We start from the raw sequence: 127,776 nt of genomic DNA on the forward strand, positions 1-127,776 counted from the left end.
CTCCATAACCCTGCTGTGGACATTGATCCCTTTAGTGCTTCACTTCTAAATCCCTGGAGGAAGTTGTTCATGCAGCCAGGCAGATGCAGGAAAATGGTGATGTTTATGCCCCTTGTTGAAAAATACCATTTCCCACAGGAGGGGAATAAAGTCACAAGTGCAGGAAGTAACATTTCTCCTTGGAAAAGGAGGGAAGATAAGTTGGAAGAAGGTGCAAGGTGGACCCTACTGCCTGTAAACTCTTTTTATATGTAAGAGTGAATAAACCCCCTGTTTGCTGATGATGTTACTGTTCTTGTCTGTCCTTGTTTAGTTATGGGAAACTTCCTACCCTGAAACAGTCTGGAAAGGTGATCCAGGATGGACAAAGCAAACCCACCTCTGTTTGACCTCCACATCCATCAGCCTGTTGATAGTTCACCTCTCACTTTAACTGCCTAAATTTTTCAAGTGCTGTAATTTAAATGTTATTTCTTCTCAGAGCTCTTTGTGTCAGGGTACCACACCAAGCTGACACCTGACACTGGGATTTAGGTATAGAACCAGTCAGCCAGTGGGCTGTTTCTCTTTACCTTTGTTATTTCCCTAGTTTTGTCATCCCCCTTTATTTTGGCCCTAGTTTCCCAGACTGTTTTAATGCCAGGAACAAAAAACTATCAGATGGATTCACAGTGAACTGTTTCCACTTCCCCTTCTTGACAGCCCAATTCAGCCTGGAAATGTTTCTTGAGTTGGTGTACTAAAAATCAGGAGCCTGGTACAGTTAAAACCTTTTATTTTGCTTCTCTATTACATTGTCTGTCTAGACAGGATCTATTTATACTTGACTGTACAACTAATTTAGACAAATAAGTTCATTTTGGTAGAAGTCAAGCCATAAATGGCACAGCCATTGCCTTCCCTGAGCTTTAAACCTGAGCCATCTCACTGTACCTATTCAGGTTTCTGCAAATGAGGAATTTCCAAGCAAGGACAGATGGGACAAAGGTAGGAGTGGGTTGGAAGTCACACAGCACCTCCACTGTCTGCAAGATCACAGAGAAAATCTGATCTGAGTGTAATTAATCTGTGGAGGCTCTCAGAAACCCCTCTCTTTTCTCTTCTTCAGACTCCCACCACTGTTATTAGGCTTCATTCTCTGATCAGTTCTCTCTTCAGGGGAAGATGAAAACCTGTAATGAGTCACACCTACTTGTACTGTCCTCTATCATGAGCTGAAGTAATTTTCCCATCTGTGTGATGAATCAGCAAAAGCCTGGGTTGCACAGGTCTTAATAAATTGCTAATATTCTTTGACCTGATAAAGGGCAGTGATTACTTAGGGGACAGCGGCTCAAGCTGTTTTCTTATATCTTGCAACAGCAGCACCACTAATCCCTTTGGGCCAGCTCCCCAAAAATGTAGATCGGGCCTAAAGGACTGGGAAGACCAAATACTCGACTATTTCACTGTGGCACAGGATGATTTTGCTAAATTTTATGATGGGAACAGGAATTAGGGAGGAGGGTGTGCCAGCACATGTCACATCACCGCCTGTAAGAGGGACTTGCTGGGGCTACTCACAGTGCAGAGTTGAATTGATACAGTTCACTTGGACCTGAGCTGTTTTCATTTAATTGCCCAGGAAATGTTTGCCCTGGGTCTCTTCTCACTCCAACCACTCTGTGATTCCATGAACCATGGCAGGTGCAATCTGGAGGGAGCTGCAAAACCCCTGTTCTCCATGTTGCTATAAAACTCTGTCTAATAAATGTGGGCACACAGAGGAGGTTTCTTTGCTAAATTGTTCAGGGCCATGGGATAAAACTGCTGAGAGCAGGGCTGATAACTCACAGGTAGGAATAGACTGAAAGGAACTCCTGCTCAGCATTCCCTACCATAAATCCTGCACATATTAACAAGTTGTTTTTTAAAATTTATGTATTTTTCCTCTCCTGGTTGTTTTAATTTCAAAGTGTCCCCATCCCTCCCTGCTCATCGGAACCAGCTGAGCAGTGTCTGTGACAATGTGCACTTGTCAATGAAGTGATGGAAAAATATACTGATTTTAGTTTTTGTTGCCAGCTCTGTCAAAGGTGCTCAGGGCTCACTACAGTGTGCTGGTAAGCCAGGAAGAGGTTTTGTTCCTGCAGCTTCTCTTTACCTCTTTTTCAGTGTCCCATGGCTGGTGTCCCACTCTAATGGGTGGAAATGTTCACAAGGATGTCCCAGTCTATTGTTGTCCACTGTCCTGGACACTGTTTTTGGAGTTCTGTAGACAGAGTTTAGAAGCTCAGGGTTCAGGAGGACATTCCCAGAGAGAGGAGAGCTCCAAAACCCTAACCACTGCTTAAAAAAATGTTCCAGTGCCTTTGTTCTTGGATATGAAGGAAAGGGAATGTGGCAACTGCTCTTGGCTCCACTCAATGCTATCAGTCTCTAAATGTGATATGAACACACCCAAGGGGCATCATGGGCAGAAAGAACTAGTCTGAATCCCAGGATTATTTAGCCTTGAGATAGCTTTGTGAAGGTCCTCAATCACATCTCTAGCTTGCTTGAGAGGCTGAATTTAAATTCTTGTAGGTTTTCTGAGGGGAAAAAGAAATAATAAAGGCCCCTGTGACCTCTTAATTGACTAAAAAGGCAAAGGTAAAATTTAGCCACATACCTTTGGGAGCCAGGGGCTTTGTTCTTGGTTTCTGTAGTGTTGTAAGGTGTGCTGGTTTAAATGTAAACTGGCAGGAGAAACAAACTCAACACAAAAGAGATTGTAAGTCAGAACTACAATTTAATAACAATATTACAATAAATGCAATGGCCCAAAGAGAAAATGGTTTTAACCCACAAAACCCAGAAGTATGACCCAGCCCCTGGGGTACAAACCCCGTGTGGCTTCCCTAAGTCCAAAATAAAAGGAAGCAAGAAACCTGTTGGTGCAGATGATGTCACAGTCTGATCGAGAGTGGTGGTCACAGTCTGGTTGAGAATTATGGATCCTCCTCTGGATCCGATGAGTGGTTCCTGAGGTCTTCAAACCCCCAGATTAAGTACCCTCAGGTCCAAGTGGGAGCATCCAGTGCCTCCCCCAGGGCAGGGAGTTCCACACTGGGGGATCTGACTCTGGGAGTCAGGGGGGATTTTGGAATGGTTGCTGACCCCTGAGCAGAGCTGAGCCCTCAGGTGGGTGTGGAGGTGCCAAGGACTCCCTCCAGGGGAGTTCTCCCAGCTCTTATCTCACAGGTGTCTTTCCCAGCCAGCTCCCAGCCTGAGGGGTCAGGTGTGCCCTGGGCAGCTGCTGCAAATGGTCCATTGTTCTTGGGAAATGAATAGAGGGGGTAGAATACACAGCTTTGGTCACCCCCTCACAGTGATAAACTGGTCCTACCTGCTGAACTAGGACACAAGCATAAATGACATCTAGTGCTGGCCATGCCCATCATTAGGAGGACCCTGTCAGTGCCAGGGATGGGTGAATGGATTTTGAAGCAGGCCCTGGGGACATGAAAGAGCGTGCACAGGGCATGTCTTCTGTTAAGTTTCTCTTTTCACAAGTTCTTCATTTTGGGAAGGTATAAGGACACCAATTAAATTTCTTGCCTTGAGAAAAGCCATGAAACACTTGAACACTGAAATCAAATCCAGATAGTTTTAGTCTCCAAAGTTCACCTTTCTCAGTTTTCTGGAGGGAAAAAGAAAACGTTGCAGACAATATACCAAGTCCTGAGCCATTGATTGCAACACATAATGAAAATGCCTGAAACTGGAGGAGAATAAGAAAAAAAAGCCAAATTGCTGAATACAGAGTTCCCGTACCATCATATCTTTACTTGTCTGCTTGTGTCTCTATTGCCATATAAATTTATTCCACATAAAAGGGCATTTCCACCCCTTCATGTGGGAACTTCATGATGGGACAGGGCCAGGAAGACCCACTAAGTGAGTTGAGACTGTCAGGAAAGATATTTTTGCTTGAGATTAGCAGGAGAACTCTTTTTTTTCTTTTTCTTGTCTTATGACTGCCCTGTGAGCTTTCAAAAATTATGTAGAAATCCTTCTTCTGGAGTTGAAAAAAGCACCTGATTTTATAATTTCCAACAAATTGTAAGGAGAGCAATGAGCTTGTGAAAGCACAAAAATTACTATGTGCAAGAGGGTTTTTTTTCTTTTTCTTTTTCTTTTTTTTTGTGTGTTTTGTTAATAAACCTTTTTCTAATGCCTCTACTCATTACCTACACTGAAGCTAATTATGTAGAGCAGGAGCCTCCTAACCAGGTTTAAGGGACTCAAATTTGGGGATGAAGCTACAACCAGTCACCAGGTGAGGGTTGGTCTTTTCTCCCAGGTAAGAGGAGATAAAACAAGAAGACACAAACTCAAGTTGTGCCACTGGAGGATTAGATTGGCTATGAGGGGAAATTTCTTTACAGACAGTACTGTCAAATACTGGAACAGACTGCCCAGGGCAGTGGTGGAGTCACCACCCCTGGAAGTGTTCAAAACACAGGTAGATGTGGCACTTGGGGACATGGCTTAGTGGTGGCCTTGGCAGTGCTGAAGGAGTGGTTGGATTTGATATTTTTGGAGATCTTTTATAACCTAAATAATTCTGTAATTCTATAACATGCAAAGAAGAGGGTGTCATAGAACATTTGCCAAGGAGGTTTCCAGCTGCCCGAGAGAGAGTTACTGCAGCAAAGCAGTTGCTCCCATCTTTTATCTCCCTTTTATTTTCCCATCTTTTTTCCTTCCTGAATATTTCACTCTATTCCCACATTCAGTTTGTGTTTGTTATCCAAAAAGCTTCACCTCCCAGAGGCATTCAGGTATCCCACCTTACAAACCCAGATACTGCTGGCAGGTTCCCAAGGCTGCATTCCAAAAGTCATACCATGAATGCCAGGAGTCAGCTCTCCAAACCCCACCAGACCTCTCTAACCTGCTTTTTAGGGGTCAGGGATGTGGCTGTTGATCTCTTTGGGGTGGATGTCCTTGGGGAAGTGCATTCACAGGCCTGGGAAAGCACGAGGGAAGGAGGGTTGTGTCACTGCACCCTGTCCAGCCTGGCTGTGGCTCTTTCCAACACTTGTGTTCATGCAGAAGTTTGTAATAATTGTCTTTATAACACTGGGTTTTTTTAAATGCCATCATGAAAACAATGATCATTAATGACATTACTCAAAGTGTGTTCTCATGCAGCTTCTGCATCCCCATGCAATAGTTTGGAGACCCTCCAAGAGGACTTCCTCTGGGAGCTGGCTCTGCAACTAAGCAGCTTCCAGTGCTAGGAAACATTTCCTGATGCCCTCTGAGTTTGTTCCCTCAGGGACACCCTTACCATTTCCTTTCCTGCTGGTGTCCACCCCCTTCACAGGCTTCAGATGGGTCCCCTGGCACCCTCAGCCTGGCCATTTGGTGCCCTATTTAGGCCTTGGCACTTTGGGAAGGGTGACTCCCAAATTCATATTTCAGTCCTTAAACCAAAACCTTTTGCTAAGTGCTGGTGATGTGATGAAGGTCTTGCTGATGGATTGAATCATGTGCCCAACCACCAAACTCTGTTTCTGAGCTGTGTATTTGTCTCCTCACAGAAACATGAGAGTCCCATTGCTGTATTTTTCCCTCTGATGGAACAGGGAAGGGAGGCAGAGAGAGCCTATAGATTATCAAAAACATCATGGATCATGAAATAAACCTCCTCATATATTCCCCACATCTCTGTGCTGATGCCTTAAGCTTTTTCTATATTAGCAGATTTTAATATAGCTGTATAGTTTCTCAAACTTAAGGTAGCAGGGCACAGTTTCTAACCCCCTTTCTCACAGTTTATGCCACATTCTTGAATTCTGTTTAAAGTTCTTTCGAAGGAAGAGAGTTTGCCAAGGATATCTTGTTTGGGACACACCTGGGAGAGATATTGTAGTCAAAGCAAGACAGAAGGCCCAAAACTCTTGGAGAAGCATCAAAGGGGCAGAGCCAGGGAGGTTCTGGACAATTCTCATCTTGGATGTATCCATTAGATATGATAAACAATTAGTGTTATAAATTAGAAAGAACCCCATACTGGGTGTGCACTGATGCACTTTGTTGCACCTGAAAGTGCTTTTATTAAAGGCCTGCTCTCTATTTTATCTTCACAAATATTGTCTGGAAAGTTCTTTTTTCCTGATTTAGGCAACAGTGCCATCTGCACTGAGGCTGAATTTGTTTTTATAATGACTAAGGGATGAATCGTGAAAGGCTGGAGTTGGGGGATACCATTTAAGGAGGAAGCTTTGCATGGTCAGAACATGAAAAACCAGAGCAGTGATTACCTGTCCTGACTGAGGAGCTCAAATGCAGGTTCTGGATGGTAGTGAGGCCCTTCTTTTGATTTCCATCAGTGACAGATGAGGGGTAGAACAAACATAGAATCATAGAATATCCACAAGGATAATCAGGTCCAGTTCCTGGCCCTGCACAGGACTACCCCAGAAATCCCACCATGTGTCTGAGAGCATTGTCCAAATGCTTTTTGAACTCTGGCAGGCTTGGTGTCTGTCCACAAGTCCCCTCCACAGCTCAACACACTCTATTGCCCCAGCACAGGGAGTTCAGTGAGCTCTTCCCCTGCACTGGGACAAGCAGGCTGTTATGTTTTGCTAGGTTGTTAGGGACTTTTTGTCTTTTTACTCTGTATTGTCAAATAAAAGCAAAAGAACACTAGAATATTATAAAAGAATACAATATAGTTTAGGCTAAGAACTTTTCACTATGTAGCTTAATTCCTTCGAAAAGCTGGGGGAGGGTATAAGTATCCCTGAGACAATGTTCGTTCCTGAAGAAGAACATATTCCAAGACATAACCAAAGCAAAACAAAAAGTGTGAGAAAGACCTGTTGCCATGGGAACAACGTGTATCAAACTGATGTCAAACATTGTGCAAAATAATCTCACTGAGTTGTAAGATGCGGCGATGAAGGAGGCAGCAAAAAGGGGCTGCAAAAGGAGGCTGCCAGTGTTTTACTTACATTATTTTTCCTATTCCGCTTGTCTGTGTGGTGTGCAGATATCACACTCACACTCCCACCCACAACACTCAGCTGTCTCTCTGAACTTTCTTACCTCTAATCCAGAAATTCAGGTTGTGATGGGGGAGGAAAGAAAAGGAGAAATAAAGAAAAGAAAAAAAATAACACTGCATCTTTGTAGTACCAGGTAGTCAAGTGGGCCAGATTGTGTTCTCACCTCAGTTCTTTGTTGCACAGTTTTCAGTCATTCAATTCCGGGTTTGTGCCAGTGGAATTGAGATTGGAACCACTGGGAAGAGCCTGGTTCCATCTTCTCTGCACTCTCCCTGCAGGTATTCATGGACATTAATGAGACCTCCAGAGCCTTCTCTTCTCCAGGCTGAGCAGTCCCAGCTTCCTCAGCCTTTCCTCAGAGCAGAGATGCTCCATTCCATTCATCAGCTTTGTGGCTCTTCACTGGACTACAGCCCATGTCTTTCTTGTACTGGGTGTCCCAAAACTGGACACAGCACTCCAGGAGGGATCACTGCCTTGTCCTGCTAGGAATGCTCTGTCTAATGCAGACCAGGACACTGTTGGCCTTTTTTGTCACAAGGGCATGTTGCTGGATCATATCCAACTTGATGTCACCAATATCCCCAAATTCCTTCCTGACAAGCTGCTTCCCATCTGGGTGGCCCCAGCACAAACTGGTGCGGTGGGTGTACGAGGTTAACCCTCCCCAGGTGCAGGAGTTCAGTGAGGTGACAGAAAAAGAGACTTGTCTTCATCCTCTCATGTTGCAAAAGAAGAAACACAAGCTGGTGATGGCCTTCTGTGCTTGCAGACATGACAGGCCCTGTGAGCTGCTCAGAGGGTGGAGCTGAGGCTTGTGAATTACCAACATCAGTATTTCTATTGTTGCCAGGGGAAGCACCTGGGTCCCCGATGGGATCTTGCAAAACCAAAAAGAGAGACCGTGACTTGCAGCAGAAGAGAAAGAGCATCATCCCTGAGGGCTGGAGTGGATTTGCAAACAGGCAGCAGCTTTAGGAACCAGCAGTTCTTTTTCTGTATAAAACAAGAACGTTTTTTCCCATTTGGCCCACACCAACCTCCATGTACTTTGCACTTTTTGACCTTTGGTTTCTGTCCTAACCAGGTACAGAAATGCAAGCACATATATCCATCTCTGCACAGTCTTTCTAAGTTCCTCTGATATTCCCTTTCCAATTTTCTCAGAGCGCTTCTAGGGCTCCAGTGAGCAGTGGCCTCACTATCCCAAAAGTGTTATCCTAATCCTGCTGTATCCTCTTGTCTCACCTTTCCTGTGCTCCCAGACATGTTCCTCCTTGTTCATACATCCCCTCTGCTGCCTTGTTTCCTTTCCATCAGATCTCATCCTGTGGAGCCTGGTAAACTTGACCAACTTAAAATCATAGAAACACAGAATCACCAAGCTGGGAAAAGACCTCTGAGATCATCGAGTCCACCTGTCAGCCCAGCATCACCACCACATCCACCACCAAACCGTGTCCTCAAGTTGCATATCCATGTGTTTTTTGAAAACTTACAGGCATGGTGACTCCACCACTTCCCTGGGCACTTCCTCAGACTCATTACGGTTCATCTTGTTCCATCCATATCCTGGCATGGGATATTCCTCTTTCACAAGTTGTGCCAGAATCCATCCCACAGAGTGCTCCCTGGCTGGCAAAATATCCCAGTTCACCTCAAACATGAGGTCTCTGCAAGGGCCAGGCACTGAAATCACATCACAAAGCCATGTAAGAAAATATAAATGGGTGGTGTTGTAAATCTATGAAGATAAGGACAAAAAACCTACAGTTACTGTAAATATGAGTAGCCTCCTTATTCCAGGTGACTCTTTGGTTCCTTACATGTCTGCAGGGAACTGTGCTCCTTCCAGGTGTACAACACCTCCTTGATGACCTCAACTAACTACCAATTTGGAAGCATAAACCTGAACTACAACCCTGTATGAAATTATTCAGATTGGTCATTTATTGCCAAAGCAGGATGTTGTTCTAAACAAAACTGAATGCCTTTTTTTTAATCCTTTATCCCATGTTTCACTTGATGAAACTTTGCCAAAGACGACCATGGCACTGGATAAAATAAGTTTATTTCAGATTTCTATTCAGGAGTACACCAATTTTGTGCAATCAAAACTGTTTACAGAAGGCACATGATTTCAGTGAATTGCCTGTTTTAAACCAGAAAATTTGCGAGAAAACATGAGGAAAACTGTGACATTACATATCCTAACTTTGACACTTTCACGATGTTTTCACATATGAAGCAAAATTCCATACAAGTATCTACTTTTAAAGGTTGAAACAAGAATAGACAGAGCCATCTTTCCTTCTTTTTCTGGCTTGTGATTTGTGAAGTCAATTAACAGCTTTGAACTCTATGCAGAGTTGCACCAGTAAATCCCTGGCAGACCCAGGCAACATCCACCTCTGCTGGCAACCTGTCTCTGAAATGAAAACAAAGCTCACTGTACTATGTGGTACGTTCTTCCATCCGGATTTTAGGATTTACCTGGATTGAGGGGTTTTGTTGTTATCTTCTCTGGAGTTCTTAACCCTGGAGTGGCTGCATTTCTGCACCATTTACAGCTTGAAAAATACTTTGGGGTCATTCAAGGCACTACTTGGTGGACTTCTGTGGAAGGGCTATACAAGCACCTGATCCCAGCTGATGGCTGGGAATTCTGCAAGATCCAGGGAAATGGGGACCTCAGGGGGAGAGTTTAACCTTCTGATGAGGTGATTCAACATGCAGAAGAACAAGTAGTCCCATTCTCTTCCAGGCATCTTATGGGAGACACCAGTTTTATGAGCTGCTAATGAACATTTTCCTAAAGCTGAGCTTTATGCCTTGTTTTCATTATCCACCTGCTGAACTGCACATTAGAGGAAAAGAAGACAGAGCCCATGACACCCCCTAAATGCTCACTATAAAGTTACTGGGAAACAGGAAAGAGAAAAGAGTATCAGTGTCCCCTCTTCTTGTGTCTGCTGGAAATTCTGGAGAAGCCAGCCCTGGATATTTCAATGCCTGGAATTACAGAAAGGATGAGTGGAGCTTTCTTGTTTTGTTTGTTTATGGTTTTTTCTCTTTGGAAACAAGCTGAAATGATGAGCTATTATAAAGTAAACAATTTTCGGCGGAGAGAAAGGACTTCACCAACAAGCTTATGAAGTTTATAGTGAAGACCTTTTATTACACAAAGCACACAGTTTATATGGGGTTAGGACTACAGCTTATTGGCTAAAAGAGTTAACACACCACCACACCAGATACTTCAATTGGTTAAAGCCTATCTCTCGCAAGTCCCATGTTTATATTATTTCATCCTGGCTGTTTTCGTGTCCCTGCAGAGTCCTGTGAATTCCTACTATGTGAATTCTTGGGGAGCAGCCTCCTCCCTATCAGCCAGCAGCAGCTGAGCTCCTTGCTGCTTCTGGCTGAGAGCTCAGTTTACAGGGTTTTTCTATAGATCTGAATTGCTCACTTTTGATTTTACTGTAACAACAGTATTATTTAGAGCTGGCCCTTTGCCAGGCTGAGATTTCAAGATTCCAAACAACCTGAAGGTTAAAATCAGGAGAGAGTAAATTTTATGCTTTCACTCAAACAAAACTAGTGTTGTTGCTTGGCTTTCTGGCTTCCAAGTTAAAAAAAATAGTGTGTGGGATGGATTTTTTTAGTCTGGATTTCTCCACAGTTGCAGTGGAGTCAGTAAGAACATGTTGAAGTGAAGTCTGTCCCTTCATCCCCTGCCACTGTTCATATGTCACTGCTTTAGAAGCAGCACAGTCTGAAGGAATGAGATGGGTCTTTGTGATATGGAGTTTTAAAAATGAATTTCAAAGTGATTCCAAAAGGAATTGAGAGGATTTTTAACACTCCAATAAGATCGTGGGCTATTTTTGGTTATTAAAGCCCCAAGCCAGTTTGGTAAGAACCCATGAATTGGAATAGGTGGATAGAAATATAAGAAATAGCTGAAATTTAACCCCTTTGAACATAGTCCTCTTGTTTCATCCAGTGTTTCTCTCCAAGTTTGAACCTGGAAGCAGCAGTGGTACTAAAATATGGGCAGCTGTGCTCCCCAACAGGGGTGTGTTCTTGCCCTTCATTCTGGAATTTGATGAAGTCAGATCGCAGGGAAACTCCCTATGTGTCTGACACAGCTCTTGCCACATCTGATCAAATGAATTTTGAAGTAGGAATATTGTAAATTAATGGTGTGGATGGAGATACCCCACTTTGGGATGGGGCACTGCAAGCTCTTCCACAGACATCATCTGTGGTTGTGGTCACTTCACATGGTGCCTGCCCTTCAGCTCTTTATAACTATTTAGGTGTGGATTTACAGCAGAAGATTGAGCTGATTTTAGGCCACTGGCCACCTGCTTTTCCTGAAGTTCTTCCAGGCATTCCAGCTTGGTTTCCATGCATTCCTTTTGCCTCAGACCCAGGCAGAGTTTATTCTCCCTCTTGCTTAACAGGCCTGTGAGATTTGAGGGGCATCACAAAATATGTTCACCTTTGTACCCTACAGAGCTTCACTTCAGCAATCTGATCAAGCCTGAAGAATGGAAGAACTGGATTAGGGGTTGAAACAGAGCCTGAAAAGCACCAAGTGGCCTGACAAGCACTTCTTGCATCATGAATTCATCCTGAAAGTACAGGATTTTTTCCTAAGTAGATATTGTGGCTCCTCTCTCTAATTCTGCACTTTTCACTGGTATTCAGATGGGAAAAGTGACCATGGGTGGGAAAACTTTTGGTTACGGAACTGAGAGAGGGATGTGAGGATTTTTTGTAAATTATTGAACTCTGATAGTAAAATAAGGCAATAAAGTCATGCCTGGATTCTCAGAGTGGCAAGGAGATGACAGACTGGACAGAATAATGTTTGGAGTCTTCATTTTGATGAATGTATTCAATTAAACATTATGGATATATAAAAAGATCATCAACTGGACTAAAAATACTCCATGAACAAAGAGCCATAGAACATAATAGGGTTTGGTGTTTCCCTTTGTTTACTCCAAGAGAAATTGGAAGCTTTCCATGTGTTTGGATTAGGATTAGTGTCAGTGAAAGTAGAGAACCACTAGTCTTGACATACCAGTGGTTTCCAGCTGCGGTCCATGGACCTCTCTGCTGGGTGTGGGAAAGATCCTTGCCCATTGTTAGTCAGCTGAAATTCATAACACAGATGCCTCCAGCCCCACTAATGCAATTTTGCAGCTGCCAAGATGAAGAGGGTTGGAAATCTCAAGGTCCAGATGCTCAGCTGGTGCAGGCTGATAGTGCTCCACGTCTACGTCAGCAGACTTGGCTGGGTCTCCTCAGCTGTATCAGGAAAGATCTCATCATTGGCCTTCTTGTGCTTCTTTGTGCTCAGGGCTGTTCAATACAACATGTTTAATCAAGGAGCCACATCTGCCAGGCAGACAAGAGTCTGTTCCACAGCTATGGAGCATCTGAGGTCAACGTTACCAGAGCAATGGTCAATAAATCAAGGGATCAAGTTGCCAATCCTTCAAGTACCAATGAAGTCTGTAGCTTTGTGCACATTTCAGTGTTCATAGATCCAAAGGGTTGAAAAAGGTGGCACAAAGCCAGATGCTCTGCCTTTTTATTTTCTTTTTTGGACACATTATCTTTGGGAGAGAGAAGCTGGAGAGTGTTTGAGGATTTCTCCCTTAGGCTGCCCTGAAACACAAACTAAACAAATGAACAACCTTGTTCTGAACCAGCCAGACTCCAGTGCCTCTGGCAAATTGCACTGTTGCTTCTGCCACAGGGGCTTCCAAAATGGAGAAATGGATTTTAGTGAAATAATGTTTTGGGAGAACTTTATTTTTCCTAGAAAATTTCTTTCTGGTGAAGAAAATCCCTTCTTGGGGTTATTCTACAGAGCACATTGAAGGCAGATAGAAAATGCAGGTAATGGGTTCCATGTTGTTTGTGGAAGAAAATTATTCCTCAAAATGGGGATTTTGGGAGGATGATGGTCTGATTCATCTGCTCTGAGTCATCAGGTGCAGCCCTTTGATCCCCTTCCACTGACCAAAGGAAATTGATTTCATAATTATGAACTTAGCCTGAAGTGACCCACAGGTATTGGGGTGCACAAAATAAAAGAGGATCTCCAGCCCTTGTGCATGAGTGGTGTCATCCTCTGAAATGTGAAGCAATACAAAAGAAAAATGCCCAAAGCACAAATGTCTGAGGAGAGGCAATGTTTACTGGGTTGTAAATTGGCTGAGCAATATTCATCTCACCCACAGGACATTGGGTGAGGACACTGACACTGGATCAGTTCCTGCACCGACATCCTCCTTGGTTCAGGATGGATCAGCCCAGTACCACCTGCCATCCAAATTCCCTTCCTCATCTCCTTTGGGGTTTGTGGGGTCAAGCACTTCCAAAAATTCAGTCACCTTGGGCAAAAGCATCACTGGAAAATTTGCTACACAGGGACTGCAGGGACACTCATGCTGGGGAATGGCTTGGGAATAGTGTGATATCAAATCAGGCACCACACCGTTGTGTTTGGGGAGAAGACTGTGGGTAAACCCCAGTCCTCCAACCTGATACACCAGGGACCCACCCAAATTGCCTACTGCCCCCAGGATGATGTAGAAATGACATAGGATAACCAAAGCTTTGGGACCTAATTGAACCAAAAGGTTTGTCCAGCCCGGGCACAGCAAGGTTTGTCCTTGCCCAGGGCAGGGGGGGAGTCCCCATCCGGAGGGATTTCAAAGCCATGTGGATGTGGCATTTGGTAAGTGGTGGCTTTGGCAATGGCAACCAAAATGATTCTGTGATTCTCTGACTCTATCACAAGCTCCATGAAGGCTGCCCTACTCAGAAACCTCCTCTACTCACCAACTCAGAGTTGTCTCACAAAGGAGACGATCCCAGGCACAAAGGCTCCATCCCACCTCACAGGCAGCTCTCAGTAGACTCAGTGGAGCTCAACTTTTAGGGCAACTTCTCATCTACCGCTTGACTGCCATGGGAAATGCTATTTGATGAGAGTGGTGTCTCTGACTCATTTCTGCATTACCTGCAGGTGAAAGTGCTTTGTTCTCACAGTGCAAACTGTGACTACTCATCAATTGTGCACCTTGTCACTGTCAGCACACCATTAATTTGTGTGTCAGACAAAGCACCCACACCATAAAACCTAGATCTGAGTCAGCACTTGGTGCTGGTCCCTCTGAAAGGGAACTGTCAAATTTGCATCCAGACAGAGCAGAAAATACCATGATGCCAGTAAAACAGCTCCAGATTGCAATTCCTTTTGCATGTAGAGCTTTGGTACATCCTAAAGAAAAACTATAACTTGTGGGTGGGCAAAGTTGGTTACAGTTGATTCCGGGTTGGTTTTGGCTTAGAAAAGAACATAAAGAAGAGCATAAAGGAAGGCAGAGCAAACATCTCTGTGGAAAGGAGGGGACCGGGTTACTGGGAACAATTTTTGGGAGCAGGAAGAAGAAAGGCCCATGTCTCCCCTTTCTTGCCACAAACCTCTGTGTCACCTAACACAGAACCATCACTGTGAGAGGTTTTTCTCTGCTTTAAGGGGATATTAGGAAAAAAAGTGGGAGTGGGCAATTGTCTCTCTTGCAGTTCTGAGAAGGTCTTCACTATCACACACTCAGCCTCCAGCTTCTTATAGTGCTTTTGGCTCTTTCCTGAAGCCATACTAACTACACAACACTACCAGAAAATGACCCAAACTGTTTCCAGATCTCATCTCACAAGCCCCTAGAGAAATTTTTCAGGGAGGACTGTGCTCTAAAGACCTTGCAGAAGAAAGCAGAGAAGTCTGGGCATACAGCAAGTCAGCAGAACAACCATGATGATTTCCAACCTAATTGATGCTCCTTGCCCTTTGGAGCTCAACTCATCAAGCTGAGCTCTTGTCAGGGTGGACGACTCATGGCCAGCTGATAGGAACAGTTGCACCAACCAGATACAACAGGAATAGTCTTGGTCTTTGATTTTTATTCCAAGCTGGTGTCGGCATATAAATAATGAAATCTGCAGTCAGAGTTAATTATTGCTAATCAAGTGAGACTGTGCAATAAGTCTACCTTGCTAGATCCTTATATAAGAGCAGGTTTGCATGCCCTGGTGTTGGCCAGATGTTTTTTGCAATGCCTTAAAGAAAATAAATAGTAAAATCATCTACTCAAAGTGCATGTTTTGTCCACATCTGTTGAAAAGATTAATGAGTCCCCTTGAACTTACCTTACAGCAACTCAGAGTTGTAAATGACAAACATTTCTTTTTTTTTTTTTCCCAAATATGTCACAAACTAAAAAAAAATCCAAACTGTTGAGTTTTCAGAAGTGGTAAAACTAACAAGCATAAGAGAGGAAACCTGGCTGGAAGTGAAATTTAACCTCAAAAGGGAATTTACAACAATCAAAAGTTGTATTCTAAGGTTTTTATCTCTAATTTGATATTTTCAGCACTGTCATTTGAAAGATGCAGAACTAGGGCAGGACTATAAAACACTCCTCCAGAAAACGTGTCTGTTGCTTTGCTTTTCCAGACATGCTGCTCCCCCACTCAGCTGGGGCATCAGTCACCCACCCTTGGATTTCAGCACTTCTTTCACTTCAGCCCTTTGCCACTGAACCCTTCCCAGCAAATAAAACAGTTACTGCTGGGCTTGCTGGTGTCCCAGACCTGACCCACTCTCCAAGGGCATTGCCCTGTGCTGTTTAATTGTCCTCGAGTTCCTCTCGGCTGTGCCTCCCAGCAGACCTCAGTCAGATGAAGATGGAGCAAGAGGGAACCCTTGAGGAGGAGCAGCTGTTAGTTATTTAAATTTTCACATGACTTGTCATTTTTGGCCCATGCAATTATTGCCCATTTAGCAGTGTGGTCTCTGAGTCTTCATTCTCTCTCTTGAACTGTTCTAAATGGAAAGAGGGTTCAAGGAGCTCTTATTAAGGATTTAAATCTCTCCTTTCTTTTTTTTTTCCCCAAATAGTCCAGGGCTAATTAGGTGATCTTTAAGGTCTCTTCCAACCCAAATCTCTCTATAATTCTGTGAGTCTATGATAATAACCAAGGCAGGGAACAAGCAGGCACAGCAGTATGGACATCTCCCACTCCTCTGTTTGGACTCAGAGGGAGGAAAAGTCTCCTGAAGTAAAGTCCAAGGCAGTGGAGGAGAATCTGGTGAGAATCAACAATAACTTCAGACAGACAGACCAGAAGCTGGAGGCAGTTTGTAAATATGAGGTTAAATTAGGACCTGACTGTTATTTCATGACCAAATCAGACAGAATCTGTCTCTAATTTTGCTACATCTGCCTGACTGGGTCTTTTTTTGGGGGCTTTTTCATGCTCTTTAAGAAGGCATACCTGAGGTCATGGGGGGATGGAGCCAACAAGGGGATCCTGGCACAAGTACAGCTCCATCCTGTACTGCATCTGGTCTGGTCTGCATCTGTCAGACCAACACACCCCAGCAAGCAGGAAATAGAAAATATAAAAAGCGAGGCATGTTCCCTGTTTCCCCTTCCCCAGTGAGTAAATCCACATTTCCCTGCAGTGAGCCAACCGAGCATTTTATCAAAGCCATCAGTTCCTGGGTCTTAATTTGACAGTGGGGACTCTGTCAGGTCACAAAGTAAAGCAGAATAACCACAGGAAAGAAATCAGCACCAAAGCAGAGGTGCACTGACAGGAAGCAGAACTGCTCAGCTGTGTAGAAGCAGGTGCTTTCTGCTGGAATAGGTTGCTTGTAGCAGTTTGACAAAACACTGGACACCACACAAATCCTTGTTTTCTGTATTTCCACCCTTGTATTCAGTTTAGTTTCTTTTAACCAGATAAAAGACAGCCATGGAGCTGAGTCAGCTGGGAGCAGAGCCTAAATGCCTTTCTCAAATCCTCAGTGAGCTGCTGAGTGCTGAGATGAAGCTGAGTAATCCTGAAGAATAAGGATGTGGAATTGGGGGTACTTAGGTCCGATCCAGACTCAGCAGGTGAGTCTGGGTGAGAATCATCCATTTGCGGGGCACAAGTTAATCACCCTCAGATTGCTTCAGCATCCATGACAAGCTGTATAAACATCGTGGAGGGTGATGCATTTCCTCCTAAACTGGGTTATCATCACTCTGTCAGGAGAATTTTCCCTTGGAAGTGTCAGGCTCTCGTTTTTCACTCTAATGGAAGGTCGCAATAAGTGGCTTAGAGTGAGACATCTCGTTTTAGATTTCTTCAAGTTAAGGGAGATGAATACCCCCATGGAACTTATCCTTGGTGCCGTATCTCTAAAATGAGAATAATTTAAAATGAGAATAATGGTTCTGTGCAACTCAGGGAACCTTCAGCAGTGAGTGGTTGAAAGCACTAAGAAAACCTCATGGGAGAACATGAAAATCTTGGTAATGAAGATGTCACCCCATCTCTCATTAAGGCAGATAAATCTTTGCTCATGAGATTGGACATCATCCACAGCTTTGCAAAGCAAGATACCCAGGACTGCAGGAGCAGGAATCTTCAAGTCCTCCTCTAATTACATCCTTGATTTAGGATCACTCAGTTTGCCCTTGTAGGGACATCATCCCTCCAACCTTGAACTCATGGAGAACAACTGCAGCAGCTCATCTGCCCCTTCGGCAGTCTGCTCACTCCCTCCCATTGCTGGCAGATGTTTCTTCCCCTCAGATGGAGAGCAGTGCTTTTGGTGTATTATCCAGTGAATTTTGATCAGGAAGGGGAGTGGACAGTGCAGGTGGCAGGACCTGCTGAGGGTGAGCTGAGTTGCAGTGGGATGAGGAGGGAACAGCCCTGCTCTTGGCCAGACATGGCTTGCCTCAGCTGCCCTCAAACTCAGTGTAGGCTTAGACTGGATATTAGGAGGAAATTGTTCCCTGTGAGGGTGGGCAGGCCCTGGCACAGGTTGGACAGAGACGCTGTGGCTGCTCCATCCCTAGAAGTATCCAAGGCCAGGTTGGACAGGACTTGAAGCAACCTGGTCTAGTGGAAGGTGTCCCTGCCCATGTCAGGGGGTGGCACTGGGTGGGCTTTAATGTCCCTTCCAACCCAAACCATGCTATGATTCTATGAATCTGTGGTTCTGTACCCAAAATAGCCCACGAGGTGACTTCACTACCAGTTCCCTTGGAGGATGCAGCTGCAAGTTTTCTGACTTCAGAACAGTTGTTGTTTATGTTTTTGTCAATACAGAGAGGCAGAGATGGTGTGGATGAAGCCCAAGGGAAACCCTCTCCTAATGTCCTACCCTGAAATGATGGGAAGGTCAGAGCTAGTTCCCTGCATCTCCCAGAGTCAGCCCCCCTTTCCCATCCCTCCCCCTGCTCTGGGGACAGACACACCACCAATGCCAGGGTCAAGCTCATCCCAGGGTTCATCAAAATGCTTCTGTAGAACAAATTTTCTGCTGCAAGAAGCCAGATTGCACAAACAGGCAGATGTTTGCAAGCAAATGTCCCAAGGAGGATTGAAATCCCCAGATACATTTTTTTTAGATCACATCTCAGCTGCTGTCAGGATGCTCAGATCACTCACTGGAGACAAAATATATAGAAACAACCAGAAGGGACAATAAGAGGTGGAAATTTCCAAGCAGTGCCTTCTGTCATGATGAGAGATGAGGTTTGTTGACAGGGTGCAGCAGCACTCTGAAATCCCACCAGAGGATTGATTCCAACAGAGACAAGGAAAGTCTGCTCCTAATCTGAGAACAGGTAGATAAAATATTGTCAGCTGCACTCCTGCAGCTGATTTGGGTCAGATGGCTGGACAACCCACTTCTGCCATCCAAGGTGGCTACAAACAGTTGTGTGCCTTTTGGATAACCCTCTTTTACTTCTACTGGGCATACTTGTTCAACCACAGCCCAGCTTTTCTTTGCTCAGAGAAAGGTCTAGGATACATTTCAAAGCATTTATACTGAATCATCACTTCCATATAACCTCCCATCCAAAGAGTCAGCTGTCAATAAGTCTCTCTAATAATCCAACAGGCTGAAACATTTTTCAAGTCTCCAAGGTTGGGCTTTGCAGCATTTCATGACATCCAGGAAACCAAGGCTGGAATCAGTGGCTAAGGGCTTCTTCTAAAGACCTGTAAGATCCTTGTGAAGGCAGAGGTCCCCTCTCCCATCACCCACAGAAGTGGGATGACTTATGTAGCTCCAAAAGACAGATCAAACATAGGGATACAGATGTTCTGCAATACATTCATGACTCCCCTCCTCCTGGGAAGCTGCTCAGGTGTGTGTATACAACTCTTACACTCACAAAATTAGCATTTTGGTTGCTTGCACATACATTTGCAGTGCAGTTATGTGAATTCCCTCAGATCCTCAGTCCAGTGAGTCAAACAGAGTTGACTTTCCCACCATCTGCATGGAATATCTGCAAGAGAAGTGCAGTCATGTCACACAGATGTAAAGACATGGACCTATCACAAAAAAGGATCTTCTTTTTCAGCATGAGCCAGACAATACAACTGTGCAGTGCCCTTTCAAGCCCTCATTTGCCCTAAGTGCATTTAGGACACAGTTCCTTATTTATTGTTGGGTTTGCACTTTGGAGCTCCCTTGCTCTATATAGGGCCACCTTAGCACCTCTCATGCTGATGGATGTGAATATTGTGAATTCCTGAACCTGTCACAGTAGATTTTGATTCTTCTGTACTGTGACAATCTCAGTCTATCCCTAAAGGAAAAGGGTTACAGGAATTGAAATTGTCAATAATCCTGTCCATACTTGCTACAAATCTTTCTTACATGGTTGTGCCCCAAACTGCCCACGTTACTGTGCCAAGGGAGGTTTAGGTGGATATTGGGTAAAAGTTCTTTACCCTGGGCACTGGAACAGGCTCCCCAGGGAAGTGGTCTCAGCCCCAAGACTGCCAGGGCTTAAGAAGTGTTTGGACAATGCTCTCAGACACATGGTGATATCCTTGTGCAGGGCCAGCAGTTGGACTGTGATGACCCTTATGGGTCCCTTCCAATCCAGGATATTCCATGATTCTGAGGTCTTGCTTCTGCAGAACTTCTTCACTTCTGTCCTCTCCACAGGTTTCATAGTTCTCCAGCTTCTGTGCATTTCGGTTTTGTACTTTGTGCTCCCATCCCTCCAGAAAAATCTTTCCCATGGCTTCAGGCAGCAGAAATGGCAAAAATATTTTATTCAGCCTCTGAGGGGACCGGCAAAAATTGTGTCTGACAAAGATGGCTCCATAAACAGGGTCAGGGACCAGTTGTACCCACGGAGCTGGCCCTGGAGCGGGCTCATTTCAGCAGATGTGAGCTGCCATCCCAACTATGTGGGCCTTATGCAAAGGGCTGTGTGAGACCCTGATGAGTCACACTTGGGATATATTCATGATCTAATCTCTTGAAACCATTACCTAAACAAAACTAGTTTTCATTTCGTTTCATGTAACACAATTCATTAATGTCACCAGGCAACACATTGGCTGAGGAATCAGCTCCCTTGGACTTTGGACTGGACCCTGGACTGCAGTCCTGGGCCTGTCTGTGTACCTGTTGTCTTTCCAAACAAGCCAGGGATAGGCAGCCCAGCCAAGCAACCAAGTGCCCAGTTAGTGGGGCGAGACTGCCTGGAGCCTCACATGAAATATGCTTGGGAGGAGTTTGAAGCTCAAAGCCAAGGCTGTCAGGGAATAAAAAGGTCCTATTTTGGGTGCTCTTGCTGAACATTCCACTTGAAGGCATTTCCTCCTTGTAAGAAGGAACGTGAAATGGTCAGACACCCTTAAACTGAGGTTTTAAACTATAATCTCTAAAGTAGAAAAAGAGAAGGAGAAAGGAAGGAAGGCAGAAAGGAACGAAGGAAAAGGGGAAAAAGAAGATTTCCAAGCCTCCAGGACAACAGCAGCTCCTACTGCCACAGGTTATTATCTTCCTGGGATCATCAGGGTTTTCTTAAATGTTAAACTGTGTGTGGTTTAGATTTCACACAGCAGCTTTAGCAGCATCACACCAGAGCAGCTAAGTGACCATGAGACCTCTGCAAAGGCCTTGCCATTTCAGTTTTTATAATAAATAAAATAAGACAAGACTAATCTGAGTGCCTCCTGTACCAAAACAGGTCAGGTTTATACTTTCCCCAGTATTAGCCTTTCATAGACTGAAGAATGTGTGAGAAAACATTAAAAATTAGATGATTGGATCCATAATACGCTGTTTTCTGCCTCTGTTTAGTTTTTTAGTGGAGATGCAGCACTGGGTTGATGAAAGATTTTCCTGAATTGCTCTATGAAAACTGAAAAAAAAAGATCTTTTTCATCAATAAACTGTCTTGTAAAGTTTCAGTTACAAACTCATCCATCAACTGGGCATGGATGGTTTCCCTAATCCTCTGCCTTCCCAGTCCACACCAACAAAGGGAAGGCAATAGAACTTATCTTCTTTCCTTTGCCTCTGGATGTCTCAGGCTTGTAACACTGCAAAGCACAGCAGGGTAATACAGGCAGCACCACAGTCAGAAATTCCATGTCCTGCCAACTCTCCCCAAACAGGTAAGCTTTGGGTTTATAGTACCTTTCCATTTGCAGTTCCCTGTGAGAGTCCTGCCCCATCTCTGAGATGGATATAATTGACTTTTCTTACTTGGCGATCAATAAAACCTCTGAGTTTTGCCTCTTTTTGTACTTTCTCAGTTCTTTTCATCAACCTGTTCCCTTCTTGTGTTTATATTGGTCTTTGCTGAAACTTTTAGCCAAATCATTCCCCAACCTTTGTGCAATCACCTTTTTTACTTCTCGTGGCTGCCCAGCTGCTCCATGTTCTCATTTTCTCTCTTTCCATGTGGAGGCAAAGTAGCTTTTGACTCCCTTGCTCCTCATCCTCTGCAGGATCTGATTCCCCTGCTACTCAACATGAGATCTTGTGTCATTTGCTGGAACTCCAGATTTCCATAGAAAAGGACCAAAAAACCAGAAAATCTTGCCTTGCATGTCCATGATGTAAAAATAAACTCTGTATTAACCCTTTTCTGCTCCTTTAGGCTGCAAAGAACTAAACTTGCCCACCTAACCAGGCACAGAGAAGTTTTCCATATCTTTTTATACCTCCTCTTCAATTCAGTGTCGCTGCTTAATGTGTTCAAAATTACACCTTTTTTCCCCTCATAGAAGAAAAAGCTAAATGGTCAGATTGCATTCTGTTCCCCACTTTGAATAGGAAATTGCTCCTTAAGCAGCCTCCTCCATGCAATCAGGGCTGAAAATAAGAGGCACACTCCCTAAGGGTCTATCACATGGAGAAATGAAACTCCACACGGGAATACCTTTCCTGTCTCGCCAGGATTTGGGGAGCAGGTTGATCTCTGGCAACCACATGAGGTTACTGGGGGCTTGCAGAGGTAGAGAAGTGGCAAAACAACTTCAGGGGGCATTTTGCTCTGGAAATCCAGTGCTCATGACTCCCTGATGGATCCAGATGTGTTGGGATCACCCAGGCAGCTCCACAAGCACTGTCATGAGCTGTGCAGGTATCCAAGGTTTTGGCATTGTTTCCCATGGACGTTGCCCACTCCTCTAAACTGCTTGGCATCTTGATGAACACATATGTGTTGATGAACACTTACTCTGTAAATACCCTTATGACAGCCCATACCTGCATTCCAGAGCCTGAAGACTATTCATAAACATGGATGTTGGCTTGAAGAAAGAGACCATCACTTTCTCAGAGTTGTTTCAGGATGCTCAAGTCCTTTTTTCTTGTAACAAAACTAATCCATCGGTGTTAAAACAGTGGGACTCCAACCCAGAGCCTAGTCCGAGTCTGGTCACAGAACCAGTGAACTCATCCCCAGGATCTGGGGTGCTTCCCAACCAAGCACATCCCAAACTGCAACGGGTTTTCAGCCCTGCCTTCCATAGTTTTTTATTTTCTTGTGAAGATCAAACACTCTGAACTTCATTGATGGCATGAAAATAAAAGAAGCAGCAAAAGTTGTGCCAGAGAAGGTTTAGATTGGATATTAGGGAAGATTTCTTCATGGAAAGGGTTGTCAAGCCCTGGAACAGGCTGCCCAGGGAAGTAGAGGAGTCACTGTTGCTGGAAGTGCTAAAAAATATGTAGATGTGGCATTTGGGGACATGTGTCAGTGGTGGCCTTGGCTGTGCTGGGGAAATGGTTGGACTGAATGATCTTAGAGGGGTTTTCAAGCTTAATGATTCTGGTATTCTGTGTAGCCAGACATGCATTGCATCACGGGTTTCTCCATGGGCAGAAGGTTTGAAACTTCCAGTTATCAGGAATCAACTGCCCTTTATTTAATTGCTGAAACATCCCAGAAAGGATCCAATTTTTTCCTATGTGAACTGCCATTTTTGAACACTTTCATGCTGTATTTGTTTAGCATCAAGCTCCACTGTCATCTTCTCAATCTTCAGGTCCTGAAAAAGGGATCTTACAAAAAAACCCAACTGAAAACAAACTAGTGACAACTCAGTGTATGGGATGTGGGACTGACAATGGTGTGATGCTCTTTGCAAGTTCATTGACTTTCTTGGTCTCATTTGGTGAATCCCAGGAACTGTTTGTGAACAGGAGAGCTCAAGAAACATCCACCAAAGAGGGCAGAATGTCTCACTAAGAAGTTTAACTAACAACATACTTCTCAATACAAGAAGTAAATAAAATAACAGTGCAAGAAAACTATGCTATGGCAAATGCGTACACTATGCTGGCATGAGATGTGTGTGGGTAAAAAAATACAGGTGAAAATAAAATGGATTCTTAAAATCAAAAAGAAAAAGCTATTGCTAAGGATGTTTGCAGGTAACTCATAAACCAAGGCAGAAAATCCTGCCTTTGGGGTTTTTTTTACAGTTATTTGTGTCAGAAGCAAAGTATATTGTGGATAGTTCATTATAGAAACATAGAATCATGGAATGGTTTGGGTTGGAAAAGACCTTAAATGCAATCCATTTTCTCCCCTGCCATGGGCAGGGACACCTTCCACTATCCCAAGTTGTTCCAAGCCCTGTCCAACCTGGCCTTGGACACCTCCAGGGATGGGACAGCCACAGCTTATCTGAGCAACATATTTCAGAGCCTGCCCACTCTCACAAACAAGAATTTCTTCCTAATATCTAATCTAGACCTACCCACCCTCCTTCAGCTCTCCCAGCTGACACAGCCAAGCAAGTGGAAAGCTCTGCACACAAGTTTCTCACCCACCATGGGGTGTGTGCTGCTGCTGGGAACAGATGGATTGTGACAGCTTGTATTCACAGCCACCCCCACGTCTCCTGTAGTCTGACCCAAGGAGAGAGAGAATATTCAGGCACTAACATGCTTTCAACAGAACCCACGATGCCTTTAGAGTTGTAAATCCCCATGCTCTGGAGAGCTCCAGGAAAGGGCTATGTGTGGTGGAAACACCACCCTGTGCACACTCAGCTGCTCTGCCTTTGTCAGGCATGCAACAATCCCCATTTCTGTCCATGAAACCACCAAAACAAGAAAAGAAACCCATTACCAGCCAACTTTCACAGCATTGATTAAAACTTGCACATCATCCCTCCAGTCTCATGTGCTCTCTCCAGGAACTGGCACTGATTCACAAGGCTTGGGACACCTTTTCCTCCCCCACTTTTGTTGCTGGCACTCTGGGCAGCCTGGCCATGCTGGTCAGAGGGTTATCCCTGTTAATCCTGCCCCCCAGCTTATGGATGGATCGTGGGTCATGGGAGTCATACGTGAGTAGGGCTGGGCAGAGGACTGGCTTTGTGGGAAGGCTGTTCTCCACATCCTCACTCATTTTCTGTGTCCCCAGGACTTGGGGTGAGTTTCCAGGCTGGCCTCGGAAGGGTGGAGGGGAAATCACAACCATTCCTTTTCCCCACGGGACAGTACTGCAGGTATTAAAGTTAGTTTGGTCTTTGCCTTTAAATCCAGATGGCTTTAGGATTTAATTAGCAAGTGACTTGTGCTTTTTGATGTTTTCCTCCATCTGAAAACCAAATCTGCATCAATCTTTGACGGAATGCATGCAACATGCCATTTATAAAGTTCTAGAGTACAAACAGGGGCACAAATGGAAGTGGTGACCTGGAAAACACTTAAAATGAAAATCAAACCAACTGTGACAAAGCTGGTTTTGCACAAAGAACATCAGATGTCTTTATCAGTATTGCACTCAGATGAACAGAGTTCATTGCAGCCTCAGTTTTAGGAAAGGGTTGCAACAGGAACCTCACTTCAGGAAAAGGGAAAATGAAAAATGGCTTTCAGCAGACAGAAGTGACATGGTTTTGTAAGCAGATGCACTATTAGGGAAAAGCCAGAAACTTCAGCTCTAGGTTGAAACAACTCCTAATGATCACTCAAAGAATATCCCATGCAGAAAAATCTGGCAAGTTTTAGTAGGAAATAACTTTTTGTTTCATTTTGGAACATTTGGCAAACACAGCCAAGGCTTGTCTTTGAACACCTCCTATGAAGATTTTTCTCTGTGACCAAGGATCTCTGGTGGCCCTTTGCTTTCCAAAATATCCCTCTGCTTCTTTGCCCACCCCTTCAAAAAGAGAAGACTTTCTGTCCTTGAACTGAAGGGCATCACAGGATATGAAGTCTGATCATGAGGCCAGAAAATATCAAGGAATTACAATGAGATGTACCTGAATAAAGGTTCCTGGGAGGACCTGGAGCAGCTTCTGTGGACATAGAGGGGTATTGAAGCAGCCAAACCAAAATTATTCATGATGTTAACCAAAGTGTTTTGATACAGAGTAGTTACAAGACCGTATTATCCCGGAAACAAGCAACCTCAGAATGATGCTCAGCTCCTCCTTTCTATTTTGCATAAGCAAAGAAAACAGTGATGGCAAAGCCAGGAAAACCACAACAATTTCAGCCCATATACAAGCACTTCCCTTTGAAAAGTAAAAGCTGCCTTGAATTTTAATGCTCAGAGTTCAAAGGATCCGGGTCAAATTCAGATCACCAGGGATGATTAAGGATTTCTCTGAAAATTGGAAACACCAGTGTGTTGACATTGTTGTGTGTACTCAAGACCAGCAGATGTAAGGGGGAAGGTTACCTCTGGTGATATTTCATCCCAGGTACACAGAAAAAATGACCCCAGAAAACATCACCCTGGCCTTATTCTGGGAATTGCTATGTATTTCTTGAAAAATATCCAAGAAATTGTGTATTTGCCGCTCAGTTTGGGGCAGGACTCAGTGTGTGGACAAAGCAGTTTTGAAGTGGTTTGCTGCGTCTGCCTGTAATTGTAGCAAGGTTTGGGGCTTGATGGTTTCTTGGCTTTGTTTTTATTTTTTAACCATTAATGATGGTATTGTGTGTTTTGGGACCTGTTAACTGTAAACAGATGTGGGCTTATCAATGCTCCAGCAATGACTTCTACTGCTTCAACTCCCGTGAAAACCAAGGACTTGTGCTCCTGCTTTGTGAATCATAGACTGCTTTCCCTTTGCAGTTGGAAAACTTATAAGTACAAATTTATTCTGAAGTGTCAGAGAATGGTCATAGAGCCCTCAGGACTCCTACACTATCAGAAAAGCAGGCTGAGATTTGCTCACCCTGAATGAAGGTTGGTCTCTTCTCCCAGGCACTCAGCAATAGGACAAGGGGGCACGGGCTCAAGCTCTGCCAGGGGAAATTGAAGTTGGAGAGCAGAAAAAACTTCTTTGCAGAGAGAGTGCTCAGGCATTGGAATGGGATGCCCAGAGAGGAGGTGGATTCCCCATCCCTGGAGGTTTTTCAACTGAGATTGGCAGTGGGATCATGGCATTTACCATGATCCGGTAAAGGGACTGGAGTTGGACCGAGGGTTGGACTTGATGATCTTGGAGGTCAGTTCCAACCCAATCGATTCTATGATTCTATGAAACCCACCTCTCCCCACAGCTGTCCCCAAAATGTGCATGGATGTGGTAAATACAGGAGGAAAACCACAAGGGGTGATGGAATAGAAATCCTGCCACTCCAGCTCCAGGGAAGTGGCTGAGGCAGCTCACTGGAATCCAGCCCTGCACATTTGATGGTAGACACCCCAAAATTTGCCCACTCTGACTTCCAGAAGACTCTTCAGCTGGCCTTGCCTCCCATTCAGCACTAATGCTGGTTTGCAAAGGGGTTGGATTCACAGTGGGAAGGCAAAGAGTTTTTCTGAAATTTGTTTCAGAGTCTAAATAGCAGAGGACTCTTCTGAAAACCTGGCTTTGATGGTGGGTGACGAGCAGGTGAGCATTTGCCTGAGAGCTTTGGAAAAATCAAGCCTGTGATGCTGAACAATAGAATATGTAGAGAGAAAAGAGCTGATCTCTCACTGACATTCTCCCCCAGCACTGCAAAATTGCTCTCGGCAACACATTTTCCAGAATCCATTTCCAAGTGAGACAAAGGCTCGTGCTTTCAATCTGCACAGAGGGGGGAAAGGTGAGAACAGGGACAGCTTCTTGGGCAAAAGGCTTCTAAACGGAACCTATACAAGAACAGGTAGGTGTTTTCCTTCACCCACTTGCTTGCAAAGTCCAAGTTGTGAGATTCACACTGCTGGGCACTGCTTGGGGTCCACCAGGATAGTGGTGGTGGTAAAAGTTGTCAAAGTCATGGTAGAAGTGAAGGCAGTGGCCACGGGGCATAGAAAAGGCAAGATTTGTACTTTTTTTTTAGGTCAGCCAGTGCAGCTAAAAAAGAAACACACAAACCCCCCTCATGTTTATGGCAAATAGTCCTTTTTTCCAGGTCCTGAAAGCTTCTTTCTCATTAAACCTTCCAGTAATAGCTGAGGCTGAGGGAAGATGTTATCTCTTCCTCGAGACCCAGCCTACGGAAATAAGATTCTTTGTTTAGGATTTGCTAATCTGACCTCCTTTCAACCGCAGTCCCTTGTACCCTTCATTTATTAAATTCTATTATCAAACTTATTGGGGCAGAAATCCCCAAGTACATATATTTATTTTTCTTTGCAATTGCTCTCTGTTGGCCGAAGATCTTCCCAAAAGAGGCATTGATGCTGAAATCCTAAGAGCCAGACTCCCCATGCTTGGTTTCTTTGTAGCTCTTTATATTTGTGTCAGAGAAACAGGGAATGCTGCTACATTCCCTGCTGGACAAGCTTCTCCCTGATAAAAGAGCAGAGTAATATCAGCCCCACAAATACAGCTGTTTTTCAGTGGTGTAAATAGGATTGGGAAGCACTGGAGAATCTGAGACAGGGAGCAGAGCCAGGGACATCCATTCCCTTTCTTCCTCCATGTGTGTTGCTCGTTCTTTGACCCCCTGAGGTCGGTGCTGGTTTGTGCCCTAAGGCATGAAAAGTGGAGGATAAAAAGCCAGGATCGTGGGCTCCTGAGAGAACAGAGTTCCTTTGCAACAAAGCAAATTACCTCTTCATGGCAGGGAGTGAGCGATTCACTCCCTGGATCTGAAAGTACTTCCTAATCGGAATGGAGATCAAAACCAGAGAGCTGAACGTGTCCTTCCATCAGCAGAGAGAAGAGAAGGCTTTAACCCTACCCATTAACTCTCTGAAGGTGCATAATTAAGGTCTGGAGTTAGAACAAGAGCTTTTGAATGAGAACTAAGGCAGGAATTAAAGACAAGTTACGAAGGGCTGTGGCAAACCCCCTTTGACATGGCTGAAAGGTCTTGCCTAAGAAAACAAATGACTGGAGTGGGTTCAAGAGCCAGCAGAGGAAGTCCTTTCTCTACTGTTAGCCAGAGGTTAAGCTAGATGTGATGTTGCCTCTTGTGATTAAATGCTGTTAAAATTCTCCATGTGTTTGTGGTAAACAGTCACACTCTTCCTCTGCTGATGAGCCACGAGTCATGCACCTCCCCAAACTGTTCAGCCATACCACAAAGTGATGCTCGTGCTTCAGTGCCTCATCCTCCACAGGGACATGAGCAGCACCACAGTCCCACCAGCTTCATCCAGGAGCAGATGATGGGAGGGGGGCAGTTTCCTCCCCGTAAGCACATCCACAGTATCATTAGGCTATTAATAGGGATCCAGGGTAACAGCAGATTCTTTAATAAACTTATCACTTGCCTTCAGACTGTTGTCTACAAATCCCAGCAGTAAATGTGGTCTCTCTGGACTGCCTCACAGCCTGTGAAAAGTAATTAAGAAATCAGAACTCTTGTCAGCAAGCTGAAGGTTGCTATTCGGGGATCTACTATTCAGCAGAAAGCACTGAGGTACCTGCAAACCAAGAAAAACATTGAGAACTTACAAAAAATTGAACTTACAAAAATTAGAACTTAGCAAAAAAAGAATTGCCTAAATCAGCATAACCCTCTGTTGAACTTTTAGTTCTAACACCTTCTCTTAACCAGAATATTGCAGAGAATATGCACCTCCCAGAGCAGCACAACCCCCATGGAATGGCTGCACTCCTGCATCTCCTGCCTTCAATGGGCAAGCTCTGGTTTTTACCCTCTGTGACCTTCTGTGAAAAAACACCAAGCACTTTGTTTTTCCCTTGGTGGTGTGAAAAGTCCCCAGCAGAAATGATAGGTCTGGAATTCTGACGTCTGTTACTGTTGAGTGTTTTTCAATGTCCTTTACAGCCTGAGCTGATTTTCACGAGGTACTTGCTATCAGATGTGTGTTTGCTTCTTGCTCTCTCTGTTACTGCTTCATCCTTGCCTTGTAATCAAAATGTCATCCCCTTTCATGCAGAAGTGCTTTTCTTGCTCCCTGTGCATCAGGCATTTTGCTGCTGGGACAGTGAATTTCCCTCCACTGACACCTGCCAGAAGTTCCCTTCACTCATGTAGACCTGAGGTGCCTGTAAGGTATCAAAATAATCCCCATTCATAAAAGGCAGAAAGAAATCACTTTTATTTGGGCTGCAGAGGAGAGCCCACCCCAAGAGAGGCAGAGAGCTCAGATGAGGAACCACCTTGAAGACCATAGAATTGTGGAATGGTTTAGATTGAAAGGGACCTTTAAAGGTTATTTAGTCCAACTGCCCTGCCATCAGCAGGAACACCTTCCACTATCCCAGGTTTCTCCAAGCCCCATCCAGCCTGGCCTTGGACACTTCCAGGGATGGGACAGCCACAGCTTCCCTGGAAAATTTGTGCCAGGACTTCACCACATCTTGTCCTCTTTAATCTAAGCCTCCCCTCTGGCAGTGGGAAGCCATTCCCACCTGTTCTATCACTCCATACCCTTGTCAAAAGTCCCATCTTTTTGATGCCCTTTAGGTGTGTGAGGACAGAAAAGTGAGAAAGTTGTGAGGAGAACAAAACCACACATGCTGGAGCAACAAATCCAAATGTCTGAAGCTCCCTGGCAAGCAGGGGAGGATGGTGCCCAACCCAGCTCCTCTGGAAGCAGCTGGAATAAGAAACCATCCATTGACACCTGAATTCCTGTGGTGGGTTGTCATGAATTTTTGAGGACTAATAGTTGCTGCTCATCTCTGTGCAGGAAAGTTCCTTAAGTAACAAAGAAACTGGGCTGCAGGCACAGGTCAGAGAGCTGCAGACTGACATCCAGCATTTCATTCTACCCCTGCTCCCAGCTCAGCATCACTACTCTGAGAACAGTCTAAATAAGGCACAAGGAGAGCTGGAGTCCTTCTGCATCAAGATAACATCCCTCAACAAGGGAATCATCCCCAATGAACCATTCAATTTGCCTCTAAAATATGGACTAACAATTTCTCAATGAGTTGAGGAAGGGCCCTGACTGAGAATGGGTCAGGCATATAATAATACATCTTGCTCAGGCAGGAGAGCTGTCAGACTTTGATAACCCTGGCTGGATGCTTCTTCAATGCTTTATTTTCCATAATTCCATCCTTTGCTTTCTGAAGCTCTCTAAAAGCCAGGCATCCACATCTTGCAGTAAGGGATTCCACAGGAGACAGGATGAGTCGCGAAAAGGATTCTCCTTTCTTTCCACCTTGTTGCAAAAAAAAAGAAAAAAAGAAGAAAAAACCCCCTTCCTAGGGTTTTACAAAATTCTTTGCATTAGACATAAGAAGAAATTAATTCTCATTTCTCAGAAATGGATGAAGTTTTGCCTGAAATCTCACATCCAGTCTAGGGGCTTCTGTTTAAGAAAGCCATAAATTAATTGGAGGAACTCCAAGGTTCAGCAAGAGTGGCAGGTGTGTTTAAAAGGGACTTTAATGAATCACTGAAAAAAAATTAAAGAGCTTCTTTACACTAGAAATAAGAAGACTGAAGGGAGATATAATGGTCTGCATATCTGAAAACAAAAACAAGAACAAAAAAACCTGCATATAAAAAGATGGATCATTGTTCTTTGTGCCTAGGGAATTCCTTTGGGGGCAGGACACAAATTAATTAATTTCCTTGCAGGAAAAGCACTTTTGGTTAGAGATGAAGCCAGTCTTCCCAATTATACTGCTCTCAACAAATTGGCTGGGAAGGATGGGAGTTCCCAGGTCCTGGTGAGTCACAGGATTGGGTCAGTCACCCCACACAGAGAGACCTTCTGTTTACTTCCACTTCACAGACTGCCTGGCCCCACAATTTCCCCCAGCTGCATTCAGAAGATGACAGTATTTGCTAATGTCACCTTAGCTTCACTGTCAGTCTTTCCCAAAATTTTTGGGAAAAGCCCTACCCTTTCTGCTGAGCAGCCCAAAGCTCATTTTCCATCTCTGTGAGTTTCCCCCACTGTATCTGATGGGATCAAACCTCTGCAGGTCACATTTGATGGTTCATCTGATGTCATGGTGCAGCTTTTCCCAGCTGCTCTGTGCTCACCCAGTGTGCAGACAGCAACAATTGCAGGTGGATGGACCTTCCCAGTTAATTGGGCATCAATGGGTAAGACAATAAATATGGTCACAAGCCACATTTTCTTCTAACACTAAATTTTATCTGTTTCATACATTTTCCATCCAAGGTGTGAGGTTGCTCTATCATGTGGTTCTCCATCTTTTCAACAGCTCTGGTGTGATAAGTTTTATCAACATCAATAAATAAATTCTCCCAAGGAGTGGGCTTTAGACTTGTTCCCCAGCTGCCCACCCCACCAAGTCATTACTTTGATCCCCGGCTGGTTTGCCTCCAATTCTCTCCACAGCAAAGCCTGGTTTGCTGAGAAGTTCCCTACAAGGACCTCTCCCAGCAGGCAACATGAGTGAGAACAGATCTGAGGTTCACCCTCCTCCCTCTGTACAGGTTTCCAACACTACTGCTTGTCTTTACATCCTTAAATATCCCTGGGGACAGCACGATGACAACACTACCAAGATGAAATGTTGGCCCCTTCCTTGGAATTATTGAAAAATTCCCCCAGGAGCTTTGTGGAGTGGACATGGTCTGTTCCAGATGGGCCTAACACAAAGTGCAGACACAGGATGGTGCATCACATCAACTCAAGGTTTGCTCCTTGGATATCTTTGATTTACCAGCACAGACATATCCTGCTTTCTCCACATGAACCTTAGTGAGAAGAGACTCAAATCCCTACATGTTCAGTCTGAACATGTCTTTTTGATCAGATGGACTTGTTTGTTTTCTCAGAACAAAAATGATGAATTAAAATGAGAAAAAATAGCCCCAAGTCTGTTTTCTTATCTTTCTTTTCTTGCTCAGTGATTTCAATATAAAATGTTTAAGTGTGCCTATGTGTAATTTTCACTTACATTGTCTTCTTTTTTTTTAAGGAAAAGTATAAAAATCAGAATGTTTTTTGCCACTTCTGAAGGAAAAAAAAAGATATTTGGAAAAGGAAAAAAAAACACAGGTTGGTTTTTTCCCCACTTAATTTGTTTGAGGAAGCAGAACAAGGTGCAATGTCAGGTTTTTTGTTGAACACCAGGGTTCACCAGCACAAGTTTTAAATCCTGTTGTCTTGGTGGCTGAGTGATGCTGGGTTTGTGCTGGGCACACTGGTCTCCAGGGTCTGTTCCATTTCAGCCATGCTTCACCCTTTCAAAAGCACACCTTGTTCTCCTTCCCTTGTTGCATCTTCTCGGGACAGAATAAAAGGACAAACTGCTGCTTGGACTTGTGATCCTTTTCCCAACACGATGAAGGATTTAAAACTACATTAAACCACTCTGGCATGAACTGCTGTGGGCTCCTCTTTGACTGAGAGTAGGTGTTCCCGAACAGCTCCAGAGTGGCAGTGACCTTTGTCTGTTGTAAGGCCACCAATCCAACTCATTGATGTGCAATGACATGGGATACCTTGGACCATATTTAGGATGGCACCTGTCACACCTGCCTCCCTTGGGCTGGGATGAGGTCAGCCCTCTGCTGCTTTTCTTCATTTTCTGGATGAAGCAGTCAGACAGGACAGTGAGAGCCCAGGCTATGACCCAGACAGGCCAAAGGGAGCCAGCTGGCCTAGAGGACAGCATTCATCATCCTTTGTTTGAGCAGATTTTGCCTGTCTGCAGGCAGAGATGTGCAGGTTGGCATCCTCCCAGGTCTGAGCTCAGTGCTTTCCCTACTGCTGGATCACTGCTATCAAACACCATCTTCACTCTCTTTTCTAAAGACCAGATCCCTCCCTCTCCCCATCTCTCATTTCTGGTCCATCATCCAGCTCTGAACATGATGGAGGATTTCTCTCCCCACCCAGGTAAAAAAGGGTTTTATCAGCACAAAGACAATTTGCTCATCTAAGAGTTATACTTTCCAGCTTACCTCTATTACAACCTCCAGAAATGCTGTTTTTCACCCTTGTGAGAGGCTCCAGTTTTGGAAACTTCTTTGGGAGTGTGTGCAGCTTTATTTCATTGCATTTAACACAATGTTTGATGTGCTTTCAGTTCGTCTCCAAACTGTTGCTCCTCTGACCCAGCACAAGAACATGTTCTGTGCCTGCTGACAGCACCAATGCAGCCAGGAGGTCATGTTGTCTTAGAAACTTGGAATGGTTTGGATTTGAAGGGACATCAAAGACCATTCTGTTCCAACCCCTGCCATGGGCAGGAACACCTCCCACCAGCCCAGATTGCTTCAAACCCCTTCCAACCTGGCCTTGGACACTTCCAGGGATGGAGCAGCCACAGCTTCTCTGCCCAACCTGTGCCAGGGCCTCACCACCCTCACAACCAGGAATTTCTTCCTAAAATCTAATCCAACCCTTCTTTCTGTCAGTGGGAAGCCACTCCCCTTTGTCCTCTCACTACATCACACTGTATGTGTTTTACACCATTTATAGAGCAGCACTAATAGTGATGAATTTTTCAGAGGGAATTGAAGCTTCCCACAGGGCTGACAGCATGTATGGAGTAAGGGATTTTCTGGAGAGGAAAGGGAAAGGACACCAGTAGATCTCAGCTACTGAGAAAACTGGCTGTGAGGACTCCAAGAATAGTAAGGACCAGAGCCTTAAAATAAATGCTGACAAGACTGAAGGTTAAAGTTTGAAGTGATTGTTGCTTGAAGTGATTTCTTGGAGCCTCAGATATTGTGGCAAAACTTTTGCAGGGCTCTGTGAAGTCCCCAGACCTGTGGAAGGCCAGATGTTCAGTAATTCTAACATCTCACAGACATATGAATCAGAATAGCTCCAGTGAGGATACCATTCCTCTGCTAAATGAACAAATAAAATTAGGTCTATTTTAATGACATTGATTTGCAGGAGTCAGGGAACTTCTGTTCACTGCTCTAGAAAATAATGGAAAACTTACAGCATCCCTGTAGAGCAGGGAAACTGAGGAATACAGCACTGTGAGCAGCTTTCTTCCTTTTAATCCTTTTTTCCTCAGGAAAAAGGCAGTACAGTCAGAGTGTGTATTTTATCTGCCTCCCTTTGTCAGCCCCCAAAAAAATTTTAGTTCTTTTTCGAGTGTTAAACAAATTTGACAAGCAATGTAAAGCCTGAAAGATATCATGGCATATTAAAGATGAAATTTACATTAAAATACTATGTGGGAATGATTCCCAGTGCCTCTGTGACACGACTAAGAGAGTCTGCAGATTGTTTCACTCCAGAGATTCTCCACTCAAAGGAGCTGGATAATGTCTGGGCTCCCTCTTTGTATCTCTCTTCCCTCTGAGAAAGATGCTCTCCAATCACATGACCAGTATTGCTCTTTAAGGAGAAAAGAGCTTTTATTTTCTGCTGATCCTTTTCAGCCCAAACTGGCAAAATGCTACAGACAATGAGCTAAAGGCTAAGAAAAATTAAAGCATAAGCAGGGGAAGAGTGGGGCTTTTATCCTTGCCTGGTTATTCACGCTGCTCTCTTTCTCAGCACTTCTCTCCCACTTGCCTGACAAATTAAAAACATAAGGAGATAAAATAAAAGGTTTAATTTCCAAAAGTTGCTTCTTTTTATTTTATATTTTTTTATACTGTGAATGGTTCTCAAGCCCTTTCTGTTCTTCTGGGGTTGGGACTCCTGCAGTCACGCTTTCTTCCAAGCATGAAAGGACATGAGACACTCAAGAGCTGCGTTAAACATTTGCCACATGATGCAGAAAATCAGTAATGCTGTTTTGGAGAATTCCCAAAGCAGAACAATTCTGGTCAGCATGGACAGTCCTTGCACCCTAGAATCCTGTTTGCTTTGCTTCAGGGTAAATTGGGGTGCAGAAGCAGCCTGTGAATTTATCACAGGATAAGCCCAATACTCTTAAAATAGTAAGTGCAGCTGTAACCACTCTAATGGATGGTCTAACCTTTATGAGGGCTGAGCCATAAGGCTTCCTGCTCTTCCCTGCTTGGAGATGCCACGGAATGAACTGTGAGGCATCTGACAGTGAGCCATGAAGTCCAATAAACTTCCAGCCAAAATGTGATCAGGCAGTGCTGAGCCCCCACTTGCCCACAGGTGCCAATTGGTGCCTCAGTAGTAAAGAGGGAACAAATGGAGATTTCACACATTATGTCAATACATACAGCATAGAATTAAAAGATTTTGAGCCTGGTTTTTAGCTGCAAGGCACACACTGTGTTCACAGGGGTTTTTAGTCCCCAAACAGGATTACCTTGTGTGTCCTGTTTTCTGGGGTGATCCTTGGCAGATGACATGCCCTGAAAAGGTGCTGTCTAGGAAAGCACCAGCACAGGACAAAATCACACCAAGGTGTACAGGATGGGCAACCAGGGCTGGATGCTATGCCTGGGACTGTTTGGGGACATCAGATATTTATGATCCACTGCTGAACCAGCTCTTTGAATGGTGCAGGGATAACAGATATGGATGAGCCATGTCCAGGAGGCTGGAACAAATCCTGGCTGTCCACAGTGATGCATGGAAGCCTTCAGTCTGTGCTGGTGCTGGACTCTTCATCAAAGAGCTTTTTATTAACTCCAGCTTTGGCCCCAAGACCTCTGTTGTAAAAACATGGTCAGCCCAAAATCACAAAGGCAGGATTTGCCATGTAGGGTTGATGATATGCTGGCAGAGAGTAGAACTTGTCCTGGGAATTTTATACGTTTCATTTCTGCCTCTGGAGACTACTGAAGTAAGAGAGAAAAAAGCAAAGCAAAACCACATATTGTCTTTATTTTCTCATGGTGCACAGTAGAGGAGGAATAATGCAAACACCACTAAACCCAATGTCTCTTCTGGGAGAAAATCCTGTTGTGTTGGGAAGAGGCTGTTGACAGATAACTGGAAGCGCTGAAAGCGTCATTTTGTTCGAGCTGCCTCGTGCTATTTATAATCATTGACAGGGTTAGAGCTGGAGGCAGATTAAATGGGAGGCACAGAAGTGACAACTGGAGTTCTAAAGCAAACCAAAGTGGGTTTAAGATGGGAATAGGTTGTTCCCAATGCTTTAAAGGCCCCTGAGACTTTCTATGCAGTGAAGCAAAGTGACCTTTGTGCCAGGTTTTGGGTTGACTCTCTTTCCTGCATCCTGCCTGGGCAGCAGAGGTGGACAAGCCTTACCAAGTGTGACATGAGCAGCAAAGCCCCCCTCAGACATCTGTCAGCAGTAGGCTAAAAATACACTAAACTGGGCCACTGTACTGCTGTGCCATCCAGCCAAAACTCATCCAAACACCAAAAGTTATTCTTTGCCTTCTGTCACAGAGGAGCTCATGGGAGAAACGTGCAATGATCCCTCACAATCTTTATGGTCCATGAAATGTTCACTGTGACCACTTCAGGCGAGCCGCTGTCTCCCCCAGGGCCTGTGCATATGTGCAAAATTAAGCTCATTTTCAAGCTGCTTTGCCCAAATTCTGCTGTCACTTCCAGGGCTGCAGCTCTGCTTGATGAGTCCCTTGATGGCAGAACCTGGAAGGACTTGGAGGTCATTCCACCATGGGGCACTGATGACACAAAGGATTTTTGGACATGATTATGACACTGCCAATTACCCAGTGCCAGAAGGGCCTTTCCAGAGTGGCAAATGACCATTTTGATGCCAATGTGCTATGGAGCATTTATTTATAAAGTTTTCTGGGGGATTAAAGGATTTTTTTCCATTCCCAGGCAGTGGAGCAGAGTGGGCAGAGCATTGCACAAGAGACTTAGCTCTTTTTCCAGCTCTGACAATGGCATAAGATACATGAAAGGAGCAATTGAATTCCCCTACTGTTAAATGAGGTGAGGAATATTGCTTTATTTACTTAAAAAACGTTTTGAGATCCACTGGTTAAAAAACCCACAACAGATCAACATAAAAACCCAAGAGAATTATGAAAGCAAGTTTCTTTAAAGCATTCTGAGGGCGAATGTTCCTCAGAGGCAGCAACAGAGTAGAAGAGTCAGCGTTGGCTTTAAACAACACCTAAATGCCATCTCTAACTCTTCTCCTGCTTTCTTTACTCAGACCTTCCCTAAATTTCTTCTTTTCCCACAGAAAACTCCCAAGGCGTGACTTCAGCCTCAAGCAAATGTATTTATTTGAAACTAGGGACAAGAATGATTCTGACTGTTGGAAAAGCAAACGCAAGACTTTTGCAAAGAATCAAACAAAAAAAAACCAAGTGAAAAGTGATGTCTCTCCACTTTTCTACTGAAGGAGAGAGGTACTGAAGGCAGAAGGTGAAGCAAAGCTTTGAAAGAGCCTTGGTGGGTCCCATTTCTGCATGTTCAGATGACAGAAAACCTGGGATGGGCTGAATTTTGGGCAATTCTGACAGTGCAGAAGTGATGGAGGTGGAAGTGATGGAGGTGGTGGTGAAGGGAGAGGGAGAGAGGTCAGGATGTTCTCACAGGAACTCTAGGCAGGAAGGGACCTCAGATTGGGAAGTTTTGCCTCAAGTCTGACATTCTACCACATCTTCTTGACCCTACCAACTCAGCAAGCTCCACCTCATCCTCAGCTTCTTCAGCCCAAGTATGACAACACCCACATTGGAAGTGATGTGCTGTGACAGAGCTGCTTTCCTGCAGAACGGTGGATATGGAAGAGCTGACATAATTAAACTCCTTGACTTATTTGGAGTTTTTCTAATTTTCTCCTTATTTTTCTCCTTTAGAAATTCCCCCAGAAGGCCCTGCATTAACCAGAAGCAGTGAGGAGGGTCTTGCCCAGCAGGAGAGGCTGCACTTGAACTTGTGTGCAAGCACTGCATCCTGAAAGTGTAATTCCCATCACATGTCAGCATGAACCTGCATTAACCTATCACCTGCTTGCTCTGGAATCATGAAACACAGCTTTAAATTGTTTTCCTGCAGGTTTTGCCCTTGACTTATCTGTTTAAGAGTTTCCCCAAATGCCTAATAAAAGCATGTAATGCCTTTGCTTAAATAAAATTTAACATGAGTCCCAGGCACTCAGCAACAGGACAAGGGGGCACGATGGGCTCAAGCTCTGCCAGGGGAAATTGAAGTTGGAGAGCAGCAAAAACTTCTTTGCAGAGAGAGTGCTCAGGCATTGGAATGGGCTGCCCAGAGAGGGGGTGGATTCCCCATCCCTGGAGGTTTTTCAACTGAGCTTGGCTGTGGCACTGAGTGCCATGATCTGGTTAAAGGGACTGGAGTTGGACCAAGAGTTGGACTTGATGATGTCGGAGGTCTTTTCCAACCCAATCAATTCTGTGATTCTATGATTCCATAATTCTATGATTTTCTGAGTCTGTGCATAGCCCAGGGACTGTTTTGGGGGCATTTTTCTTGCCATTTCCCCATTTTGTTGTGAAAGGTTAAGCTGCTGAAGGGACACTTGGGATGGCTGTGTTGGATGGCTGATGGAAGGGACAAAGAGCTCTGGATTCCTGTCAAAGCTTTCACAGGACTGGTTGATCAAAACTGTTTAAGGAGTGTTCATTACCAGCATATCTGAATAATTAGCCTCATTTTCCAGAGGAAACAGCTACTAACTGCAGCTCTGTGGCACACAGCCATTTTCCCAGCTTTTTAATGTAGCCAGTCATTGACCCTTCAGGGGTCTGCTCAGAGCTGTGGCAGCCCAGACAGTTGGATCCAATCTCACTGCTCTGGACTCTTCTGGAAGTGCTGCATGGTTGAATATCTCCAAAACAAATTCCAGTGTGAATAACATGCCCTGGTGCTCATCTGCTCCATGATATTGGTTCCAGTATTTACTCTTAAGCTCCTCAGGGACTGAATCTGATTTATTCAAAACTCCTCTTCACAGCTGCTAATGAAAATTGTTGCCAGGTTTATTTGTATCAAGATTACTTGAAAACAGAATAAAGCAAGTCTTAGTCATGGTGCTCTCTTCCACAGGTCCCACTTCATGGAGAATGTGAGACATCTGTTTCTCTTCCAACTGAAAGCCCAGCAAGAGTCCTGCCTCTGCCTGTCCCCTCTGCAATGACTGCAAGGATTCTCACTTTCAACTTATGTTGGTCTTTACTAAAAGAGCTCCTGAGATATCCTGCAACTCCTACGTGTGTTTTAAATGGCTTCAACTGAAAGAGGACAAGGTTAAGTTATATACTGAAAGGAAATTGTTCCCTGTGAGGGTGGGCAGGCCCTGGCACAGGTTGGGCAGAGAAGCTGTGGCTGCCCCATCCCTGGAAGTGTCCAAGGCCAGGTTGGACGGGGCTTGGAGCAACCTAGGCTGGGGGAAGGTGTCCCTGCCCCTGGCAGAGTGTGGAACTGGATGATATTTAAGTTCCCTTTCAACCCAAACCATTCTATGATTCTATAAACATGTTACTACACACTCCACTGAATTCCTTCTGGCGTGTGCCCTTTAAAGAGCTGCTTGAAGAATTGGCTGACACAGAGGAAGTTAAAAGTCAATAACCCACCTTCTAGACATGTGGCTTTTGTCACAAGCCCTTTAGAGATCTTTTTAACCCTTCTAGTCTTTCAAGTCTTTGAGCAAAAGCCATATTATAATGTGTCACTATTATGCTGGTCTGCAGCTTGATGTGGCTCTGCAGTGCTCATGTGCCCTTTTTCTTACAGTTTTTCTGTCTCAATCTGATTAATAGATTTTGCTTTTTTGAAGGCATCCCAGCCTTGATATTGGTCCCTCCATGACTTAACACCTTTCACATCCTCAGCCTCACCTCCTGCGTGCTGAGACTCCCACTGCAAATTGTTCCCATGTATTTGGCTATTTAATAATTATTTGTCGACACTGTAGTGCTCAAATAAGACCTCGATTGTTCTCTGCTGGACTGTGACAGTTTCTGCCCTCTGTCTCATCAGCCTCTGTGAAATGGTTCTATTTCAGCTTATGTTAATAGCCATAATTGTATAGTTCAATATCCTCAGCACTCCAAATTTCAGAGCTGGCTCAGCCTATTAGATTAGTAGTAAAAGGCACAGACAGCTTTGCAAAGGATTAGCCACAGCTCTCTCCTTGGAGAGCAGAGCCACGAGGGTCATCTCAAATCTGCTCAGGAAAGGATGCTCAGATAAGAAACTGGGCTGAATCACTTTGGACTAAGCTAAGCCACAAGATTCCTAAAATACTTAGGATTATGCCCTTATCTTATTTGTCTTAGGGGGAACTTTGCATAGCCTGAAGTCAGCAAATATATAGTTTATTTTGCTTAATTGCTTATTAATATAACAAACCTCTTTTCAGTACTAGTAGAGTCATTGGCTTGATGTCACTCTGAAATCTGAGAAATGCTGCAATTTTGGACAAGTTGAACATAACTGAAAAATTCTGTGGTTCAGTCACTTGCTTAAGTACAATCTGTTAAAGTAGACACTGATTATAATTCCTTCCCCTCCCAGCACTGTAACCTCAGTTACTCTGTCACCTCGACATCTTTGATAAATGGATATAAATGACAAATGCTAATAAATTCCTGTGCCATTCACACAGGTCAAGAAAACAAGCAAACAGAAGATTAATACAAGTGAATCAGATACTGTTTGTACAATAATTAAAGTCTTGAAACACAACTTCTCTCTGTTTTTAATAATGAATGTTTGTAAATCACTGTTGCCACAGGAGATCATTCAGCTTTATAACTTTCAGCCTAATTTTAATAATGAGTGCTTTTTCAGGCTAACAATGTTCTTTAGATTCAAAGTTAGCAGATTATTATGCACATAAAAAATAAGTGCACCACCTCTAATATCTCCCTGGTGGCCAGGTTTTACTTTGCATGACTGAATCTTTATGGCTAATTAATATTGACGTGATTACAGTTTGCCAAATTAAACTATGGGCCCATGGAGGAATAACAGATCCACAGAACTTCTTTGCAAGTGAGATGGATGTATAAAATCTTGGTGACTTGCTTTTAAGTGCTACAGCCTGTCTGTCTCCAAATCATGTAATTTTGGTGAGGTTTAATAGGTGAATAATGTGGAAATCCCTCATCTTGGTCCATGCCAAACCACCACATGAGCACAGGAATTAATCCCTCTCTGGCAAGGTGCAGGCTGCCAGCAGTACCCTCAGGGTGCCAGAGGTTGGGTGAAACGTCCCCATCTCTGGTAGATCCAGATGTCCTCTGCAGCGTTATTCTTCAAAAACAAACCCCAAGCTAAATAAATGTAACACTTAATTTCTAGTATTTAATGTTTCTCAATAATAATTCAGTTCTATTCTATTTGTTAGAGGCACTGACAATGAAGTGTAGTGGCAATATAAGAAATAGTGAGAGCTTTGGTGGAGTCACCATCCCTGGAATTGTTCAAAAAGTGTGGATTGGCCACTTGAGGACATGACTTATGGTGAACATGGCGCTGGGGCTGGGTTGATGGTTGGACTTGATGATCTCAAGGTCTTTTACAACCTTAATAATTTCATGATTGTAAAATTCCATGATTTGATTCTGACCAAAAGCCTCTGCAGCAACCTGTGCCTCAGTTTCCACTTTGATGTTTCTGCCTCCAGTTTATGAACTGAAGGAACCTGTGGACATAACCCAGTGTGTTGGCACTCCATAGACATTTCTGCCATGGACAGCAGAAGTTCTGGTGGTCACATTCACAAATCACAGCTCCAGTGCTCCAGACCATCTGTGTCCCAACCATCACAGGTCCCATTTCTGGCTCTCTGAGGGTTGATTCAAACTATGGATATTTTTTACCATCTCTCTTGGTTTTCACTTACACATAATGATGTCTACAAAGAAGTGCAGTTTATTTATAGCTTATAAGGGACCCAACAATACAAGGCAGACTGTACTAAAAGAAGCAGCTTGTTCTCACTTTTTATTCTCCATCCTTTTGTTTGCTGCACAATCAAATATGTTTCTGCAGCTCTTTTGAATTTTACAGACTGTTAACTGCCCACAATTGTATTTTCTGAGCGAGTCTTGTAACTCCTTTATAAAAATCTTTGCTATAACTCTTTTCACATGTACATTTTTCCCCTCACAGAAAACATCTTAAATTGTACAAAATTGGAAGGTCAAGTATAAGAGAGACACTGTGACTGTTCTTACCTTGTTCTTCACCAGAAAAGTGAAGTTGATCTCATCTCACTCCTCCCCCGTCTCTTTAGCTATCACAGTGCAAGCACAGAATTAAGTTTTGCGTTTGTTTTTCAGACCCTCTGCCTTTCCCTGTCTCTCTCTATATCCAGACTACAAGCTGAGATGAGGTGCTGAGATTTTTGGATGCTTTCAGAGCGCTTTTTTAACCTTCCCACAATCTTAAAAGCCTCGTTGCCACTATAGAAACCCAGACCATCACCTTTTATTTTTCCTTGCCTTCCCTTTCTCCACCACCACCCCACTCTGCTTTCAGCAAGCTACAAATACAACATCTCCTTCCATCAGCACTAAAAATGCTCCCCATGGCCAGCTCTGGGGTAAAGCTTAAAGCCCCCCAGGGAATGTGCTTCACTTCTCTGTGTGTTCTGACTTAATGCTGGAAAGCTTTTTAGCCCAACCCATGTCTGGAGGTTGTTTTACCAACAGAAGTGTTTTGATGCAGTAACTAAATCAGCTGCTTATTCCTGGTGCTGCTGCTGGTTCTGTCATTGGGTGATTATGCAAATAAAATCCAGAATTATCAAGCTGTAATCACAGTGCTAGTGTAATTAGCACCTGATTCATCAATCACTACCTTATTAACCACTCTGGCTAATATGAGCTGCAGAAAACCCTCTGGGTGCTGATTCATTGATCTGTATCTAAATACAGCCATCATTTTGGTGGCTCCATATTGGAACCACATGGTTCAAGCAATTACTTTGTAAATAAAGGAAAAAGGCAGAATGTCACCTCCTGCATCACTGCCCAGGTTAGAGATATGTCATAAAATAAATGGCCTAAGAAACCGTATTATCACGGGAATGTTTAGAAGCTTTTCTCTACTATCAGATATAGAATCACCATGGAATGGTTTAGGTTGGAAGGGACCTCCAAGACCATTTCATTCCAGCCTCCCTGCCAGGGGCAGGGACACCTCCCACCAGCCCAGGGTGCTCCAAGCCCTGTCCAACCTGGCCTGGGACACTCCCAGGGATGGGGCAGCCACAGCTGCTCTGCCCAACCTGTGCCAGGGCCTGCCCACCCTCCCAGCAAGGAATTCCTTCCCAATATCCCATCTAACCCTGCCATCTGTCAGTTTGAATCCAATCCCCTTGTCCTGTCCCTCCATACTCTTGTAAAAAGTCCCTCTCCATATATATAGGGATACAACTGCTGGAACTGTAAACTGGGTGTCACATCCCTGAAACAAGTTGCTCTTTGACCCAGGAGTATTTAGTGTTTCCAAAATGTGATGTGGATGCCAAAGTTCTTGGTCTCAGTGAATTCCAGTTCCTCTTTTGCCTTTTTTTCCTTAGTTTCACAAAAATTGTTTTGTTTCATGTAATCTCTTGTAAATCAATCAATCAATCAATCCAATCAATCAATCAATCAATCAATCAATTTTTTCTTTGTAATGAATACATACATAAATAGATTTAGCATATAAATAGATTTAGATATGTACAGAAATGCTTCTTATATACTTTGCTGGGATTTTCAACATGGTGATGGAGAGCAGGAATGATTCTTACTGAGTTCAGGTTCTGCCAAGTTTCTGTGATATTTTCTGCATTCCTGTATGTCGTTCTAGACAAACTCCCTCTGAACAGTTCTCACGTATCCCAGAAAAAAATTTCCAATAACCATGGAGAAACATGTGCAAAAAAAGAATAATTTAAAACTTTTAAATATCTTTTGTGGACCAAAAAAGATTTCAGTCAACTCAGGGAACTTCACCTCCTTAAAAACCCAGAGAGTTTTTATCCCTTTAGCCGTTGCATTCCTCTTTCCCTGCTAGACAGCTGATATATAAGATTTGTGGGTCTGGGTTAACTTGGTTTATCTGAGAATTTTAGAGGGAATCAAAGGGCAAAATGTGTTCTGACGCTTAATTTTACAAGTACGTTTGTTCTGCCAAACAATTAATTCTTTAAATTCTTCCAAAGGGGAAATCATCCTTTCTGGCCTCTAAGAAGATTTGTTATTTCTGATCATAGATTATGAAAAGTAACAGCCTTTTTTGCAGATGTGAGTCCATGTGACACCCATAATTTACAGCACTGGTAAATACAAATGGAATTAATGCCAGGTAAGGTTTCCAAAGGGTCTGGGAATGGGATATGCTCTGGAAAGCCTCCTGACCAAGGACCTGTTTAAGGGACATGCCTGACACACTGTCCTGGAAGGTTTTCCTCACCAAAGCAGCAGTTCTGGACTCAGCAGTTCAACGTGTCTGGGTAAGCACTGGCAGGACTCACCCCTGCTTAAATTCCTGCATTTTACAGGGCTGTCTGGACGTGTAGGAATGAGCTTTAACTACAGCTGACTTTATTTATGTTGCTCGTGCCAATTAAAATAGTAAAGGACTTGGGACATTAACACCCTGTTATCTCTTTGTCTGTGCATATTGCAATCCATGCAAAAGAGAAAATCACTCTTTCCTCCTTCTTTCCCATAATTTTTTTCATTTTCTTAAATTATATTGCACTTGCAATTCACTCTTTCAGCATCTTTAGCTTCTATCATTTGAATTTTGGCTTTGAGGATTGTCATAGGATTGAAATTACCTTTGTTTTCACCCCTTCAGCCTTTCAAAGAAACACTGAAAAAACAGAGGTGCAGGTGATAAAAGCAATAATCTCTCCATGGAGGAGTTCCAGAGTCATCTGGGCATGGCCCTGAGCAACCTGATCTGGTGAAATCTGGTTTCAGCAGAATATTAGCCTAGACAACCTAAACTTTGATGCTGCAGGTCTATGAAATTCCAGCTGAACTGTGTTTCCCACGATGGCCAATATCAGGATATTCCCAGTAGAAGAAGTGGGACCCAAGAAATGTAGTCCCATGAGAGTGGCACATATTTAAATCCTTGTTCACCTTGAGCCATTTTGGTCCCTTCACAGAAAAGTGGCACTATCCAGAATTTGGAATACCAGCCAACATCAGCTGAAAACTGCCTGTGTGTCACCAGTTGCCATAAATAGTCCCTTGTCATCTCCTCTCTGACTTAACAGCAAAGCTCATCACACACCACAAGTTTTCTGCAGACCAAAGTTACCAGGATTTTTGTGCCACAATCAGTCTTAGCCATGACCACATCATGAGATGACCTTCCAATTGTCTCTCTTGGCTCCTTGTTTGGCTACCAACCAAATTAGAAGTGTAATAAGGCAAAACATGAATATCCCAAACCCTGACAAATCATAGAATCTGGAAATATTGGATTAACTTCCAGTAGCTTCACAGCAATATGATTACACACACTCTAAGAGTGTTTTGTCATATTAGAATGATTTAAGTGAGAAAAAAAGTGTTGCTATGAACTTGAATGATTTTTATTTACAGTCTGGTGTGTTCCCATCTCTGCAGGGCACTTTCCTTTTCCACAGCAGTGTGAATTCCTGACAAATGTTCCTTGTGTGCTGCTGTCACTCATCCACTCCCCTGTATCACCCAGCTGACTATTCCTTCTGAGGGATAGAATTTTACACTCAGCCTTACTGAATCGGACTTTATTTTTTTCCAGATAATTTTTTTCAATCTGTCAAGAAAATTTGGGATTTCAGTCTTGTCCTCCTGCATGTTCTCATGGATTGCAAATGTGATCAGTCTGCAGAATTTCAAAGTCATTAATAACAATTGTTGACTAGTACCTGTCCCATGGAGATTTATGCTTTTGTTTCTTAATACATCATTGTACTCTGATACTTCTCAGACAATAGTTATTAATGCTTTGCTGTTTTGCAGTCAAATGCCAGTACAATAAATAGCAGCATTATCTAATCCTTAACTCTCAAAATTGCTCAGGACACTGTTTGGTAAAATGATGTCCTGACTTTAGGTCACAAAATTTAACATCTATGGGGTTTTTTTCCTATCCTCCAGGACTACTGCTTTGTCAAAAAATTAAATTAAAATTCTTCAATACAGGTTGTCCTTAAAAAAATTAAAAAGTTTTGACAGCTATTCGTCCTTCTCTTGTCTTCTTTGTGCTTACAGACTGAGGATTTACTTCAACATTATTCTGAAAACTGAAATGAAGCCAACTCACTGTATCACCCATCCTTCTTTCCAAAGACTGGCACCTTGTTAGTCTTTTTGCACCTCCCCCTTCCCTGTGTTACCAGATCTCTGTGGGTTTTTCCAGCTGTCTCCCAGAATACATACAGGACAAGGCTGTAAAGTCCAGCTCCTCTGAGACACTTTCCTGCTATACCTTTTTTTTCCCGATTATAGCCTGACCACCTGTTTCTTTTCGGCAATGTTGTTTTCGACAAGTAAGATTCTTCCAATATTCTTAAGCCATTTTCCATGTTGAAATAGTGTGTAGGCCTTCCTTTAACAGGAATTTCTTAAGACATTACCAGTTCTCCACAATTTTTCCCCTTAAAAATCTTCTCTCATGGATTTGAACTACTTCCATTTCAGGAAATACACTTTTCTGAAGACCATCATCAATACCTTGCCTTCTTTTCCTAAGACTCATCCATGCTTTTTAGTCTCATTTAGGTTGCCCTCTACCCTCATGTTCTCAGTCTGTTTCTATCAATTCTATTAAAAGTCATAACATCTCCTTTCCACTTTGCTTGGGTTGATTTGCTTGAATATGTATCACACCCTGGCATGTCCTGCTTTGGCTGCACAAATCAATTCAATGACCATCACCAGGATTTGCCACTGCAGAGCCAACCTTGTTCTGGAGAGAAGCTCCATTGAAGAAAATCTCTCAGCTGTGTAGTTGTCCCTAATAGGAACATGCTGCTTTGAGCACATTGTTTGGAAGGATAAGGCCTTGCTTTGGGAAAGTCAGCCCTGCAAGGAATCCATCCAAGCTGTCCAGCAGATACTTAGGAATTAAGTGTGTCATATGAGAAGGAAACAACACATTTTCTAATCTTGGCCAACCACACAGGGATCCATCTCTTACATTTCATGTCCTGAGATCATGACCACGATAAGAACTGACTCAAATCCCACAGACCTTGTTTTTGCTTGCAAATTGGCTTAAGCTCATCTCCTAATCAGGTAGTTGAACCATTTATGTTTCTTGGCTGAATTCCAGCCTGGGTTCATCTCTTATGAAATTATTCCAGGTCATTAACCAGTCCAGTGATCCCAAACCAGTCATTATGGGAAAGTACAACACACAGAGCCAGAAAAAGTAGGGGGACCAAGGCAGATTTCAGATAAGAGCTTTGGGCCCTTAGTCTTGTTACAGATCTTGAAATCTGCTCCCCAGAGGACTGTCCCAGATCCTTCCCATCTCCTTCAACTTGGCATAAAGAGCTGAGCACCCACCACACCTGTCTCAGGGTCATGAGTGGTGCCAGTATGATGGCAGGTCCTCCTCCCCTCCTGCCAGTGCTGACAACCACAGCCTTGGAGCACTGAGCCCATCACTCTTGACCTGGACTGTTATTTGGGGTAGATGAGGGGGTGGATGGAGCAGCACAAGTCAAGTGAGGCACATCAGCCCTAACAGGACACTGCTGAGGGTAATATGGTTCTCCATCATGAGAGAAAGACATCAAAGCTGCACTTTTGTTGAAAAATACTCTTTCTGGAGCTGACTTTAAAATGGTTACCCTTGAGTCAGGGAGAGTCAGAACATGGCACAAAAACACGACACACCCTCCAGTGCATTCCCTCTGTCCACCACTACTCTCAGCTCAGAATTTCCTGATTTATGGAGTGCCATAAATGTGTTTTCCTTTCCACTGATAACTTTTGTGGTGCTTGTTTGTTTTTTTTCCCCTACTGAGCTTTGGGTTGTTTTATAGAAATCCTAGGTATTTATGGAAGTACCCATCATAACACCAGGAGCTCATTTGTAGGTATCTTGTGTGAAAGGATATAATTTCTGCAGTTCCTCAACTGACACCTGAAGGCATAGCTCCACTTGGATGTATTATACTCTCCTCAGCCCATTCAACAGGTTTTCCAATGTGCTGTAAAAAAACCCTAAATTTAGTTTTGCCTCCATGACCTCAAGGGGATTTTATTAATCTGAATGCAATGAGTTATTTTTAAAGACTTAGACAATGTCTATGGAAGTATTCAAAAAACAACTACATGGACTGTGAACATGAAGGGATTTTTACACTAAATTGTGCCATCAGATCCCTCCTTTAACAGTTTCATATGGTTTAAGTTTCTTTGTAACAATACAATGAAAAGAAGATGAATTCAGAAAGAATTTCTTCACTGAAAGGGATGTTAAGCATTGAAAGGAGCTGCCCAGGGAGTGGTGGAGTCAACATTCCTGGCAGTGTTCAAGAAAAGCCTGGACATGGCACTTACTGTTATTGTGGACTTGACAAGGTGGTGTTTGATCAAAGGTTTGATCAATGACCTTGAAGATCATAATCATAAAATCATAGAATGATTTGGGTTCGGAGGGACTTTAAAAAACATCTTGTTCCCACCCCCTGCAGGCAGGGACACCTCCCACCAGCTCAGGTTGCTCCAAGAGCAATCCAGCCTGACCTTGGACACTTCCAGGGATGGGACAGCCACAGCTTCTTTTGTTATATATCTCTGTCTTTGCTGTCCTTAGCACCACTTTTCCTCTCCTTTAGTGCATTTCTTGGCAATTTTGGCTGCACTTTGCTTTAACAGCTAATCTGCAGCCAAGAGAATATCCAACCTCAGATATTCCTCATTTGGCAGCTGTGCCACAGCCATCACTGTCAAGATGAGCAGGAGGATTGTGCACCAATACACTATTGCACCCAGCTGCTCATGAAAGAAGGAGTAATCACAGGTGGATCACTGTTAGACAAAGGGATTTTCATACATTGTCCTTCTGAAAATACACAATTGGGTGCTGAGAGCTTTCCTAAACAAATTATTTTCCACTCACCGAGCTATTAACATTCATGCTAATTTTGCTCACATTCACCCTCTCTCCTGAACCTTCCCTGCTCTGTTAAGGTACTCCTGTTACATGGAACTATTTGGAATGATGGTGAAGACCTGAATTCTGGTTTCTCCTGTTCTAGGAGTTGGCTGTGATATTCCTCACAAACAAATATAACCCAAGGCAAACATTTGCTTCTCACACTTTCTCCAGCAAACACAGCTTCAAACATGGGGAGGGAAAAACAAACTCCACAACCGCCCTCTCAGCTTTCCATAACTTCTGTCTTTATTTTTCAGGCTTTATTTTCCCTCATCCTGGAAGGAAAGCAGGGCAGGAGAAAGCATTAATCTCTAACCACAGTAATTTCCTGAATGCCAGAGAACTGCTGTCAAAACCAAGGATTCACTCACTGCTGGAACATCTGTATCAGATTACTGCATTTCCCTTCTCACTCCTGCAATCAGCCACTGCCCCAGCCCAGAAGCTGGAAAGAAATGTCTATGTTGGGTTCCTACTGTTTCTAATGTGGTCTTACTCCTTTGTCTCTGCCTCCCTTCCCAGGTTGCTGCCTCTGTGCCATTTTCTCCCACTGACTGTCAAGTGGTTGATAACACACATTTTTCTGGAAATGTATTTTTCTTCTTTTTCTCTCTGTATTAATTTTTATAGCTCCTTCTAAAAATGATGATGATAGTTTTAATAATGACTGATTCCTTGACCTGATTTAGCTCTCTATGTAGCTGAGCAAGCAGATTACTCAATGTCTTCTCCATGGTTTACATGTCAGACCTGGATTTCTTTTGGGAAGTGCTAATGTATATTGATCCCATGGATTAATCACCAGAGGAAATTATGACCCTCCCAAGTACTCTGAGATATTTATGTGGACACCTGGCATGTTTTGTGACAACCACCTTCTGTCAGTGTCCCCACAACAAGGTCCTTCAGGGCTTGGAGCAACCTGGTCCACTGGAAGGTGTCCCTGTCCATGGCAGGGGTTGGAGCAAGATGGTCTTTAAAGTTTCTTCCAACCCAAACCATTCCATGATTCTATGAGTGTATGACTTCCAAGGAAATCCTTGAAAAGGAAGAAGAAGGGAGATACATGGGATAGCCCAAGTAAAGACAACTTCTGTCAAATGGTGGCTCTTTGCACACTGTGTTGCCATAATATCCTCAGACAACAGTTCAACTCTCCCAGCCCTTGCGACCTACAGCCTTGTGGGGCAACTGAGCCCAGCTCCCCTGGGGCCATGGTGATATCCAGGGAATCTTACAGTGGAGACAGGAAATTTGGCTCCTTTCCCTGAAGGATCTGGCTTCACACCTTTGTTTCTCTGCCTTTCACTGCATGATAACACGTAAAACATTTCCAAAATTTCTCTCTAACCCCCTCCTTCCAGCTTGGATGTGCAGTTTGAAAGGCACACTCAATAAACGAGGCTACTTCTTCACCAGTGGGAATGGAGATCTGATCCCATTTGTGGAGCTTGGATCGACCACCTTCCTCCCTGGGAGGACAGGAAATAAGAAATATGTCCCAATTACCAGGTGGTTGCTTGAAAAGTTTCAACTTCAGAAATACCCTGGTTAGAAGTTCTGTATCACTTTCCAAAATCTGCTTCTCAGACTTTTATTTAGGAGCAGAAGAGTCAGCCACGAGGGGCAGACCCTCACAAACCAGAGGGGCTTTGGTTCAGGGCTCCAACCACACCTGCCAGCTGAGGCAGCTGCTGGTCTGGATTTCTAGCTGGTAGGAAAATATCCAGTAATGGCAAATAAACGCTGACATTTGGGTGAAATGAAATTTCGCAAAGAAACGAAACTGCCAACAGAAATATTTTTCTATGATAACAGAGCAATTCTTTGTTGCAATTTTGACCTTTTGTAGCATTTTTATTTATATATTTAGTTGTGCTATGACTTTTCTGCTGTTATTTATTTTATTCTATACATCAGGGACTGCTCTTTTTACATCATCATTAGCAATTGTTCTGCTAATTGCTAAGTCCCTTAGTAATTTCTGAAGTAATTGGCCCCATGCTTTGCTCATTCCTCCCTGAAAAAAATAAAGTGTTTGGAAATGCGGATCTAAAATGTTCTGCTTGGTATTGGAGTGTTTTATTATATGACTTTTAAGAGAGCAAAAGGCAAAAAAAGAACATCCCTGAGGAATGCTTCATTTTGAACACATCAACATTCCCACTGAAACAACAAACATGCCCCACCAGCCCTATAAACCACATTTATCTGCTTGTTCTATCTGCCCATCCCACCTGCCTCGGCCTCCCAGAAAGCAGCACAGCACTCAGGGCTGTTCCCCTTGCACACAGAGCAATCTGGCCTCTCTCCTTGGCTCTTGCCCACTGGATTGGTCTTGTCTGAGATGTGGGGTGAAGGTTTGCTTCTCCAAGAACACCCATAGCCCCTGTGTGTCGATAGGCACTGGCTGCTGATGGCCCAAAGATGCTTTCCCACTCTGCTTTAATGTCCCTTTTTGGTTTGAATTTGGAAGGGTTTAACTTCAGCCTCTTCTCTCCTCTTGTTGGGTCAGCTCTTGCATCCAGAAAGACAAAATAATTTCTGCTTTTCAGAGACTTCACTGTCAGTCGCAGCTGAGCTCTGTGGCAGCACCTGCCCTGCACTGAGAGTGTGGTCAGAAAGAAGGAATTAACAACCTTGCTAATCCTTTTCCCAAGGGAAGGGATTGAGACCCCATCTGCAGAGCTGCATCCAGCTCTGGGGACCTCAGCACAAGGAAAATGTGGACTTGTTAGAGTGTCCAGAGGAGGCCACAGAGATGTTCCAAGTGCTGGAGCTCCTCTGGGCTGGAGCCAGGCTGGGAGAGCTGGGGGGGTCACCCGGAGAAGAGAAGGCTCCAGGGACACCTGAGAGCCCCTGGCAGGGCCTGAAGGGGCTCCAGGAGAGCTGGAGAGGGACTGGGGACAAGGCCTGGAGGGACAGAACACAGGAATGGCTTCCCACTGCCAGAGGGCAGGGATGGATGGGATATTGGGAGGGAATTCTTCCCTGTGAGGGTGGGCAGGCCCTGGCACACTTTGGGCAGAGAAGCTGTGGCTGCCCCATCCCTGGGAGCGTCCAAGGCCAGGCTGGACAGGGCTTGGAGCACCCTGGGCTGGTGGGAGGTGTCTCTGCCCATGGCAGGGGGTGGAATGGGACGGTGTTGAAAGTTCCTTTCAACCCAAACCATTCTGTCATTCTGTGATTTTTTTTCCATTTATTTTGGGTTTTTTTCCTATTCAGTACCCTCAAAATCAAATTAAAACCTTTAAGAGGAAGGTAATAAATTAATTTCCACATCAGCTGGCAAGAAGCAAAGTTTAGACTAGACCAGAGGAGACCTGCTAACCAAGAGGACAGGGAATCCACTGCAGGAGGAGAAAGCCACCATGAAGGGTGGTTGAGGAATAGACAATCCATCTTCAGGAAAGGGGCTTGGACCAGATCCACACTGTCCTTCCCACACATGGTCTGGGGACAGCTGATGGCCACCAGCACTGCAGCAAGAGAGCAAACAGTTAAAAATCAAACCATAGTCAAACAGCCACATTCACATGAAAAAGAAAAAACTGGGAAAAGTAGTTCATGCAGTAATGACATTGATGGAATAGTGGCTGGGATGGTTTGGGGGAGCAAGAAGGGAAAGGGAAAGGGAAGCTGTAATCCATGACTGGCCAGTTTTAGGTAGTTATCTAAGAGGATGTTCACATGTTCTTTTGCCTCACCTTTATCATTCAGTTAACATAAGCTATTTCCTTATCCTTCTTATCTCATTTAATTAAGACATGAACTCTCAAAGTGTAGCCTGATTTTTCCGAGACTTCAAATAAAATTGCAGCACTACAAAAATGGCATCATTCATGTCACGACCTTCACAAACCTCACTTACACCAACAAAAATAATTCACCACAGCCAAGTCAAAAATAACATCATAGAATCATTTAGGTTGAAAAAGAATATCATCACAACACATCAAAGGTGCACAATTTACACACACTCCACTCCCTCACTCACAACTGAAATCAAAATTCCACACAATTCCAACGCTCTGCAGCAACATCCAGGCCGGGTTTTGCCCACTGCCTCTCCCAGTTGCTGTCCTGATCTCAAATTCTCAAGAGCCGCAGGTTAGGAAACAAAAGGTACAGCAGGGCAGGTTTGAATCATCCCTTGCAATCACTTTTAGCCTGTTTTTCAATGTGGTGGAAGACCTGGGGTCAGCAGGACACAGGACATGACCCCAGAGGGACAAGCAGTGAAGACTAATCCTGACATTCCAGGGCATTTTGGGAAGTTCTGCCCAAGGCAAGGCAAATGCACCTTTATAAACACTTAAATATCATCATTTTTCTGCTGTTCTGCACTGACTGTGAGCAGGATCCATTTCTCCACCTCCAGACCTGGGAAATGCTGCAGGCAGATGCACCACAGACAATCTTCCTTTGCAGAGCAAGGGTAGAATCACAGAATCAGGGAATGGTTTGGGTCAGAAGGGACCTTAAAGAGCATTTAGTTCCAAAGCCCCTGCTATATGTAGAGACACCTCCCACCCAGGGCACCACTCTCCTTCTTCTAAACCCTGGAGTGCATGCAAATGTTGATCAAATCCTTTAAGCTGAGCATTTTGAAGCAAAAAAAAATTGCCTTTTTCAAGACTTGGGCATAATACATAATTACAGCATGACAAACACTGTTCACCAGGTGTGTGTGTGTGTGTGTGTGGTTTTATTTATTTAAAGAGCCCTGTTCACATCACTACATGGCACTATCAAAGTCCTAGCAGAACCTCTCCCCCCAAAGGGTAAAAATGTAAAAACAAGAGGGAAGAAAGAGATGTAAAACATCAAGAGGGAAGGAGCTGTACCTTCTTCCAGCTCAAGCCCAGCAGATTGTCAAGGTCCCAGGCACTCCCAGATCTCTGTATTTACTTCAAGCCCCTCAGTTCCTCCACACAGATCTACCCCAACACTTCTATTTAAGTGAATTAGTATAAACCTGCTCCTTCTTAGTTTAAATTAACCATAATGACCCTGATTTAAACACAAACAAGGAGGCAGATGAAAAGTAATGAGGTAATAGGATTGTAATGAGCTGATGATGTTCTTTAGCTGAGTTGGGGTGATTGCTCAGAATATGATCTCTCCCTGCCCTGATTGGGAGGCGAAAGGCATCAGTGAAACCTCAAGAGTTTTCTGCATGGTTGGAGCAGGTCCAGCCATCCTTAATAGCTCATGAGGTGTCAGCCTCCAGCCTTACCCCCACCAAAAGGTGCCCCTTCAGCTGACCCACCCCATCCCTGCATCCCATTCAAACTGTTCTCAAACTTCTCAGCAACATGAAGAAGTCGTTTTTGGAGACATTAGGAGAGGAGAGCTCAGGCAGGGAGGGCAAAATGCAGGACAGATGGAACCCTCAGCCTAATGGCATTTCCCAGCATGTCACTGGGGAGAAACCTCTCTTTGCTTCCTAGGTGGTTAAAATCCTGCTGTACGTGAGAAGCTTCAGTCCAGCCTAAGCTTTGGAGAAAGGCACATGTTTTCTTTATCTCTGGATGTCACTGGACAGATTAGATGAGATATATTTATCTAGAGAGCAATCTGTGTTGCTGCAAAGATATGGCTACAGAATTCCATGAGTTGAGATCATCCCATGCTGAGTTTTGCATCCCAGTAAGAAACGATTCTTCATTTTGGTGGTTGATATGTTTTCAATGAGTAATTTGGACTCAAGTGTTGGGGGTTTGGACTTCATTTTTTAAAATTCATATTGAGAAAGCTGTAAAAAGTTTGTTGGGTGGGTTATTTTAAGCAAAACCACCTTTATGAATATTTTTCTGGTGCAGTATTAGCTCCTGTTTCCTTGTGTTTTCCAGTTTGCTTTTTTCCAGCAGGGTCAAAAAACCAGCTCAAGGAAGGAAGGTGAAATCTTAAGGAAAGAAGAGAATGTATGAAAGAAATAAAGAAGATAAAAAAGTGTCATTTCCTGCAATGATTGTCAACGAAAATAAAGGAATAAATATGCTATAATATTTTTTGTCCACTCTCATACCCAGTGTATCCACAGATCTCCCAAGCTCTGACAGCACCAGTTAAATCACCCCACTGTCCACTTGGACTGCCCTTTAAAATGACTTTTTTGCTTTTTCTTTAAGAAAGAAATGTTGAAAAATCATAGATAAACACACTCCAAGGAAATATTTCCTGTGTACAGTAGAAAGAAGCTGAGGGAGAGCCCCTGCTCCACTCTGGGGTCAGTCTCCATTGCAATGTATGGAGGCAGGTCACTGGGAGGAGAGCAGTGTAAATAGGATCTGCTTTTATCAGTGGGAAAAAAACCCAATCCCGTTTAAATTAGACAGAAATATGTGCCTATATGTTATAGTCAGAGGCTGTTGTGTCCAAGTGCTGCTGCAGGGTTCAGTCAGAGGCGTGGAGCTGCTGATCAGACACTGTCCTCGAAGGCAAGCCCCTGGCTGTCCCCTCTGCTTTGGGAAGGAGCCCGTGAGTGGCAGCACGTGCCTGCACTCTGAGCAGGATGCCTGGATTGGGCTGTCAGGCCCGGGCTTTAGCATGGGAAGGATGCTTGCTGCAAGCCCTGGATGTGGGGCAAGAAAGAGAACCTGCCAGCCTAGCAGGACACCCTCCTGCTCGGATGATGGGGCTGAGGGACACCTGCCAGCCTAGCAGGACACCCTCCTGCTCGGATGATGGGGCTGAGGGACACCTGCCAGCCTTGCAGGACACCTTCCTGCTCGGATGATGGGTCTGAGGGACACCTGCCAGCCTGGCAGGACATCCTTCTGGTGGGATGCTGGGACTCGGGAGGGGACATACCAGCCGTGCAGAGCATTCTCCTGATGGGATTGTCTGTCTGGGGGGTACATGCCAGTCTGGCAGGGCATCCTTCTGGGGGGATGCTAGGGTGGTATGCCAGTCTGGCAAGGAATTCTTCTGGTGGGATGCAGGGGGGGGAAGACAGGGACATGCCAGCCACGCAGAACATCCTCCTGGTGGAATTCTAGAGCTGCGAGGGACATTCTAGATAGGAAGGACATCTCTTCTGGTGGGATGATAGGGGGCATCCTTCTAGTGGGATGCTTTTCCTGAGGGTCCTGCCAGCCCTGCAGGGCATCCTTCTGGTGGGATGCTGGGACTGAGCGGAGCATGCCAGACTGTTAGAGCATCCTCTTGATGGAATACGTGTGCCGGGGGCCACGGCACGGTTGGTCTCCAGTGGGAAGATGAAGCCTGGACGGTCTCCGGTGGGAAAGGACCAGTTCCTGGACCCCTGTGCCAGGGTGGGGGGACACGGACCCGCAGGGCAAACCCTTTGCTCTGCTGCCGCCCGGCGGCGGCGGGCGGGACCGGCAGGACGGCTGCACCCGGTTGCCCTCCCACCTCGGGGGTCTGCACCCACCGCTGCGCGACACCCCCCATCCCCGCCGGGGTGTGCACACTCCCCTTCATGTGTACCTGAAACCCCCCTCCATCACCTCCCCGCTCCCTGCCGGCTCTGCTGCCGCGTTCAACCTGCCCCGCGCTCGCCTTTCCTGCAAAGCAGCGCTGCTGCCGCCTCCTCCTCCTCCTCCTCCTCCTCCTTCCCTGCCTCCTCCTCCTCCTCCCCCGGCGGCACCTGACGCGCGGGGCTCCCGCCCTGCCCGGTCCTGTCCCGCCCCTGCCGCCGCTCTCCGCTCGGGGCTCGAAGGGAAGCGGAGCCGCCGGCGGTGCCGCCCGAGCCCAGCGCAGCCCCCGGAGCATGAGCGGGCGGGCGGGGGGCTCCGACCGCGCTGCCCCCCCGGGCTGAGCGGCGGGGAGAGCCCGCGGCGGGGTGGGGGGCAGCGCGGCCGGACGGCGTGAAGCTCTGTCTCATCCCTCCCTCCATCCTTCTCTCATCCCTCTCCCTCTCTCATCCCCCTTTCCATCTCTCCCTCCATCTCTCCCTCCATCCCTCTCTCTATCTCTCCCTCCATCCCGACAGGGGGGAGCGAGGTGCGGAGCGGGTCTTGGCGGGGTCTGCCAGCCGGGGATCATGCCGGGGGAGCTGCGCCTCGGCATCGCTTTCTCCTCGCCCTCCATGGAGCCCGGACTTTCTTTACAATGACTTTCCCTGAGCTGAGCAATGGCAGTTTGAGTGAGAACCGGACGGGACAGGGCAGCCAGAGCGCTGCCAACCGGTCCTGGGGGCTGCAGGCGGAGGAGAGCCCCGAGGGCAACGGCACCACGCTGACTTTCGCCTTGGACGTGCAGGCGGTGGGCGTCGGGGTCTTCCTGGCCGTTTTCATCCTCTCGGCTATCGTGGGGAACATCCTGGTCATCCTCTCTGTGGCTTGCAACCGGCACCTGCAGACAGTCACCAACTACTTCATAGTCAACCTGGCCATCGCCGACCTGCTGCTCAGCACCACTGTGCTGCCCTTCTCGGCCACCCTGGAGGTGTTGGGCTTCTGGGTGTTTGGCCGCATCTTCTGCAACATCTGGGCAGCGGTGGATGTGCTGTGCTGCTCTGCCTCCATCATGAGCCTGTGCATCATCTCCGTGGACAGGTACATCGGTGTCAAGTACTCCCTCAAGTACCCCACGATCATGACCGAGAGGAAGGCGGGGGTTATCCTCGTGGTGGTCTGGCTCTCCTCCATGGTCATCTCCATCGGGCCCCTGCTGGGATGGAAGGAGCCACCGCCACAGGATGACAGCATCTGCAGCATCACAGAGGAGCCAGGCTATGCCCTGTTCTCCTCCCTCTTCTCCTTCTACTTGCCCCTCACGGTCATCCTGGTGATGTACTTCAGGATCTACGTGGTGGCCAGGCGGACCACCCGGAGCTTGGAGGCAGGGGTCAAGAAGGAGAGGAATAAATCCATGGAGGTGGTACTGCGCATCCACTGCCGCAGCGTGCTGGAGGAGCCTCTCTCCAGCACCCGGAGCAAGGGGCACAACTTCAGGAGCTCCCTCTCCGTGCGGCTCCTCAAGTTCTCCCGTGAGAAAAAAGCAGCCAAGACTCTCGCCATCGTCGTGGGTGTTTTCATCCTCTGCTGGTTCCCTTTCTTCTTCATCCTGCCTTTTGGTAAGTGACCCTATCCCACTCCCCCAGCCCTGCTTCCTGTCACTGGATCCCTGGGGTGCTGCTGCTTGGGACAAACTTTCAGGACACAACTCATACATGGAAGTGAGGGATTGGTAACTGATAGGTGAATAAACCAGCCATAGATTAATTCAATTAATTAACACTTAATGTTTATTAACCAAAGTCATATAATCAAAGTAAATAGCAAATGAATAAAATAGCAGCATAGTAATTGCTTTAATTAATTCATTCTGCATTCAGCAGTTTAAATAATAAAGTTCAGGTGAAGGAGGAAGCAGCGCTGTTTCAAACAGGCTGTAATTACGGCACAGTGGTCTCCAAACAGTTTCGCTGTCCTCCCTTCCTCCCAGTTTGGGAGGGCCAGCTGGATGTGCCTCCGTGGGTCCAGGGCTCCCAGCTCTGTTGGAGATGAGTAAGATTATTTCATCCTTCCAAGGAGGTGTAAGAGTCTCAAGGGTAAGTCTGACTGACTTCCCAGGATGTTGTGGTCATCCAGGGACCTGGAGCAGCACCAGGTAGGGTGATGATCCAAAGTGATTTCCCAGGGCTGATCCACCTCTTCCAGGAGTTGTGTCCTCAGTTCCTGGCCCTGCTGTGGTGCTTCTGTCACTGAGTGCATATTTGGGGTTGTCTGACTACTTGTGCTCTAAAGTTTTGGTGAGCTGTTTGTGAAAAGGGTGCACCCTCTGCAGGCAGAGGAGGCCGAGCTGGCACAGAGCCCTCCGAGGGTGTAGAATGTCCAAAGCAACGTCCCTTCCAGCAGCAGTGGCTCTTGACATCCAGGGAAGCCAGTGCTCTTTCTCACCACCTCACTGAACAAGCACCCAGCTGAGGGCACCCAGTGAACCCTCTGGAGTGCTGTAGCTAAACCTGGAGGGGGAAAAGAGAGATTAAAATAACTTCTGAATGTCAGAGGCAGCCCTTGAACAGAGCTCAGCAAAGCAGAGAGGTCTGTCATGCCATCTGCCAGCTGGGACCCACGTGTCCCACAGCCCATCAGGGACTTGTGTCCCACCAGCCCTGCAGCCAGGGAAACATTATAGCTGCTTCTGTACCTTTTCTCAGGGTTTTTCAAATCCTATTGCTCGAGGCTGCCTCTCAATTCAGTGGAAACACCGTCGTGGCCACAGGACAGATTTTGACATGCTGAGGTTTTGAGCTTCCTCCAGCACTGGGGCTGTCCCCCTGTACAGCTGGAGCCCAGGGCTGTGAGACACCCTCCAGGAGGATAATTCACCCGGATCGATGGTGCCCTGGGAGCTGAGGTGTCCCTGGAGTGGTGGATCAAGGCTGTGTGTCTGCTCTCACCATGCTGCTGTCTTGTACCTCTTTGCTCCAGTTTCTCTCTCTGAGTGAGGGTGTTTTCGGAGTTTATTGCTGCTCTCCACGGGGGTGATGTCGCTGCTGTGGAGAGTTTTGACCCTGTGTGAGCTTTGCAGTTCATGGTACAACTCAGGCAGGGAGAAGTAAGCCTGGACTGAGCTTCTCTCTCTGCAGGACCTGAGATGAATTATCCTATCTGACCATGCCTCACTTTCCCTTTCACTGAGCAGGTACCTTGGAGGGAGTTGTAGCCTGCAAACGGATAGTTTGGAAATTGTGGGGGTCAGGGAGATGCCAGTACCCAAAGGCTGAGCTCACTGGGGAGCCCCAGTCTGATCATCCCCTCCTCAGCCAACCAGCAGGGCAAAAACCAGCTCCAAACCTCATTCACACCTTTACACCTTAAAATCACAGAATCTCTGAATGGTTTGGGTTGGAAGGGACCTTAAAGATCATCTCATTCCAGCCCCCTGCCAGCCTTAAAGCTAATGAAGCTGGGAATCAGGTCCTGTTCCCCTGAGTCACTCCCAGTACTTGGAAATAGAGAAAAATATCGAGCAAATACTTTGCAGTAGAAAAAAATTATTTTGTTTTGCCATATCTTGAGCCAGCTTCTCTGCTGATGTAAATCCCCACCCTTGTGCAGAAGTCAAAGGAGACACGGTGATTTCCACCAGCTAGAAATCCAAACTTAATTCTTTAAGCACCTCCCGTGAACCCTCCGAGCACAGAACTTGCCAAGTCCTTTATAAGCACAGCTTCGATCTTCACTTCCTGCCACATTATGTGTATAATATAAACACAACTAAACTTCATTTATTTTATGACTACAAAATATGGTGCCTCTCATTTCCCCACCATTTATTAATTACAATTTCCTATTCATATCTGAGAATCATTCAGTGGTATCTTGGAGGAGAACAGAAAGTTCTAATCTCGAATTTTACAGCTCAGGAGACGGGTCTGAAACTCACAGAAATCAGCCAAGTTCACTGTAAATCCACAAACTGAAACATGCTGAGGTCAATTCTCCTTGAAAAGAAGGTTGTAAATGGTTAAGTAGAATGGGGTTTATTTATTTGTTAGACAAAAATAGGTGAAGTAATTTGGGGCCAACTGGAAATTATATTTATACACATTTTAAGTGAAAATGCCGTTCTCATAAGAAACTAAATAACTTTCTACTGAAATGAAATGTATTGTTTCAATTTAAGAGAAAATGGGAGTTTATTAAAAAATGAGTACTCGGAGGCATTTCAAAATGAGCTGTTGCATTAAAATGAAACAAATCTATTTCTCCTGAAAATATCCAAATGTTTTGACTATTTTTTTCTCTTTGATATGAATTTGCACAAAATCATCCTTGACACACACTCTTCACTGTCATCTGATTATGCTTTTTAGAGATAAGAAAATTTGTCAAGTGAGAAAAGACTTTCAGCTCTACTTAACATTCCCTGAGCACTCCGAAACTTCCACACTGGCTCCATTGTGGGTGTCTGTGAGTCTGCACAGATCTTTGCAACTCTCTGCAGAATAGTTTCCACATTAGTTACACAGGAGTAATATTTATCACATCAGGGTTGAAAAGCAGAAAGAACCAGTAATTTTAAATAACACAGTCTGTGTCTGTGTTAAATGCTGTCAGCTGTTTCTCTGTGCTTGAATAATTTCCAGTGATCCTTCCTTAAATCAGCTCAAACTCCATGGTACCTCCACAGTCTGTTTGTCAGCTGAATAATTTAGCTCACTCTTGGGTGTGTGGTACACGTCCCTGAGCACGGGATGCCATCACCAAGAGTTTAAATACAATTAACAGTTCCTGTGGCTAAAGAGACTCTTCAAGCAGGAGGTTGATCAAGCAGAGATGAAATCCCCATCCCTCATGTGAGGGTGGTGCCTTTGCTGGGTGTGCAGTGGAGCTCTACCCAACTGCTCTGTCTGGGGATCCTAGGTGGTGATGGGAGGGGGGGTTGTGACGTGATTCCTCTGCCCTTAGCAGTCACCTGTCAAGAGAATGTCACTGAAGACTTGTCAGAGGTGTGGGCAAGGAGTTTAAGGCTGGTTTGTAGGATGGGACTCATCTCCCTTTGTTTGTGTCAGCCCTCAAAGATGATCTAAGGGCTGGAGCCCCTCTGCTCTGGAGCCAGGCTGGGAGAGCTGGGGGTGTTCACCTGGAGAAGAGAAGGCTCCAGGAAGACCTGAGAGCCTCTTTCGGTGCCTAAAGGGGGCTTACATAAAGAAGGAAGAACATCTTTTTATATGGGCAAATAGTGAGAGGAAAAGGGGCAATGTTTTTAAACTGACAGAAAACAAGGTTAGATGGCAGGAAGAAACCTGGCACAGGGTTGGGCAGAGAAGCTGTGGCTGCCACATCCCTGGAAGTGTCCAAGGCCAGATTGGATGGGGCTTGGAGCAACCTGGTCTAGCAGAAGGTGTCCCTGCTCTTGGCAGGGGGTGGAATGAGATGGTCTTTGAGGTCCCTTCCAATCCACAACATGACTACAAAAACATCCAGGCACAACCAGTGAACTGCTGGTGTTTGCAGAAAGGTGGGTTGTATCCTAATCTGGATTTTTTTAAATCTGATGGAGGCAAGATGGCAGGTGAGAAAAAACTCAGTCTTGTGTCAGCTGTTGTTATAGACAGACAACAGAGAAACTTTGTTAATTCACACAGCCATACAGACCTAGGGAAGGGTCTGGAGCACAAGTGTGATGAGGCTTGGCTGAAGGAGCTGGGGGGGCTCAGGCTGGAGAAAAGGAGGCTCTCGAGTGACCTTCTGGCTCTGCAATCCCTGCCAGAAGGGGGGAGCCGGGGAGGGCATCAGGCTCTGCTCCAGGAAACAGGGCAGGAGGAAAGGGAACGGTCTCAGGCTGGGCCAGGGGAGGCTTGAATTGGGTATATAGGGAAAAAATCTTCATGGAAAGAGTGGTCAGACACTGGATCAGGCTGCCTAGGGCAGTGGTGGAGTCCCCATCCCTGCAGGGATTTCAAAGCCATGTGGATGTGGTGCTTGGGAACATTGTTAGTGGTGGCCTTGGCAGTGCTGGGGGAACGGTTGGATTTGATGATCTTGGAGGGCTTTTCCAATCTTAAAAATTCTGTGATTCTGTAGAAGCTTCACTGTCTCTTCTGCTAATGGAAAATGCTGCTAGGTTTGGTGCTGGGTTTGTCCTTGCAGTAAGGCACCTATGCAAGGTGGTCAAGGATTCTTAGGTCAAAGAACCAGAACCCCCTACACATTTACAGTTAAGCAGTCACCTGCTTTCTCAAACTTGATCCAGTAAGCAAGAGTAGGAGGAGGGATGGAGGCCTGATCCCCATCCCCTCTTCAGCTGGGAAGCATGCAAAGTGAGCAATGCAATTTGAGTCCCCAAGTGGGATCATCACAGGAGGAGACTAAAAGATCTCCATAACCACCCCAGAAGCATCTAAGAGGAAATGAGCATCCCTTGGGATCAAGGCTGGACTAACTGTTCCCCAGGATGGTGATTGACACACCACAATGGCCCTTGTCTTTTAAGAAGAGTCGTCCAGTCTGGGTGAAGGGCTCCCATGTTGGTTATTCTTTGGATTTAGTTACAAATCATGACTGGTGTGAGAAAGGTACAGCAGCATCATGGTTAGTGCCCCACAAGGTTGAAGACCACAACCTCCCTTCACTCCGTTCTTCCACAAGCAGCAGGTTTCCCAGACAAGGACTGACTTAAGATATCTCTCAGTATAAGCAAAACCCTCCAATATTCATGGTCTTATATTTGCCTTGGGTTAGTGACTTGCTGTGTTTCCAGTGGAACCTGGTGCTCATTTCCAGGTACAATTCAGCAAACAGTGTACTGGCTTTTTGCTCTTCACCCTCAAGGAAAGGCAGCTGCTACACCAACCAGGTTCAGAAAGGTCTCCTTCAAGTCAAAGCATAAATGTATTTGCAGATGCTGTTTTTCACAGGGCAGGAGTCCTTTCACAAAGCATTTTGCAGAAGATGAACTCATGGAGGCACAGCAGTGCTCAACTTCAGGAGCTGTCACTTGTGAAACAAGGGATGAGGAAGGCACTGTAGCTAGAAGCCCATTTCAGATGAGACCAAGTCTGTTCTGATAGAAATGAAGAATCTAATTCTACTCTAAGAGCATTTTACATGGTTTTCTAATAAAAAAGGACTTCAGTCATCACTCTGTGCCTGCATGCATGGAAGTCTTCACCACTTGATGAACTCTTTCATGACAGAATCACAAAATGGTTTGTGTTTGAAGGGACCTTAAAAACCATCTCATTCTACCCCCTGCCATGGGCAGGGACACCTTCCACCAGCCCAGGGTGCTCCAAGCCCCGTCCAGCCTGGCCTTGGACACTTCCAGGGATGGGGCAGCCACAGCTTCTCTGCCCAACCTGTGCCAGGGCCTGCCCACCCTCACAGGGAAGAATTTCTTCCTAAGATCTAGTTTAACTCTGCCCTCTGTCAGTTTAAAAACATTCCCCCTTATTCTGTTACTCCATGTCCTTGTCCAAAGTCCCTTTCCAGCTCTCTTGCAGTCCCTTTAGGTGCTGGAAGGTGCTCAAGTGTCTCCCCAAAGTCTTCAACATCCCCAGCTCTCTCAGCCTGTCTCCAAAGCAGAGGGGCTCCAGCCCTGGAGCATCTTCATGGCCTCCTCTGGACTCACTTCAACAGGTCTATGTCTTTCTTGTGCTGGGAACCCAGGGCTGGAGGCAGCTCTGCAGGTGGGGTCTCATCTGAGGGGGCAGAGGGGGAGATTCCCCTTCCCTGACCTGCTGGTCATGCTGGTTTTGGTGCAGCCCATCATCAACTTCAACCACATTTGAAAAAGTGCTAAATGTCCTCAATATCAAGTTCCTATAAAAATGGACAGATGACTAAAGGAGTGGAAACTTTTACACTCTCCCTGGCAGAAGGAACGTTGCAGAATGAGCTCACCCTCTGGTTAGACATCAGAAAATACTAAAAATCTACCACAAGACACAACCCCAGAAAAAAAAACCCAAACTTCTTTAGAGTTGTTGTACACAGGTGATTTGAAAGTAGGAGGATGAAAGATAGAACATTTAATTACTTTGACTGTCAGGGCAGTTCCTTGTATCTCCTGAAATTTACTGAGTTCTGGTGGAAGTGGCAGAACTGACATGGAAAAAGGAATGCCAGTTGCTTTGGAATAATTATTTATGGCCCAGAGCATCAGATCAAACTGGAACAAGAGCAATTGGGATGAACTATTCCATCTGCTACATGTCCCCCACTGATCCTGGTTCACAGAGCCATACACTGGTTAAAAACACCAGCAAAGCCATGGAGTCTCAAAAGCTCTGGTTGGATTTACTGGACATCAGCCAGCCAAGAAGCACCACAGGATGTTTCCATCAAATAGGCTCATGCCAAATTAGCATAAAGGATGGATGGATGGATGGATGGATGGATGGATGGATGGATGGATGGATGGATGGATGGATGGATGGATATTCCAGCCCATCTCCCTTCCTCGGGGAAAGACCATTTGGCCCCAAACCATTCCTGAAGCATTTCAAGACTATTTTTAAAGCATTGCAGTGAGGGAAAATCCATTGCTTTTCCCAAACAAATTTTCCTGTTGCTTCAGCAGCCCTAAAATGTTATTTCTGCTTCTTTTTCCCACTCAGAGTGTCTGCACTAACACCAGGCTGTGCTGTAGCCTGTCAGACTGTCATTCCTGGGAGCTGGGTTTGTCTCCAGGGAAAACGCATTCACATCCTGCAGAAGGGCACAGGAGAGAGTTACAAGTAGGCACATGGATAACAAGCCTGTGGGTAAATGATGTAGCTAAAGCATCACACAGTGCTGATTCCCTCCATGTGCCCCACTGCAGAAGCCACCAGAGTGCAGAACAACAGGGAAACAGCTTTATGTTTATTTGCAAATAACCAGCCAAAACTGATTAATTGGAGCACAAATGAGGTGTGATGTTCCTTTCCTACTCATTACCTGTGTGGAAGAGATGACAGAGGGGTTCAGTCCAGGTTTTGCTGTTACAGGAGATGCCTCATTCTGGACCTCAGATAATGATTTGGGCACCCAAATTGGAACATCTGCTTTGCCTCTGCCTGGCTAAAATAATGCAGTGATGGGGAATAGGACCCAGATCTCCCATGACCTGTGTGTGGGATTACTCTGCTCCCAAATGCACAACCAAATAAACCTATTTAAAGCCAAATGTCTTTTTATGTGGCAAAGTCTTGATGTATCTGGACACAATTACTATAAGGGGTGTATCACAAACAGGAAAAAAAACAGATCTTATAAAACTTAAAACTACTGGGATTCAGTGGGCAAAATGTTATAAAACCTCTCAACAGGAGTTTTGGAACCAATCCAAAAATACACCACATAACCTTCAATGCATCTATATTAAACTGAGCCTGATGGTTTTATTGTACTTGACAAAACTTTGTCCTGAATATTCTGGGAAGGAGCTTTTAATTAGTCTGTTCTATCTTCACCAGTTTATATTCGGGTGAATATTTGGTCATCAATTCTGGTAATCTGGTTAATATGATGTACCAAAAAATGACCATAAGAGTGGGCTGCTCTTTGGTATGGTGATGCAAGGTGGTTGGTTTATCTCTTACTGCCACTTTGGTTTTAATTGGTTTTGCCCCCAAAAAAGCCCCAGCATGAATTAGTTATGTCACGTTAGCATGTAACGGTGTCAAGGTTTCATGTGCCCTGTAGGGTTTTAATTAGAAGTTCTCATTTAGTGATTACATACAGCATTTTTGCTCAAGGCACTTTCAGAAAACGAGCGTGTTTCCGTGGGAGAGCAACCTGAATTATCTTCTGATTGATCAATCAGGAGCTTTACTTGCTGTGATTACTGTGCTGTGTTTTAGGTAGGGCTGATGGTACCTTTTAGCATTTTGGGACCCTTCTGGAGTGAAGTCCCAGTTTTTGGTGCCAAACATTAACTATGAGGTAAAGTTTTTCAATTCTGTGTCTTTTAACAAGCCGAGTTTGTTCTGCCAAACGTGAGACAGCACAAGATGGCCGTGTCTGAGAAGGAGGACAGGCAAAACACAGTGTGTGGTTCCTGTCCTGAGTGTTATGGGGACAGGCTGGAGTATAAAAAGCTCTGACAGGACTTTGTGTCAGAGCAAAATCTTGACATTTCGCTCCACTGGGGTTGGGGGTTCTTTATGTCAAAGTTGACAAAGCTGGTTCAACATGGCCAAATTCTGCAAAGAAAGTACATTTCTGAGGTGTTGGCAAGGATGGGAAGTTTAGCAAGACTGGCGTTTGCTTAGGAAAGGCTTTTAAGAGCAATATCCTGGTGGTGTCTCATGGTCATTTCTGCTGCACTGCAGTTCCCTGTGCTGCTCATTTCACAGAGCTATCATAGAATGGTCTGGGTTGGGAGGGACATCATAGACCAGCCAGTTCCAACTCCCTGCCATGGGCAGGGACACCTCCCACCAGCCCAGGGTGCTCCAAGCCCTGTCCAACCTGGCCTTGGACACTCCCAGGGATGGGGCAGCCACAGCTTCTCTGCCCAACCTGTGCCAGGGCCTGCCCACCCTCACAGGGAAGAATTTGCTCTTAATATCCAATTTAGCTTCCCCTCTTTCAGATGTTGTCTCCCTGGTTAAACCATCCTCCAGACAAGTAGGAACAGGAAAGTAACTGAACTGGACCTCTCAGAAGAATGTCATTGTCATTGACAGTAGAAAGTATTCCAGGGTTTGTGTGGTTGGTGTTTGGGCAGAAGAAGGCTGTGAAGAGTTCCTGTCATGAAATGTAGTTTAAAATCCATTTTTCCAACTAGTAGATGTTTACACTTTTTTAGCAATCCAAGTTGTTCCATCTCTCTATCATTTTTGCACACATTTCCAATTCCTCTGAGGGTGTCCAGCCTTGCAGGTACTAAGCAGGTTTGTTTCCATCATTCATTATGGGATAACTTGATTCTTGTTGTGTTGAGTTGGTTCTGTGATTCCAGTGGATCAGCTTTGTTCCCTGATTAGGATGACGTTTAGGAAACAATTTTTCTTGGAAAGAGTTGTCAAGCACTGAAACAGGTTTCTCATGGAGTCCCTGTCCCTGGAAGGATTTCAGAGCTGTATGGATGTGGCACTTGGGGACATGGTTTAGTGGTGGCCTTGGGAGTGCTGGAGGAGTGGTTGGACTTGAAGATTTTAGAGGTCTCTTCCACCCTGAATGATTCCTTGATTCTGTGATTCCATGATTGTGGTTCTGCCTGCCCTGCTTTCTCTGATTTGATGCTGCATGAAACTGTCACATGGAAACAGAAAACTGTACTTGTCCCTGCACCATAACTGATGGATGAGATTAGCCCAGGGATGGATTTACTGGAGTGTCTGGAACAGGATGTGGTTTTTGAGCTGCTCCTAATGAATAGCCTTTCTCTGAGAGGGCTCGTAGCTGATGCGTTTGGAGCCAAGCCCAAGAACCACCAGATCTGGTGGCAGAAAACCAACCACCAGCTCCATCAAGAGAGGACATTTCCTCCTCGTGGGAAGTTTCCAACCTGAGGCAATTCACAACTCAGTCATTAAAGCCCCTGAAGTGCTGCTTCGATTTTTACCCCCTCCAGTAGCTGGGAAAAAAAGAAAAAAGAAAATTAAAAAAGCCATTTACAAGGGACTCCTGCTGGGAGAAATCCCTGCCCCAGACAAGTCCAAGCCTCCTTTCCTGTTGCTCACAGTGGGTACATTGAAGGCATTCAGTTAAGGAAGATCAGCAGGATAGAGGGAATAGAGGACTGGCTCCAGCCAGCTCACTCCAGCACAAATCTGCCTGAGAAGTTTGCCTGGAGCTGCAGGAACATGAAGTTCTTGGGGTCACGTGGGTTTGGGACCTGGAACCAGACCTTCCCCTCTTGTGTTCAGGACTTTGTTTATTCATCACATTTAATGGGATCTGTGTTTTCCTCAGAGATTCAAAGGCTGGAGCAAATCACAGGGGTTATCCCGCCTGATCCCCTGAATTAAAGAAGTCCTGGCTGCATCCCCCTGCAAGGCTGTGACAAGTGTTGGGAGGGCCAAGAGCCAGGCTGCAAACCTTCCAAAAGAGGTCCATGATGGGGAAAAAGGCCCAAAACATAAGGAGGCCAAAGAGATCTCCAGTTAAAGGATCAACTGTGCAAACACTGAGCAGGGAACAGCTCCCACTATAAAAGAATCCTGCCCCAGACTTTGCTCACTGTCCTGCTTTGAGTGCAGAGATCTTGGGTTCAGAGCAGCTTCCAGCTCTTGAGCCTCAGCCTCTGAAGCCAAGTTCTCACAGAGACAGTTGTCAAACTGCACCAGAAAAGTTTCTCAGCCATGGGCTATTTCAGTTCCCAGGGTCCCTTCTGTAGGAATTATCTGGAAAGCTGTGAAGATGGGATGTGAAGTCCAGCTGGCATCCAGCCATGGGCTTGTGGGGATTTGGGGAAACAAAACAGAGTGACTTCATGTCACAGGGTTTGCTTTCTGTGTATTCCTCACTCAGAGAAGAGCATAGAATCATAGGCTCACAGAATCATAGAATGGTTTGGGTAGAGAGAGACCTTAAAGACCATCTCATTCCACCCCCTGCCATGGGCAGGGACACCTCCCACCAGCCCACGTTGCTCCAAGCCCTGTCCAACCTGGCCTTGGACACTTCCAGGGATGGGGCAGCCACAGCTTCTCTGCCCAACCTGTGCCAGGGCCTGCCCACCCCCACAGTAATGAGAAAGAGGAAGAAAGAGCAAAGCACAGTGTTTCCCAAACATTCCATCTCTCCCTTTCTTCTGCCTTGCAAAAGCTGAGTTATTTGGGATTAAATCATGCTGTGCTTCCCTTCCAGTGACACCTCACACAGTTACAGCACTTCAGGGCTCTCTGCAGATGGGCCTACCCGAGATCCCTAAGGATGCACCAGCCCATTAGTCATGTGCTTCAGCCTCTCTTGGGTGGGGGGCTGTACAAACAGTAGTGTTATTTCTAGCCCTTAGGAGCTCAAATTGTGGATCCAGATGGATGTGGGAGGCAGGAGAGCACCCAGTGGTATCTGTGCTCAGGCAGACTGCAGCTTTGCCAGGCAAAGGGGAGGGGAATAACTGTACAAATAACTTCTGGGAATGCCACTAAGGAGAAGAAAAAAATTTACATTACACTGGATCACCTCCTTGGCCACCACCCTTCCTCCCTGGGTCCCCTTTCCTGACTGAATATCTCCTTACCAGTTCTTCCTTTCTCATCTATGGCTCTGATAAGCAAAGAATGTAATGATTTCTGGTGTGCAAGTAAACAAAGAAATTAGGACCAGACTCACAGGTGAAGATTTCTGTGTGTAGTTGTCTTTGGGCCGGTGGATATCTCAGCTCCTGTTACTGTCCATGCCTACAGAGCTTGATTGCTATCCAGGTTTGGATTGCTATTTACTTCCCAAAAATATGCCCAGTGCTGGCCAAGATCCTCTAAGACAGATGAAGAACCACGTGGGTGCAAAATAGGATCTAGAGAAGCTCTGTGCTCTTCTAGAGGGACTTTCAGCGACAAGGAAAGACATCCCAGGGCATTCTTCTCCAGGGGTACAAGGCACAGTATCTTCTTTAAGATGACCTGGATTGCACCCTGGATTGCTTTCCCAAGAAATTAAAAAGAAAACCAGACACCCTCATGTCAGATGCATCTGGTAACCTGCCCACACAAACGTTTCTTTCTCTTTCCCATAAACTGGAAGGTAGGATGTGCCCTAAAGCTTGATATCTTGGCATGTCAATACCTTTCCCTCATATGCACCTTTCCACAGGTTGGTTCCAAAGCTGTGTCCTGAAAGGACCTCTTTGGGTCACTACTTCATTCTCAGATGGCCTGTGAGGAACCAGTCTGGCTTCCTTTACATCACTGCCAAGCACTGAAGAACACACATAATGCTTCAGGACAGGAATAGTAAGAAATATATAGAAAAGTCTTTGAAGGAAGGGCTTAATCTTTGCTGATGAGCAGAGATAGAGAAGAAAAGTCATGTGAGTGGCTTATTGGTCTGATCTGTCTGTTTCTTCTGTTTCTTCCATCGCTTGGCCTGTTTATATGGACAACTTTGGACTCCACTGACTTTCAAAATAGATGGAAAATGTGGAATATCAGTGTTGGGTTTGGCCTCTCCATTTAGGGCATGTAGTGACAGGCAGGTCTTGGATTGTGTGACAATGAGCGCAGAACTTGTCCCATCACAACTTTAGATCTTTGCCCACCTTCTAATGCTGAGACATCAGAACCAGCTCAGAAACACACAGCATGACATTCAAGGCCAGGTTGGACAGGGCTTGGAGCACCCTGCTCTAGTGGGAGGTGTCTCTGTCCATGGCAGGGAGCTGGAACTTGATGTTCTTTAATGTTCTTTTTCACCCAACCCATTCTGTAATTCTGTGACACACATGATGGTCAGACTCTTCCTGGGATTCATTAGCATCCCTTAAAGACCCCAGCAGGCAGTGTGGCTGCTGTTCTCCTACAGAAGCATCCATGAACTTCCCCCAAAGGTCAGGAGAATGAGGATGTGGGTGGTTTTATTTTCTTGCTGCAACGACAGGGCAAGGGAAAGTATTTACATTCAAAACAGAACTTTCCCAGTGTCTGTGGCTGTTGGAGTCAAAGGCAGCGAGGGAAGGAGTTTGAGTGGAGAGTGTTTCCATTGAGGGAGGCCATCAGCCTGTCAGGATGTATTCCACACGTTCTGGAAAAGGTCTGTTCCCTCTCCTTGTGTGCTCTCACTGCACACCCATCAACCTGCCCTTAGAGGAACCACAGGTGATTGAATCAACAGCCTAATATATGGAACAAAAATAATTTGCTCCAAACCCAAACACTGACTGCTCAAAGCAGAACTGGGTGACTCACAGCAGGATTCTGATAAGCCATTGGAGAGGAGCATTACAGAAATGTGATCACATCTGCCATCCCACCACATGCAATGGCAATCCCTCAGTGCCTTCTTCCTTCATAGCTCTTCGTCCTCTTCCACCTCTTCCCATTTCTGCTGTTTGTACCCTTCTTTAGCTCTGCTGTGAAAATATCACAGCCAGCTGTCACCACCTTGAGAAAGGATTGACTTCTACTGCAGATCTCCAGCCGTGATCCCCTTCAAAATCACTTGAACGTCATGTGTGTCCCAGTCCCTGATCCTCTGCTGCTGTACCTTTGGAGAGGCCATTCTGAACCTTATTGCATCCAGTTCTTGGAAACTTTATTTTTTGCAGTGGGAGCATATCAGTGTCTCACTGCAAATTACTGAGTTTTGTGTCCATGTGATCTTCCTTACATAGTTAGATTCTTTCCTTGGCTTTCACCCTTCTGGCAAACAGCTGCTCAGAAGTGTTCTTCCCCTGTAGCCTCTCTTTGCTGCCTTGAACAAGCTAAAATTTATCCCACCTAATGAATTCCCTTTTGTCTTTATCATCTGATCCATCTGGATTTGCTCCCCTTTAGATCAGTGATGGTTTGGGTGCTTTGGGAGACCAACCTTGTGCTTTAAACTCAAACTCTTGAAGATACATCAGAAAAATGAGGGTCTTGGCAAGTATTTCTTTGTTGGTGATAACCCTGATGTCCCAACAGTCCTGACAGTCACAGTTCCCACCTGGAGAAGAGATGGAGAAGACAATCACCCGGACTCTGTTGGTGGACATCCCTGTGATTGCCATGGCACAAGCTGTGCATCTTGATGCTCTGACTGTTCATTGGCACTGAGTTTGGACTCTTCCAAGGAAGAGTGTCTAAAAATACATGGTTGCTACCTGCCATGCCTAAATTTGTGCTTAGGATTTTGCCAGCGGGTTTATTTTGCAAGATCATCTTTTTCATTGCTGTTTTATTGTGACTCTCCAAAGGGCCCTCCTTCCAAAATCAGCTGGAAGCATCTCCCCAGGTCACTGGAGCGGTCCCACCTCAAAGCCTCGAGGTCCCCATCAGCCAGTGCTAAATTGTGGATGAAGAAATGCTGCTCCTCTGCCAGTTGTGAGTCATCTGCCTCTCAAACTTCTGGTCACCATGGTGACCGGGTCAGGCACCTCAGCAAAATGGTCTGGGAAAGTCCATTTTTCTTTCTTGCTATTTATTTCTTGACACTTCCAAACAACTTCGTCTCGCCCTTCTCTTTCTCCACCCCAGAAGTGACTGCATGTTAAGTTCACAGGGGGCCACAGAGACCTCTATTTTATCCACACTTCATGATCTCTCAGGCACATGCTGGGATTCTTGGGGTGTACTCTGCAAGGCCAGGAGTTGGAATCAAAGACCCTGATGGGTCCCTTCCAACTCAGCATATTCTATGATTTTATGATTCTATAATCAGTTCTACCACATGAGAAAGGTGTCACAGTCCATGAGAAATCACTTTGCTTGTGAAGAGAGAGACAGAGGGACTGAGGCAGCCATAGGTGATACCAGGACCTGGTTTCCTCACTCTTTTCCCATCAAATAGCCCATCAGGAAGGTTCTCAGGTGGGCAGGCATTGGAATTTAGCCTGGGCTGCACCTCTTCCATACAGGTGGTCAGGGATCATATCTCCATCTGCACTCAGCATCCAAGGAAGAGAAAACACCTTTGCACCAGCCACAGGGGCAAAGCTGCTCAAGGTTAGAAGACCTCTTTGGATGAAAAATTTAGGAACCACTTTTCTTAGTAAACCCTTGGTTTATGCTTAGCCTTGCTGTTGTCCCATCCTTTCCCATCTCCAGTGCTGAAAATGTTCTCTGGGACCTGCCTCTCTTTGCAAGCACCTCCCAACCCCCTGGACAAGGGGCTCTGCTTTTCTCCCTCCTCCATTTCTTATCCCAATTGACATCTCTGTCTCTTGGTGTTAGTAAAAATCCTCCTGAGGGATCTGTCAGGCACCCAGGCAACGGTTGGGGCATTTTTAATGGCTCTGGAAAGCAAGACACTGAATTCAGGTGTCTGCACTGGGGTCACCACTGTTGTCACCCTGATGCTTGCACAGATCCTTTTATTCAGCTTGTTTCTTTCCTTCACAAGGTTGAATCCTTCTTCCTTGAGGGGCTGTTGGTCTCCATCCCACTCTGAAAGTCTCTTTTAACCAACTCTGCTGGAGCTAGGCTGGTCACTTGGGAAAGTTTCATCACCAGCAAGTTTTCCCTTGATTTCATCCTCTCCAAGGTATCCTTATTGCGTGTTGCTGCATTTCATTCCCTACACCAAACAGAAACACTGTGGCAGGTTTTGACAGGTAAACTGGAGTTTTGGGTCCTGTAGAACCCACAAAGGCTGACAGCAGTGCTAAGCTGTGTCTCTATTCCCCCAAATAGTGGTGAGGAGTAAAAAACATCCCACTAACCAAATGTTTCCATTAAATTTGGGAATTTGTGCAAAACCACACAGAGAAGGCCTACAAATGAAAAGCAAACTGAGCTGTTTATTGCCATTAACAAACAGGAAAAACCCCAAACAAACAGCAAAACAACAGAGAATGCAAGAATGTGATCATTTGGGAACAATTCATTATTTGTTATTTCTGCTAATAAAATCTATTTGGACTGCAGTTCCATGCAGGACCATGCGTGTAGCAGCTGGAATTCCCATGGCAAAATGGTAATTCCTCACTCTAAATACTTCATTGCCTTGGTTTTGTGAGTTTAATTGTGCAAATCGTTGACCTCTGGGCACCATTAGGTTGTGGGACTACTACAAGTGATCCACAACAGATGCACAGAAGAATATCAAGCATTAAAATGTGTATGTTTTCATTGAAAAGTTGGGTAATGATGTTGTGGAATCACCCAAGGGAGATCCAGAAGGCTGATAATGGTCCTTTATCAGCAGATTGAAGATCTAGTGAGGGAAGTGTTGGGCCAACAAAAGAAAATTAAACTCTCTTTGTCAAATTAACTCTCAGTGTCCTGTTTCCTCTTGAGTTTTGATTATATTTGGTTTATAAACTGAATTATAAGCAAATTGTAATACAAGTTACTTTGGCATGTGTTGTTCCTCCCTACCCCAAAAGAAAAGTTTGGCTTAGAAAAGTTTCAATATTGAAACTTTGCCTGTATTTTCCAAATCCTCTCTTTCTCTCATGTGCATTGGCCAAAATAATTTGATGAGTTTGCCCTACATTAAAATTTGTGTTTGTATCTCCTGCTCTGTGAATGAAAGAGGCAACCAATAAATTTTTGCCCTGCTATCATCAGATGTCTTTTTTCCTGGCAGACTGCATGAGAATGGTGTCAGCAGAGAGATCCTGGCACAGTTGGAAAGCTCTTGAGAATGTCTGTGTATAAAGTGATTAAGAGGGTTGTATAATGAAGCAGACACTTGTTATTGCTATGAACAGTGATCATATTTTTTGCTTGTACCAATTTTTTATTCCCTTTGCAGAACAAGTCCTGGGTTGAAATGCACCATTGTTGCTCTGTATATCCCAAAAGCCATTTCAGGGGAGCAAGTGGCCACTTTCCAAGGAAAACCATGGAGTATTAACAGTGGCAGAGAGCAAGAAAGGATGTCACCTGACCCTTAAAAACTAATCACCCTTGAGCTATCCCAAAATCCAGGCAGGAGGGGTCACTTTGAGGTTGCTGGTCTGCAGGTTGTCAGTGCACTTGGCCATGGGAGCATCACTGAGGATTAGGCACCAGGTCAGGCTCAGCCACAGGGACAAATTCTTCCCAGTGTTACCTCAAAATCCCTCTCTGGGGCTCTGGGATGGATGGTATCACCCACACCTCCTCGTGTTGGCCACAACTGGGACACCTGTGCCACAGGGGATGAGGAACAAGGGCAGGTTTATGACCCCAGAGGTTCCCAGGCCAAGGACCAAGGGAGTCCTGACAGTCTGCGGGGCCAGCCCAGAAACTGGACTGTTTCCTCCCTCTCAGTGGAAGCATCCAGGGATTTCTCAGTGCCAGGACATCAAAGAGGAGATTATAACCAGCTGTCTCACGGAGCTAATTGATAGCAGACCTCTTTATTCCACAGGGAGGTCTCTGAGAGAACCAAGCCAAGGGAGGGCAGAAGAATGAACAAAGGATCATGGATGTTCCAGAGTGTGAGCAGGGCAGAGACCATCTTCACCCCAGGGTCTCCTCCAGGGACCAATCTCCCAGCTGATCCAGCCCCTCCTCCTTCCCTGAGGACAGAGTCCATCAGTGGGCTCTGGACTGATTAGTCACCCGGCACCCAGGGGAGTATTTTATGTCACCCAACGTTGTTTAAGAAGCCCAGTTCAAGAACAGGACATCAGTACAGGCTGGGGGATGAAGGGAGAGCAGCTCTTTGGGTCCTGGTAGATGAGCATCTGGACACCACCCAGCAGCATGTGTTCAGAGCCTGGAAAGCCAACAGCATCCTGGGCACATCCCACAGTGTGACAGCAGGTTGAGGGAGGGGATTCTCCCCCTCTCTCTGCTCTGCTGAGACCCCACCTGCAGTGCTGCCTCCAGCTCTGGGGTCCCAGCAGAAGAAGATGTGGAGCTGTTGGAGCACGTGCAGAGGAGGCCATGAAGGTGCTCCAAGGACTGGAGCAGCTCTGCTATGGAAACAGGCTGGGAGAGTTGGGACTGTTCAGCCTGAAGAAAAGAAGGCTCTGGGCGGCTTTGTTCCAGCCTTCCATTATCTAAAGGGGGCTTTGAAGATGGATGGAAAGAGGATTTTTACCAGGATCTGTAGTGACAGGACAGGGGCAACAGTTTTAAACTAAGAGAAGGTAGCTTGAGATTGGACTTAAGGACAAATGTTTTATACAATTACGGTGGTGAGGCCCTGGCATAGGTTGGGCAGAGAAGCTGGGGCTGCCCCATCCCTGAGAGTGTCCCAGGCCAGGTTGGACAGGGCTTGGAGCAACCTGGGCTGGTGGAAGGTGTCCCTGCCCTTGGCAGGGGGATGGAACTTGAAGGTTCCTCCCAACCCAAAGTGTGTCATGATTCCATGGTGCTGTGTCACCCCAGTGACTGGGAATCATCTGGGAACTGTGGCTTAGAGAAGCAGCCATGATCCATTGCTGCCTCCTCCACAGGGTGAGTGTAGGATATTCTGCAGCTCAACAGAATTCCTCCATGCTTTGATTCTGCAGAGAAGCAAAAGGTACCTTATTAGATCAAATGGGAATTTCCCCCTGAGGACAATCTGAAACTCAGTGATCATTTGTCAGGGCAGATTTTAATCTTCTTCAGTAACTGGAAGGACTTTCTTCTAACAGAAAGTGAAATTGCATGAGTAGAAGCATTTTGTCCTCCATTCTCATGAGAGATCAAAAGAATAAGACTCTATTTCCCATTGCTTGCATCACTTCTGTACTTCCAAATCAGCAGCTGAACTTGGTGCCCCATCCAGCACGGCTGGAGATGAAAGTGTTGGAAGGGATGGAAGTGGGAATTGCAGGGCTGAAATGCTTGGTGGCATCCAGGCTGCTGCAAAGCACAAAAGTTATCCTGCAGACCTGTCTGTATTTGCATTTCCAAACCTGAATAATGGCTATTCCAGGTACAAGATTGGCAGTTTAACTGCCTGCAGGTGATTGATTGCAATTAAATTGCTGGGAAATGGTGCGTTACACATGTGAAGAAGTGAGAAAAAAAAGAAAAGATCATTAGTCAGAGGTTAAAATGGGAATGGAGAACAGATCCATCTGTGCAACCTCTCCCCTTCTCCTTCACTGATGCAGTTATCCCAGAAGGTCCTGTGCTCTCCAGTGTCAATCCAGAGCAATTAATGCAAATTGGTCACATTTGACCTTCTTGTAATATTTGGGGCATGGGGTCAGCCTCCTGCTCGCCTGCAAAGCACTTGCCATTCTCCTGGGTGCAGTGGCCCTAAGTCCAGAGAAGAGCTACAAGGCTGGTGAAGGGACTGGAGCATAGGTCCTATGGGGAGAGGCTGAGGGAGCTGGGGTTGTTTAGGCTGGAAAAGAGGAGGCTCAGAGGTGACCTCAGCACTGTCTGGAACTGCCTGAAGGGAAGTTCTGGCCAGGTGGGGGTTGGTCTCTTCTCCCAGGCACTCAGCAGTAGGAGCTAAAGCTCTGCCAGGGGAAATTGAAGTTGGAGAGCAGCAAAAACTTCTTTGCAGAGAGAGTGCTCAGGCATTGGAATGGGCTGCCCAGAGAGGGGGTGGATTCCCCATCCCTGGAGGTTTTTCAGCTGAGCTTGGCCGTGGCACTGAGTGCCATGATCTGGTAAAGGGACTGGAGTTGGACCAAGGGTTGGACTCGATGATCTCGGAGGTCTTTTCCAACCCAATCCATTCTATGATTCTGTGATTCTAAGTGAGTGAAACATTTAGGCAGACACTGAATTTACAAGATTCCCAAGTATCTGGTGTGGGTGCTGGCCATCAAGGGAGAGTTTCATTGGGAAACGCCAGTTGGAAAACCGAGCGGAAATGTCCCAGGTTTAGCAGCCTCCACTTCAATCACTGCTCGTGGCTGCAGGGCAGCCCATCCATGCCAAGTTTCCGTGGCTCTCTTGCCATGCAACCATCAGAGTGAAACCTTGGCAGCTCTGTGCTAACCCAGGGTTAACTCCTGGATCCAACACAAGTAACCTGGAAGCCCTGAGCATCCTGGCTCCAGAAAGGATCTTCCCCTGCTTCATGGCTTTCTGCTACAAGTATGTTAATTTGAGGGACTTTAAGACATTCCAGATTCATAAATTCCAAAGATTGCAGGACTTCCAGTGCCTGAATTCCTGTCCAGGGAAAGCCCAAGGAATATAGCTGCCCAAGGACTTTGCTTTTTCTGTGCCCTGTGGCTCGGGAAGCTTGAGAAAGGGAGGAGGGGAAGAGTGCCCCACACTACAGACCCACCTAGGGGTGGGTGACTGTTGGCATGGTTGTCTCCAGGGTTTAACAAGTGTTTCCACATCAGCTGGTAGTTGTCAGGTTTCCAGGGATACATCCTGTTTAGACAACCCTATGCACCAGAAGTTCCTAAAATTGATTTTTTAAAATCTATTGTTCCTTGGAAATATTAATTTTTATTGTGGGTTTTGTTGTTTTGGTTTTTTTTAAGAAAACAAATATCAAACACTGAAATTTCCCACAAACCAAGCATGTGAATTTCCAGATAACTCTGGTCCTGAGCATGGATTGGCATGTTCTGCAAAACCCAAGTCTTAACAATTCCATATTGTGACATTAAAATCCTGGGGATGTGCGCCACTGACTTTGTGGAATTGTGGATGATTTGGGATGGGAATAGTTTTAAGAGTTGTTCTTGATTTGGGATGGGAATAGTTTTAAGAGTTGTTCTTGTCCCTCCCTTGACCTCAGGTCAGAGGAAATAGATCTGGCCTATAAAATGAGCATGTAGTGGAGTATTTCTATTCCGTGGGAATGTCTGGTTGACCTGGTGTTATGAAACTGGTTCCTGTGTGCAAATCTGCTTTTGCTGCTTCATGTAACTCAGGCAGAATCTGCATCACTACAAGTCAATTCTGTGTGGGTCATCACTGAGGACAGAGCTCTTCCACCCAACAGCAGTGCAAGTATGAACTGTGTGATATAAATTCACCATAAATCCCATTCCTGATTAACAGCTTTTAACAGGCCTTTGCTGCCTCCTCTTTCCCAATAACCCCATTGCCCCAGTTTTGCAAATGGTTTTCTTTATCCTAGGACTTCCCTACACACATCCTCACCATTCCCTAACGTTGAGCTGACTGGTTTAGGATGGGAGTTGGCTGAGACTATGGTTTTCCAGCAGATGCTCCCAAGCACCATAATTTTCCAAGGAGTGCACATTATCTCATGTGTAGGTTGAATGCTTGAACCCATGTTACTCACAAGTAATTATTTACCTGATTGATTCTGGTTTTGGTTTTGGTGAAGCTGAATACTGTCACTTGTTAAAAACATTGCTTTGTTCTTGGAATGCTGGAATTTTGCCACCCTCAACCACTGCAACTTTTGCTGTGGCTTACTTGATTTAGTGACTTACAAAAAGCTCCAAATTTCTTACCAGACACTTGGAATCCAGTGGGAGAGATGGGTACCATCACCATGCTCTGCTTTTTGCACAGAAAACCTTGACCATGTTTTCACTAATGGGTGGACCAGATACCTCCAGAGGTACCACTCTTTCTGTGTCTGTGAAGTCAGATCCAACTAGAAAACCATATAAATCAGTGAAGTTATAATTGATCCAGTTCTTTACACTTCAGTTACTCCCCTCTCAGCATGTAATGTCCATATCAATAGATTGTTGATGCCCATCCATGTCTCAAAATTACAGAGAAGTCCAAGGAATGCATGGGAAGTCCCCAGCTGGTGAAACCAGCTGGCAGATGACAGCCTTCATCTTGGCCAGTGAACCCTCTCAGACTGCAAAACAGGGTGGCTGAGTGCAAGCAGCTGTTGGGAATGGGGCTTGGGACGTTCCTCTCCCACCTCTCCCACCCCATGCCTTGTGCTGGTTGCTCAAGTCAAAGTCATCCCTTTGTGCTTTTATGGAGGTGTTTGTTCCAGTGGTGGGGCTGTTCAAAGGCAAAATTCCAGCTGACAAGAAATGGGGAAAACTGGCTTGGCAGTAATGTTCCAGGAGATAGGAGCACATGCCCAGGGATTTATATGGCTGGTAGGCACCTAAACTCTCATTCCCCAGCATGGGATATCTTGCTGTTTTCATTAAAGATGTACTAGGAGTCCCAATTAGATCCAGTTTCTACTCCAGGAAATGGCAGGTCCTGTGTCACAGTTTCCAGCCCCATGTGGAAGTTTGGAATGTCCTGTCTCATGCCAAGCAGCACAAGGCACCTCTGCATGGGCTCTGGAACTGAGCCTTTCACCCACATGCAGATAACTAAACGTAGGTGTCAATTTGTGAGATGAATCCTACCCCCAAGATTCTGGGTCCCAGCTGTTTCTGGCTCATTGAAATCATCTCTCTTATTATTCTTCTCTGTCCTTCAGTGGGATTTTCTCCTTTTTAAATGGTTTGGTTCAGTCCAACCATGAAGATTAACAAAGTCTAGTATGATGCAAATATTTTGTCCAATCTCCATATCATTGCCTGTTTATTCCAATAACTCCTCCTTCAAGTGAGCCTTGATTTCAGGTGTGTGCTTAGGTAGACATGGAATCTATTCTGATTTTAAATGGATGTGCCACTATCAAGGAAAAACTCTGAGCTGACATTCCCATTTCTTTACTGAATCAGGACTCAGATGTGCCAATCTTTTCATCTGTCAGGGTTTTTCCCCGTGGATGGGTAAGGGCACATCTGTTGAACAGCTTTCAGCTTTGCTTTCCAGAAGAGACTTTACTTGGATCCAGGATCAGTCCAGGCTCAACTCCATGCCTGGCAAGAGCTCTTTCTTTTCCACTCAGACATGGACTTACAGGTATTAGGCAGGTGATGTTCTGTAGCTGCTTTTAAGAAGTATTAAAGAGGTTATCAGACCAGGGCAAACACAACTGAGCTAATCTGAGCTTTCAAGCTTGGAGAACAGTAGAAAAAAAAAGTACACCTGGAAAAACTCATCCCTAGAAAATAGTAATTGGGCAGGTTCATGGCTGTGTGCAGTTTGGAACTAAATAAGCACTGTGTTCATGGAAAATGTATCTGTGGAGGGGAGTGATTCAGGCCTTCCAAGTGTGACAGGAGGATCCAAAAACACAGGGGTGCTTGGGAAAGCATCAGCTCCAGATATTCAAGGTCAAGGCAGAACTTCTCAGCTTCATGCACTGCCTGTGGTTTGGCCCCTCTGTGCAGGACCAGCAGCCCAAACACCTTTTTCCTCACCCCAACACACACAGAGGTACATCCTGATTTTAAGAGCTTGGTTCGCTTAGAAAAGCAATATTTTTCTAAACAAGAAAATAGTTTCCTGACTGCAAACGGTAATTACTGTCCTATTCCCTGCTACCTTGGGTCATGCCCTCTGGAATTCAGAGTATCCCAGGGATTCTGTGTGGCCTGGTGCACAACTAGGAGGCAGCATCCATTGGCCTACACGGCTGGAAGAGCTGAGATCAGGGCACTAACCCTCTTTCCTCTGGAGACAAATGCCAGGAGGTCACTCTGTGTGTCATCAGGCTTATCCCATCCAAGGTACACTGGGAATAAACTGCACTTATTAAGGCACTCCCCAGCAGTGCTGGCATGGAGGCAGCAGAGATATATGGCCAGAACAGGCTCTGCAAAGCCTCTTAGAGCTGCCACTGCCTCCTCAGCATAACAGTGTGTGTGTGTGATTTCTCACAGCCTCATGTATCCCCTTTCCAGCCATCCAGGATGAATCCAGCTCTGCATTTCCAGCTGGAGAGCTGGCACTGAGGAATATATGCTTGTTGGCCTGCAGTGTTTTTCAAGATACTTGCTGAAGAAGACCCATCTCTCTCTCTCATAGTCTTCTACTGACATGCACAAGGACATCAAAGTCTCAGGTCTCAGGCAGTGCTCTTCCCCACTCACATTCAGGCTTTCAGCCTCTCTCTTTTATATCCCATAAAGTAGCCTGGCCAAATCACCATAATTTTTTATTTTATTTTATTACTTACTTGATGTTAATTTTATTTTGGAAAGTGGACCAGCTCTAGCTTCTCAGTCTGACTGAGGAGAGCAGTCAGGTTTTGGAAGGACCATCCCTCAAGGATTTCCCTCAGCAGCTTGCAGGGAGAGGTCCAGGTGACATCCACCCTGAGTCACAGAGGAGAGTGGCTCCATCCTCTCTGGGTCAGCAAGAGGGAAAGGGACCCCCTCAAAGGTGGAAACAAGGTGGTGATCACTGAAATCACACCAGCTGGTGGGAGAAAATAATATTCCAGATGCTTCTGTGCTACAGGCATGAAATTTGAGAACTTCTTATGAGAAAAGACATATCACCCACAAGGTATCTGACAACTGGAGTCAAAGGATCAGGATGAGGGGAAAAAAAACACAGTAAAAATGTCCCTTTGTATGGATCTGTGTGTGTAGGCAGGGAAGGGTCAGGTGCACTCACCCTGAGAGATGTTTAATGACAGTCTCCTTCCTTTCTCTCTGGTTTATCTTCAGGGGGCTGATATAACCTCCTTGAGGGAAAACACAAGAGCTTAGCAAAAAGCCAAGGAAATAAGGTGGAAACAGCCTAGGGAGAGGAGTCTTAAGAAGGGAATGGAGAAACAAGGCAATGACCTACCCACCAGCAGGAGGAGAAGCAATGCCAGGTGATGGGAGGGATGAAAAACCTCCCAGCTCTTAGTGCTGATACTTGAGGGACTCCAGTGCCACTGAGCAACCAGCAGAGTTTGCCAAGTGCTTGCAGGCAGGGCTGCCCTGGGTTTGATTTTCCTCATTTGAGCGTGGCCAGGGACAAGTGTGTGTCCTTTGGCACCTGTCCCTGCAAGAGTGAGACATCACCACAGGGATGAAAGCACAGGAGCCACTGGCAGATGCCGTTTGCTTGCCCTGAAAGGGAACGGAGAATATTTTGATGGGGATCTTCAGGCAATCTTCCCAGAGAAAGCATTAGGTGTTAGAAGGAGAAGGGAGATATTTATTTATAATAAGCCATTTTCCTTTTTGAGGGTTTTTCTTCTTTTGATCTTGGTTATGCATATTCTGCTGAACTTACAAGGGAAAGCTCACAGATCAGAAAAAGCCTTGTTATTAGAAAAGCTCCTTTTTGTGGAGTCTTACATCAATACATCTGCTCCTCCAGCAACTCCAGGGGTCCTTAGAACCACTCCCAGGTGGGCTGTGTGCCCCACAAATACAAGGCAGTATTAGCAGGCAGACATCAAGCAGCCCAAGGACACCCCAGGCTGCCCCCACCAGCTGTTCCCAGAGCTGCAAAGCAGCTTTAGCATGTCACAGAATCATCACAGAATGGTTTGAGTAGGAAGGGACCTTAAACATCATGCCATTCCACCCCCTGTCATGGGCAAGGACACCTTCCACTAGTCCAGGTTGTTCCAAGCCCTGTCCAGCCTGGCCTGGGACACTTCCAGGGATAGGGCAGCTTCTCTGCCCAACCTGTTTCAGCATCTCACCTTCCTCAGAGGAAAGAATTTCTTCCTGATTTCTAATCTACTCTCAATGTCACAGCCTGATTTCCTCAACAGCAGGAAAAAAAAGACATCTTTAATGATGCTGAGGCATAAATGATTGTTCACAGCTGGCTCAGGGCTCTTCTCGTGGCATCCACAGGGTCATTGAAGACCTTGGCATCTGTGTCAGCAAGAGGCAGCAGCTTGCTTTGAGAGGAAGGGCCCAGGAAACCCTCTGTGGTGCTTCTTTCTATCCAGCTTTGTTTGCTCTGGTAATTACTGACGCAGCAAAGGATATTAGCTCTGAATGGGAGAGTGCAGGGGGACCCAGTGCTCTCAAATATTAACACTGCAGTTCTCTGTAGTTAATTAAATGTTGACATGGTCCCCAACAAGCAAAACCTTCATTATGCTCGAATTAAACCCCTTGACACAGATGTTTGAATCATTGTCAGTCCCCCTAATTGCGATCAAATGCATAGAAATACAGACACGTGTGTCGAACCCGGGGAAAGAATTTCCAGCAGGGAATAAAGGTCACTGGCATTCCTAATTAAAGCAGTTCTGGAGCAGACCAGCTGATTTTGAAATAGTTCTTGCCCTTCTCATGTCTGAAGATGCAGGATAATTTTTACAACTCTTCTACATTCAAGACCTACTGCATTTTGGAAGGGAGTTTGCAAGGCTGGAAGGGACTCCTCCGAGGATCTGCTGTGATTTACAGACACCTGCAACCCCAAGCGCCTCATTCAAGAATTTCTTTGACTCCCCCATTACTCAAAATCATTTTTTTCCTTAGAGAGACACTCAGCATTAACTCAGGACTACAAATAATGGAGAGCCCTGTCCTCTAATGATCCTTTTCCCAGTTGTTTTATGTTCTTGCTATTACAAATGACTGCTTGCTTTCCAGAGTAAATTTATCTACCTATAACTTCAAGCCATTAAATTTTCCCCCATTCTTGGCCAGATTAAAGATATGTTTGCTGTCAGAAACAGCTTCCCCTGTATTGCACTGCAATGCATGAGCACGTTGCTTAAATTTCTCCTGGATAATGCAAATAGGTCAAGACCCTTTAATCTCATGGTCTAAGCTGAGTTTTCCAGACCTTTGTGTTGCCATGTAAAGCTCCTCAGAGCATTTTGTCTCCTTGGCTTCTTTTCTGCACTGTGGGCACCAAAAAGGGACATATGAGCAACCTCCATTTTTCCATCTTCCTTGATCTGGTTCATCTGTTCCCATTCCTGGCTTTTTATGATCTGAGCGTGAGTTATTATTATTAATTCTCCATGACATGTTGCTCTGAGGTGGATCATACATGTCTTTTTGCCAACAGCCTTTGACAGTCATTCAGTGAGGGAGGTGACTGTAAGAGCAAGTCACCAACTTGTTCATGGAAGGAAAAATATCCCTCCAAGGAACCATTTCACCAAAATATTCCCACATGCTGCTGTTCAGGGAGAGCACAAATACTGACCCAGAACTGACATTATTGACAATGTATGCAGTACTGAGATTGATACTGGAAACACTTATGTTCATAAGATAATTTCATGTTTAATGCCCATGATTTTAATGAGAGTTCACTTTGTAACTGCCTTTAAAATCTGTGCCATGACCTTCGTTTCAGGGGTCATCACATGGTACAAGACATCTGTCTTCAGTTACAAGCAAGTTGGTGGTATTGAAGAGCCTGTCACTGGTGTTGCCTGAGACAGATGGTTTGAGTTGCCAGGGAAATTGCTCTTTTTAGTGTTTTCAATATCCAGAGGCAATTTTTAGGGGATCTGCATTGAGGGCAAGCTCTGTCCTGCCTCACAGCCAATGTGGAATCTCCTTAGCCAGCCATAAATTCACTGTACAAGGACAAGACTGAACAACTCTGCTTGAAGACCTGCTGGCCAGGACATCCTGGGGACCTCCCATGAGCCCCCCATTGGATCCCCAGGCTCCCCCTCTTCAGACAGCACAGCTGGTGGAAGTGCAGAGGCAAACCAAGTTATACAGGGCATGGTCTTTAGACCCCTTAACATGAGAAGCCATCAAAGTGCCCTAAGAGGGAGGTGGCAAGTCAGTAACTAGTTGGTAACAATGGAATAAGAGAGGATAATAATTTCTTGGTGTGATTCCTTTCTTGATAGGGGCTGCTCACAAAAGCAGCACTTTCCCAAGGAGAGGTGCAAAGTCCTCTTAAGGTCACTTTCCTGGAATGAGAGTTAAATATGCAAAATTAGCATATCCAAGAGCTAATTAAGAGTCAAGGCCATATCAAGGCAGGGAGTGCACCCCAGATCCCATGTCTGTGGGATTCCAAGCACTGAGTGAAGAGCACGGGAGGCAAAGAGACTTGTTTATCTAATGAAAAGGCAAAAGGCAGCCAGATATCTCCCAGGAGGTACTCAAATGGCCATGAAAATTGAATGCAAATCTTCATCTTTTCCCTTCAGGATCAGAGATTAAAAAAGAACTAGAGATAGGGCTGAGATGGAGCAGGAAAGATGTCAGTGGAGAATGAGCCTCATCACCATAATGAGGCACTTTGAGACACTCATCTCTCCTCAACAGAGCTCCCGTTGCCCTGTGCAGGCATTTAAACCAGGCAATGCAGCATGTTTTTTGCATTCTCTCTCCTGAAATGTCTCTTCAAAACTCCATGTGGCTGTAAATCTTAAACAAAACCACCTCGATATAATGGTTGGTCTGCTTCTACCTTTCTTGGTCCTTCCCAGCACTGTCTTTGTGCTTGTCCCAGGCTCAGCTCTCTGGATGAGACAACCAGGCAGCCAGTTTTTGCCTCTTGTGTTGTTTTGCCTTCTATGCAGCCACAACATTGTGCTGGTTTAAAGGCAAACCAGGAGGGGAAATGAACTCACCACGAAAGAGATTATAAGTCAGACCTAAAATTTAATAATAATATTACAATAAAAACACTGACACACAAGGGAAATTGCTTTCAACTCACAAAAGCCCAGCAGTATAACCCAGTGTCCTGGGGCACAAACCCAAGGGGGTTTGTTTGCCCTTGTGCTGAGACCCCTGTGGTTCCCCCAAGTCCAGAGCAAAAGGAAATGAAAAACCTGTTGGTGCAGGCGAGGGCTGTGGTCTGGGCGAGAGCGGTGATCTCCTCCTGTCAAGGTCCTGCTGCTCCTCTGGATCCGACGAGAAGTTACCAAGGTCTTCTTACCCACCCCTTATGTACCCTCAGGGAGCACCCAGTCTCTCCCCCTGGGCGGGGACTCACACAATGGGTGATTAACTCTGGGAGCCAGCGGGTATTGAACTGTTGATGGCCCATTAGCAGCTCTGCCCCCCTCAGGCTGGGTGTTAAGGTGATAATGGCTCCCTGGGCAGCTGCTGCTAATGGCCCATTGACCTTGGGGAATGAATAGAGGGGGTAGAATACACAGCTTTGATCACCCACACACAGGGTTAGCTGGTCCCTCCTGCTCAACTAGGACAGACATCCAGGTGGATTGTTCAGGTAACAAAAAATATTGATAGTCTTGACTTTCTGGGCTTGTCATTCCTTCCCAATGTCAGGTCCTGACACCATTGCACGTGATTAAGTTTGGTGTCCCCATCATCAATCACAGAATCATTTAGGTTGGAAAAGACCTCCAAGATCATTGAATCCAACATTCAACCAAAAGGATCAGAGTAATGGGGAGTAATAAGGGTCCTGCACAGGCAACCAGTGCAACATTAAACAGGAGACTTTATCCCTTCAAGTTAAGGGCTTCAGGAACTGTTGGGAGTGATGAGGATGTTGTTATCTCACCATTCCTGTTATATTTTTGGAGCCCTGTTTCACTGGCCCATTGTTTTCTGAGAGGGGGGAAAATGTCTCTTTTTGAAGTGCAGTGTTTTTAGAGCTTCATATCAGCTGAAGAATGGCTGGGGTGAGACAGACCAACTCTTTGCTATCTCCCCTGAATATTTCCAGCATGGGGGAGAAGACGGAAATACGATTTTTAAAAAAAAAAAATTTCTTTCATATTACAGGGATAAAACATAAAGAAAGAGAAGGCAAGAGATGAGAAACTGGATTTTTCCATGTAAGCTAAAGCCAAAAGGGCTGTGCCTTGGAGCTGAGTGCGGAAACAGGGCAGGCGTTGGAGGATTTTCCCCTCTGAGCCTGAAAAGAAATGAGCAGTTGGCTGGTTGGTCTCAAGTGGCCCCTCCTGAGCCTGCAAATCCGGTCACAATTTTTCATCAGAGATGAAAATATCCACCTCCCCCCATCCTTTCTTCCCCACCCTTTCCTCCCTGACGCCACAGCGCCTGTGCCCAGCGGTGTCAGGATCCCTGAGAGTCAGCGAGGCTGGCAGGGGGGCACAGCTGCAGTGCCAGGCTCTGTGGCCAGTGACGTGCTGTCTGCCCAGTTCTGAGATAAACAGAAAGTCCTTGGGACTGGCACGGTGGAAATGCACTGAGGAAGCTCCCACACTTCCCCTTGATAGTGTGCTTTCCAAAGGCTGACATCCCACCACGGGCAAGTCCTCCAGGCTGGGGGTCACCAGCATTCCCAGCAGTTGGCCACCACACCAAACCTTCCACTGGAGGATCTCTCCAGCTCAGTGGTGTCACCTATGTTTGGGTCCTGGTGCTGCTCACCCTCCCGAGGTGAATTCTGCTCACCCCGAGCTGTAAATTGAAGTCTGGGCTCACGCTCCGGGTGAGGATTTTTTCCTGAGTTGGGTTGGACCCAATGAAAAATTGCCTTTTTCCTTTGTGCAGCTCAGATCTGGCCTCTCTGTACATAAAATGCCATGTGTTCCCAGCAGGACTCAGCCCTTCCAAGGCCTACCCTGCAGCCAGATCTGATCTACATATTTACGAGCTTGTAAACAGGATGGGGCGGGTGAGTTCACATTCTTAGAAAACCAAGTGCAGAGAAAAGAACTTCAGAGTTGGAAAAACAAAGAGTAGTCTTGGGTCCGACCCAGCAATCACAGTGGTTTTTCCAAGACTTGGATGGTTTGCTTGAGAATCATTCCCCTCCATTCCTTTTCTACAGGATTTCCCAAGTTCACTCTTTCATTTGGGCAAAAAGACACATTCCCAATGTTTCTGAGCAGAGTGAAAGAGGCAGCTTGATAGAAAAGGGACATTTCATCTTGGAGGTGAGTGGAAGCCAGGCTTCTGTTTGCAGGAGCCACTGAGGAACAGCAGTTCCTTGCAAAGAAAGGTTTAAGGAAGCTGTTGGAGATGTTGCATAGCAGAAGGCAGTTGAAGGATTCACCATAAAATTCAAATGCAAGAAGTAGTCTAGAACTGTAGTTCCCAAACTGGTCTCCAGTTCTTGATAGTCCACGAAGCCTTGGTAAATTCTTCATGGAAAACCAGTGTAAGGGAGCCAGGCAGCAAAAAATGATGAGGATTAACAGTTTTTCATGGAATCATAGCATGCTTTGAGTTGGTAGGCACCTTCAAGGCCATCTTGTTCCAATCCCCTGTCATGGGCAGGGACACCTCCCACCAGCCCAGGGTGCTCCAAGCCCTATCCAGCATGGCCTTGGACACTTTCAGGGATGGGGCAGTCACAGCTTCTTTGGGCAACTGACTCCATAGCCTCACCACCTTCTGAATAAAGAATTTCTTACTAATAATCATCTAAATAACTCCTTTTTTCATTCAAAAACATTTCCCCTTGTCCTATCACTATCTGCCCATGTGAAATCAATGCCTATGGATTTTTGCCCAGAAGACATTCTCCCTGTGGTTTACCCTCACTGAGGTGGTGCACTTCATCTCATCCATAAGTTCTTCCCTTCCCTCAGGGCTGACCATCCTGGCTGTGTTACTCTGAGATGTGCTCCAGGTGCCACCGTGCTTAGAAGAGATTCCCGGGCTCGGAGCAGCATGACCATCATGTTCACTCGGGATGCTCCGCTTTGAGGAGTAGAAAGCCATGGGAATGCTCCTCTCTGAACAGCACAACAAGCTCAGCATTGCCCTGGAGGCAACCCAGCAACCCCACAAGGCTGTTGTGTCCATTCAGATCCTCAGCCAGATGGAAATTTTCTCTCCAAAGGCTGCCCCGAGTGTGTTTCCTCAGTGGAGCCATCCAGGCAAGAGTCTCGCTGCAGTCTCTGTAACATCAGCACACAAATTCCAGTCTCCTTCCTGCTCAGACAGCAAGACAAGAGCTCTTGATGTGTGAATTGGTTACCCTGACTTTTTCCTTCTCTCGGACTTTTTTTTTTCTTCATTTGCATCTGGTAAATAAGGACCTTCCTGATATCTCCCTTTGGATTTGTCAGACTGGTCAATCCTTGCTTTTGTTTTTCTTTTTATTTATTCTAATTTTATTTATGTCCTTTTGCTGAATCTCATGATTCTAAGACTTGTTTTAAAATCCCCTTTGGGGCTGCAGACAGGCTATTATTTGTGAATCATTAAGGAACAGGCAGCTGGATACACATATATCTTTCCCAAGCATAAAAAACTCTGCAAAAAAGTATTACCTTTAAGGGAGTCTGTACTAAAATTAGATGTAAAAATCCTGCATCTTTGTCTTCTCTTTAATTTTGTGACTAATTTCAAAGTCCATCTTCCTACTGACCCTGCTCTGATCAGCACTGTGTCCTGAATCTGCTGCCCAGCCCTCCTGGGAGGATGAACCAAGCAGATAAAAAGGCTATTCCAGGGCAGGGGAGTGTTGAGGTGAGTTAATGGACAGCTTGGCTTGAGGGCATGGAAAAGACAATGTCTAACACTAAGCTTGGGGCCACCAGGCCCTCTGTACAGTCTAGGGTGGACTTAGATGGTCTTCAATACCTCTTCCAACCCAAACCATTCCTTGATTGTCTCATGAAAGCATTGCCTTAGACATTTAAAAGATTTTAGTGCGAGCTTGGTTTGCAGTATCCAAGCCTAGGTCTGGTTTCAAAATCTCTTTCCCTTTCTTCTGCTTAGTCCTGCCTGAGGAGAGGCCACAGAGCTCCTTTTAAAAATCAAGAAGCAGGAAAAACTCATAGAATCACAGAATACCAGATTGGAAGGGACCTCAAGGATCATCTGGTCCAACCTGTCTTGACAAAAGCACAGTCCAGACAAGATGTTCCAGCACTCTGTCCAGGTGAAACTTGGCAGTGCCAAACACTGGGGGAACCCACCACTTCCCTGGTTTTATTCCAATGGCTGATTCATGTCATGGTGAAAAATTGTGGGCAATAGGAATACCCCCAGGGGTGACTGACACCCATTAGCCCTCATCTTTTCCATGTGACTTGTAAAAAGTCACAACTTCTTTGTTGCTACATGGAGATAAAGACCTCCCCTCAGCCCTCTTTTCTCAAGGCTTAGTAAACTCAGTTTTCCCAGCCTTTCCTCACATGGCAACTTCCCAGTGCTTGGACCACCTCTGTGGCCCCTCTCTGGACACTTTCCAACCTGTCCACATCTCTTTTGCATAGTGGGGACCAAAACTGAACACAGTATTCCAGGTGTGGCCTGAGCAGAGTGTGGCTATGACTTCTTTATCTCTGCTGGTGATGCCCATGTCCATGCAGGTCTTCCTGCAGGGTGGACCTTGGTTTTGAAGTTTCCACTTCCACACTCCAACAGGAAACCTCATCAGGATACACCTTATCCTATCATCCAGGTCACTTATGAAGACATTAAGCAGCATTGGGCCCAATATTGACCCCACTTGTGACAGGTTGCCAGTTTGAGATCAGCAATTTGCCACCACTCCCTGGATGTGCCAGGTGAACCATTTTCTACCCATTCCACAGACCACTTTTCCACACCAGTTTGTCCAGGAGGCTGTGGAAAACCATATGGAAAGCCTTGGAGAAGTCCAGGCAGACAATATGCACCTCTCACCCAGTGCTGCTTTTGGCAGTATCCACTGTGTGCTGCTGGTACAGTTTCTCCTTCCAGACCTTGGCACCACCCCCTTGCAGTAGCAGGCCACAATTCCTTAGTTATTCCTCTATTTTCAGCATGACTTTCTTCTTCAGACACCCCTTGTGAAAGATGGAAGGTGGTATATTCCATTCAGGGCAAGGACCTTCTGGGGATTTGCTGCTGCTGCTTTCAGCTCTGAGTCCCCAGATGAAGGGTCAGTGCCCACCCAAGAAAGATGGCATGTAATAAAATTGGTGTTGTTCAGCCTGAAGAAGAGAAGGCTTTGGGGTAACCTATTTGTGTCCTTCCAGTACCTGAAGGGAACTGACAAGGAGGATGGAGAAGGACTATTTACAAGGTCCCAGGGTGACAGGACAAGAGGGAATGGCTTCACACTGAAAGAAAGCAGGTTAATTATATGATAGAAAAAAATTCTTCCCTGGGAGGGTGGGCAGGCCCTGGCACAGGTTGCCCAGAGAAGCTGTGGCTGCTCCATCCCTGGAAGTGTCCAAGGCCAGGTTGGACGGCGCTTGGAGCAACCTGGGATAGCGGAAGGTGACCCTGCCCATGGCAGGGGTGGCACAGGATGACCTTTAAGGTCCTTTCCAACACAATTTTGTGATTGAACCTTCTTTGGGCCCTTCAGCTGTGACATAATCATGTCACAAAGGCACATTCCCGATGCTGTTCAGCAAAAGACAATTTGCTCAGGAATCAAAGTAACTAGTGGATGTCAGCTATGCTGTTAAAAAAATAAGAAAATAGGAAAAAAAGCCAGAATATGGTCACAACCCCCCCAAAGAAGGGCTGTAGAGCAGACTAGAGCCTGTCTTGTGCCCTGTGCAGTGGCCCCATGGTCCTACCACATAATTAGTCTCTTGTGGAGCTGTGAATCTCTGGAAGAGCAGGAGTGCTGTGTGGGAGTCCACCAGAGTGGATCTGTAGTCTGAAGCAGATGCTTTGCATTGCATGCCCTGTGATGTGGCACGAGGGCATTTTTGAGGTTGTTAAGGTTGCAGAGCCTGCTGGGACAATGTTGGGGGGCTGCACAGGCAAGTTCTTGTGTTCTATTGAGGATTGTCTCTGGAGTGATCTTTTCCCTGGACCAAAATGATCTGGAGGGGCCTGGCTGGACCATGCTAAGCAAATGAGCACTGTGCACAACCCAAGAGTCAAAATTACTTGTGAGGTTTCTGTTAGGTAACAATGTGAATGTATCTGTGTGCCTCACCACTGTCACCCTTCACTGGTTAAATTCTTCCAGTGATGAAAGTCCTGTCCTGCACAAGAGAGAAACTGATGCATGGGAAGCTCTGGCAGCTTCGCTGAGAGGATCAGACCACCAGATGCTCATGACATTAGGGATGAAATCCATCGGGTATTCAGGATTCCTGTGATGTGGTTGATCATGAGCCAGGATCACCTGAAACCTGGTGTGGTCCATCTTCCCAGTACAGGCTTATACTTAGGATGAGATGGATCATTTCATTCTCACCATAAAATCTACCATCTAAACCATTGGCTGTAAGAGGAGCACAAGGACCTGCTCAGATACCTAAATTAGGGGGTTCACCATAAAAGACCCACAATTCTCAGGAAACTGGATGCCTCAGAAACATCCTTATGGCAATGACTCCCACCAGTGGTCCAGATTCCTGGGATTGCTCTGAGAAAATCTCCAGTGGGAGCTTTGAGGGGAGCGAAGGGCAATTTCAGTCCAAGCCTTACTGATGTGCTGCAACTTAGGGGAAAGCTTTGGAGACATCACTAGGACTGTACTCCTGGAGGTCAAGTTTGGGGGCCATGAATTAGACCCATAATTGATCTGGACAGGGCTCTGCTGCATTATCCTTCTCTTGCAGACAGGCAAAATACACTCAGGCCTCAATAGTGAGATCCTGCTTGAGAGTGCAGGTGTTTTTCAGAGCCCTTGATACCCCCCAGGCTGGTCTCTCCTGCCTTTGCAAGGATTAAACCAAGCCTCCTTGATCCACACCACAGGCTTATATCCCACCCCCTGGGAACCCCACACACCAGGCATGCACACCCCACCATGGGCATGGCCAGGGGGTCTCCAGCCATGGCCTGGGACAACACAACACTGCCTGGAGGGTCAGCAGTGGGCAGGGCAGTGGTGGCGTCTCCCTGCTTTTCTTCTGGGTCAGGTCAGGGTGCAGAGCTGGAGCAGGCAGGCAATGCCTACCCACAGAGAAACACTGAGGCAGCTCATCAGGGCTTTCATTGCAAAGCTGCTGCTTATCTGTGACATTATTTCTGGGGTCAGCTGGAAGGCTCACAGGCCTGAGGAATTCCACTCAATATCCCAACGCCCTCGTTCTCCAGGGAAAATGCTGTGGACACACTGTCCTCCTCCCTATGCCAAGCAGTTCTTGGATCCATCCTGGGAGGACAGTGAACTCCCTCAGCACTCCAAGACACACTACCAGCTGCAAAGAGGTGTTAACCCTCTGAGGACACTGATACACCTACAAATGCCCACTGGAGGTGCTCAGTGGAGAGTGGAGGAGAGACTGGTTGGAATCTGAGGATGCCAGTCACACACACAGGCAGAAATCCTTGCTGATGTCCATCCCATTCTCCCATAGCTTGGCAGCCACATCAGAGGGATTATCCGTCATGGGTACCTGGGAAGGAGCTGGCAAGGAGGGATGCAGGCTGGGCAATAAGCAGAAAGGGGCAGTTCATGTTTACTTTGGTCCAGATTTAATTAATTTACTTTGTGAGAATCAGAAAAGACAAAAAAGAAGGGAGAGGCTGAGGGTCAGTTTAGATTAGATATAAGGAAGGACTTTATTATAATGGTGGTAAAACACTGGCAAATGTTTCCCAGGAAGGTGGTAGATGCCCCATCCCTGGAAGTGTGCAAGGGCAGGTTGGACGGGTCTTGGAGCAACCTGAGATAGTGAAAGGTGTCCCTGCCCATGGCAGGGGGGTTGGACTAGATGATCTTTAAGGTTCCTTCCAACCCAAACCATTCTATGATTCTGTTATTTTATGACTCTTCCTTTGGCCAGAAGAGCCCACAGTGAGCTTGACCAGCTGTAGTACCTCCTGTGTCAGGGCTTTTCCCATACCAGCTGCAATTCTCCTGTCTTGCTGCTCTGATACATCCCAAGGGAGTCCTTAATCCCCTTCTGAACCTCTGGGGCCACATTCAGGAGAAGCTCAAGTGATGAGACTCCTGTCCCCATCACATGCCTAATCCTATATATGAACCACTAGAACTGCCTAACTCAAGAACAGAGTGGTTTTCAACTTGGCACGTTCTTTTTTTTTTTTTTTCATTTTCCGTGAGTTGGGCCAATCAATTTGTAGCACCCACTGCTGACCAACATGCTGTGAGATGGACCATCTCCTGTAAGGTCCAGCTCTCTACAAGCTATTTCTTTCCAAGCCCATCCCTGGTACAAAGCCCACACCAAGCAATGACAACACTCTTGTTAGTGTGAACAGTTCTACTGACCCTCACCTTTCCAAGTTCATGGTGGGACAGCACTGGGACATGACTTTGTCCCTTTGTTTTTCTCACCTGCTCTCACGTCTGCAGCATTTCTGTGCCGTGGACTGCTCTGGGCATGCTGTAAAGCAGGGACCTTTTAAAACTAAGATGCCCTTGCCAACTGCAGCAGAAAGCAAGCCTGCTCATGGATTCTGGCTGTGTACTGGGAGTCAAGGCCAGAATTTAGATTGGACTGGCTCCATTTTCATTTGTGCATTTGTCTTTTTTCTTGTTTTGCTTTATTTTTTGAGCGCTGAGCGCTGGGACCAGCAATGCTCCAAACAATCCAGTGATATCACCTTTGAGTGAGTCATGGGGAGGGCAGGGTGGAGAAGTGCAGGCAAGGAAAGATCCTGAGATTGTGCTAGCTCAAACAACCTAAAAAAGTGGGATACGTGTTTGGATATGGGGAGGGGAAATTGCATCCACTGGCCACCCTTTACACAGTATCACAGCATTGGAGAGGATGTCCATGGCTCCAGACATCAGTACCTGGCAGTTTTTTTCCCAAATATGATCAGGGTGACCAGGAAATAACTAGGAAAAAAAGGTATGATCACATACTTTATTGGCTTAACTTTGGCACCACCAAAAAATGAAGTTTAAACTTCAGTTCATGTTTATTCTGAGACTTCAGTCACTTTGCAGGGGGCAAACAGGTTTTACCTGAGCTCACCTGCAGCTTTCTTAATTTCTTCATGGTCCTCATGGTAATTATTTAGGGTTACAACAGGACATGCAAACCTTCTCAGAACCATCTATGGACTTCCCAAACTTCCAGCATTTTTGTTAGAAGTTTTTATTTATTAGCAGAAGACAAGGTCCTCAGCAGGATCTCCACAAGCCAACATGGAGCCTTCTCAATAAAGCAATGGAAAATAAAAAGGATGATGCTCTGCATCCCACCCTACCTGGGAGCATCTTGCACTGAGGTACAACCAGGATCCTCCATCTACCAGGAGAGGGAGGATCACTGGGCAGGCAGCCAGGGTGCAGAAAGGGCACCTCAGAGGTCTGTCCCTGCTCCTCAGGCAAGGGGTTGCTGGATCCCAGCACAAATACTGGGAGCAGTGTCAGTGCCCACCACACCAACAGCACCTCACAGGTAGATGTCCCCAAGGTGGGTGTCACTGCCTCCTCCTTTGGAAATGACACCAAACTTTGCTGGAAGTATGGAGCTGGATGCCCAGGAGAGGTGATTTTGAGTGAGTATTAAGAGCTCCTCATTGGAACAAGACCAAGTTTCACTGTTTTACCATGCCACAGGTCCTATAAGAACTGTTCTTCCTGTTCCCTTATATTGCCCTCTTCTGGCTTTGATGCTTTTTGGGGCCAGATCATCAAAAGTAACCTTACACCAAGATATCAGGATAAAGTGCTGGTGCATCACTCTGTGTTGCTATTCCTGACCTTTTACTCCTGTTTTCTCTGTTTCTGGGCCTTGGACACATGCTTCTTTTTTCCTGACTCTTGAAGTGTCCATCCCTCCATTCTGTCTTCCACACATTCTAACATTTATAGTAACTGTTCCGAAGCCCAGCCCCGAACCCCTCCCTCCCTCAAAGTGTTGTTGCATATTCATGTATATGAAAGCAGGAGCTGATTTCTTCCATTCTTTACTCATTCTCTACAGAAGACCTCACAGCTCCCCCTCACAGCCTCCCAGTGCCCTTCAGCAGAGTCTGATGCTCCAGCATGTACAAAATTAGCAGCCAAGGAGCTGTTGTGGGGACTCCCTGCCTCGTTCTGTTCATCCCAGTGAATGCAATGAGGAAACTGTGGATGCACTCAGGACACGTCCCTTGCAAGGGGCACGCTGATCTGCATGGCAATGAGGATGCTAATGAGCCCCTTGTCTGCAGATGTACACGAGGTTCTAGTGGGTGAAAAGCAGCCAAAGTTGAAATTCAGAGAATTCAGAGCTTCTTTTTCTCTTTAATTTGTATTTTGTGTCTGGGTGCAAAAGACAAAGCACATAGTACAGTGACTGCATTGTGCAATGAACCACTAAACTCTGGATATAAGTTATTATTTTAACAACCATCAGGCTGTTTAAGCAAGCACCAATCTCTTAAGTAGCCTGGCTCAAGCACTAAGTACTAGTTGAATTTTAAAAGAGACCCTTCTTTTATTTGCTTTGTTACCATAGCTTTTTGTTTTCTTTTCCTCTCTCTTGAAGCTAAAAAAAGTGCTGCACAAAGCTGCAGCTCCTCTAAGAACCCGGAGTGCTGCTAACCAGGCTCCCAACAACACTGTGCAAGACATTCTGGAAATCAGCCCCTTTCTCCATTGGGGAAAGTGAGGCATGAAACCCCTCTATGACAAGGGAATGAGCAGGATTACATGTTTAATGAAGTCCTTCACCCAGTGGTCCCAAACACACTGAGTTATGGCAGGATCAAGCTGGGACAATGCAATGTCAAAGGGCTGAGAGCCAGGGATTGCCTTGCAGAGAGCTCAGGACTGTGGGTAAATGCTGATCCTGAGGTGGAATCGAGGAATCAGAGAATTATAGAATAGTGTGGGTTGGGAGGGACCTTAAAGATCACCCAGTTCCACCCCTGCCATGGGCAGGGACACCTCCCACCAGCTCAGGGTGCTCCAAGCCCTGTCCAACCTGGCCTTGGACACATCCAGGGATGGGGCAGCCACAGCTTCTCTGCCCAACCTGTGCCAGGGCCTGCCCACCCTCCCAGCCAAGAATTCATTCCCAATATCTCATCTAGCCCTGCCCTCTGACAGTGGGAAGCCATTGCCCCTTGTCCTGTCCCTCCAAGGCCTTATGCAAAGTCCCTCTCCAGCTCTCTTGGAGCCCCTTTAGGTGCTGGAATGGGCTCTCAGTTCTCTCCAGAGCCTTCTCTTCTCCAGGCTGAACAACCCCAACTCTGTCAGCCTTGCTTTCTAGGGAATGGAGAGGCTGTGGGCCTGGGCAACAAAACAAACCTATCCATTATTGCCCAAACCTGAGATGGAGAAGAGGAATTAATGCTGTGCCTGGAAAGCCACCACTGATCCACATTCTCCCAATCATGGATGGTTCCTGTGGGTCCAAGGTCGTGGGTTGAGGACAGGGTGAGAAAGGGGGATGGCTCAAAGCCATGGTCAGCTGGAGAATGGAGGAAATACTGCACACAAAGCAAAGGGGGTTGGTCCCAGCACCCCTGGGGTGTGAAAAAGCTCTCCCTCAGGAGGGTGTTTCTGCTGGGCTGAGAATCAAATGTGGTGATTCAGGCAGCCTAGAGCCAACCCATGAGTCTCACCACTCTCCCTGAAAGAACAAACTCCTTTACTCTAAAACAACCAAGGCAGAGGCATTGCCTCTACAAAAGCCAACCCTGATATAAGGGAGGCTGCAAGAAAATTAGAAAGACAGTGTTTAGAACAGCATGACATGACAGAACAAGACCTGCCAGGGAGCAGGGTTAGATTAGATATTGAAAAGGAATCCTTCTCTGTGATGGTGCTGAGGTCCTGGCAGAGGCTGCCCAGAGAAGCTGTGGCTGCCCTATCCCTGGAAGTGTCCAAGGCCAGGTTGGACAGGGCTTGGAGCAGCCTGGACTGGTGGAAAGTGTCACTGCCCATGGCAGGGGGTAGTACTGAATGGTCTTTAAGGTCCCTTCCAACTCAAACCATTCCATGATTCTGTGATTGTTGCTCCCTTCAAAACTACTGACTACACCACCAGCAGCTGCTCATTAAGCTGCAAATACCATTCATTTCCATGAAATCCCTGGGTCTTCCCAGCACAGAGATATCACTCCTGCTTAATGTCCTTGTTCAGTGCCCCCTTCAGCACATATGGACACCAGTGAGGGCTCCAGCCCAACTTGGGTTGTCCTTCAGCAGCTGTTTAAGCTGCGTGGCCACATCTCTACTGTCCCTGCCCAACCATCACAAAATGCTGAGATCTGTGTGTCTCCTCCCACTTCTCCATGATGGAGCAGCCCACATGCCTAATGTTGGGACTGGCTGTGATTTCTCCACTTTTAGGGATGAGTGTAAGAAGGTTTTACTGGAACCAGTGCCCTGAGTTTCCTGAATGATGGTTTTCCTCCAGCAAACAGGCTGGGGAGCTTTTGTGAAGTGACAGTCACGAATTTCTGGCTCTCAGCACCTGTTTTACTGTTTTGACACCAGGCTTTTTAGCTTAGGGAAAATAATAATGATATCCAGAGTTAATGTTATTTACTAAAATACAAATTAACACTCAGTCACATGGTGGCACGATTTGTCATCCAGAGCTAAAATTAAAAGAAATTAAGGCTGACTCAGAAAGCTATTTCTGATCTGAGTGGGGAATGCTAAGTGTTGAGGCCATGTGAGAGCAACACTGACATCTTCTGGTTCTAAAAAAAATCTCCAGCTTTTTCACCAAGAAAAGCACATGGAAACTCCATGTTTGGATCAACAAAAGAGTTTTCAAGTTGGAGGGACAAGCTTTGGGGCAGTGGATATTGTCTGAGCCCACTTCAACATCCCACCTAAGCATCACTGCAAAATTTGAACAGAGTGTGTGACACTGATAACCCAAAATAAATGAGTGGAGGAGGTGAAAGTGTTGCTGTGACATGCAGGTGACAGGGCTGTATTCATCCTTTCCTGCTGTGCAGTGCAACATGAAGAGACAGGCACCAAAACTGAGCCATGCAAATCAGCCAAGCAACGATTCTGCCTGTCTGACATGGACTAGGACAGGGCCTGGCTGCCTTGTGCTGATAAACCAGAGCACTGAAGCTGCTCCCCAGAACGATGGCCCAGCCTCCCTGCAGGCTGTGTGTGTTTGTACAGTAGCTCACAGCTCGGTTGGGGCTGCTGATTGCATTGCTAGGAGAACTTCTGCAGTGGGGAGGCCCCTACCAAAAATACACTATCATCCATCGTGCTCTCAGGCACGTGGTGTGACTCTTGGGGATGGTCCTGTGCAGGGCTGAGAGTTGGACTCAGTGATTCTTGTAGGTCCCTTCCAACTCAGCATGTTCTGAGATGATTATCACTGAAGGGTTGATGCCTTCCAGTCCTGCAGTGGCCAGGTTTTCCCTCTGGTGGCAACAGCAAGGACCTAGTAGGAGAATCATAGAATCACAGAATGGTTTATGTTGGAAGGGACCTTAAAGATCATCTACTTTCACCCCCCTGCCAAAGGACACCTTCCACTAGACCAGGTTACTGCAAGGCCCATCCAGTGTGGCCTTGGACACTTTCAGGGATGGGACAGACACAGCTTTTCCAAGAAACATCTTCCAGTGTCTCTCCACCCATCAGCCCTTCAGTCTTTTCTACACAACTCTACCTCTTGCAGATTGGATTGATCTGCATCCTTGCTCCCCTGTGCTTCCATACCCTTGCCCTTCCTCTAACCATATTTCTTTTCATCTCTCCCCAGGTTCTTTCTTCCCATCTCTGAAGCCCTCTGAAATTGTCTTCAAGATCATCTTCTGGCTGGGGTACTTCAACAGCTGCGTGAACCCCATCATCTACCCGTGCTCCAGCAAGGAGTTCAAGCGCGCCTTCATCCGGCTGCTCAAGTGCCAGTGCCACCGGAGGAGACGGCCCATCTGGCGCGTCTACGACCACCACTGGAGAGGGGCCTCTGTGAACAGCTCGGTGCAAGACTCTGAGACAGACCTGAGGCCCAGGATTAACACCCTGAACAGCTCCTTCATATTTAACTCCTCCTTCCAGGAGAGAGCCAGTAAGAGGCGAACGCTCAGCTTCAAGGGCTGGAAGATGCTCACCCCTTTCCAGAAACCAGCATCCACCCAGCTGAAGGAGAAGATGAACAGCCTTTCTAACAAAATCCGGGGTGGCTCCAGCAAAGGGGGGGTGACAGCCACCTACAAAACAGAGGTGGAGTCTGTCTCTATTGGGATCCCTCATGATTTCACAGAAACCATCGACTATCAAACCCATGACTTAACAGACTGCTGTGGGCTGAGAGAAACAGATATTTGAAGCCTCTGGGACAGCTGTCGATGGTTTCTTTAGAGGTATCCAGCAGAAATGTGGAGGGACAACATCTGTGGGTCTGTCAGGAAGACTGGAAGCAGCAATCAGGTATAAAATGCAGTTGCCCAAAGGTTATCCAAAAATTCCCCACATGGAGCCCAGCCCCTTCTGTGGTATTGTGGGTTCCTCAAATAAGAGCCAATGGCAAATCCCATTTTAACGAGGCTCAGCAGGAAGGGAAGATGTGGGGTGGATATGGCCTTAGGAGAAGCGCTGTCTCCCTCCAGGGGATGGTTGTCTTTGACTTTGGAAGAAGCTGTGCAATTAAGGGAAACCAGGATGTCTCCTTTGCCTTAAAAACACCACCATGGAATCTAATGGAAAGATCAAACCCCAAAAGATGCCAACCCTGCCTTAGTACATGTGATCCTGTTTCCATGCAGAGGCAGCATCCAGGAAGGACACTGCTGAACAGCAGCTGGCAGCTGATCCTTTAGATCGTGGGCTGGGAGCTTTCAGGTCTACAGGGCTGGACAGGACCTCCAGACAAGCCCTTGCCTTTGGAGGGTGAGCAGCCTGGGGTATTCCCAAGCAGGGTGGGGGGATCCTGACTCTCATTCACCATCTCTGCAGTGTCCACAGCTTTGCTCCTTCCACATAACCTGGTTTTAGGCCAGAGGAAGAGTCCAGATGTGTGCACAGGGTGTGCAGGTCTCTCTCCTCAAATTCCAACCTGTGAAGCATTTCCCATTTCACTTTTCAGTGAAACACTTGCAATCCACCTTGCTTTAGTGCTCTGCCATCCAACTGGCTCCTTTTGGTGTTGGTCATCTCCAGCCTTTTCTGTCCCCTTCTTGCTCTAGTTGTTTCTCTCAAAAACCACAGGATAAAAATGCATCCCAGGGGCTTCACTCAGGACAAGAGGAAATGGCCTCAAGTTGCGCCAGGGGAGGTTTAGGTTGGATATTAGGAAAGATTTCTTCGCTGAAAGGGTGGTCAGACATTGGAACAGGGAAGCGATGGAATAACCACCCCTGAAATTGTCCAAAGATGTGTGGATGTGGCACTTGTGGCACGTGCCACGTGGTGAACACGGTGGTGGTGCCATGTCAATGGTTGGATTTGATGATCTAAGAGGTCTTTTCCAACCTTTATGATCCTGTGATGCAGGTCCTCAACCAGCCTGCCCTGTGGCTCAGGAAAGGTGGGATGGCTGAGTTTGGAAGTTTGTGTTTCTACTACCCAGAGAGTCAAAGCTAAAATGGAGTTATGTGCAGATGGATCTTCTCCCCAGTCAGGGTCACACTCCTGACTCCTCTCCCAGGGGACTTCCCACACACCTGATACATCAAAATGTTGGTGGTTACCAACAGTTGCCTCAGTTGTGTCCACTGACATGGTCCAAAGCAATGACAGTAAGGGTTGGTTTTTTCCTGCTCACAGCCCTGGAGTGTGAGCATCCCTCAGGAGGGCACCGTGGGCTCCTCCAGGAAACTCAGGGAGCTGGAGCCATGACAGGCCCACCTTGGCCAGGCAGCTCAGAAAATGATCACCCAAACTCTACTTGGCCACATATTGCAGGCACTGGTTTCAAAATCCAGACTGGTTTTATCAGGTTTCAGAGAGTGATCACCAGGTTCAGGTGTGAGCAGGAGCCATGAAGGTGAAGTCTGGCTCTGAGGTGCAGAGCCCCAAGCCAGGTGACTAAAGAGCAGGAACATGAAGTCAGAAGGTGGAAACATGACACTGAACATGTGCTGAGTGGATATTCATCCACATAAGCATTGTCCCCCATGAGGAGTCTTTCACGAATGTGCCTGCAGCACATGTAGCTAAGCCCACCAAGGGTGGCTGTCAAAGGAGGATGAAAGGCTCCCAGGCACATTAGAGAGACTGTCACCTTCTTTCTGCTCTTCATTTCCTTTAAAGTACAACGAAACAGAGGGAAAGTTGGACTTTTTTATATTTTTACTCTTTTGTGCAGTGCATATTGAGACAAGATATCTGGAGCTGCCCCCATCTCAACACCTTTCACTTGGTGCAGGACTCCAAACTGGACCAGTTATTGCACAAACACCAGGAGATCTTGCCCAAATATTTTTTCTCCCAGCAGCAAATCCCACCAAGGCTCATGGACAGCATTGCATTTGCACTAAACCCTGACTTATCATGACCTGAATGTTCTCCAGCATCTGCAAAACCAGCCAGAGGTTCCAGCTGGAGAGGTCCAACTCAACAACCCATGGGAATTTCTAAGGGGAAATACATCTCTTTTTTTACCCTGTATCTTTGGCTTTTAAGGGAAGTGAGACCCTACAGTGATGATGGGGTGACATGAAAAGTCATTTTGCAGTGTAAGGACTGCAGGTGCCTCTGGTTTCCTGGGAGCTTTTGGGATCCTGATGGGAGGCACTGGAGATGTAGCAGAGAAGGGACCAGGGATAGGGCAGTCCATGAGTGGATCTGTGACCAGAGAGATGCAAATACACACTTTATTGTATTTATATATGTGGGTCATCTCCAAAATACCAGGCATTCTCCTACAAATGGGCCAACATCCTCCTTTAAATGAAGATTTAACAAACACTGGCAAGCAGTTCAACCCATAAACGAGTGGGCATTATTGCTTACACTTCTCCCTGATCTTTTCAATATACTTTTTTCCTCAGTATTGAAATATTTATATTTACAGCCTGCAGCCCCTTGAAAGCATCCAGAAGGGAAAGATTAGTTTGGAGGTTTGCAGCCTCCCCATCCCAATTCTTTACACACCTACAAGGCAGAAGGTGAGGATAAATGTTTAAGCACACACATAACACACATAAATGCCTAAACTCACTCACTATATCTGATCTGGCCCCAAGAGATGCTCTAGAAGGTGCTGTAGGAAAGTCCTGAGCTCTGCTGTGCTGCATTCAGGCAAAATCCTTGTTTCTCACCTAAGCCTGAGCCCCTCTTGCATTTGGCCTCTTGCAGGAGAAGCAGTGCCAGGACTGGACTCTGAGGCTGCTCCTGTTGGGCTTTACTGGGAGCAGACAGGGCTGTCTTTGCTGGCGGGGGGGAACAAAACTGTATAAAATATGACCCAAGTCTGTAAAATTGAGCATTTCTTTTGGAATCCCTTCATTTCCAAACTCTCCCAAGTCTGGAAACATGGGCTCAGACCTTCAGGAGGTCAATTTGGTCTGATCCCACTGACTTCTCTGGACCCAAAGGCTGCAACCAGCTGAGGGAATGGCCCTGTTCCTCCAAGCTGGCCACAAAGGCCATTTCCCAAAGCACCTGCACCTTGGTTTTCCAGCAGATCTCACCTCATTGCACTTGCTCCATGTCCCCATTGCATTGTCAGACCTTGCTGCTTCAAGGAACCAAGTGTTGATGTGGATTTTTTGTGTCACTGGACTCTCCTGAGTCCACGAGGGAAGGAAGGTCCCCATCAGCCTGAGCTGGGCTGCAGTTGGGTTGCATTCCTATTGTTTACAGTGTGTATATAAGTGTACATTTTCTTTAGCAGACATTGGAATTTTTTATGTATAGATTTTTATTTTTCATGGCCCAGATGTATTTATTAGCCAGAGTATTTCTGTTTTGTGTCCCAGGTTCTGTCAGATTGCTGTAAGCTCTATGAAACAGAATGCACATATTTTTGTTTGTTTGTACCAAATACATGCACAAGCCTGTCTAAAATGCTGCTGTGAGTTTTTGCTGTGTCTGATATTTAAAACAAGGGTTGTAGGGGATGAGGGAGGGAGGGAGGGAGGGAGGAAGAAACACCTGGAAATTATCCACTCTTGGTTATTTCTCCAATACTTCTTTTTTTGCAATTTCACAAGGATAATCTTTCCCACATGCAAGAATTTCTGGTAGAAGCGAGTCAGGAGAGGACAATCTCGGTTTCTTGTCACACAAGGTTGAAGGGGTTGCACCAGCCACATTTTAAGAGTAGATTTAGATTAGGTGTTGGGAAGAATTCTTCCCTGTGAGGGTGGGCAGGCCCTGGCACAGGTTGGGCAGAGAAGCTGTGGCTGCCCCATCCCTGGGAGTGTCCAAGGCCAGGCTGGACAGGGCTCGGAGCACCCTGGGCTGGGGGAAGGTGTCCCTGCCCATGGCAGGGGGTGGGACTGGATGGCCTTTAAGGTCCCTTCCAATCCAAACCATTCTGTGATTCACATATATCTATATGTGATACATATCTGAGACAGGAAGGGAAAAGCAAAAGGAAAATCAAAAGGAGCTATAATGTGAAACCACTGGATCAATCTTTGATAGCAGTCAGAGGTGAAAAATACATTGGGGAATTTGGGGAAAGGGGATGGAAGAGGTGGAGGGTGACATTGAAAATCCATTTGCATCTCTGCATACATGGATGATGTGTGTCCTATTTGTCCACTATTTGCTTTTTGTTAGCCCAGCCCTAGAAGGGTAGAATGGGCCTAGAATGGATCAAAGATACAGGATAGTTTCCATGTAAAGAGCAATTAAATCAAAGGGCACTTTCCTGAAAAAGAGAGATAACTGGGGAAGAAACTATGGCGGTCTCTGAAACCAGGAGTGTTGGAGAGAAGATGAATAGTGGATGACTGTTCTCTCCTTGTCATAAAATGGCATCAGACCCAATTATGAAAATGAACAAATTGGGATAATTCCTCGCATGGCACATTTTGGAATGGTGGAACTCATCACAATGAGATATTACATCTTACAGAAGTCTGTAGGGGTTAGAACAGCAATTAGGGGCCCTTGATGACAGGTAAGTCCATCAAGCACTGTTGGAAACATTTCTGTAATCTCTGAACTGAGAAATCCCTGAGGCAGCAATTGCTGTCAGCTGGGAGAATATTTCAGGGGATATTTCACTGCTGGCTTCTTGCCCTCTATTCCTCCCAGTTCCCATCATCAGAGAGAAGGTAGAAGGACCCGGGCTCCAAACTGGTCCAGCCCTCTGTGTGTCCCTTCCACCTGCACCCTGGTAGCCCATCCATGCCCCAGTTACATCATTCCTTTCCCTATTCAATGAGAAAATAAACAGAAAATGTCAGATTAGTCTCCAGTGCACATTAAACCATCGAGGTCATATGATTTTGCCATCACTGTGTGCCAGTTCTTCCTGGGAAATTTCTGTTACCACTCAGAAATTGAAAATCATCTCCTTAATAAACTGACTTTTACAATTTTCCACAGGACAGAGGTAGTAGCTGGGATTGGGATTTGCCCAGAGTTTTCCCAGAAACTTCAGCCATCCTGTGCAAAGGCTTCCACTTTTTTTTTTCCACTTTCAGACATCTAAATGTCCCTTCATGGAGACACATCATGGAGAGTGACATTGAGGTCACTGATAATTAGGTTTGCTTTTTCTCAGGTCCTTGTGTGGGATTCAGCTCGTGGATTAAAACATCTCCATTCCAATAAGGTGTTCATGGGTGAGTCATGTTTGCATTTCATTAGAGAGAAGGAAAATTAAGTTTTACCTGAATACAGGTGTTTCATTGCATTTGAGCCATCCTAGACTATCCAAGACATGGAAATAGGAGAGGAAACCTATTGTGCAAAACTGACTCAGGATCGTGTCAGAGGGACCTGATCTGTCAGCCTGGAGGAGAAGTAAATGCTGGGCAAAGAACAGATGGAATATGAAGGTCTGAACCCTCCTTTTCCTTCAGGGAGGGAGGACACAGGATATTTACTGTGGCTGAACTCAGAAGTCAGATCAGTGCTTGATGTGGAGGGTGGACACCACCCTGTCCCTGCAGCCTCCTGGGAGCTCTTGGCCAAGAGGGTGGAAAGGACAAATCAAAGAGAGCAAATGGCACTGAAGTCCCATGAAAACAGAAAAAAAAGGTTTATAGCACAATGTTCAGTTCCACTCAGTTCAATAAACCAAACTTACCCAACCCTGAAGATTTTCTGCGTGCAATGCTGGTGGATAAAAGGTGTCTCGGGGTTTGAGGGGAGGGTGTGGGCATCAAAAATAGGCTTTATGCATTCTCTGGAAACATTATCTTGTATTTATTATGCCCAGATCTCCAATTTAATTCTGTGTAACACAGCCTCAAGTGGGTCAATTCACACAGTCTGGACATTGCTGGACTCTCTTCACTCATTTGCCTTCAAAAAGACTGAGGCAATGAGGGGCTCTGCCCATCACAGTCCAGCTGCCCATGGCTAAAAATCTCACTAAGACCTTAGAGAAAGCATTTGCATTTTCACAAAAAATAAATCAAGGCCCAATCCAGCTCCTGTGCTGAATATTTACTCTTCTTCCCTTCACAGCTGCTGCTTTCTGGATGGAAAAAATTAATTCCCTAAGGGCTGTAGTTGATTCATAAATCTCCCTGAGATGTGACCATAATTAAGGAGCAGCACCACTGCTCTGAGGCACAGCACTGCCTGTTCAAACCCTTTTGCCCTCCTGGCACATCTCTGGCTGCTTTAAAGCCTCACAGAATAACTCATGGATCAGAAATTTAAGTTCAGTGGTGGCAAGAGGGTGTTTTGGGAAGGAGAAGGTCCCAGATCTTACCCCCATCTATGGCCGGGAGGTTTCAGGTGGCATGATTAGGAGAGCAATAGCATTGTCTTTCTCCCTGTCAGTGGAGACTTTCCATTTCCAGAGTTTGCAGAGGGTGTTTGAAATACAGAAAACTGACAGGAACACAAGAGAAAACCCCAAAAGCCCCAACCCCCAAACTAGAACAAGCAAGGCCAAACTGTACTCCTTCTCATCTACAAGTTGCCTTGACAAAGATTGGAATTTCTCAACAGATTCTTGGAAAAAGGGAATGCCCCTGAGTAACCTTGTTTTTCTCACAGCAAGGTAGTTTTATGGGTTTAAACTGTTTGCTGCCTCGACAGCAGAGCTGTTAATCTGTGAGGAAATTGCCTTTGTTTTATGCAGGTTTTATCCCCCCAGTCCTCAGCAGGTGGTTCACAGTGTAAATCCAATTGAACTTGGGTTGCTGTGGCACTTCCATTTCTAACCTGTTTGAGGCTTGCAAGCTTAAATGGTGCTTCTCAACGCTTTGGGGTGAAGGGGGAGGGAGGTTGACAGAGTATAATTATGTTTTTTACATATATACATATTCATATCTATGTGTATTAATAGATACATCTACACAGATACAGACATAAATATGGGTAGAACTTCTTCTAACACTTTTTGGTGCTCTCTTTGCCAAAACCCTCTTTTGTGGTCAGCATCACCCCAGGCTGTGACTGGAGCACAAGTGCTGTGGGGAGAGGCTGAGGGAGCTGGGGGTGTTTAGCCTGGAGAAGAGGAGGCTCAGAGGGGACCTCAGCACTGTCTAGAACTCCCTGAAGGGAAGTTCTGGCCAGGTGGGGGTTGGTCTCTTCTCCCAGGCACTCAGCAATAGGACAAGGGGGCACGATGGGCTCAAGCTCTGCCAGGGGAAATTGAAGCTGGGTATCAGAAAAAACTTCTTTGCAGAGAGAGTGCTCAGGGATTGGAATGGGCTGCCCAGAGAGGGGGTGGATTCCCCATCCCTGGAGGTTTTTCAGCTGAGCTTGGCCGTGGCACTGAGTGCCATGATCTGGTAAAGGGACTGGAGTTGGACCAAGGATTGGACTTGATGATCTCAGAGGTCTTTTCCAACCCAATCCATTCTATGATTCATGTCCTCCTCAGACTATCCAAACCCCATATGTTGAGTGCAGCTGCTGCATCATCATGTGGGTGATGCAGAAATCAATAATGAGTTTTCTGATATCCCATTACTGCAATCGGTTGCCCAGAAGGGATGTGGATTCTCCCTCGCTGGAGTTCAGGCAAATATTGACCTTGGGTAGCATGTTGGACAGGATGGATCCTGCTGCAGGTGGTGGGGCAGTTGAAGCCTCCTGAGGTTCCTGTGAGCTGAATCATTTCAAATTTTGAGCTGTTCCATGTGTTTGCTTTCACCCGTTTTTTAGGGAGCTTATAAAGAGAGGGAGTGACTTTTTATATAGTCACATAGTGATGGAATAAAGGAAAACGATTTTAAAATAAAAGAGGGTTGATTTAAATTAGATGTTAAGAAGAAATTGTTCCCTCTAAGGGTGGGAAGGCCCTGTCCCAGGTTGGGCAGAGAAGCTGTGGCTGCCCCTGGATCCCTGGGGGTGTCCAAGGCCAGGTTGGACAGGGTTTGGAGCACCCTGGGCTGGTGGGAGGTGTCCCTGCCCATGGCAGGGGGTGGAACAAGATGATCCTTAATGTCCCTTCCAACCCAACCCATTCCACTGTTTTATTATTCTTCTCCCCAGCCTATCCCCAAGGAATTAAAACTTGGGGGTTTTTTTCAATTTTTATGCCTGGGCCATCTATTTCTGGTTGCACTGGAGGGATTTATCCCACCTCCAGCTTTTCAAGCTGAGCAAAGATGAATGGCTGTGCCAACAAGCTGACTGTAAAAAGGAATTAAACACACTCCTGCTGCTTAATTTACTAGTAGGCATGATTTAGCTTTTCTTTCCAGTCTCCACTGTCTCCTGTCAGCCTCTAAAGGATCATCTTTCCCCTGGCACAGTCTCGAGGGTCACACAGGCTCCAGCTGAGCCTCCCTCTGGGCACTGCCCTCTTGGGATCTGGGAAGCAGGACTGTCATTCCACAGGCAAAGGATTAGTAAAGCCACTGGCAGGAAGATGAGGTCAGGGAAATGAAAATGAAATCAAAGCGAGCACAGGGAGTAATTAACAAACAGAACAGATTTTCTCAGATACTTGAGGAGTTCTTGAAATGAAAAACTTGGGAGAAAAGGGAAAATTATTTCTCAATACATTCTCTGGCTGAGAGAAAAGTTATGGACTTGGTGCAAAAACTTGTTCTCCTGCCCTGCTTACATAGGAGGTCAGGCTCGATGACCAAAATATGCTGCCTGCCCTTAAAAATAAACTTCTTTCTGTCTGATTTGGCAAGTCCTGCTGAGCTTAAAGTTTTGCCCAAAGGTTGCACCTGTTCTGCTGAAAGGAGACAACACACTGTGCTGAGGCATCTGCTGCTGACCTAAAGGAACCTGCATGGCATAGTAAGGTCTTCTCTCCAGTCATTTATTTATTTCTAACTTTATTTTTAGCATTGATTTGCTTTTCATTATGGAGAAATGCATTTATTTATTACTGTATTTTTAGCACCAATTTTCTTTGAATTATATTTTTCTACCGAAGGCCCCTTCAGCTATTTTTGTTGCTGAAAATTGGCTGGACAAGTTTTTGGGTTTTTTTTCACCCTTTTCATTTAGGTATTTATTTTGGAGGGATTTATTAGCAGAGAAAAGGACCTGACTGACAGCCTGAGAGCTCTCTCTCTCTCTCCATCCTCTCTTTAAGCCAAGGAATTGGATTTGGGCACTCAAGGCATGTAAAGAATTTGTCACCAATGGGTCTCAGGTCACTGAATTTTACTCCTTTCCTCTTCATCTCATGTCTGCTTTCAGACTCCAAGTTCCTCTGTAGCAATAACTTCTGCTGTACATAGATGAGTGGAATTAATTCACAGATTACAGACCATCATGTCCATCCTCACCATCTCTTTTCTGATGGAGGAGTCCTATCATAGAATGATGGAATGGTTTGAGTTGGAAGGGACCTTTAAGATCACCTCATTCCAACCCCCTACCGTGGGCAGGGAACCTTCCCCAGCCCAGGTTGCTCCAAGCCCTGTCCAACCTGGCCTTGGACACTTTTTAGGGATGTGCATCCCAACCTTGACCTTTTCTAGGTCTGTTACATCCTTTTTAAGAGCTTGTGGCCAAGGTTAACCTGACTATTTCAGCTGCAGTTCCACCAGGAATATCATTGTATGCATAACATCATCATTATTTTCATCCTCAATTCTTTTTCCCAGCAATTCCTGCCATTTTTTGGCCTTTCTGACCATATAGCTGAGGTTCCCATTTCAGCCATTCCCAAAGGTTCAGCAGCCCTTTCCAGAATGCTCATTCCCTACTCCTGAGTGCATGGCCACCTCTGCACAGTTTTTCCCTCACCTGCATTATTTTGCATTCATCAGCATTCAATTCCCCACCTGCTAATCCAATATCAAGGCATCTCTCACACAAATATTCACATTGAGCATTAGCTTTGACTGTCCTGAATAATGAAGGATTGTCATCAAACTGTCACCAACCTGTTTCTGCTTTTCCCCAGATGTTTTTGGGAGTACAGTGACTATTATGGGACCGAATAAACTTTGTCCAGTGTCAGAAATGACTGCTTAATCATATTTTTTTTTGTTTCTTCTCTATCTATTAAGCCAGAAAACTTTTACCTTATCCCATGACAGCTTAAAGAGATTGGAACTTTTTCAGGATAAACTGCTGAATGTAGGAACAGGTTTCACAATGAAACCTTTATAAAATAAGTCAATACTGGCTATATGGGAGAGAAAAGTGGAAGAGGAATGGATGGTATCTCTGGAGAGGAATTCCAAAGTGTATGGATACCATGGACATTATGCCAAACATGCCAATGCTTTTTTCCATGGGAGCAAAGGACAGTCCAAGAGCAAAAGTCCATGTGACGGGAAACCGTGAAGTAAAAGGGTCATGTGTTTGTTTTAAACAAGAATATGGTGCTTCTGCCAATGTATTCCTAAAAATACTGTTGGCAACACAGCAAAAAAGAACTCATGGGCAGTGAACAGACACAGCTTGGGATTTACATGAATTAGCTTATTATTTTTAATAATTTAAGTAAATAGGAAAAAAAATCCATAATTGCAATAAGTTAGAAATATCTAATGTAGCTTAGAAATATTCCAAACCCTCGATGTCTTCAAGAGGTGACACCTAATGGAGGGATAAGGCACCAACATCACTGAAAAAGAGTTTGGAAATGTCTTCAAATGAAACTGGAATCTCTCAGCCGAGTGCAGAACAAAAGAGGGAAAGGCTTCCAGCTCTGCAGCTCTCCATGGGGGAGGCTGAAAGAGGAGCTGCATGAACCTCCTGCTTTGAGAGTCTCAGATCAAACAGAGCAGGGAGAATATAATCAGGAGTTGAAAAGGAAAAAAAACACTAAAAGGGAAAAAAAGACCTTAACATTTGCCTAGGCTATAAATAATTAATGAAGGGAAGGAAAACAACAGTTCAAGCAATATTGTGCTTCCCTATCCAGGGGAGACATCTGGGCATCGATCCTGATGCACCAGCAGATCTCTGGGAGATGTCCCTGGGATCCACTGTTTTGGGAAGGGTTGTCACTTCTCTGGAAGGACCTGGGCAGGTGAGTCCAGAGGCCATGGAGGTGGCCAGGAGCTTGGAGGGTGCACACCAGAAGAGGCCAAGGCTGTTGGGCTCATCCATTCCAGAGAAAATAAGGTTTTGGGTTGGCATCTGGTTGAACTGCTCCAATGGGATTGCAGAGAAGACAGGGCCAGGCTGCCCTCAGAGGTGATGGGCTCAACATCCAACCAGAGAAACTCCCGTTAGATACAAAGAAATAAAAATATTTCCTGTAAGCACAGGGCAGCCCCAGACCAGGGTCCAGAAGGCTGTGCAGCCTCCACCTTGGAGGCACCCAAAACTGGATGGAAAAAGACCCTGGGCAACCCTGAGGTTGGCTCAGTGTTGATCAAAGGACTGAATTAGAGACCTCCAACATCCTTTATTCCTCAAAACTATGATCCTTTGGAAAACAGGTCACACCTGTGCAAGGCTTCCAGCTCTGCCCTTTGGGAGATGCTTTCTTTGTAGGCTGTTTGTGTTGGGTTGAATTCCTCGGAGGCTCCAGTGAGAAATGTCATCCCTTTTTTCCATGACATGCTGAATGTAGAGCTTTACATATTTTTCTGGAGAGAAACACCCAGACTGGAGGCTCTGAAGAGCCTCAGAAGCAGCAGCTCCTCTCAGGCCACAGCCACACATACACCCCTCAGCCACAGAGCTGGTGTCCCAGTTCAGCAGGTGGGACCAGTTTATCCCTGTGTGGGTGTGACCAAAGCTGGGCATTCTCCACCCTCCATTCATTGCCCACCAACTCTTCCCAATGGACCATTGGCAGCAGCTGCCCAGGGCACACCTGAGCCCTCAGGCTGGGAGCTGGCTGGGAAAAAGCCTGGCAGAGGAGCTGGGAGAACTGCCCTGCAGGGAGTCCTTGGCACCTCCACACCCACCTGAGGGCTCAGCTCTGCTCAGGGGCCAGCAACCATTCCAAAATCCCCCCTGACTCTCAGAGTCAGATCCCCCAGTGTGGAACTCCCTGCCCTGGGAGGCACTGGGGGCTCCCACCCAAACCTGAAGGGATACAGTCTTGGGGGCTGGGGACTTGGGGGACCACTCACTGGATCCCAAGGAGGAGCAGAACCTCAACAGGAGGAGACCACCACCATCTGCACCAACAGGTTTTATTATCTCCTTTTGCTTTGGACTTGGGGGAACCACGTGGGGCTCAGCACAGGGGCCACCAAACCCCCCTGTGTTTGTGCCCCAGGGGGCTGGGTTACACTGCTGGGGTTTGGGGTTTAAACCCAATTTCTCTTTGTGCCATTGCATTTATTGCAATATTGTTATTAAATTGTAACTCTGACCTACAGTCTCTTTTGTGTTGGGTTCATTTCTCCTGCCGGGTTTCCTTTAAACCACCACAGTGGGCCGGGCACATTTTTTAAAGACACTTTACTCAGAAACATTGGCTGCCAACCAGAATATTAAAAAGGCAATAGAAAAGTAGAACTTCTCTTCTTTCCAGCTGGTTTTGATTTATTTATGTCAAACACAGGGAAAACACAGTCCCTGTTGTTCCATTTCAGACGTGCTCGTAAGGTCAGCACACCCTGCACCCCGACAGTGTCCATAAATCAGGAGTGACCTCAGTTTTCATCACCCAATTTTGTTCTGCTGAGAGCTCTTCTTTACATCTCTCCCATCACCAGGAGAGTCAGCAACTAAAAGGGCACCAAGATCAAGCCAAGGAAAGGACCTTCTCACCCTGACACCCCAGTATGCACAGTTTGAATCTCACCAAGGAGAGAGGAGAGGAGTCAGGACACCTCTCCAGGACATTGCATGCTTGACATCATCTCCCAGAGCTTGTGTTTCCAAACTCAGCAGGTCCTGGGATTCACTGAGGGGCACAAACGGCATTTATTACCCAGATAATGGAGAGAGTTAAGCAAAAATTGCAGTCTCGTTTGGATTTTCCCTCACTCACTCCAAAACAAAATATGTGTAAAAATCATCAGCTGGGAAAAAAAAGTGCTGGTGGCTCAAAGTGGAATTTGTCATTAAAAGTGCACAATAAATGGGGTGTACTGAGAAGAATCTACACACAAAGACTGAGTCACTTCTATGCTAATACATCCTCATCAGACCTCCCTGGTGGATACAAAAAAAGGTCTTATTTATTGTAATTGAAGTTTATGACAAAAGCACATTCATATTCTCTATGTACATACACAGCTATTCAGAGAAAAAAAAATCCACCTTATTTTTCTCTCCCCCTTTTTTGTTCTCCATAACTTTTCCCTTTCTTTCCTCTTTGGGAAGTGTGGTTTGGAAGTGAAGCAAAGGTTGGCTCAGGTGGGCACCATCCCTCCATCACCCTGCTCACCTGTGGCTGCTGTGACACCAATTGCCCCTTCTGCTGAGGTGCACAGCCTCATTTTTCGTGCCTTCTCCTGCTCTTTATCCTCCTCCTTAATGACTCTGAGCTAAGAAGAAAATTGTTGCAATTACTGGAAGGCTGTTGCTCTGATCTAAAAGAGTTGTAGTTCAATAAAGGCCAAAAATGCAGCACTTGCCTGCAAAGTACATTGATCTGGGGGGTTAAAGTAAGGTCCAAAGGAAAGAAACATAAATGTGACAGTTGTTCTGATCTCTGGGAGGGTTTTCTGTGAGCATTCCTGTATTAGAGCCCACTGATCCCACAGCTGTACTAATGTGCTGAGCAAAAAGTCCACTTATAAGGCAGATGGTGCAGAGAGTATAACTGCAGTTACCTGATGGATGCCCTGGTGTCCATAAGCTCTCTATCCAAAATCTGTGTGATGATTCTGTTAGGCATCACCATTAACACTGTATGAGTACCATACTCATATGGTATGCCATGTATTCCATCCTCACTGCATTGTATCTCAATCAAAAAGACAGGAATTACAAGAAAGGCCTGTCTTGTTGAGTTACTGTGATGAAGAATGGATGTAAATCTTCTGTTCATTAGAGATCTTTGCCACTACAGTGGAGTTGTCAAGGGGTATGTAAGACTTTTTTCTTGATCTGTCAGCACATTTTTACATTTAATGGCAATCAGTAAAACAATTTATCCAGCAAATAAATAAAGCTAAAATTATAAATTTTCTGTCAGGTAATACAAAGACTACTGGTGTCTCTCTGAGATAATTTCACATGTTTCCTTTGTACTACTGTCTCATTCTGAACTTTATTGAAAGTACATTATATAGCTAAGTACAAAGTGATCTACAAAGACACATATGAGCAGCAAGAAGTACAGAACTGAGCTGACAAATATCTGATAAAGATGCTGAATGCAAAGGTGTACTTATCACTTATTAAGATACATTTTCTTTTCTGTATTTCCAACAGCTTGCTATTCTTCTTCTCCTCCCTATATTTTCTTTGCTCTTAATGTTTGTGAGTGCAAAAGAACAATGTTAAAACAATAAGAGTTAAATGACTAGTAATTCAAATAAGAACTTAAGTGAGAGGCAATTTAAAGCCTCACTGGGGAACAAAATTTTTAGTTATTATTAACCATCTCCCTGAAAAAAATAACTTAGACATATCTTATACCTAAATTAGATAAAAGCATCTAATTAGATAAAACATCTGATCTCTCCTGATGTTTTCCATCCCTTAGTTCTGGCTGGCTCAGATCTCTCTCTAACCAGGAGCATTGTGAACCACACCAGCATCTCTTCTCCTCTCTCCACCTCCTTTCAAAACCTTGATGATGCTCAGAATATCCTTCATTCATGCAGGGATTGGGAAAACCTTCCCATCTCAAACCTCTTTCCCCAGTGTGCAATTTAACTCTCACCTGCACCACAGCAAGGGCAGCTGCTCCAGGCCACCACCCCTCCTCCACACCCACACTGATGACCTGGAAATCATTATACTTCGCATGATTCGTGGTCTTCTTGCACCACAGCTCAAGAAATCCACAAGCTCCTCTGCTCTTGCCCTGGCAGAGAGGTGGGATGATGCCAGGAACTGGCACTGCCTGGAACTGTCTGGTTTCTCTGTTGGACAGAGCACTCTGAAGAGCTCATGTGATGTGGACATCACAAAATCCCACCAGATTAAACCAGAGACGCCCCAGTGGGCTGAGTTTCCTGCCAGGTACATGAGAGGGATTTCAATGTTTTGGTTGCAGCCACACAGAATCACAGGATAACTCCATTTGGAAGGGATCCATAAGGATCATCGAGTCCAACTCCCTGCCCAAACTCATCAGTGAAGAAAGCTGAATAATCACATGTGAAGGGACAAAATTGAGAGCAGATCCACCAGGGAGTGTCTACATCAGGAATAAACCCCCAAAAATCCAGCAAAGTGTATTTCTGCCCCTCCATGAACAATTCCAAATATGCAGAGAGGCTGCCAGAATTTTCATGTGGCTGATGCTACCAGGGGTTTGGACTTGCTGGAAAAGGGCCAGTACTTATGATCAAGCATCTAAAACTTGTGTTTGGTCAGAGCAATAGCACAGGATTTGTGGCTCTGGGAGGGAAACAGCTTGTATCAGGCAGGCACAGAGCTCCAGACGAGCTGCCACCATCCTTGTCCAGCTGGAATTTTGACATTACAGGCACTGGGAGGAAGGGACATGAGATAAAAACCACATCACTTGTTGACAGTGGGAACAGAACCTGCCACTCCACAGCCCAAGAGGTGCATTGTTAATGCAAGTATTTTATGGGAGCTCATAAAAAAAAAAATAGGAGACTTTTTAAACAGGCAGATTGTCACAGGACAAGGGAGAGGGTTTTAAACTAAAAGAGGAGAAGTTCAGAACAGGTGTCAGCAAGAAATTCTTCCCTGGGAGGCTGGTGAGGCCCTGCCATAGGCTGGGCAGAGAAGCTGTGGCTGCCCATCCCTGGAAGTGCCCAAGACCAGGTTGGACAGGGCTTGGAGCTACCTAGAATAGTGAAAGGTGTCTCTGCCCATGGCAGAGGATGGGACTGGATGGGGTTGAAGGTCCCTTCCAACCCAAACCATCCTGTGACTCTAGAATTCTGTGGCCTTGGCAGTGCCAGGTGAATGGTTGGACTTGATGATCTTAGAGAGCTTTTTCAACTTAAATGGTTCTATTTAGATGGAGTTGCAGGAAGGCAGCACAGACTCACCCCTGTGCTCAGTGGCCTCCTCTGGAGGACAGTTGGCCAGGTGAGCTAGTCCCAGATGTAGTTTCCCTTTTGAATCTGCAAGACAACAAGTCCCAGCACACCTGTGGTCAGCTGAGTCCTGTGACGTCAAACAGCCTGTGTTATCTCATGGGCTTTTCCAAAATAGCCCCTTTCTTGGTGTCATAAATAATACAAATGTTTTTCAGCCTCTCACATTGACTCAGTTGCCTCAAGGCCCTGGGTCCCAGTCACGAAAATCTGAGTGACTTTGTTGGGACTCTTTTGAAGGACAACACATTGATGTTTCTGTGAATGTGCCACCAGCATTAGTCAGCCCTTCAGTGTTTATAAACCATACTGGTTTGTTTGATTTTGTGACTGCAGTGACAGAGTGGAAAGAGGTTTGTATTGAACTGCCTGTCCTGATGCAGAGGTGTCACTCTCCACCAGGCACGGCTTATCTGAGAGCCCTGTCCAGCTCAGGATTTGTTTAGTGTCTCCTCTGTGTTAGGCTGCACTTCCTCAGTCCTTAATTTCTTTTGCTGGGGCGGTGCTAATTCTCTGGGTTGTTTAGGTGTCTCTGAAGTTCCTCCTTGCTTTTGACTACCCAGATTAGTTCTGTGCCATCAGCAGCCTCAGTGGCCTCTATTTCCAAGCTGTGTATCAGCCCATTAACCAGCACATCACGCCTTGGCCTAATCCCTGAACTGTGACTTTCTGCCACAACTGACCATTGACTTCTCCATTTGCTTTCTCCCAGGACAGCTGTAGAGCCACAAGAGTTTCCCACTCAGCCTGAGACCCTTTATCTCCCTTGGGAGGCTTTTTAGACTTTGATAAAGACCTCCCGGCTATCCAAATGCACCATGTCCACCCAGTCTTGCTCATCCATCCTTTTCCAGCCATTGAGTTGCAATTTCTCCTCTTCTCCTCCACAAGTTGCTGTGTCCATGTGCTCCTGTCATGAGCTTTTTCCCTGAAACTTCATTATCCTGGTTTTAAACACCATTTCAAACTAATTTCCCCAGGACACATGTAAGGAGGGGTGACCCGTCATTCTCCCAGTCTCACCTCAAGTATCTCTGAACATAAATGTAACCTTGCCTAAATCCCAGTCCTTGCTTCTTTTCCTTAGTAAGTCAGTCAAGTCCTACCTGAATTGTTTAGAAATGCTCTCCCAGATGATTTGAACCCCTGGGAGAGAACTGGGGATGTTCATCCTGGAGAAGAGAAGGCTCTGGAGAGACCTGAGAGCCCCTTCCAGTGCCCAAAGGGGCTCCAGGAGAGCTGGAGAGGGACTGGGGACAAGGCCTGGAGGGACAGGACACAGGGAATGGCTTCCCAGTGCCAGAGGGCGGGGATAGATGCATATTGGGAAGGAATTCCTGGCTGGGAGGGAGGGCAGGCCCTGGCACAGGTTGAGCAGAGAAGCTGTGGCTGCCCCATCCCTGGGAGTGTCCAAGGCCAGGTTGGACAGGGCTTGGAGCACCCTGGGATAGTGGGAGGTGTCCCTGCCCATGGCAGGGGGTTGGAGTAAGATGGTCTTTAATGTCTCTTCCAACCCAAACCATTCCACAACTCTGTGAAAATTCCTCACTGAAATGTGGTGCCAAAACATCTGCCCAATGAAAAGTTGCATTTCTTCTTGATGTTGTTTCCATCCAGCAACTTACAGGCACCTGCCTGGAGCCCTCTCTTCCAAAATCATGTCATTTCTCTCCATTATCTTGTTATTTGCTCTCCCTTTCTCCTTCCCCACACAGGAACTGCCTGTGGAAAACACTCCTGCCTGTGTTCCTTGAAAGGACCAGTCAGGGATTGGCACATCCATCCTGACACAGATCCCCCAGGAAAAGCGGATCTCCCCCAGGATGAATTGAGTGGGTCCCTTTGGGTGGAGGAGGATGTGGCTCAGCTGTGTCCTCAGAGCAGGGGTGGGGGGTGAGGAGCCTCACTTGGTCCAGCAAAGCTCCTTCTCTCCCCCTCTTGCATTTCCCAGTGGAAATATTTGTCCTGGAGCAGCAGGCGTGGCTGCATAGCAAGGACATGACACTGCCCAGGGTGAGGGGAATGGGGAAGAGGGTGGGGAGTGCAGGGCTAGAGCAAGCTGTGGGAAGGGATCCTGCTGGAGAATGAGATTAGAACTTGTCTGGGAATTCAAGGTCTTGCAGGCACTTTATATAGTCCACTGCATGGGCAGCTGCGGCTTAAGAGAGCTCTGAGAGTGATAAATATATATATTATATATATTTACACACTTCATATTAAATTTATACTGAAATTATATATATGTGTATTGTATATCTAATTTTATAGTAAAGTTTCTATATAAACATTATATTCTATTATATAGCAGATACATATTTTGTACATAAATATATTTAAACACAAATATATAAATAAGTATATGTGGGGTTATATTTGTATATTTACTGAGACTTTTCAGCTCAAACAAATAAAATCATGACACACCTGCAATGACAACTGAGTCCAGGGAACTTAAGGGGCCTTTTATCCCAAATCCACCCTTTCCCACCCACCTCTGAACTGTTGTTTTCTATTCTGGCTCTCTCCCTACCCTGCTCTTTCTCACCTGTGCACAGACCACCTGAGCTGAGGTTAGCTGGAAGCAGGGACAGAGTGAGGCTTTGTGAAGTATTTCAAATGCAGCTTTTCCATCTAAAAATATGGTTCAAAGAGGTGCAGGACAGAAGTGGGTTTGAGCAGAAGAGCCATCCCTTCCTAAGCCACACACGACAACTGCATCATCTCCAGATGGGATTCAGGCAGCAGAGATGGTCAGCCTAAAATTGATCCTCATCTGAGAAAAGGTTTTAGGGGAAAAAGGTGTCATTTCTGTGTCCTGATTGTGCTGAAAGCCTGGCCCAGTTAGAGCCAATTGTGCCAGCAGACAGTTGGATATTCCCATTCTTCAGGGACAGAAAAACTTTCTTGTCACTTCAAAGTGATGGCAGAATGGTTTGCTTGGGCTCAGCATCATGAAGTGGACACGAAGAATCCCCCAGTCCTTCACAGCCATCCTGCCAGAAATACGTAGGAATTAAGTTGGTGTTTTATTTATAAGGATGTCAGAAATTAGAGGATCAAACCTCTTTGGTTGTGCCTAGGCCTGGGCACAGAAGGAAGGTATTGAATTGTGACTGAGACACCCTGTGTGGTGGAGGAGCAGGAGGGGTGCCACCAGCCCACCAGCTGGAAAGTGCGGTGGCCACCTCAGACATCCTCAAAACAGGACTCTGGGTCTGTCCTTATCCTAAAACATCCAGTTTGGGCTCTGGCTGTCCTTGCAGAGGAGTCTAAAGGTCCGTGCACCATCTTGGAGCACGTCAACCAATCCACTGCCAAGCCAAGGACCATCCCCAGAGCACGACCCCTCATCAGAAACTCCACTGAGAGCAGAAATCAATGCAGAAGCAGAGATCCCATGAGGAGTTGGATTCTTCTGCTCCTCCATGAGTGGTGGCACCCAACAAAGGGGAGCAAACTGATGATAAAGAAGGAGGACAACCCAAAACAAGGTCCTTGCTCAGGATCATTTTTCTGACTGCCAATTGCAGCCACAGCTCTGCAGAGAGGCCAAAATACCCCTTGTACCTTCCTACGTGGCAGCTGCAAGGGCCACCCAGTGTCCTCCCCATGAGCTCTGCGGTGCCCAGGAACACAAGAGAGGTGGCACAGGGTGAAGGACTCAACCATCAGACATCCCACTTTGAGAGATGGAGGCTCATATAAGCTCAGGTGAGCAAGGCAGGGGCAGGTATGGTCCAGATGAGGGAGGGAGGCAGGCAGGGTGGGGATGGACAGGAGCCTGGAGATGAGGGAAGAGGGAAGAACTCATTGCAGTCTGCAGCTTCCTCATGGGGGGCAGCTCCAAAACAGTGGCAGAACCTGAGGGAACCAGCTAGAGCTGTGACAGGGCAGGGTCAGGTGGGATCTCAGGTAAAGGCTCTTCCCTCAAAGGGTGGTGGGCATTGCCCAGGCTCCCCAGGACAGTGGGCACAGCCCCAAGGCTGCCAGAGCTTCAGGAGGGTTGGGATGATCCTCTGGGACAGGGTGGGATTGTTGGGGTGTCTGTGCAGGGCCAAGGGCTGGGCTGGATTATCCTTCTGAGTCCCTTTCAGCTCAGGATATTCCATGATTCCATGATTCCTGGCCTGTGCAAGTCTATTTGCTCCCTACCAGGCAGGAGCACAGGGATTGTCATCACAAAGCAGGTGACAATTCTACCCATTCACCCAGAAAACAGCGGCATGACCAGGAGCAAGCAAAGATTGTATTTATGAGCACAAGCATATCCAGGTGTTCTCCAGATGGTTTGAACTTCCCCAGGCCAGGAAAGAAGCACCCATTTGGACTTTGAAGCAGGTACATTTGGGGGTTCCAGCTGGGCTGTAAATGAAGCGAGGCAGAGCAGGAGAGGTTTGTTGTGATTGTGCTGAAGTTTCCTGGAGATTTGCAGCCCTCAGCTGGTGACTGTGAGCACAGCCCTGCTACAGAGGCTGCCACATCCACCTTCCCATCTCAGGATGGGTGAGTGCCCTCTCTCCTGGCTAATCTGCCATCTGCACCCACCACAGCCACAAATCCTCCCCTGGGCATCCCAAAATTCCTCCTGGTTCCTGCCATCCCACTAGCTCAGCCCTCACCTGCTGCCCAGCTAAATGTGACATATTTAGCTCTACCATTTTTTAATTATTTTTAATCTTCTTAAAAATCAACTTCTCCAGCCCCTGAAGCCCTGCCTGTGCTGTTGCCTTCCCACTTGTCAATGCCCAGTTGCCAAATGCCTGACAAATTACCCTCTGGCAGCCACCCTGGCTGGGGCCACATTGCCCATGAGAAAAATGCTGCTGTTCCTCCTCCTCCCAACATCATTCCTTGTTTTATTGCTGCTCTCCCACTCGTGTCACTCCTCTTACAGACACACAGAGCAAACCCCCTGCTGGGAAGCCACCAGGCCAGCCAGGGTTGGGAAATCTCTCCCTGTGCTTCACAAAGGATTTTGTTGGTGGTGGTTTTTTGTTTTTTTTTGCGTTGAGTCAAGGTGGCATTGCGGGGATCAGAGTCCTGTGCCTGGAGCAGTTCCCCACCAGTGGCTCATCCCCTGTGGTTTGTCCCCCTAATGGGATGTCACTGGTGCCTGTCTGTGGGAAGGGAGGCCGGTCCACATGGTCTCATGTGACCAACTTTCCTTGCAGCCCAGCAAGAGAAAAAAATAGGAAAGAGCAGGAGAACAGAGTGGGAGGTCCTGGAAGGTGTTGAGCTCTCACATGTGCCTGCCCCATCCCTGGAAGTGTCCCAGGTCAGGTTGGACAGGCTTTGGAGCAACCTGGTCTAGTGGAAGGTGTCCCCGCCTATTGCAGGGGGTGGAATGAGATGATCTTTAAGGTCCCTTCCCACCCAAAACATTCCATAATTCTACCTCCCTGCAACTCATGGAAATCATCCATATCCAGCACATCACTGTTGGACCCTCACACAGGACCTGATTGTTCACTGTTATTTCTCCAAGAGTTCACCCAAATTCCCTGGGGAATGGGAGACTCCTGAGCCACATGCACTCCCTGGGCACCAAGCAAGGGGCACTCAGTGTCTAAGGGAGCCTGAAGCAAGGCCAAATCTTCCCACACATGGGATTAGATGTGGTAATCCCAACCCTCATGGATGGGAGCTCATCCAGCTTCTTCCACCACCTCCCGCAGCTCCTGCCAGCTCCCCGGGGACACCTCAGACATCCCAGGGCATCCCAGGCATGGAAACACAACTCGTTGATAAAGGACCTTCTCTCTGGACTGTGCCAGTGCCGCCCCTCTGCCCTCCCACTGCTCTCACTTCACTCACACACGTGTGTAATTTCACACCTATTTCTCACGGTGTCCAACTCTTCAGAGTTCTAGGGAGTATTTTAACGCCACGAGATGGCAGCACAAAATCGCCTTTCCCCAGAGCGCGTTCGGGTTGCAGAAGGTCCCCCGAGCCCCGTGCCGGGGAACAGTCAGTGGTCTCACCCCAGGGGTGACCCCAGGAGGAGAAAATATCCAACCCCACCAAGTGCAGAGCCAGGATCCACGTTTTGCATCACTGACCACCTGCAGTTTCACCATCCACTCATTGCAAGCACTTCGATTTCGTTGAGCTTCTCCATCTTTCAGGCGCTCCTGTGACAACTCCAAGGTGACTCTAAGCCTGGTTTGGACACCCAGAGCCTCTTCTCTTCACCCCAAAGCACTGAGGAGCTCGTTTGATGTGCTGAGAGGTGCAGATGAGGCAAAGCAAGACCACAGGTGGTAACAGAAAATCTGAGAGAGCTGGACTTTGGACAAGGAAATGGAATGACAGAACAAGGGGAATGGCTTCCCACTGCCAGAGGGCAGGGTTAGATGGGATATTGGGAAGGAATTCCTGACTGGGAGGGTGGGCGGGCAGGCCCTGGCACAGGTTGGGCAGAGAAGCTGTGGCTGCCCCATCCCTGGAAGTGTCCAAGGCCAGACTGGACTGGGCTTGGAGAAACCTGGAATAGTGGAAGGTGTCCCTGCCCATGGCAGGGGGATGGAATGAGATGGTTTTTAAGGTCCCTTCCAACCCAACCCATTCTGTGATTCCATGATGACTATTATTAATGTGCTGAACTTCAGACAGATCCGTCCTGAAGGAACCCAGAAAGCTGCAACTCTCCTGCCTTTGAGGCTTTTTTTCTTCTTTCTTCCAGCTTTGCATCTCCACACAAGGGAATAAACCTCACAAGAGGGGATGTTGGGCTGAGAAAGAGGAGCTGGGTGCTGCAGTGAGCCCTCAGCAGCAGCAAAGCCAGAGGAATATGCACCAGTCAAGGCAACATGTCTGGTCAGACACAAAGGCACATCCCAATCTGCTGCTATTCCTACATGTCTTGGCATCTCCCAGGGGTTCCCAGTCTCCTTTTCTGCTTTGGGTCTGTGTTTACTACTGCAAATAAATCAGCACTGGGGAAATTAGCACCCCCTGGCACAGCCTGGCTTGTGCCCACTTGCAGTTTGGAGCCCAGCAGTGGTCCTGGACAGCTCCTGAAGGGCAGAGGGGATGGGATGAACACTGCAAACATCCACAGCCCTGCACCAGAAAATCATGCTGGGAGCCTTAAACATGCTGGTGCACAAATCTGGATGGTTCCCTCTGTGTGTGGCAGCACAGACAACTACAGGCCACGTAGTGCCACCAGCTGGACTTAATTCATTGGACTGGATGGGCTTAGAGCTCCTTTCCAACCTTAATTTTCTGGTGCTGTGATGAACAAGCTGATGACACCAAATGTGTTCTCTGCTCACTGCAGAGTTGTGCGAGGAGGGATGTTAAGGCAGGAGCAGGACCTGGCCCACCATTCCACCACACTCCTCGTGCAAGAGAATCTTTGAGCACTCACTTCAGCTTTTCTAAAAAAGATCCTTATAAAGCATTTCTTGCTGCTGAGTTCAAGGATCACAGAACCACAGAATCATTCAGGTTGGAAAATTCTGACATCATCAAGTCCCCCAGCACTGCCAAGGCCACCACTGACCCATGTCCCCAAGTGCCACATCCACATGGCTTTTAAATCCCCCCAGGGATGGGGACTCTACCCCTGCCCTGAGCAGCTGTGCCAGGGCTGGACAGTCTTTTCCGTGGAGAAATTTTTTCCTAATAATTTTCCTAATAAAATGTTCATAATTATTTGTCCTGGATCTCCCAGGAAAGGGGCAGCCAGGGATAGAGATGCCCATTACCCTATGGCACCATCACCCACAGAGCTTTGGAAACCCACCTCTGACAGCACCCTGCTGTTCCCACCTACCCCCCTCCCCACCCAGCCAGGACAGCTCTAATTAATTCTGATTAATTAGATGTCTCTTACCTTCCCAGCACCCACACCTGGGTGCTACCAACCTCCATTCTCCTGCTGAGCTCTTGGTGGACACTGCTGGAGAGGAGATGGGTCTTGGAGAAGTGGGAGCAGGTGGGAGGCCCTGTGGTGACACCACCTCTCCTTGTCACATGCTCAGGGTGGCCTTTGCTGCTAATTTTAAGCACCTCTGAGTAAACAGACGCTAAATTTAGTGTCTTTGGAACATGAGCCTTGTTTTAAAGGCTGAGTTGCTGGTGGCTGATGGAAGCAGAGGAGTGAAGGAGAGAAGGACACAAATCCCTGCTTAGCAAAACCAGACACCATGGTCACACTGTCTGCAGAAAAAGGAGCTTTGAAACACTGATCAGCAGCACAGCAGCTTTTCTTGGATTTCCCATGATAAAGAAGCCACAGCAGTCACAGAATGACAGAATCCTTTAGGTTGGAAAAGACCTCTAAGAACATTAGGTCCAACCTTTGACCCACCACCACACTGTCAACCAGACCAGAGCACTGAGTGTCACATCCAGGCATTTCCTGAACACTTCCAAGGACAGTGATTCCACCACCTCCCTGGCAGCCCATTCCAATGCTTGACAATCCTTTCAGGGAAGAAATTCTTCCTGAATTTCTTCACTGAAGAGCAAAAGCAACTCCTTGTTTTTTCCTGAGCCATAGCTTCATACCCTCAAAGGATTTGGTTTTCTCCTCTAATTCCACTCAGCAACAGATCTGGCTGCTGAGAAATCATCTCTGGCTCCTTGAGGTTGAGCTCTGAGTGACTGAAGCTGAAGAGATTTTTCCTCTTTTGTTCTCTTCAAGCATGCTGTGCTCTCTTCCTGCAGCCCAACACTCTTCCAACTCACCAACATGAAAAGGGAGTTTGCTTCTGAGATAAAATGGGAGAAAAACATCAGACATTCAGCATACCACCATCCTTCCCAGCTTCCCAGCAGCCAGGAAGGCATCCCACCTCCACACCACAGCAGGGAATCAGCACAGCTCAGCTGAGGTTGGAGTCACTCAAAGTTGGTGCCTCCTCTGCAGACATCTACCTTGGGATGCACTGACTCATCCACCAGAGAGGGATTTTTCCCTCTCTTTGTACCTTTTCCTCCTTTCTGTAGCTCATTTATCAACATGACTCCCACCACACACACACACAGAGGGTGCACACACTTCACATGGGGCAGCAGATGCCAAACCAGACACATCCTTCACTCCTCACTTGGGGCCCTGGCCAGCAGCCAGCCAGATGGAGAAACGGAATGCAGGGAGATAAGGCAGCAGCTGAACACCCCAAGTCTTCATCCCGAAAACTTTTTTATTTTTGGAAACCATTTAGACATTTTTAAACTATGCTGATAGCTCCAGTATGTTCACTTGACTTTAAAGAACAGGATTTCTCTCTCTAAGGAAGGGGGGAAAAAAGGCTTTTCTCATTCCAGATGGCAACTTTCACAAGGTCCAGACAAAGATCATCGAGTCCCACTCCTGGCCCTGCACAGGACAACTCCAGGAATCCCTACCATGTGTCTGACAGTGTTGTCCAGATGCTTTTTGAGCTCTGGCAGCGTTGGGGCCATGACCACACTGACTACAATCCTGTCAGCTCTGCCCTAACTGGACCTCTTTGGTCTGGAATGCATTGCTGGAAGAGGAAAACCCCAGTCCTGGGAGATTCTTCCCCACAATCACCACATATGTGATGTATTTCTAACCTGTTTTCAGCCTAAGGAAGGTTTTACCCTGGATGCCTTCCCAAAGGTTTGCCTGGGGCACATCAGGACAGGCTTGTTGCAGTATCTTTATTCATTTACTCTGAGTTCCTTTTCAAAGATTTTTCTCGTTAACCTTCCCTTTTTCATCAGTTTTGTTTGTAGCCCTTTTTAAACACTTTTGAATGAGATTTCCAAGTGGTTCTGCTTGGTCAGCATGAGAGGTGTCACTGCCAGAGCTGCTCTGATCCCACCAGGAGAAGCTGACAGGCTTCTAAACAAACCTGGTCAGACATTCCCCATCCTTGGCACTGGTGTTTGGTCTTCCTGTGGTTCAGCCACACTGGCATCCCTGCCCAAAGCAATGACTCTTGCTGATGAACCAAGACATTTACACACAGCTGGGTTCAAGCTGAGCATAAAGAAAGGGACATGGGGATACTCACCGTGTATCTGAGTCCTGAGGTGCCACCTCCTCACAGAATATGTGCACTGGTATCCCAGAACCTGCTGTGCCC

General features: G+C 46.0%; 1 protein-coding gene across 1 annotated transcript; it reads left to right on the plus strand.

Moving 5' to 3' along the window:
• The first annotated feature begins 57,402 nt into the window (after positions 1-57,402).
• Positions 57,403-105,040, plus strand: ADRA1D (adrenoceptor alpha 1D). Its single transcript, XM_071557042.1, has 2 exons — positions 57,403-58,754; positions 100,804-105,040. Exons 1-2 carry the CDS (start codon positions 57,788-57,790, stop codon positions 101,370-101,372), a joined length of 1,536 nt encoding a protein of 511 aa, XP_071413143.1. The 5' UTR covers positions 57,403-57,787; the 3' UTR covers positions 101,373-105,040.
• The last annotated feature ends 22,736 nt before the right edge of the window (positions 105,041-127,776 follow it).

The sequence above is a fragment of the Pithys albifrons genome, chromosome 5 (assembly GCF_047495875.1).
Source record: "Pithys albifrons albifrons isolate INPA30051 chromosome 5, PitAlb_v1, whole genome shotgun sequence".
Taxonomy (NCBI): Eukaryota; Metazoa; Chordata; class Aves; order Passeriformes; family Thamnophilidae; genus Pithys; species Pithys albifrons.

What these genes read in the sequence shown, in the direction of transcription:
- ADRA1D (XM_071557042.1), top strand. Translation starts at nt 57,788, where the DNA reads ATGACTTTCCCTGAGCTGAGCAATGGCAGTTTGAGTGAGAACCGGACG. An exon ending in CTTCTTCATCCTGCCTTTTG is followed by an intron (nt 58,755 to 100,803) that starts GTAAGTGACCCT and finishes ATCTCTCCCCAG; the next exon opens with GTTCTTTCTTCCCATCTCTG.